The sequence below is a fragment of the Sphaeramia orbicularis genome, chromosome 18 (assembly GCF_902148855.1).
Source record: "Sphaeramia orbicularis chromosome 18, fSphaOr1.1, whole genome shotgun sequence".
Lineage (NCBI taxonomy): Eukaryota > Metazoa > Chordata > Actinopteri > Kurtiformes > Apogonidae > Sphaeramia > Sphaeramia orbicularis.
The window spans coordinates 12,950,219-13,081,918 of record NC_043974.1 but is presented as its reverse complement, the minus strand read 5'-3'; the positions used below and the strand labels follow the sequence as shown (position 1 = coordinate 13,081,918).

The following is a 131,700-nucleotide window of genomic DNA, read 5'->3' as shown; positions in this document are numbered from 1 at the left end:
CTTTATTCTCGAAATACAACGACTTTATTCTCGTAGTGACAAGCGTTTTTATTTTCTTATGTGGCCCTAATACGTCGTCATACTTATGCTATCTGCAGTCAATAAAAAAACGGAGAAAAAAAAAATTACAACTGAGGAGCAGAAACCATTGATCCAAAATGTAGTACCACTGACAACCACTAGGTTTGGCTCCAAAAAACCCTGGTTTCCCCAGACTTACATTCAACTTGTCTGTAAATGTATTAGGTCACTAAGTAATTTATTTTCTTGGCATCATCCCAGCGTCATTCATTTTTAATTGGAGCCTCTTAAGTGAACTGGTGGGCGAATAGATGTTTGGATGTCGTACAGGTCAGTGTGACTGCTCACTCCTCTGCTGAGTCAGAGTCCGGCTGTAGCTTTGGTTGACAGGTTTCACAAACAGCACTGTATAATGATTTTACTGAGTTAATAAGCCGGTGTTTACCATTAGCTCAACTCTGACCTGTTGAACTATATAGTTCAGCCCCTTTTGTCCAAATATGGTCACTTCTGGCTCTAAAAAGGCAACACGTACTACATTCAGACAGCAGGTCTTAATGCACAATTTGGATTTTTTTGTTGGAACACAATTTTTTTGTGTGCTTGTTCATATTACACATTAACGCACCTCTTCAGAATAGCCAACCCACCATAAGTTTGACCCTGCATTCTCATGTTTATGTATTGCAATGTTTCTTTTATCTATTTGTTTTCTTCTTTGTATTTTATGCATTGTCTGTTTTATCCTCTGCTGTAATAGTGTCCTTGGGTGTCCTGAAAGGTGCTTATAAATAAAATGTATTATTATTAGTATTAAATGTGACTTCTATCAGTTTTGAATATGAACTGAATGCAACCCTGGAGTGACCCGCATGCCCAAAAGAGGTCCTGACGTTAGACGGGACCATGCAGGTACACACTGTGTTTATGGAAGTAAATATGGAGGTATCTTGTCTTGGCGTGTGTGTTGTGGTTGTCGTTGTTTTTCCCACCGCTCCTCTTCCTGGGACATAGAATTGTGCCGTTTGTCCCATTCCAGTGACGTAAAAGGCAGATAAATGCGACCTGGCCGTTCTGACTAAAGTTGCATCACAAAATATCAGATACGTATCAGATTTAGGACCACATATGAAATGCCGCGTTTCCCCTACGTGGAACCAGCTCAACTCGGCTTGACTCAACTCGTGTACCAGGTCCTATTCCTGGAGACCGTTTCCATTACAGGATACTATCGACTTTACAGTACCTGGACGTCATAGCGATGCGGCGTGTTACTTCCGCGTCGTCTGCTCAGAGAGCTGCTGATAAACTCACTCTTTGCGTGTTGTCTCCGCAAGCTCATGCTGAATTTTTACGTCGACCACCAAAGACTGAATCTCCTCGATCGACCATGGTGTAGTTTTACAGGCTGTCATCATGTGGATTAACCTACCGCTATATTTACTGTAAACTTCCACATCTGTTTTTTGTAAAACGGCGGGTCACAGAGACAACTCTCTGACCAATCAGTGGTCTGCAGTGTTTACACATCACATTTTAGTATCTGTTCCCCAGTCTTGGAACCTCGGAGAAGGTGATACCAAAAAACCAGTACCAGATTCCAGGTTCTTTTTCGTAATGGAAACGCAAAAAGGCCGAGTCAAGCTGGTACCACGTAATGGAAATGCGGCTAAAGTGGCCTGGGTTGGATTTGAAAAAAATCGGATTTGTGCTGTTCAAACTGTCTTTAACCCTTTCATGCATGAATTAGGAGAACCTTAATGGGTCAAAAGACAGTAATGTCCCATCAGAGAGCAAACTTTAATTGATTGCCATTCCAGCATTTATTTCAGTATAAAGTAGCTCCTTGTTTTGGATAATCTCTTATGGTCCAACTAAAGCAAAACTGAATTTAAAAGTAAAAATGTGGATCAAATTGTCTCTAAAATGTCCTGTCAGAGAGATTTTGAATACCGTGTTTTGACCCAAATGAAGTTATTTTTCCTGAGTGTTTTTATTCCTCTTTAGGCCTGAAAAAAAAACAATGCGATTGAAATTTTTTTATGAATTTATTTTTCATGGAGTTGCATGTGTTTAATTTTTGAAGAAAAGAAACATGTATTTACTGATACACTGTGTGAAAACTATGAAATAAATTTTTTTAATGCCGCTAATCGGATATTTTGTCACATTTTAACATACTCTAATATTATTTATTACTCACATTATGGAGATAATACGCAAAAAAAAAACAAAACAGTCTAATAGCAATAACAGGCGAGTGATTTACTCTCAAATATGTGCAGATCAGATTTATCAACAGCAAAGTTACAGTAATGGTATAAATGTCAGTGTATGGGATGGTGCATAAGTGTCCACTGTGTTGGCTGATATGGAACCAAAACAATAAAATCCATGAATATATAAGAGAACAGCTGGAGAAGAACTGTCCACTGGAGTGACCACTGTGCATGAAAGGGTTAAAGGTGCTGGAGACTTTCATGACCAATTTTTCATCAAATCTGTCAAACCTCAGTCATATCCTCAGTATCTCGAATCTGAAAGTCTTTCTATGATTACTCACCTGAATCTCTTGCATCACGGTGAACAATTTTGAAATGCCATCCACCAGAGACAAACCATGTGTTTACAAATGAGCCGGGAGGGCACTTGGGCATCTTTGGAATTTTGTCGCGACATGCATTGTGGGAAGTGAAGGCTCATGCAGCCACCTTACAGCAGCAGCTGGAACAGACACGATCGGAAACGGCAGGAACTCCCTTCCCTCTATGCATATTCCTCTAGCAGTTTCTGCATGTTTGTTTCATCTATATAATACCATACGGTCATGCTGCCTCTGTCGCTGTCAGGTGGCTGCGTGAACTTCTGTTTCCCACAATGCACATCGCGACAAGATTCCAAAGATGCCCGAGTGACGTCCCAGGTCGGCTTGTAAACACATGGTTTGTTTATGGTCGATGGCACTAAGAAATTGTTCACCGTAATGCAAGAGATTCAGGTGAGTAATCACAGAAAGACTTACAGATTTGTGATACTGAGGATATGGCTGAGGTTTGACAGATTTGATGAAAAAGTGGTCACAAAAGTCTCCAGCATCTTTAACAGATCAGATACAGGTCACATATGGGCAAAAAAAGTCATATTTATGCCATATTTGCCTGCAGTCTGAATGTAGCCATGGTGACGGCCAAATCACAAATTACCGGTTTCAAAACAGCAATTCAGAAACCATTAATTATACACTATTATATACTATGTACCATGTCTATACCTTAAATAACCTATTGTGCACTCAAAGATGACGCAACACCCACTGCACTTATACAGGAACAGTGGGCAGGCTTTGACGTATACGAACGCTGACAATGGCAGGAAGCTCCCTCCAACCTTATATAAGTAATTGAATATTCCATTTATTCCATCAAGACCTGGCTTTAGCATCTTTGAGATCAGTAAAGACAAGAGGAGGGCCAGCTGGGGACGGATAAAGAAATGTGACAGAAGTGTGAGGAAAACAGCTCGGAGAGGTGTATTCCCCAGAGGACACGCTTGTTGTAAATGAAGTGCATCGCAGTGTGTGAGAGGAGGAGAGAGCTGGGAGGAGGAGGTGGTGGTGACGGGCAGAGGGGATGGGGAAGTGGTGGTGATGGTGGTGGTGGTGGGGGGACTGCATGTGTTTCGTGCTTCTGTATATGTGTGTAGAGCGTGTGCGTGTGCGCGTGTGCATCCATCTGTACTCCATTTACGCCATCAGAGTGTTTTCTGAATAGAGCGTGTGCATCTTCCAGTCTTCCTCACAGAGCCAGAGTTTGTTTTTTTGTTTTTTTTTTATCACCCTCCTGCTAGAATACATGTCTCTTTCTCTCTAGCTCGCCTCCTTCTCCCTCCATATGTGTCTTTCTCTCTCTCTATCACCTTCAGCAGCTCCCCAGGGCAGGCTGTTAAATGCTGCAATCTGTCTCTGTCTCCCATCCTGTCCCCTCCCTCCTCTTCTTTTTGCTACCTCTCTCTCTTTCTCTCAGCCTTTCTCCGAGGCTCGCTGCTCATGAATCACAGTGCTAACTACTACATGTAAAAGAGGGAAATCCCTGACTAAAAGCAGAGAGGGAAGGAGGGGGGGTGATAAGGATATATCTCAAGGGGAGGGGGTTAAAGCTAGTCATTTGTGATTAAGAGGGACAGAAGTGAATGGACAAGACAAGAAGAAAAGAAGTGGGACAGAAGGATGGGTAGATGATATGGGGATTATGTGGATATAAGCATCAAAATGTCAATTTTTAATTTAATTTGAGCCAATTCAGAAAAGCTCATTAGAAGTAAAAGTGCTGAATTAGAGCTAAAAAGTTTCTTTACGGTCTTGCGTTTTATGTTCCGCCTCATATTATTACTTACAGGAAGCCGTACAGTACAGTAACATTAATCTTCCGTCGATCATCAAGCAGCTTCACTGGAGCAAAAGGGGGTTAAGTGCCCTTGGAAACTAATGGTGGTGGGAGGGGAAAGTGTTTTTACACGCTCGTTTCAGAGCTGAAGTTCCCAGCAGGTCTGGGACAAAAGCCCACGTCCTTCCCTGCAGAAACATGCCAGTTTCTGGAAGACGCAGGGAATTTAGTTCAACATGGAAACGGTATCCAGCGCTTTTCTATTACATATAAATCTGACTCCTGATAAATAATCATAACATTGGGTTTAAACACATTAAATTCATTCACGTAATCAAGAGAAAGTGATGTCGGTGAACAGTTAATTGGGCTGATTTGTTTTTTTGGTTTTTTTTTAACTCAATGTCTGTTCTTTTAAAGTAGGTTTTTTACTCATTACTGATTCTTCTTTATTTTCTTATTGGTTATAGTTATTTTTTACATTTACACATGACTTACTCATCACAGCTCACAAGTGCTTTATTTATGTGTATGTATGTGTAGCAGCCCTTGGCATCAATAAAAAGGCGTAGAGTTCGACTGGTGCAAATCTTTATTTCATCGTTATGCACCGTGAAACTAAAACACAAACATTTTTACATAAGTTATTTTACAAAATTTACTTAGTTACATTTTCTTTAAAAGCACATACATTACAACAGGACATATTACTCATAATTAAAAAATTGTAATTTAATACACACATTTCAAACGAAAGAACAAACAAAAGACCAAAACATGCCACTACAATTAATTAAAACGTACCTTGCTCCGCCTACCAAGGGGTGCAAACTCCTCACTCATCCAATGTATAAAGGGTATGCAGGTGTGCGCTTTAACAACAAAAAAAACCAACCCAATCCACATCACTGTCAAGTTTGAAATTTGTTCAAAATAGTGTGACAAACAAATCAAACCCAAAAGTTCTCTGTGCTCACCTCCCTGTTCAGCACAGTCCTGCTCTGCTCTGTGGCAACCCAAATGCATGTGGCCAAACAGCTGTGTGGCAATCAGCCTCATTATCTACCAAAAAGGGGTGTGGCAACAATAAAACAAAATGGAAAGAAAATCCAACAGAAACCAAAAATAAACAAAAAAAGAAGAAAAATCTGAAATAATAAACCTATCCACTGGCCACTAACAGTATGTTCACAGCAAGGTTATAATAGTTTTGGTTTTTTCATTACAGTTTAGTTTTATTTAGTTTTGACTTTTTTTTCTCTAATTCAGTTAGTTTTAATTAGTCGAGCAGGTTTGTTAGTTTTTATTAGTTTTGATTTTTTTCTAAATGCTTAGATTTAGTTTAGTTTTTTTTTTCTTTCTATCTTTTCTCTTCTTCTCTGTCATATTCAAATAAATCCCAGACAGGACTCTGCTGCTTTCCAGGTAGAGTGGGGACCAGAAGACGACTCTAAACCAGTGACTAGAAGTGACAGACTGTGAAGTGTCGTATGGTGCTGCTAGCAAAAATTGCTCAAGCGAAATAAATCGATTTCATATCAGTCTGACATTGACAAAAACGAAAACAAAGGGAATTTTATCCATAATATTTATATATTTTAGTTAGTTTTGTAAACACACAATACAGTTTCAGTTAGTTATCGTTTTTTTCTTTTAATTACAGTTTTTATTTATTTCAGTTAACGAAAATGTTTTTTCAATTCTAGTTTTTGTCATTTCGTTAGTTTTCATTAATGATAACAACCTTGGTTCGCAGGTAGTCTCATCAGTTCATTTTCATTTACACATGTGTTCTCGGGCTCCTCCCATCTTACCTCTGCACTTATATGCGGAAAAACTAACAACAGTATACTCTGTGTTCGCAGAAAAACATACTGATGGTGGTTCCTAGAACCAGAACAGAGTTGGGTAATACTGCATTTCAATACGCTGCCCCCTCTGCATGGAACGTCCTGCAAAACAACCTACATCTGTCTGAACTTGTTACTTTAGGTGAATTTAAAGTTATTTTAAAGGAGTGTGAAATCAATGAGCTCGGTCAATGAAACTGTTTTTACCTCCACCAGGAGGTATTGTGATCATTTTCCTTTGTGTGTTTGTTTCTTTACGTGTTTGTTTGTTAGCAACTTTACAGGAAAACTATTTCAACCATCTTTACTTAAATTTTACCCACAGATAGGCCTAGGCCCTGGGACCAACCCATTACATTTTGGGCCAAGTAGGCCAAAGTTCAAGGTCACAGCAAGGTCACAAAATCTACAATTTTCCTCTCCCTCATTATTGAGCAATTTTTCAAAATTCATAAAAAATTCAAAACAACTCAGATTAGCCTCCAATTTGATACATCCATAGCTTATAACAATATGTTGTATCTGGCACAAAATTGTCCACATCCACTGTGGAATGTGGACTCTGTGGACATTTACATTTAACATTGAAAATCCTGTTTACAACACATTTTTCATTATAACTCAACAAATATTGATTGGAATTTAATATCATTTGACATACACATGACTGGTACCAAGCTTCAACTTTTTCTGCTGTATGGAACAACCTGGAAACTGTTGAATTTAAAACGAAATAGTCGATCCACACATGCACACCGTTAGGGGTGCTTGGCAGAGGTTTGTATTCTCTGAGCACTTGTTAAAATTGCACAAATGATTGTTTTGTCACTATCCATTGTAAGTTGTTTTTTTTTTTTTTTTAATTATGTGTTGATTATGTCTTGTCTTGTCAGAAACTGTGTGGTTCTTGGCCAGGTCACTCTTGAAAAAGAGATTTACACTCTCAATGAGGCTTTTTAACCTAGCTAAATAAAGGATATGTTTTGTTTTTTTTTTATTTTCAATCCAATTTATTCTGGCTTTGTCAAGTGTACTCATATCATAGAGTGTGTTTTATTTTGTACTTATTTAAAAAAAAAAAAAAATCTCATGTATTGTTGTCATAGAAGCAGCTGATTCAGCCAGTTTTAAAGGTTCAGTGTATAATTTTAGTAGTGAAGTTTTAGATTGAACCTAACTTCAGTCTCCCCTATAGTGGCAGATGAATATGTGAAAGGACCAGTATCGTTTTGTCCACTTTTTTTTTTTTTATTAAGAGGATAACAGCTCTAATCCACACTCAGCAGATGATGCTAATGCTTAAGGCTGGATGCCACCTGCAATAAAATGGAAAAGAAAAATGGTAGATTCGTTGGAAGAGGACTACCTTCCTCTTTTGATATCATTCATTTGAAGCCATTTAAAGCACCATTATTTTATATTCTCAGATGATTATACACGATGAAAACATTAGTTGCTTTTCCATTGACCCTCAAATCGCACAAATATAACTTGCGTATAAAAATTTACCTAATGGAAAAACGACAATTTCACCAAAAGTCTAATTTTTCGATTAAAAGTTTTTGCACTGGCAAGAGGTGGTTTTTCAGCCGTAGCACAAATGGTATATCATGCAAAAACTGCAATGGAAAGACCTTTTTTCGTAACTAAAGCCAGGTGAATTAAAAAAAACAGATGTTGACGTACGTTACAAGAGGCGAAAAAGAAGAAGAAACATGACGCGGTATGTGTGGCCACACTAGGAAACCCAATCATTTTTAAATTTAACACGAGATAGAGGGGTACTATATAATTATAATGAATATATCTGTAAATCAACACCATATTTACGTTCGTTGCCATGTTTATGGAATGACTTCTTGTGTCATCTCACGATAATAAATAAACAAATCATCGCATTTGTGATTTAATGGAAAAACCAATGTTATGCACTTCTGTTTTTTCAACAATGAGTAAATATCGGTAAAGTTTTGCGCACATATCCAATGGAAAAGCACCTACTGACTAACACTGTAATAATAATAACACGAAAAAGTCGTCTAGTAGTTTCATTTCCTTAATAAATGTTATATGTGCTGGTTAACTAATGTCAAAGATGGGAAATGTACAAACACAGTGATAACAGCTACCTGTGCTAATTAGCAGGCTAGCTGACGGATCGTATAGTTCAATACGATTGAATGCTAACATTAGCTAATGCAGCTAATTTACACCAGTCATTATAACTAGAACCAAAAGTTTTGCGCAGATGTCCAATGGAAAAGCGACTATTGATTTTTATCACATCCAATTTCTGCACAAATGAGAATGATTATCAATGAATATACATGATTTTTTACGATTGTATGCATTTGTAGTATTATAGCACAAGGCAGTGCAGTAGAACACAGACTTCCTCCTGTGCTCTGTCAACAGCAGATATATTTTTATTTCACACTGTATGTAAGTTATGGTGCAGATTTTCAAATAATATTATGGGCAAAAGTACTGGGACACATTGAATTCTGGTGTTTATTGGTACAAACCCAAAATATATTTTTACATTGCAAAAAATATTGTTGAAATAAAATTTTATGGAGTAAATTTAGTTAACATTGAAGTTTTTAGGATGCAAAGTATGTTTTTACTTAATTTAACTACATTTTACTCAACATTGTTTTGTTTTTTTTAAGTCAAGTGCTTATTGTTGTACCTCTAGGTCACAGATGATAAACATATGGCCCGCGGGCCAAAACCAGCCCGCTAAAGGGTCCAATGTGGCCAGTGGGATGAATTTGTAAAATGCTAAACTTACACTGAAGACTTAAACAATCATTTTAGTTCAGGTTCCAAATTCAGTCCAAATCAATCTCAAGTGAGTCGGACCAGTAAAATACTATCACAATAACCTATAAATAAGACAAATCCAACTGCTTCTCTCTGTTTTAGTGTAAAAAAGCATAAAAATCGTTTACATTTACAAACTATTTTCATAAAAAAAATGCAAATAACCTGAAATGTATTAAGAGAAGTGTAATTTTAATATTTATTCGTTGATCCACTGTGATCTGTAACTTGTAATTCTCATGTGTACATGATAAACTGAGGCAGAATATTGTTAAAATTCCACAATTTTTTCTTATAAAATTTCAGTTTTTTCATTGTTATTCATGTTATTCGCAGTCTTTTAAAGGGATTGTTTGTAGATAGAAACATTTTCATCAGGTAGTTTTACTTTTTTTACTCTAAAATCAAGAGAAAAGTTTGAAATTGACATTATTTATATATTACTATATTATTATTTTACTTGTCCAACCCACTTCAGATCACACTAGGAGGATGTGGCCCCTGAACTAAAATGAGTTTGACACCCCTGCTCTAGATTTTGTCACATTCTAACTAAGTAATCATTGAAAACCTTAAGTAAGAGTCTTGCTTTTTCAAGTCTCACCTAGATTATCTAAATTTCATAGTAAAACTCATTTGAACAGATGATAATTATTGAAAACAACTGACAAACCTTAATATCATGATAATATTTACAATCTATGGGAGCGGTTGTACAAGCTGTAGGTGTGATGTGTCCCAATATTTTTGTCCATAATTGTCCAGTTGTGTATTAAATACGTTGGAGACATGAGACTAAGTAAGTACGTGATTATGTTTTTGATGATGCATAAAAAAATATTCAGATAGGGAAAAAAAAAAAAAAACAGACCACGGTATTTCTTTGCAAACATCAAAATGATGAATTTTTCTTCCTCATTGGAATCGTCTTAGCTGAGCTGAGCATTTACAGAACAGAGAGCAGCATGCAAAGAGGCGATTAGTCAAAGTCGTTCATCTCACATATCTGCTGATGGCAGTTGTCTTTACAACAAGTCAAATAAATGGCTGATATAATAAACTTTGAGGCATTCATTCTAAAATTGCAGCTCTTGCAAATCACAAATCTCCATTTGGATGGAAAAATGAGCAGTCATTCCACCCTAATCTCAAGCGCACTAATTCAGTGTGAGTGTGTTCTTTGCCACTCATGCTGTAATGCCCTGTCTCTACCTCTGCCTCCTTGCTTGTCATTTAAATGTCTTTTCTCTCAGCTCATCTTGTCCCAGACTCCTCCGTCTCTGCTTTCACACATCCACTACAGTCACTGAACATTCCTAGTTTCCTTCCCTGTCTGGAGCTGTGAATGTAGGCCCTGAATCGGCTTTTGGCCTAATGATTTCTTTTGCACGTGTGCACATACATGTAAATCACACACGTCATGCTCATATACTGTAAGAAAACACAAAAACTCCCACGCAAATCAGCGCATGAACACACACTTATTGAGTTATTGGCAGGACTGGACTGACAGGCCGCTCTTCAGCGACTCATTCACGCTCCGCTGGAGATTGTGTTTTCCACGGGCCGTTTGCTACGTGGATCATAAAGTGCAATAAGGACAGAGTTAAACAGGAATAGACGCATAGATACACATTCACATGAATAAACACTCAAATACACTTGGCCACGTGCAGACGACTCCATTTTTCACTCTGTCTGACTTGATATTGCATAATCGCAGAATCTGTCCAAATCTCTCTCGCCTTCTCCGTCCACTGTCAGTCTTCTTCCACTTTCTCTCTCGTATCAATGACTCACATGTCTGCAAGAGTAACGCTAATAGTGTGGTGGCAGAACAGCAAGTAAAGCTCTGAGAAAGGAAGGAGAGGAAGGAGGGAGTCTGTGCAGGGAGAGAAGCTGTTAGGGAGGCAGCTGATGGAGGTCTGAGGAGAAATGGAGTTAAGCCTCGAGTGCAAAAGGGTCAAAAATGCAACAAAAGTCTGGAACGTGTAGAGTTGAACCAAGGGTTTACATTTTAATATACATGCTAGGGAAGCAACAAAATATTGATGCATGAATGAAGTACAAATACTTCGTTACCTTATTTAAGTAGACATTTTGGTTATCTATACTTTACTGGAGTAATTATTTTTCAGCCGACTTTTTACTTCTACTCCTTACATTTTAAAAATAGCCTCGTTACTCCTATTTAATTCCGGTTTGTTATTGTTATAATAAAAAAAAAAAAAAAACTATACAGATAAACTTCTACGTTATACTTCTATGTTATAACTTGATATTCACTTATTCAGATAGTGTTCTATATTTTGATATTATAGTGGATTTATACATCCTTTTAAATGCACAAATTGAAGAAGACATTTTTAACTCTTGTATGGTGTTCAGATTTTTGTTATTCAGCCAGTGTTTGTGGGTGTGGTGGTCCCGATGCTTTTGTGGGTTTTTAATTTAACATAATCAAACAGCATACATGTTTAGTATTTGCTTTTTGCCTTAAATTGCTACTTGTTTTTAGTTTTTTTTTTTTTGTTTGTTTGTTTTTGTTTTTTTTTAATACAATGTAATATAATCAAGATATATATATGGAAGAGGATTAGGGCCATTGAAAATAAATAAATAAATAAATAAGGTTCAATATATTTTTTTAATTATTATTCTGAGAAAAAAAGGCTGAATTCTGACTTTTTTTTCTCAGAATTCTGACTTGAATCTCATAACAATATAAAATATAATATTTTAAAAATTATTCAAAACAGTCAAAATTCTGAGAAAAAAAATCAGAATTCTGACTTTTTTTCTCAAAAAAATATTAATTATTAATTATTTTTTCCCAGTGGCCCTAATTCTCTTCTGTAAGATATGAGAGGAAAAAAATCATTAAAAAAAATAATTACTCATCATTTTTCTTGTAATAAAAAATGAAAACGGATTCCACAGACCCAAACACCACACAAGGGTTAAGTTTTGCTCCAGATTATTCCACAGATGTACCCCTCTGACAGAGATACACTGGGTTTTTATGTTTGTTCTACACTTCATTTTCTTGTAGATTTCAGTTCCCCTTAAATTAGAATTCTTTTGCCTCGGCTCAAACATCTCCTGCGGATTGAAAGGGAGCATATGGTCATGGGCTTTATACATTATGATAAGAGTATTAAGGTCGACAAGATCGTGTAGTTTTAGAGCATTTGAAATTATAAATAGTGGATTTGTTGGAGCTAAAGTACTTGAGTAAAAAGCTTGAGTTGGTACTTCACCTTCTACAGAAGTCTTTTTAAACCCCAGTATCTATACTTCCACCTAAGGAATGAATGGGAATACTTTTGACACCTCTGCATGAATATATTATATCCTAATCGTCAGCGGTGACAAGTATCAGTATTTTTGTTAAAACACATACCGAAGTTGTCCTTTCAGGAAGTCGTGACTCTGGTCAGAGATACTAAAATAAGAAAGATTTTTGTTTGGTTTCATCTCATTTGTCCAATTCTGAGACATTGGTCAAGTCAGGTTGCTTTATTTAACCATAGGTAGACTGAGTTTGCAGTGAAAACCCAGCGGCAACCTCCAGGGCTGAAAAGTGAAGGCGATGTGGAGTAGCTTCCTACGGTGGCCAACAAGGGCCAAACACATTGCAACGGCCCAGAGCGTCTCAGTTAAGAGAAAACAGCTGCAAGTACAGAAACGGTGTAAATTCACAAACTCAAACACAAGTCTACAAAACACAAGGTACAAAAAGAGGAACGTGGTGCAAATGAAAAAATGCAAGAAACAAAAACACATCATCAAATGCTCTGGAAATAAAGAAACGATGCAAACCAAGAAAACATCTGCAAACAAAAAACGCTGCAGAACCAGTCAGTACAACAGAAGTGCTCCAAACCTGTAGGGGGCAGCGTCTATAGACAACAGACTAGTGTCAAATAGAATCAAATAAAAGTCACATGACCACACTACGCCGTAACTTCAGTGTGTTCCCACTGTGGTTTGAAACACTGTCAGTCAGCTGTTCTCCGTCTCTCTCTCCATCCTGTGTGTCTTTGTATTGAGCTGTTCTGCAGACAGCGCCCCCTACAGGTTTGGAGCACTTCTGTTGTACTGACTGGTTATGCAGCGTTTTTTTGTTTTGCAGATGTTTTCTTGGTTTGAATCATTTTGCGCTTTGTGACTGACAAGGTTTCAAACTACAGTGGGAACAAATTGAAGTTACAGTGTAGCGCGGTCATGTGACTTTTATTTGATTCTATTTGACACTAGTCTGTTGTCTATAAATGCTGCCCCCTGCAGGTTTGGAGCACTTCTGTTGTGCTGACTGGTTATGCAGCGTTTTTCATTTGCAGATGTTTTCTTGATTTGCATCTTTTCTTTATTTGCAGAGCATTTGATGATTACGCATGTGTTTTTGTGTCTTGCGGCGCATTTTTTCATTTGTACCATGTTCCTCTTTTTGTACCTCGTTTAGACTTGTGTTTGTGAATTTGCATCGTTTCTGTACTTGCAGCTGTTTTCTCTTAACTGAGACGCATCGGGCAGAGGCGATTTCTCATAGACTGCAAGGGAAGCTCGGCTTCCCCTAAAATTACGAAAATTAAATGGTTAAATATGTTCGGTTGTGTTGATATTTCATTGACGACAAATGTGTTCGAACACGTTCATCTCACAGACAAGTTCATTCAGAATCAGCTTTATCACAAATCAACGGACTCGATGTTCACTTCTCAGACATTCCCGTTGCGCTGTTTTCTCATACGATGCATTTGCCCATAGAAGCTCAGCGTCCATTCACTTCAATGGGACTGAGTGGAACAGTTTTTTTCATTGCCTCAAAACTGGACGGTAATTGGATAAATGCCACAATGTTGTCCCGCCCCCGGACACTCGGCGTCTCTGGGGGTGAATGGAGCTGTGGGCGGAGCTCGGCTGGGCTGGATGCTAGGCTTCCATGCGCTGATTGGAGGATCAGTCAAAAGGTTGAATCCCATTTGATTGACAGCTAGTTTGAGATCTACTCCTTCACTGACACAGTTCAGTTTAATACCATCGCACATTCTGCTGTGAAATGGAGAGAGAAACCACGACGAAATTACTTGTTCATTTCTTGCACTGTAAATAAAACACACTCATTGTACTTCCTTGTTTCAATTTAACATAATTTCAATGTTTTCTTGTTTGCTTGGTACGATAAGGTCCCTGATCATTTTCTCAAAAAGGAACGGAGGGCCAAATTTATGATTAAATAACTTGACTTTTTTTTTTTTTTTTTTTTTTTATGTAAGCCGACAGTGAGCTTCCCCTGTCTGAAAGACGAGCAGCCGCCACTGGCATCGGGCCATTGCAATGTGTTTGGCCCTTGTCGGCCACCGTAGCTGCCAGCCCCCAGTGGACTGAACCCAAAAGGGACTCACTCCCCATAGACCGCTGTGTTAAAACGAACAACTTCACAGAGAAATAAACATATTTACAGCTTGGTTCAAAAATTGGTTTTGGTCTGTATCATTAATTTGCCCCTCTGTGACAACTGTACGAAGGGTAAATTTTGATGTAACCCACCCATTCAGAAAATCCAAAGTGAAAATACCTCTGTATAATTAAGTGAGGTTTTGCTGTGATGGACATGTGAGTGTCGTGTGTTGGTTGTGCTGTGTGTGCTTTGCTTGTGATAGCTCAGCTGACAAGTCACATATTAACAGCCACTGTTTATTTAATAAAACATATTTGTCTTCCTGTCTGCCTTTATTGTGTAAGGAGTTACGCAAACAGGATGGTCAGAACATTCTGCGATGACGTTTACTGGTTCTAGTTATAATGACTAGTGTAATTTAGCTGCATTAGCTAATGTTAGCCTTCAGTCGTATTGAACTATACGATCCGTCAGCTAGCCTGCTAATTAGCACAGGTAGCTGTTATCTCTGTGTTTGTACATTTCCCATCTTTGACATTAGTTAACCAGCATATTTAACATTTATTCAGGAAATGAAACTACTAGACGACTTTTTCATGTTATTATTATTACAGTGTTAGTCAGTAGGTGCTTTTCCATTGGACATCGGTGCAAAACTTTACCGATATTTACTCACTGTTGAAAAAACAGAAGTGCATAATGTCGGTTTTTCTATTAAATCACAAATGCGAAGATTTGTTTATTTATTATCGCGAAATGACACGAGAAGTCATTCCATAAACATGGCGGTGAATGTAAATATGGTGTTGATTTACAGATATATTCATTATGATTATATATTACCCCTCTATCTCGTACTAAATTTAAAAATGATCGGGTTTCCTGGTGTGTCCACACATACCGCGACATGTTTCTTCTTCTTCTTCACTTGTTGTAACATACGTCAACAGCCATTTTTTTTATTCACCTGACTCTAGTTGCGAAAAAAGGTCTTTCCATTGCAGTTTTGCGTGATATACCATTTGCGCTACACCCGAAAAACCAGCTCTTGCCAGCACAAAAAGTTTTAATCGAAAAATGAGACTTTTGGCAAAATTGTTGTTTTTCCATTAGGTAACTATTTATGCGCAAGTTATATTTGCGCAATTTGAGGGTCAATGGACAAGCGACTAATGTGGTCAGTGTTTTCAGGAAGGTCCACTTTCATCTCCTGCTCATTTCCATCATCACTCACTTGTTTCCATAAAACCAGTATGCCGACAGCCATGTTCACAAACCAGTGGGTGATGGTCATGTCTGCTATTTATATAAAGTATGTGGTTAAAACGCGACAAACATTAACTCATTAAAACCCAAACCTCCATCGGCAACTAAACTGTTTAATACCTGATGATCCACTAAAACATGTAAATAATACATGTTTGTTTTTTTTTTTGCAATAATTGATGTCATTTACAGTTTGTTACTATATCTCTGGAAAATGAGGTTTTTAAATTTTTTCTTAAATTTTTGATGTTTGATATTTTGTTCCATTCTTTTCCACAAAACCACTCTACAATATGAAATACACATTTTTTCAACCCTTAAAGACCCAAATACACACCAGTGACCAAAAGCAGCAACTGATGTAAAATGTTTAATACCTGTTAATCCATTAATCCTATCAATACATGTAAATAATCTGTGTAAAATGCAGTTTGTCATCTTTTCATGGTCGTCAAATATGACCCATTTGGACGTTCAGAGGCTCTATAGCACAGGGATCAAACATCCAAATCCAGCCCGCCAAAGGGTCCAGTCTGGCCCTTGGGATGAATTTGTGAAATGCAAAAATTACACTAAGATATTAACAATCCTTTTAGTTCAGGTTCCACATTCAGACCAATTCAATCTCAAGCAGACCAATAAAATACTATCATAAGCTCCACATTTTTCTCTTTGTAAATGTAAATATTTTCATGTATTTACACTAAAACAAAATATAATTTTGCAAAAAATGTGAATAACCTGAACAAATATGAACAACCTGAAGTGTTTTAAGAGAAGTAAGTACAATTTTAACAAGATTCTGCCTGTTACTAAATGTTTTGTGTATTTGTAAATCCACTATGATCTGTAAGTTATAATGTACATGTGTAAATGATAAACTGAGGCATAATATTGTTAAAATTACACTTATTTTTTCAGTTTGTTCATATTATTCACATCTTTTGAAAGGATAGTTTGCAGATGTAAACCTTTTCGTCATGTAAATTTACTTTTTTCGCTCTTAAACATAGAGGAAAGTTTGGAGTTGACATTATTTATATATTATTATGTTATGTTTTTAGTGGTTTGGCCCATTTCAGATCAAATTTAGCTGAATGTGGCCCCGAACACCTTTGATCTATAGTTACCATGGAAACACCGTCATCTTCTGCAACATTGATTCACCAGTAAAACCGATGGAATTTGATAAATGTTAATGGTCGGGGACGCTTATTTTTATGTTCAGTTATTGATATCTTTATTGAAGTTGCTTTTTCTTCCGAGTTCTCTGTTTTGATATAATAACCTTTGAATTTCATGAACATCTAAATTAAATATAATAAATTAAATATAGGAACATACATGATTTACAATTAAAAATACAGAGGAGAATATTATAATAAATGGTGATAAAACACTTAAAAAAGAAAATTCATTTGGGAACTGCAACAAAAGTAGCACTGGGTCGTTATGGGATAATAAGAAAATCCAGAAAATGACAATAAAAATAACTAAACACAATAAATGAAATAAATGGCTATACTTAATGCAGTGTTGCTATAATTTTACTGTTTATTCACTGCATTGCTATGACGGTAGTGTGACATTTGTACAAATACACAACTCTTTTTGCCTTTTCAGACATTGTGATGTATTTTATCTGATTGTCTTATAATGGAAGTGTCCCAGAATCACTGTTACCGTCATTATTGTGAGTTACTCTGTGATTCCCGCCCCCAAATTCCCATGCATCGACAAACAGCACAGTGGAGACATCATATTTGTTAACCATAGTAAAGATTTGCTTTTTGCCGTTTTTCCCTCTCTGACTGTACGTTGGTGGTACATTGGGCTCATTCAGCTGCCTCTCATTCATCTCTCCCTTTACACAGTGGATGTGTCATTTCGAGTCCCACACAGTCGTCCAATCTGTTCCAAGACGACACCATACTGTCTTCTGCTTCTCAACCCGTCCGCATTCACACTGCCAAGGGTTTCTGTACTAAAAAAGACAGGCAATATTCGCTGAATGTGTTACACAAACAGAAATAGAGGAGCTGCAGACTTCTGAATGTTTTCTGTTGTGGTCCGAGTCTCACAAACGTATTAAAATGGCAGATTAGCAAGTTGTTAATGGCCAGAACAGCACACGGCTCCAGTTTTTACATAATTGCCAACAGATCTGCTATGCAAAAACCTGGCCATCGCTTTACTACTGCATGAATATTAAAAGACACCTGGTGCAACTGTAACGTAATATGTATTCATAATAAATACTGCACAGATCGCTTCAAGTCTTGTTCTTCTTTTCTCTGCAGCTGGCATCCACCAACTCTGCTAACAGCAGCCAGACGACTGCAGCCGACAACAAAGGTACGCCATACTTACTGTCCTATTTGATAATGTACGGTTGGATTTTGGAGGAATATTCAGCTTTTGTTTCAAAAAGGTGGATTTCTGGTCTTTATACAGCATGAGCTGCTCTGGAAACAAGATTCATGAAATTCAATGTGCAAATTTGATTAATATTCTATTTTTTGCTTCATTTTCATCATGGATCTTGCATAACATTATTCTATTATTGATGTTTAATGTATCATTCAGCAAGAATCATGCATGAATCAAAGCCACATGAAGTGATTCGTACACGTTTCCGGTCTTGAGATCAGAAATTATATTTTTCATTTCAATATCCACAGATACATTTTGCCTTCTTGTTTTTGATGTTCTTAACATTCTTTACATGTTTTCTGCTCTCCTCACCCTTTCCCACACCTCTATGATGCCAAAGGCAGCAGCTAGTTCTTCTATTTTCTTATTTTTGCCCCACCCCCCAAAAGGCAGACAAGGGGTATTGTTTTTGGTTCGATTTGTTTGTTTGTTAACACTCTAGCAGCAAAACTATTGGTTGAATTCCTACCAAATTTGGTTTGTAGCTTGCCAGCGACCCAGAATAGATCTCACTACATTTTGGGAACAGTAGGTCAAAGTTCAAATTTTTTATGAATTTTTATTTTTATTTTTTTCCCCATTTACTTATAATGGGTGAAAGTTCAAATGTCTGTCGCAGTAAATCTATTGGTGTAATTCATACTAAATTGGATTTATAGATTGCCAGAGACCCAGAATAGATGTGATTACATTTTGGGATAAATAGGTCAAAGTTAATTTTTTTTATGAATTTTTTTTACATCTTTTTTTTTTCCCGTTTACTTATAATGGGTGAAAATTCAGATGTCTCTAGCTGCAAAACTATTGGTTGAATTCATACCAAATTTGGTTTGTAGATGGCTAGTGACCCAGAATAGATGTGATTACATTTTGGGAAAAGTAGGTCAAAGTGAAAATGTTTTAATAATTTCTTTTTTTCCCCATTTCCTTATAATGGGTGAAATTTCAAATGTCTGTAGCAGCAAATCTATTGGTTGAATTAACACCAAATTTGGTTTCTAGATTGCCAATGACCCAGAATAGATCTCATTACATTTTGGGAAAAGTAGGTCAAAGTTCAAATTTTTTAAATGAATTTTTAAATTCTTTTTTTCCCCATTTACTTATAATGGGCAAAATTTCAAATGTTGCTAGCAGCAAAACTGTTGGTTGAATTCATACCAAATTTGGTTTATAGATTGCCAGTGACCCAGAATAGATGTGATTACATTTTGGGAACAGTAGGTCAAAGTTCAAATTTTTTATGAATTTTTATTTTTATTTTTTTCCCCACTTACTTATAATGGGCGAAATTTCACATGTCTGTTGCAGCAAATGTATAGGTTCAATTCAAACTAAATTTGGTTTATAGATTTCCAGAGACCCAGAATAGATGTGATTACATTTTGGGATAATTAGGTCAAAGTTAAAAATTTTTATGAATTTTTAAAATCTTTTTTCTTCTCCCATTTACTTAGAATGGGCAATATTTCATGTCTATAAAACATGAATTTTGTTTAAATTTACTTCAAACTTGGCACTTATATAGAGGTAATGGATATGCTGACATCAGCACATGCATAGACATGATGACATCAGCTGGATCGATGCCAAAATAAGCTACAATACGTGCGAGGGGTGGGGTTTATTGTGCCTGGAACCACTTCTTCCAATTGATATCTTTAAAAAATATATGTGTAAAAGCTATGATTCCAACCAAAGAGAATGACCACACACATACTGTATATTTATGTCATATGTACATTGTACGTTTACAGGTATGGCGTAAAAATACAGATGTATTACAGTAATTTAGGATGTGATTCTTCAGTGCACTAAGCAAACACACAGACAGTGAAACTGTCTGGAAGATAATGATGTTATTGGATCATTTATTCTCTTTTCTCAGCAGAGATAAAGTACCAGTGTCACTATTTGGCAGCTTTTCAAACACCGCTCCGGCAGTTTTATTCATTAAAACCTCTGCAAACTCTTTTAGGCGACGTTAACGACTGTTCTGAGTTTGCATTAATGATTTAAAGGGTCACTGGGCTTCTTTGTACCTGTTTCTTCACAAAAGCATCTGCGGTTTAATCATTCGGTTCAGATATCTTTCTGAACGAGTGGCGTTAAACGAACTTTCATTTAATTATAAGGGAAAGGAAAATGTATTCAAGGCTTCGGCGTGTGTTTAGTGTCGAGGATAGTGTAGCGAATATGTCACAAATGAGTGATGTTTACCTCTTTCCTGCTCTCCTTCTCTCTTTCACTAACCACAAAATGAGAAACTTGACATTGTTTTATGAAGGTCAGACTGCTGAGTTTCCATGAGCTAAGCAAGCAATACAAAGCTTTTTTTTTTTTTGGCAGCAGCCACCGGTATGTCAGCTAGAATAAGTTGGCTGCCGCTTAACTTTTGAGCAACGTTGCTCATCAATATCCAATTCCAGCACTGCAGAATATCTCATCTATCAATGCAGCACTAGCGAACACTTAGCCTGGATCAGAGGCCACTTTGAGGAGGAGGCTTGTTGTATGATTGCATTTTCTGTAGTCCGTCTCCTCTTTTTTTTTAAAAGTGTTGCTATTTTTCCAGGTTTTTCGTGAAGCTTTCATGACACTGGGTACAGTTACATGCTGTTTTTTAAATCCAATTTTTTTTTCCAGAAGAAATTAATTCGGAACTAAAGTATTTTCTCTTCTGTTTACATGGAAATGTTAAACCCGAATAAAGGTTTACATGAGGTATTAATGAGGTAGATAAGTGAGCTAAAGGGTTTGCGCTGCAGTGCTCATGTTGCCTTGTTCTCACAGCCCTTCTGTTAGCTTAGCTTAGCATAGTCACTGCATTTCCATGGTCACACGTAGCCAGTTTTTTAAGGTGATTTGTTGTTTTTTGTAAGTGATTTTCTGAAATCCGATTCTCTCTAATTATTTCTTTAGAATTGCGACTTACTGCACTCATACAATTTTGGGACTGTTGTGTTGACGGAAGTTAGAAAATCTTTTTGTTGGAAGGGATGCATGCGCTAAATTAGCTTAGCTTTACCGTTGTAGCTTTGCATTAGTTTTTATTTCCCAAGATTTTATTAGTGCAGTAAGCTACATTGCCATGATTTGAGCCTCAATTTGTGATCATATTGACCCCACCGGACTAAAGGAATGATTAGGGAGAATTGAATTTCACAAAATCAGTCATAAAATACTACAAATCACCTATGAAAGCCTGGCTACGTCTGACCATAGGAATGAAGCCATTATGCTAAGCTAGGCTAAGCTAAGCTAATGGAAGGGCTGCGAGAACAAGGCAATCAGTGCACTGCAGTGCAAACTGATTTACCCACTTATCGAACTCATAAGTGCATGACAAATGAATTATTAAAAAACAAGTGGTGCACCAAAAAAACAAAAAAACAAAACACCTGAAACAGCGAAGTCAGAATTCAATCGATCCATTCTGTTTTCCAGGCTGGTAGATCCCATCAGAATAGCCCACTGGAACGGTTTGGGTTGACTAGACTGCATTGCATATTCTTCAGCCAGCGCAGAATGTGTGTGTCATCGTGACAGGACAAGACGAGCATGCGCAGAATGGCAGGAATAAAGTCCAAACGGAATAAAGGGTTTACATGCCCGAGGAATAATTTAGATCGGAATTAAAAGGGGATTAAACCAGTGACTTTAATCGGGTTTAAATTTAATCCGAACTTTTCTTTTTCAACTGGAATAAGGTGTTTACATGGGCATCTGAAATAGGATCGAACCTTTAATCAGATTAAACCAGGAATAAAAGTTGTCATGGAAACGCACGGAATCAAGGATGTTAAAATCATTTTAATTCAGGTTCCACACACAGACCAGTCACATCTCAACTGGGTCAGAACTAGTAAAATACTATCATAATAACCTATAAATAATGACAACTGCAGAGTTCATCTTTGCTTTAGTGGAAAAAAGTAAAAATTGCATGAAAATGTTTATATTAACAAAGCATCCTTTTACAAAAAATGTGAATAACCTGAACAAATATGAACAACTTGAAATGTCTTAGGAGAAATATGTGGAATTATACCAATATTCTGCCTGTTATTAAATGTTTTGTGTATTTGTAATTGTAATGTCAGTTGTAATGCACGTGTGTAAATGATAAACTGAGGCAGAATATTGTCTTAAGACATTTCAACGTGTTCATGTTATTCAGATTTTTAAGGAAACTTTGTAGACATAAACATTATCATAATGTCATTTTTCTTTTTTCACTGTTATTCTTTTACTGGTCCGGCCCACCTGAGATCATTTAAATCAATTAAAAGATCAGTTAAAAGGGGATTAAACCAGTGACTTTATTCGGGTTTAAATTTAATCCGAGCTTTTCTTTTTCCACTGGAATAAGGTGTTTACATGGGCATCTGAAATAGGCTCTAACCTTTAATCAGATTAACCCTTTAATGCATAAATTATGAGAATCTTGGTCCAGATTTTTTTCCTGAGCGTTTTTATTCCTCTTTAGTCATGAAAAAACAGTGCAATCGAAATTTTTTACTGAACCTATTTTTTATGTACAGTAGGTAGATTTGTTTCTATATTGCTCTAACCATGAAAAAAATATTTAAATTTTTTTTTAAAATTGCAATAAAAAAAACCTTTTCAATCAAAGGAAAAAAAGTGTTGAATGCAAAAAAAATATTTAAGATCCAAAAAAATTGCATTTGAATACTTTTTTTTCTCTGATTGAAAACATTATTATTATTATTATTTTTTTTTTTTTTTTTTTTTTTTTTTTTTTTTCTTGAGTGAGGTGATTTTTTTTTTTATTGAAAATATTCGTTTTTGGTTTGTACGTGTAGCATAGTAAATTTACTGTGATTCATTCCACTACTAGGAAACAAAGTCAAATAAAGCAAGTTTGGGTGATTTAACTGGTAAAATATTCAATAAAATAATCAGAAATATAATTAAAAGTAACAAAATAAGATGAATGCAAAAAATATTTAAGATCCAAAAAATTGCATTTGAACACTTTTTTTCTTTGATTAAGGGTTGTTTTTTTTTTCTTGAAGTGAAAAACCCCCCACAAAAACCTGTTAATTACAGTTTAACAACAATAACAAGCAATTGATCTACACTCAAACATGTTAGTGCAGATCAGGTTTATCATGAACAGCAAAGTTACAGTAATTGTATGAATGTCAGTGTATTATGGGATGGTGCAAAAGTGTACACTGTGTTGGCTGATATGGAACTTAAACAACCGAACCCATGAATATACAAGAGAACAGCTGTACAATAACTGTCCACTGTAGTGACCAGTATGCATGAAAGGGTTAAACCAGGAATAAAAGTTGTCGTGTAAACGCATGGACTGTCTCTTGTCCCGTGCTCTGAGGTCTGCAAACGTTTCTATTCTATTCCTTTCTTTTCTCGCCTCATCCTCCCACGGTTACAATGTGCTAAAAATACTTAAGTTTTGTTATTCTAGCCCTCAAGCAAGGTTCCCCTGCTCCAGATGCTGCAGTAACATACATATATGGAGAGAAAACCTATAGTTTTGATGACCTGAGGCTCCTCGTAGTGTTGAGATTCATACACTTTCATAACAGACGTACGCACATGCCAAAGGTGAAGATATCTGACCTACTTCAGACATTTTTTTTTTTTTATCTTTTACTGTCATTTTTTTGTTGATTGTGACTTAAATCATTTGTTTTTGAGACCCAAAAGATTTTAACCCTTTCATGCATACTAGTCACTCCAGTGGACAGTTCTTTTCCAGCTGTTCTCTTGTATATTCTTGGGTTTTGTTGTTTTAGTTCCATATCAGCCAACACAGTGGACACTTATGCATCATCCCATACACTGTAATTTATACCATTACTGTAACTTTGCTGTTCTTGATCAACCTGATCTACAGTAACATGCGTTAAATCAATTGCTAATTGTTATTAGACTGTAATTAACAGTTTTCTTTATCAAAAAGGGGTTTTTTTTTGCATATTATTTGCATGAAGTTAGTAATAACTAGTATTAGAGTACGCTAAAATGTGAGAAAATATCAGATTAGCTGCATGAAAAATGTTTTTATTTCATAGTTTTCACACAGTATATCACTTTCTGATAATGGGTTTTAAATACATGTTTTTTTGCTTCAAAAATTAAATGCATGGTGTCCAGCTGAGTCGACATTTTTGTAACTCCATGGAAAATAGGTTCATAAAAAAATTTCAATCACATTGTTTTTTTTTCATGCCTAAACAGGAATAAAAATACTCAGGAAAAAAAAAAACTCAACTAAGGTTCTCATAATTCATGCATGAAAGGGTTAATGTGCAGAAGAAGTCATCATAATTGAACGAATCTGTCAGTTTTGTTTGACTTTCTTGCTTAAAAGACAAAAAAAAAACAAAAAAAAAAAACACGCATATATATCTCGCATATATCGCATATGACTCGTTTTGTGATATCTTCGCTTGAAAATCTCCACAAATACTCCTGAATAGGCACAAGATTTTACACAATCATCTGCATGACTGTGTTGTTGTGCACATATTTCTTGGCAGGAGTCAGTGCAGATCAGGCCGACACACTCCGCAGTTTTTTAAAGCCTCATCAGAAACTGTTACCGTCAGTTAGGTACCGTTATAGTGTTCAGCTTTAATCACCTCCACTCGTCTCCATTTATAGTCAGTGTTCTTCTCAAGTGTGGAGTTTTGGGAAAAGTCTTTAGGACCTCGGACCTTGCATTTGCATGAGTCTAGATAGATAGATAGATAGATAGGATTTATTTTGAACATGAGAATGTTTTATTTAAACAGGACATTTCAATATTTTGAAGGAAATAAATCAACCAAAAAAAGAAAAACAAATGTCGTATAATGTACAACTATATTATTATGGCCCTTTAACAATACTTTATGACTGAAAAGGAGTGGGAAGAACCAGAGTTTATATTGACCCACCCCAATTTTACATGACTTGGCTAATCAGCTAATGTATACAGTCCATATAAAGAATAGATCAGTCATTAAATTAATGAAAAAGAGAACAAATGATTACATACCATCAATAACTATTACTGTTGTACTCCCGTTCATTCTTATTATATCTCTAGAAAATAAGGTTTTTATAAATTTTTTTTTAATTTTGTGATGTTTTCACACTCTTTCATATTTTGTTCCATTCTTTTCCACAAAACCACTCTACAATATGAAATACACATTTTTTCAACCCTTAAAGACCCAAATACACACCAGTGACCAAAAGCAACAACTGATGTAAAATGTTTAATACCTGTTCATCCATTAATCCTATCGATACATGTAAATAATTGGTGTAAAACACAGTTTATCATCTTTTCATGGTCATCAGATATGACCCATTTCGATGTTCAGAGGCTCCGTAGTTACCATGGAAACACTGTCATCTTCTACAACATTGATTCACCAGGAAAACCCATGGAGTTGGATCAATGACAGTGGATGGACACACTGGGTTTATATTGAGTTAATGATAGATTTTGAGGAAAAAGTCACTTTTTCTTCGGTTTTCTCTGTTTTCGATCAAAAATAGCTTTTGAATTTAATCTGAGCTTTTATAAACATCTACATGATTAGAAAATAAAGTATAGGAAAATACATGATTTACACTTAAAAATGCAAAATACAGAGGATAATATTGTAATAAATGGTGATAAATCACTTTAATAGAGAGGGAAAAAAACTGAGACACACTGGGTTTATGTTCAGTTAATGATACAGTTTTCTCTGTTTTAAAAAAATAGCCTTTGAATTTACTCTGAGTTTTTTGAACATCTATACAATTGCTGAATTAAATATATAAAAATACATGATTGTAACTGGAAAAACACAAAATATAGATGATAATATTACAATAAATGGTGATAAATCACTTAAGGAAGGTTAAATAAAGACTACAGACAAAATCATTTGGGAACTGCCACTTAATGCAAAATACAGAGGATAATATTGTAATAAATGGTGATAAATCACTTAGAGAAAAAAACGGAGACACACTGGGTTTATGTTCAGTTTATGATATATTTTACTGAAAAAGACACTTTTTCATTAGTTTTCTCAGTTTAAAAAATAGCCTTTGAATTAAACCTGAACTTTTAGAAACATTTACACGATTAGTGAATTAAAAATAGGAAAATACATGATTTACACTTAAAAATGCAAAATACAGAGGATAATATTGTAATAAATGGTGATAAATCACTTCAGTAGAAAGAAAATTTCAGACACACTGGGTTTATGTTCAGCTAATGATATATTTTACTGGAAAAGTCACTGTTTCTTCAGTTTTCTCAGTTTAAAAAAAAATAGCCTTTGAATTTACTCTGAGTTTTTATGAACATCTACACGCTTGATGAATTAAATATATGAAAATACACGATTCTAACTGGAAAAACACAAAATATAGATGATAACATTACAATAAATGGTGATAAATCACTTAAAGACGGTTAAATACAGACTGCAGACAAAATCATTTGGGAACTGCCACTTAAATACAAAGGATAATATTGTAATAAATGGTGATAAATCACTTCAGCAGAGAGAAAAATTGAGACACACTGGGTTTATGTTCAGTTAATGATATATTTTACTGAAAAAGCCACTTTTTCTTCAGTTTTCTCTCTTTTTGTTATAATAACCCTCAATTGTAATCTCAGCATGATGATTAAAGTACATTATCAGTAAATTAAATCTAGGAAAACCAAATTTTCACTGAAAAAATCCAAAATAGAGAGCATAATATTATGATAAATGGTGATAAATCATTTAAGAAAGGTTAAATAGAGACAAAAAATAACAACAAGTAGCACTGGGTCTTTATGGGTTAAGATTTGTTCTAATTGTATTTAGTCTAAAAGGGAAAAAAATCACCTGCAAAATGAAAAGTTTGCCCAGTATTGGAAGTACTTGCCAATAAAAATGGATTCACAGCTTCTTGCTACTGAGCCTTAACCTCCACCCTTTTTCCGTATGTTTCTGCAGAGAAGGCACCGGCAGCGAAGCCTCAGGAACAGGAGGAGGAGATCGACATTGACCTGGAGGCGCCGGAGACGGAGAAGGCAGCGCTCGCCATTCAGAACCAGTTCAGACGTTTCCAGAAGAAAAAGAAGTAGAGTGACTGATTATAAAAGAAAAAAAATGAAATAACAACAACAACAACAAAAAAACAAAAAACAAAAAAAAAAACTTATACAGATGTACAGAAATACAGTAGATGATTGAGTAGGGGGATTGGGGGGGGGGATATCAGTCGTTACAGTTCAGGATTTATTGTCACATTATGCAAAGTGTGATGAAAGGCCTTTTTTTGCATGATAAATTTAAAGGAGTAGGAAAGAGGGAGAAGATGAGGAATAAGGCAAAGATTTGGAATTAATAATCTAGCATGACGAAACACTGTAACCTCCGGTCACCACATTAACCTTTGCTGACCCCCCCCACCCCCCATACATACTGCATCACCCCTTGACGCTCCCAAAACGCCTGCATATGCAAAACAACCCCAACTCCAACCCCAGCTCCAACTCCAACACACACAAGCAGACAGAAATCCCACTTAACAAACAGATAAACCCTTCTCTGCTGACTGACAGAACAAGCACACGTCCTTCAACGTAAACGAAACGAGAACGCACAAACAACAGAAGCACACTCTCTAGTTTCCTGCTTCTTTTCTTTCCGCCTCCTTTTCCGAACGTTCTTTCATTCTGTCTTTCCGCAAAGGTTGAAAATAACACCGACTAACTGTCTCAGGTGTAAAATCTCCTCTGTATCGCCTCCCGTGTAGGTATTGGATCTCCTTTTGCCAATCTGAGCGCACAGGTGACGGAGGTGGTGGTCATGGAAACTGGCACTACCGCGCGTTTGTCTGAGGCGAGTCGCTGCAGGCAAAATCAATATGTGATGGAAAGAAGGTGCGGCGAAGGGGTTGTTAACATGTCTCCGACACATTACAGCTCAGCGACTGACGCATTAGCGGACATCCACGCTTCGGCGTCTGCAGCGTCTCAATCTTTTAACGGTCGCTCAGTGATACTTGATACTGTTTAATCTCAATGAGCACTGGAAGTCCTGGTGGTAATCCATTCAAGCTTTTAATATCAAGATGGTTGATAATGAGATAGTGATGTTAGATAATGTCATCGTTAGATAATAAATGTAGCCTGAGAAGATGTTGAAAACAGATGTGACTCAATGGTACGACAGGAGAAGACATTTGAGACACACACAAACATATTATGTTTTCTACAGTCGAGTAGAGTGGTTTCATGTCTACAAACAGCTTAAATCAGGGGTGTCAAACTCATGTTAGTTCAATATGACCTGCAGTGGGCCGCATCATTAAAATAATAACATAATAATACATAAATAATATCAAATCCATTATTTTTATGTCTAATTTCTATGTTTTAGAATGTAAAAAGTAAGATAATATTATTAACCCTTTCATGCATGAATTGTGAGAACCTGAGTCAAGATTTATTTTTTGAGTGTTTTTATTCCTCCTTAGCCATGAAAAAAAACAATGTGATCGAGTTTTTTTTTTTCTATGGAGTTACAAAAATATCCATGCATTTAATTTTTGAAGTAAAGAAACATGTGTTTAAAACCCAATATCAGAAAGTGATATGAAAACAATGAAATTAAAACATTTTTAATGTTGCTAATCTGATGTCTTCTGACATTTTAACATATTCTAATGCTAGTAATTACTCACTTCATGGAGATAATATGCAAAAAAAACCCTTCTTGTCTAACAATTAACAATTGATTTACTTTCAAACATGTCACTGCAGATCAGGTTTATCAAGAACAGCACAGTTACAGTAATGGTCTGAATGTCAGTGTATGGGATGATGCAGAAGTGTCCACTGTGTTGGCTGATATGGAACTAAAACAACAAAACCCATGAATATACAAGAGAACAGCTGGAGAAGAACTGTCCACTGTAGTGACCTGTGCATGAAAGGGTTAAAATTTCTACATCTATAAATGATCTTTTAAAAAAATACGGAAAAACATGAACCATGACCAAAATGAAATTTATTAAGAAAAAAAGTGTAATTTTAACAATTTATGCCATTATTTGGCCTCAGCTTCTCAGTTTTCCATGTTCATTACAACATACAGATCACAGTGGATCTACAAATACACAAAACATTTAATAACAAACAGAATATTAGTACAGTTATTCTTAAATCTCTTAAGACACTTCAGGTTGTTCATATTTGTTCAGATTTTCACATTTTTTGTAAAAGGCTAGTTTGAAAAAGTTTACATTTTTGTGTAATTTTACTTTTTTTTTTACACTAAAACAAAGAGAAAAATGTGTGGTTTTCATTATTTATACTTTATTATAATAGTATTTTACTGGTCTGACCCACTTTAGATGGAATTTAACTAAATTTATTTTGACATCTTTGATTGTTAATATCTTCAGTATATTTTTTGTATTTCACTAATTCATCCTGTGGGCCAGACTGGACCCTTTGGCGGGCCGGTTTTGGCCCCCGGGCCACATGTTTGATACCCCTGGCTTAAATTCTTGTCAAATCATCTTAAATAGAGTAAACCAATCAACTGAAAAATATTCTTAAAGAAATTAAAGTTAAAGTTTGCAACGACAAAGTGAAAAACCTTAGAATATCAAATAAAATGGATTAATTACTCACTTAAATGCACTCAGGAGCACTAAAAGAATAGCGGAACCATCTCAATTAAAGGCAAAACAATGACTGAACTCGCTCATGATACCTGTCAGCCTGATTGGCATCTCAACCCAACGGTCATGTGACCTCTTCCTACATAAAAATAAATATACCACAATAGTAACCGACTAAGTACCTTTCCGCTATCTTTACCCAACTAAGTTATCTTGAACTCCAGAAGGCCAGAGGCCAAGCCCTGATCCATTGTCACAGAAAGACATTCACCCTTTTATGTAACTGGTATCATATTACTCTTTCCCCTTAAGTCACGTTTACAGCATTTAAGCAGTGTCTGTCTGTGACCGAGCACTCTTTGGCGTGCCGGGGGGGTTGGATTACGCAGCGATCCGGTAGGTAACTTAAACCTCAGCATCCTTAAATAAACACTTGATAATGATTCTGAGCAGATGCCAAGCGCGAACCTGAGCCCCGTCACCTTTAGATCAGATAAATTAAAGACAGTGCAGCTGTCGGACAAAGACAGAAAGAAGGGATTGACAGAGAAGAAGCAGGGAAGTAGACGACGACCAACTTCAAGTCAGAAAATCGCAGCATTTAATGAGAAGCACATGATATTAACGCAAATTTGACACACGCATACACAAAGATTTCTACAAATCAAACACGAATTGTATTGTACAGTAAATGTACACACATACCCACCCACCCCACCCCCGCGTGCTTCATCCACTCCCCTTCCCCTCTAAATGTATGTAGCACACCAAACTGCTTCGAAGCCAATCCTTCTCTCCATTTCCTTAATAATAATCTCACTAATTACTAGAATTATTATTGGAATGTAACCTCTTTTCTATTTTGAGGACAGGAAGCAAAAAGCGCAACTAGCACAAGCCAGCCATCATAGTCCCACTGTTTCCACCTTCCTTCACAGCATAGACAGTTGATGGCATCGCTCCGGTTGAGAGCCCCTGTATTTGATATCAAACCCCCTTCCCCCCCCTATCCCCACCCCCACCCCCCACTGGATTTGACAGGGTTTTCAATTAATTACCCTATGTACACTTTAGTAGTGGGGATTTAGGTGGATTGGACTTGGCAGGCATTGTGAACAGACAGCTTAAGTCAAACTGGAGTTGCGTATGATTTGTTTTAATTCTTAGCCTGTGTGGGCCCTACTCTGTAGACGTATTCTGGTGTCAGTTGACAGGATTAACAAGTTAAAGGTACAGCTCAGAGACCTGTGCATGTACTGTATAATCCAGCTGTTCAACATCAGTCAGACTGTAAACCAGCCTCTTACTTTGACTCAAAGATTTCTGTATTTCAAAATTAAAAGACCATTTTTTTTACACTTAGATTTCTTTATACTTTACAAATAATATTCCCCTCACCACATTTTCATTTATTACGTTGTTTTTTAGAGGAATTGGAAGAAAGAGATATCACATTCTTGCGTGCGGCAATCAAGATTTAGAGAATCACAACTGATTTGATGAAGAATCTAAGTAAAGCGTTACCCTCTTCAAGAATAAAGTCTGAAGATTATCTGCAATTACAGGGTGTTTCAATGAGTATTTGATGAGATGGTGAAATCACTATGAAGAATGGAGGTTTTAGAATATATTTAGAGTAAATGAGGAAGCAAAATTTTGATTTGCCATCATAGCATTTGTTCTGGAGCCAGGTCTGCGTAATTGAAAACAGAGTCCCTGTCTGGAGGCTGTAAATAGCTACCTGTCAGAGTCTAAAGAGGCAAAATGTTGCTTGGCAACAGACACAACCCAAGAAAGTAATGCCAAGCTGGGCCTTTCAGTGTGAAATGTGACTTGTAATAAACCTTGGGGATTTGAGGCTGGGGAGATTATTCAGGCAGTAGATAGAACTGACCTGCAAATGAAAGGTCACAGTTTTTCTTTTTTTTTTTTTTCCTTTTTCTTTTTTGCAGCCATGTTTCTTGTAGAGGCTAAGGATTAGTGTTAGCTAAATGTGTCGAGTCTGAATGTCACTAAAACGCGGGGGAAAAGGCGTTTGATACAAATTCAGCATCAGACAGAAAAGCTGGTGTACTGTATCCATCCACGTCACCTGTAGTCAGTCATGAGTTTGCATGTAAAACCCTAAATACCCTGTAAATCTCTTAATACTGTTCATGTGTGACTTTTTACTACTACCAAGCAGGGATACACCGTTTTTCTTTGCGATATCACCACTTTGAGTATCTGCCAATACCTTTACCAATCCAACAGCCTACTTCTTTTCTCTTAAACAGCTAATAAACTGCTAATAAGCCATTTCTGTGGATGCACTTTGCTTACTTAGCTACAGTTATCATATGATGGATGATGCTACTTTTTAGCATGTTGTTCAACGTGTGGCTACTGTACGAGTCTTAATGAGATATATCAGGTTAAGATTGTCAATGCATCATACTGTATACAATCCGGAGTTGTGGCTGATTTTAGACTCACGTACTGATACTGAGTATCAGATCTAGTTTTAAGACATCTAGCTCCCCCTAGTAATATATTGTTCTATATGATAGCATGTAAGGATACTTATTTCTATCGTTCTTTCTTTCTTTCTTTCTTTGTCAAAGCTGTGTTTTTCGCTTTGCTTTGTAAGCCTGACCTCATTTCACTTTCCCCGAAGGCAACCAAATGCGGGGTTTGGAGAGCACAGCATGCTTTTGCTGTGAATGAGAGGAAAGGATGGGTGGAATAAAAAGCCTGTCTCATTGCTGTGATCATGAATGGGGCAAAGCTGCATATAGTTGGTCCACGATGGCTTAAGTGAAGTCCCAACATCCTCCTTAAAAACCTCTTGACGTCACAGCAGACAAGAGCTCGGCAAACAGTAGCCAGGGCTTTTGTACATACCATTATACACAACAGCGTCTGTGCAGTGTCTCCCTAAATCCATGCTTGCTCTCTTAATATTCCCCACTGCTTGTATGTGTTTATCTACACCCATGTATTATGCTTGACAAGAATATAATGTACTTGATAGTGAAAAAGTAAACAGTGGATATATGGGCGCAGTTATACAGCCTAGAAATGACATCAAAGCCATACTTTAGAGAACAAAAACATGTATATTTAGATAATCTGTCCTTGTACATCCTTTCTTTATGTTGTCTGTAGTCCCAGAAGATGATTTTAACCCAATGCATACCCGTTCAACTCACCATGCAAGCAAGAAAAGCATGGTATTAGAAGATCTAGAGGATGGGCCACAATTCAAATGAAAGATGTGTAGAGTAGGATTTTAGTACGTGTGTGAAATGATTGTACATTCACTATGTGGCGTTGAGGTGTGGGCTTACCCCTTATGGCGTGGCCATTAAGTGACCGCTGCTCTTTCAGGGAGGCATCAGCCAATCAGGAAGCTCTACAGCGCCCCATCCACAACCCACCAATCCGAACTATTCTTAGTGACTCATCACTTCTCCGAAACACAACTGATGCTTTATTTATTGCTGGTTTCTTACATTATGTTTATGATTTATGTGGATATCTACCTTATTGTGAACTTGTTTTATTGTGTTCCTGATGTGACAGCATGTGAAAATCCATATTTGTATGTTTTAGGCGACGACTTCCCTCTGTATTTTGACATTTCAATCTATGATGTGTTGTGGAATTTTCAGAAATGGTGGCTGAGGCAAGAATGCACAAGAACACTCCCTGTACTGTGTTTTCTGCACTAAATAAATTTGCTGCATATTGCATTGAACTCTATACAGACTCTGTATCTTTTTGTGTTTGCAAATGACTTTTACAGTTCCGGCACTGTATATTTTCTTTCACTAAAATGTCAGACTCAAATATCAAAGCTGTTTTTTTTTTTTTTAAATCACAGTTTGTTTTATGTAATTGCAAAGCTACAAAAATAAGAATATCCTCGTGACCTGTCTATCCTTCGGGGGGGATTTTAGCACCGCTGCAGGGGTCCCCGTAGGAGCTGTTTCCAATCTAATCCCCTCTGGGTGCTGTTCCAGTTCAATCATGCTTGTGAATGACAGTACAGAACATGGCTTCTTCATTACAGGGCTGAAATGTAGGGATTTAGAGCACTCAATTATACAATGGGTAAATAGGACGATATGTCTTTGCGTATCCCCTTGACACAAATGGATTGTGTGTGTGTGTGGGAGCGGGGGGAATGTGTTTTGGAACAAAATACCAATAAATAAAAGAAAAAACTTCACCATACTATGTTTATTTCTACATCTATGCACACACTTTATGATATGCATAGAGAATATTTAGCTGTATGAACAAAAATGAAAGATGTGTATTTATATTAAGCTTTATTGGATGCACAACATAAACAAATTATTATGGGTAACATTGTGAATAGATATGCATTTTGTTTGGTCACATCAATAAATTATCCACACATGTAAAAGTTACACATTCAAAATCATACTTAAATAAATCTAGAATTACCAGCAAAATGTTCCTATAGCAAAATTATAATTGTGCTCTAAAGTAGTACCTGTAGGGATGGGACTCGATAAGAATTTAACGATTCCGATTCCATTATCGATTTTGCTTATTGATTCTCAGTACAAACTGGTGTGTTTGCATTAACTGTCTTTTATGTTTCCATCTCTGCACAGAAAATGTAACATATACAGTATGCACAAATAATAATAACAGATGATGCCAGGCCCAGTTTGGGGGGGGGGGGGGGGGGCACTGTACATTGAAAATGAAACTTAAAATGCTTTACTAATTCCTCTATCCGTGCGTTTACATGACAACTTTTATTCCTGGTTTAATCTGATTAAAGGTTAGATCCTATTTCAGATGCCCATGTAAACACCTTATTCCAGTTGAAAAAGAAAAGTTGGGACTAAATTTAAACCCGATTAAAGTCACTGGTTTATTCCCTTTTATTTCCGATCTAAATTATTCCTTGGACATATAAACCCTTTATTCTGTTTGGACTTCATTCCTTCCATTCTGCGCATGCTCGTTGTCTTGTCCTGTCGTGATGACGCACACATTCTGCGCTGGTGGAAGAATATGCAATGCAGTCTAGTCAACCCAAACCGTTCCAGTGGGCTATTCTGATGGGATCTACCAGCCTGGAAAACCCTGAAGGAAGAGTTCACCATTTGTTTTTTATTAATTCATTTGTCATGCACTAATGAGTTCGATAAGTGGGCTAAACAGTTTGCACTGCAGTGCACTGATTGCCTTGTTCTCACAGCCCTTCCGTAGCCTTAGCCTAGCTTAGCATAACCGCTTCATTCCTATGGTCAGACGTAGCCAGGCTTTTATAGGTGATTTGTAGTATTTTATGAGTGATTTTGTGAAATTCAATTCTCCCTAATCATTCCTTTAGTCCAGCGGGGTGAGTATGATCACAAATTGAGGCTCAAATCATGGCAATGTGACTTACTGCAGGAATAAAATCTTGGGAAATAAAAACTAATGCAAAGCTAAAACGGTAAAGCAAAGCTAATTTAGCGCATGCATCCCTTCCAACAAAAGATTTTCCAACTCCCGTCAACACAACAGTCTCAAGATTGTATGAGTGCAGTAAGTCGCAGATCTAAAGAAATAATTAGGGAGAATCGGATTTCACAAAATCACTTACAAAAGACAACAAATCACCTTTAAAAAACTGGCTACGTGTGACCATGGAAATGCAGTGACTATGCTAAGCTAAGCTAACAGAAGGGCTGCGAGAACAAGGCAACATGAGCACTCCAGCAAAAACCCTTTAGCCCACTTATCTGCCTCACTAACACCTCATGTAAACCTTTATTCAGGTTTAACATTTCCATGTAAACAGCAGAGAAAATACTTTAGTTCCGAATTAATTTCTTCTGGAAAAATAAATCGGATTTAAAAAACATCATGTAACCGTACCCAATGTCTTCTGTTGTTGTGCACCTCCTTTCCTTTCCCCTACCTTCAGAAACTTTTTTTTTGAGGGGGCAAGACGTTTGTTGCCCTCTCCGGAACTGGCCTAGTGTTCACTCTGGCGCTAGATCAGGGGTGGGCAATCCTGGTCCTCGAGGGCCAGTATCCTGCATGTTTTAGATGTTTCCCTCTTCCAGCACACCTGAAGGTCATTATCAGTCTTCAGCAGAGCTTGTTGATAGGCTTATCATGTGAACCAGGTGTGTTGGAAGACTAAGTAGCGTATCAAATACATGACATTCCTGTAAAGGAATCACATGCTGTGGACAAATGTCTGAGCAGATTGGAGGGATTCCACCCTTTTGAAGAAATGGAAGCTTTGCAAGTGTTCCAAGTGGACCTGGTGTCGTCTTTTTGGACCATTTCTGCCTCAACGCCATGTTGTCTACACTCTGACCAAAATAATTCAGCGTTTGCGTGATGTCATCGCGCATGTGCAACGAAGGCGGAATCGATAAGCAGAATCATTAAGTCGGCAGGCAAACGAGTCCAAGGAATTGAGCTACTGGGATCCGGTTCTCAAAAAGAACTGGTTCTCGATTCCCATCCCTAAGTAAGTACCTGTCATTGATTTTTTTTTTTTTTTTAAATAGTATTGTACACATTGTAAGTTTCTTTAATTCCCCTTAATTACTGATGCATTTGTGTGTATATTGGATTTTACCTGGAGATGTTTTACATTGAGCTCATTTGAACTACAACCCCGGTCACCAAAAAGTTGGTACGCTATGTAAAATGTGAATACAAACTGATTGTGATAGTATGCAAATCTAATGAACTCATAATTTATTCATAAAATAACCTAGAAAACATCTTAGGATGGTTGGCTATATTTTCTCAGTCTAAACATTTCAGATTTGATGGCATCCATGCATCTCCAAAACAGTTTTTTCTTTTTAGTAACACTTACTTTTCCAGCTTTTTTTTTGCTGTTTATGTGCCAACTTGAGCAACATTTTGCATAATAATAAGGTTCATTTGCAATAGTTCAGTGCAGTATATGATCTAAGCAAAAGATTCTGAGCTTTATGACAACCCTTCATTTGAACTTGTTTCAATAAATGCATTAACCCTTTCATGCATGAGTTATGAGAACCTTAGTCGAGATTTTTTTCCTGAGTGTTTTTATTCCTCTTTAGACATGAAAAAAAAAAACACAAAAACAACAGGACTGAAATTTTTTATGAACCTATTTTTCATGGAGTTACAAAAATGTCCACTCAGCTGGACACCGTGCTTTTAATTTTTGAAGCAAAGAAACATGTATTTAAAACCCATCATCAGAAAGTGATATACTGTGTGAAAACAATGAAATAAAAACATTTTTCATGCCACTAATCTGATGTTTTCTAACATTTTAACATACTTTAATGCCAGTTATTACTCACTTCATGGAGATAATATTCAAAAAGGACAACCTTTTTGATTAAGAAAACTTTTAAATTACCCTCTGATAACAATTAGAGAGAGACTGGGGGTAGGAGTATATAAGTTTTTACTTTTTCCTACTCCTTTTCAAGTATGCATAATTTCATTTCATTTATTTTATTTATCTTATTATTATTATTATTATTTTATTTTATTTATTTTTTTTTATACTTATCAATCATTTATGTACCAGTACTTATATTTTGTTGTTTGATTTTTGTTTTGATTTCACTGTCTACATGTTCGAAATAAAGATTTCAATCAATCAGTCAAAATTAGCAATTGATTTACACTAAAACATGTTACTGCGGATCAGGTTTATCAAGAACTGCAAAGTTACAGTAATGGTATGAATTGCAGTGTTTGAGATGGTCCATAAGCATCCACTGTGTATGCAACTAAAACAACCAAACCCATGAATGTACAAGAGAACAGCTGTAGAATAGCTGTCCACTGTAGTGACCAGTGTGCATGAAAGGGTTAAACGTCCTTTTAATTAGTGAAAACCATGCATCTCCAAACAAGTTGATATTTGGAAGAATGAAGGATTAATTGGACAGGAAGGGGATGAACAAAACAGTATAAGTATCTAAAGCGATCAGACAAATGTGATAAAATAAACATTACAATAGAAGTACCTGAAATTTGTACTAAAGTGTAGTACTCATGTTACAATCGACCGCCGCTGAAAATATGAGAACTTCCGAGGACAACATTAGGTCATAGTGCAGTTTTCCTCTCTTGAGATGCCTTTTGTGGATCAATTTCCTATCATCTCATTTTCCCTGTAACAGATCCAGAGAAAACAGTTAAAACACGGAGGTTAATGTTGATCTTAACTACACTGCAATGTCTTAAATTTTGAGAGCAGAAGCCTGAAAGCCTGCAGCATCCAGACAGAGGATGCAGGATTATGTTACCCTGGAGAATATGCAATGGCTTTGCGTGTTACATAAGAAACACTGTAGAAGGTCAGAGGCCATTGTGCTTTATCTGGGAGTTCAATAAAATGAAGAAAAGAATGAAAAGTGCTTGTATGGCATTTTCAATAGGACCAAAATGAAGACATATACCCAGAGATTTATGATGTTTCTTATCTGGTGTAAAATCTATGTTAACATGAATTAATGCTGACTTCAATAAGGTGGACATATAAGGGACAATTAACCCTATAAAACCATTTGTATCATATGTGCAACGCCAGGCTCTGAGACTTCTATCTAATCAACAAGATCAATACTTTTCTCAAAAACCTGTTGTATGTGACCTGATACGTGTTTTCTGCCCCCTGGTGGATAACCATCCCACTGAAGCCAATGGTAGGGCGTTTTTTTTTTTTTTGTTGTTTTTTTGGCCTTTTTCTATATGGCCGCTATCGTTAAAGGTGGGTGCGAGATGTTTTCCTGCAGCATTTTTTACTATATTGCTTCAAATCCCCTTCACACCCCGATTACAACCAATTAATTAAATGTTCTAACACAAACATAAAAAATGTAGTCACCTGTGGAACGGACAGGACTGTAAAAACACCATCCAATCATTTTAAGCGCCCAATTGAAATGATCAAACGGTGATATGTCTATCAAAGTCAACTGCCATTCACCCCCCCCCCCCCCCCCCGTGCGTACCCCTCTTCAAGCATGAATCGTGCGTTCTCAGAGGTTTGCAGCACTTGTACAGGAAACAAAGCCAGAGCCAGAGCATGGCTATATTTGTTATATTAGGATGGAAAGTTCACCGGTAAGCTGTTTTGTCACGAACATAAATCAGTAGGAAATGTAATGTTAGTCACATAGGTATGAACTGGGGCTGTTCTGTAAGAGCGGGGGGGTTGGAGGAGACTGAATGAGGTATGCATGGATCGGGGCCGGAGCTGGTCGAATTGTTGCTGTGCAGCGCTCGTGAGCCATCGAGAACAAGCATTGTGCATGCTAGTACTCTGGAGGCGTGGCTTCGGGGGGAAGTCTGAAGAAAGGGGGTTGGACTTTTGAATTGAGTATTTTCAAAATGTAGCTTGCTCGAACTGTTTTTCTAAGATCTCATAGCCCACCTTTAAGGGTATATTCAGACCTACTGTGTTTGGTCCATTTAAAAAAGACCAGAGTTTGTTTCCTCAGAAAGTCCAGACTTTTTTTTAGGTGTGAATACAAACATATGAACTCTGATTCGAACCAAACAAGCGAACTGTTTCCAAATGGACTCTGGGACGATTCACTTCTGGTGTGAAGTCTTTTGTAATTTTCAAAAAGTTATGTTAAGAAGAACATTCACATTGTTATTCATTTTTGTTTTAAATAAGCACTTCGTGTACACTCAAAAAAATTATTCTTGGCTCTAATAAACATGAAGTAATATTTTAAAGTAAAATGTAACTGAAATATATGAAATTTAAAGTTTATTTATCCGAAAAAGTCAAACATAATGTGAATATGCTTAGTATAAAGTGAATCTAAACAAATAAAGTAAACTTTATTTACTAGATCACATAAAAAGGCTGAGCGTCACAGTCAAGCACAGTTTAAGTAAAAGTTTGCATTAACTAAATCAAATCTGACTGAAGGTATTCAATTTATTCATATTGACTCAATATGATAGAAAAAAACATTGTATTAAATGCAACTCTTTACATTAAACTTATGTAATAAAATTACATGGAAAATTTCCTTTTAATTAAAATACATAAAGTCAACATTTTGGGCTTAATTATTTTTTTGAGTGTACCAAGGTTATTATCATAAATGAAAACGAACAAAATGACAAAAACTAGAATTGTAAAAACATTTTCGTTAACTGAAATAAATAAAAACTTGAATTAAAAGAAAAAAAAAAACGATAACTAATTGAAACTGTATCATGTGTTTACCAAACTAACTAAAATGTATACAAATTCTGGATAAAATTCCCTTCGTTTTCATCTTTGTCAATGTCAAAATGATATAAAATCGATTTATTTCCCTCAAGCAATTTTAGCTGCTGGCACCATATAATATTTAACGGTCCGTCACTTCTCGTCACTTGTCGTTTAGTCGTCTTCTGATCCCCACTCTACCTGGAAACATGGAGACTAAAGTTGGGAGAAAGCAGCAGAGTCCTGTCTGGGATTATTTGAATTTAACGGTGAAGAAGATAAAAGATATAAAGAAACTAAAACTAAACTAAAACTAAGCATTTAGAAAATAACAAAAACTAATAAAAAACTAGCAAACCTGCTCTAAAAAGTACTTAAAACTAACTGAATTAGGGAAAAAAAAGTCAAAACTAAATAAAACTAAACTATAATGAAAAATCCAAAACTATTACAACCTTGTCATGTACTGAAATGATGCAATAATTAATTCTTGATAGTACAGTTAAATTGTGTTTAAAAAATGCATGTATCAAATTTGATACTCCAGGCATTTAAGGTGCTGTATAAAAACGTCCATTGTATCAAATGTGATACAAAAATTTATCGGAAACACCAAATTACATTGCAGAATGTTTTGTTTGGATATTGTTACAAGATCTAATAAACGTTTCATTCCCAAAAACTTTGAATTTTGCGGCTAGTTTTTGATGGGTCAGGTTTTACAGGGTTAAAAGAAAACTGTAGAAGCTGAAGACACATGATCTTGAATTTTTAATCTCGTTATTTCCCCCGGTAACCTGAAAAAAAAAGAAAATCCTGGAGCCAAAAATAATTGTTTTGATCCATCCTATTTTTAGTATCCATAATTTACAGCTCAGGTTTCTTGTGTTTATTGAACCCTGTGAGCTAGAGCTGCTTCAATATGTCTTCCGCTGAACTAAACAACGTCTTTTGTCTTTCACGGGCTTCAGTGTCTTTATTAAGACATAAGCAGAGACTATATCAAATAGCACAAGATGAGAAGAGACAAGATCAGATCAGACGGCATCAGATTAGATCAGATCAGAAGGGGGAGGAGATAACGTCGCTGTCAACCGCAGCATTAAGCTTGGCTGTTTGAGCAGGATATGGTTTACAGAAAATCCGACATTGGCCCAAATATGCATGCTTTCATGTATCAGTGACCTTTAGAATTACATGAGTCATCAGTGCAACAAAAGCCATGTGATGCATGAAGTAGTAATACCTGATATGGGTGTCATACGGATATTAGACTGAAAGAATTCACAGCGAGATGTGGAGATTCATATCAGGGTGGGGTTATAAATGAAAAAACTTCGCCAGATTTCATTTAATGTCTAATTTATTTTTAACTCATCTATTTCTAAATCTATGCAGAAAATTATGACATACAGAGAGAATATTTAACTCTATGAACAACAATGAAAGGTGTGTATTTACATTTACTCTTTATCAGGCAAGTGACTATTTTTGGTAATTTCCGTAAACATCAAATATGGGTCCAATCCCGTCCTGTGTCTCAGTGAATTCAAGAAGAATGTTGGTTTTTATAACTATACACTGATTCAAAGAGATTTTATATAAATTTCCAAGCTGTAAATAATGAATATGAGTGATTTTTGTCAGTTTATGACCTTATAACACATGTTTTATTGCATGAGTTGACTTTTTAGCAAGTGATGCTCAGATGTTTTATGGCAAGAGACGGGAGATTGTTGTCATGGCAACCGACAAGGCGGTAGATGACGATGTCCAATTACAGACTAAGGTTGAAATTTTGAATTTCAGAGTATTTCAGTGAGTGCCCTATAAAGGGTTAAGCTTTATTGGATGTGAGTTGTGTTTTGAGTGCACAACATAAACTTTGTGTTGTGAGAAATCATTATTATTATTATTATTATTATTATTATTATTATTATTATTATTATTATTATTATTTTGTATCCATTAGGTTTGGTTGGGAAAAAATGAAAGTATTTGTATTCTGTATGAACAACACTGAAAGGTGTGTATTTACCTTTACCATTTATCGGGCAAGTGACAATTTTTGGTAATTTCTGCAAACATCAAATATGGGTCCGATCCTGTGTCTCAGTGAGGTGAAGAAGAATGTTGGTTTTTATAACTATACACTGATTCAAAGAGATTTTATTTAAATTTCCAAGCTGTAAATAGTGAATATGAGTGATTTTTTATCAGTTTATGACCTTATAACACATGTTTTATTGCATATGTTGACTTTGTAGCAAGTGATGTTCAGATGTTTTATGGCAAGAGGAGGGAGATTGTTGTCACGGCAACCGACAAGGAGGTAAATGACGATGTCCAATTACAGACTAAGGTTGAAATTTTGAATTTCAGAGTATTTCAGTGAGTGCCCTATAAAGGGTTAAGCTTTATCGGATGTGACTTGTGTTTTATTGAGTGCACAACATAAACTTTGTGTCATGAGAAATTATTATTATTATTATTATTATTATTATTATTATTATTATTATTATGTATCCATTATTTAGGTTGGGATAAAATTAAAGTATTTCTATTCTATATGAACAACAATGAAAGATGTGTATTTACATTTACCCTTTATTGGGCAAGTGACTATTTTTGGTAATTTCCACAAACATGAAATATGGGTCCGATCCCGTCTTGTGTCTCAGTGAGATCAAGAAGAATGTTGGTTTTTGTAACACTATACACTGATTCAGAGAGATTTTATAGAAATTTCCAAGCTGTAAATAGTGAATATGAGTGATTTTTGTCAGTTTATGACCTTATAACATGTTTTATGGCATGTGTTGACTTTTTAGCAAGTGATGCTAGGGTTGAAATTTTGAATTTCAGAGTGTTTTAGTGAGTGCCCTATAAAGGGTTAAGCTTTATTGGATGTGAGTTGTGTCTTTTTGAGTGCACAACATAAACTTTGTGTTGTGAGAAATCATTATTATTATTATGATGATGACAATGATGATGATTTTGTATCCATTTTGTTTGGTTGGGATAAAATTAAAGTATTTGTATTCTGTATGAACAACAATGAAAGATGTGTGTTTACATTAAGCTTTATTGGAAGCGAGTTGTGTCATAAACAAATTATTATGCTAACATTGTGAACAGATATACATTTTGTTTGGTTGGAATAAAGTATTTGTATTCTTTAACATAGATACAGTATCCACACATGTAAAAGTTACACATTCAAAACTGTTCTTAAACAAAACTATGGCAGTAGTACCACGAAAATGTTCCGAAAGCAACAATGGTCACTGTTTCGTTGACCCTCAAATTGTGCGAATATAACTATAAAAATTTACATAATGGAAAAATGACAATTTTGCCCAAACTCTCGTTTTTCACTTAAAAGTTTTTACACTGACAAGGGGTGGTTTTTTGGGCATAGTCCAAATAGTATATCATGCAAAACTGCAATGGAAAGAGGTTTTTCCACAACTGGAGTCACGTGAATAAAAAATATATATATAATAGTAATGAATATATGTGTAAATGAATACGATATTTATGTTTGTCACCATGTTTATGGAATGGTGTGATAATAAATAAACAAATCATCGCATTTGTGATTTAATGGAAAAGCCAACATTATCTGTTTTTTTGACATTTAGTAAATATCGGTCAAGTTTTGCGCAGATGTCCAATGGAAAATCGACTAGTGTCATTGTGTGAAGGAGTCCCTGTCAGTGTTTTTTTGTTTTTTTTTAATAGTACAGAACAGATTGTAGGTTCCTATCATCGTCATTACTGATGCATAGAAAACATACGGGCGCAAACATGCAGCAACAGGCTGACGATAAACAGCTTCATTCACATGTAGCTCCTTTGCTGCAGCTTTTTTCTGCAAGCCTATGGATGTTACAGCGTCATGACAAATCAAAGCCAAAAAGCAGATGGAAAAAAAAAAACATGGAACGTTTCTGGCATATTTCTCTTTCTGCTGATTTCTCTGCTGTAATGTGTTCTGCTGTACTTTGACAGCGAAGGCAGACGGCAAATGTGAAGAGGCAGAAAAAGGTGGGAGTCAACAAGAGGCCTCTGCCACGACTGAACCGAGGACATCGCAATTACATGGTCCTTTGACAGTTTAATCATATATGAAGAAAAGACATATTTATAGTCAAGTATGGGAGCCAAAGACTGGTGATGTTGACGGAAGCTTCTCTTTGGCGTAAATCCTCCTCCGTCGGCGCAGAAGTTGATGGATTTTCTTGTTAATAGAATCATAAAAGAGTTTGTTTGGAATGAAAATAAGAAGAAGTTGAAGCTGGGGGTTAGATTGAGCGTCTTTCATTACTTTTATGGACTTGTCTGTGCATGAATGAGACAACTGAGGCCAAATCCACAGTAGTAGGAGTTTTACTCATGATTAAAAGTTGTTGGGTTAGTCAGAGTGCACCAACCATTACTCAGTTTAATACAAACGTACCCTAAAGCTGTTGATTCATGTAGATGTCCGCATCATTTAGTCATGCCGTGTCTTGACCTGCATCCACGCAAGGATCTAAAGACTTACAAGCAAGGGATGGAGAACTGGAGTATGATGCTCTACGTTTGTAAGTTATATAGTGATACATACACTGACTTTAGGCATATGACAAAGAAGATGAAAAGAACTGAGAGGATTTTATGCACAACATGATCTATCTATCTATCTATCTATCTATCTATCTATCTATCTATCTGTCTGTCTGTCTGTCTGTCTGTCTGTCTGTCTATCTATCTATCTATCTATCTATGCAGTGGTGTAGTTCAGGGTATACGGCGATATAGGAGGAAACCTACTTATTTTTCAGTCTTCATTCTGTATAGTATATCCACTTCTAAATCCCCCTGATGAGCCAATCAGAAGCAGAGTAGGGCGGGTCATGCTGAGGAAAATAATATTAATTTAGAGCCAGAGCCAGGGCTCTGCTTAGCGCCAGCCACCTTTGGACACCTCAGGTGCCAGTGCCATCCCAGCTGATTGACAGGTCACTGCACGTCTCACTGAAAGATGCGTGATTATTAGAAATGCCAACAAGAAAGGTAGAATAAACATCTTTCAAATGAGCGATACATATCGAGAGAACCTACTTTCATGGAATACATAATTCTGAGCTAAGTTTTAAGGTGGCTTCAGAATGAGTCACTGTTTTAAACTACTGGTCATATGACTGCACATTTAGAGAAGAGATTTTGTCGCCAATAGTTCAACTGTGTGAGTAGGCTAACGTTATGAAAGGCTAATGTTATCCTATGTTTGCCTCATGTTGAATACATTTCCATTCATGCAGCTGCTTGTGTGACCAGTAAAACCTACAAACTGCTCCTGATCAAGTCATGATAATTTTATAATAGTGAACAAATACTACTGATGGATTTTTGGGTAAACTAAATAGAGTAGTCTGACATGTCATTGTTTCTAAAACAGCGTTTTTCTGTACTACTTAAAAAAAATAAAGGGCAAAAATTGAGAGTATACCCACTTCTCCAGGGACCACTACACCACTCTATCTATCTATCTATCTATCTATCTATCTGGATGGATGGATGGATGGATGGATGGATGGATGGATGGATGGATGGATAGATAGATAGATAGATAGATAGATAGATAGATAGATAGATAGATAGATAGATAGATAGATAGATAGATAGATAGATAGATAGATAGATAGATAGAAAATTTACACTACAGACAACACGGACCATTTCTCAGTGCACTGGTTTCTATCATACCAATCACCCCGATGCATTGAACAAGAGGAAGAGACAATGTTAGGCCAATAAATAACAGAAGAAGACAAGGATAAGATGATGTTGCATGGCCCAGTGGATGGGAGATTTATATTTCAAAAACAGTGGGGTGGAAGCCTCTATAAGAGCACTGCTCTGTTCAAACTCTGCCACAAAGTGTTTGGATACTACCGCAGTTATTTAAGCCTACGGTACCACCAAAATGACAAACACATGCAGCTAGTACGAACACTGGAGCTAATGCTAACGCTAGTGCTCCTTCTACTACCAAGTAGAGTCACCAAGCAACATTAGACCAGATAGTGGGTTTAGAGTTAAGATGAGTGAGTCTGACCGCAACCCTAACACCAGAGCTAATGTTAGCGCTAATGCTAACACTAATGCTCCTATTACCACCAAGTAGAGTCACCAGCCGACTGTACACCAGTTAATGGGTTTAGAGTTAAAGTGAGTGAGTCTGACCCCAACCTTAACACTGGAGCTAACGTTAGCACTAATGCTAACACTAATGCTCCTATTACCACCAAACAGAGTAACCAACCAACACTCTATCAGATAATGGGTTTATAGTTAAGATGAGCGAGTCTGACTGCAACCCTAACACCAGAGCTAATGTTAGCACTAATGCTAACACTAATGCTCCTATTACCACCAAGTAGAGTCACCAGCCGACTGTACACTAGTTAATGGGTTTAGAGTTAAGGTGAGTTAGTCTGACCCCAACCCTAACAGTGGAGCTAACGTTAGCACTAATGCTAACACTAATGCTCCTATTACCACCAAACAGAGTCACCAACCAACACTCTATCAGATAATGGGTTTATAGTTAAGATGAGCGAGTCTGACTGCAACCCTAACACCAGAGCTAATGTTAGCACTAATGCTAACACTAATGCTCCTATTACCACCAAGTAGAGTCACCAGCCGACTGTACACCAGTTAATGGGTTTAGAGTTAAGGTGAGTGAGTCTGACCCCAACCCTAACACCGGAGCTAATGTTAGCGCTAATGCTAACACTAATGCTCCTATTACCACCAAGTAGAGTCACCAGCCAACTGTACACTAGTTAATGGGTTTAGAGTTAAGGTGAGTGAGTCTGACCCCAACCTTAACACTGGAGCTAACGTTAGCACTAATGCTAACACTAATGCTCCTATTACCACCAAACAGAGTCACCAACCAACACTAGACCAGATAATTGCTTTAGAGTTAAGATAAGTGAGTCTGACCCCAACCCTAACACTGGAGCTAACGTTAGCACTAATGCTAACACTAATGCTCCTATTACTACCAAGTAGAGTCACCAACTAACACTCTATCAGATAATGGGTTTATAGTTAAGATGAGTGAGTCTGACCACAACCCTAACACCGGAGCTAATGTTAGTGCTAATGCTAACACTAATGCTCCTATTACCACCAAGCAGAGTCATCAACCGACACTGGACCTGATAATGGGTTTAGAGTTAAGATGAGTGTGTCCACATCTGATAAATGAGCAAACCCACTGGTGACATGGATTACAGTGGACTGAAGACCACTGTAGAAGATCAGGGGTTAATAAGATTCTACGGATCGCAGCATTTGACCCCACTCATGAACTGCTGTGCAGAAAGACAATTTCAAACAAATTCCACCAGCTTTATGACACTGAAAAGCCAGTTAAAGAGAAAGAACGACTGAGGTCAGTTAAGGGACCATTTTTGTTTGTCTTTTTGTTCTTTGTTCTTTTTCTTTATCATTTTCGATGGTATGGCACTTCATGTTTTATGGCACTTTAACTGTTGATCGGTTTAGTTTTGGCCAAGGATATTTATGTATCACTTTACTACTCTTCTGGAATGTACTTGAAAGTAGGGCATTAACAGAAAAGCCGATTTGTTGACGCGTCGACATCTGTGGCACAAGTTGACATTACTTTGGAGGAGTCGACTAGTCATGTGTTATTCTATTTTTTTTTTTTTTTTTTTTTTTTATGTATTTGCACATCATAAAACAGCAAGAGAAAAATGTAAAAAACAACTTTCAAACAAGTAACATTATTGTGCAGGAGAGGATAGAAGCCAAAAAAGGCTTATGTGAATACCTCCCCGGAAATAAACAATACACAGGAAAAAAAAAAGAGAAAAAAGAATTAAAAATATGATATAAGTTGTTATTCTCTCTCTCCCTTCCATCACCCGACAGCACGCGAGCCTTCATTCATGTCGATACTCTCATCTTTCTACATGAAAACATGGAGCGCAAGGTAGTGATGTGCGAATCAGCGGACCCAGGTCAGGTTGGTGCAGGTCCAAAAAATGTGACTTTATTTGCGGGGCGGGTCAAATAATTCCACAAAAGCAGGTTTAAAAAAAAAAAAACAGACCTGCGCGTCAGTTGTGCAAAGCCAAGACTGAGGGAAGAAGATAACTAGGATTGATGAGTAGGATTATTAAACTGATGTGATCTAGATAAACAATCATCTAAGTAATGTTCTGTGAAACATGCAAACATGACCAATATTGAATAATAATTTGAACAGCCAGTGTGTTTGCATTATTCTGTTCATTTATTTCATGTAGACAATACGTTCTTTTCTCTAACATGCTGTGCGTCTTTTCTGCCGCTGTCTTAACCTTTCCTCACTTTATGTTGTTCACTTAAATTTAAAAGAAAATTCCTGGTGTTAGCCTATGTTTTATTTGGTTAAATGTCTGAGAAGGACTGTTGATGCTTGTGTCTTAGTTTTTTATTCTGCTCTTTACTGTACATCGTTAATGTTCCAGTGAACGTTTGTACATGTTGCTCATTGTTAAAGAGCTGTGCGTCTGTGTTGTTCCTTCGCTGTCAATGTGATGATGTCATCATACAACAAGTTGACTCAATTTTGACTTTATTGACAAATAAGGCGATCTGAAAAATCTGAAGTCACCAATGCCCTACTTGAAAGTACTGTTTATTTACAGAACAGCAGTTTGTAGCAGTTTATATAAAGTAATAAACATGTGTTGGTGGTTTTAACTTATGTATGTGTTTATTTATTGATTTATTCATCTACCCAAGTCTGTTTAAATTGGAAAATTTTACATCTGGTGTCAAATATAGATATACGATTAAAATACGATTAATTACGATTAATTAATTACAAGGTCAGATTATTTCTTTAATCGAGTCCCACCACTAATATATATATATATAAAACAGTGTGTATTTCAATAGGATGAGGCAAAAGGCATGAACAAACAGACTCATGACATGAAGTGTTTGTGTTTTCATGTTGAAATTTAAAATGTTTCAAGCAATTTTTTTTTAAATCCAAGATGGAGTTGTTGTTTTTTTTTTTTGAGATGTGAATGTTCTATTAGTAGATTGACCCCAGGGCTTATTGTGACTTTATCTTTCCTGTTCTGGCAGTAATCAGTGATATTAATGGTAAAGGTTTGAGATGTTTGGGCGCATGTAATTTAGAGATAACTTCCAGTGATCCAATGATGGATCACCTACAGGACGGTTAAGGATCTCAGATAACCTCCTCGTTGTTCATTTCCCTTTGAAAGAGGATTCGTCATAAGAATCATCCATGTTCAGTTCACTAATGTACACTAAATTAAATTTCAGGACACTGATTTAAACATTTATTAGGAGGCCATACCTTCGAGTTTGTGACCTCGGGGACTGTTTGTGCTTCGGTGATGCTTTAGAACAACCTGTCCAAGCATGACAATCACCAACAAAAAAAACATATTGGAAATGATTTCTTGCTCAATGCAATGGAAAAGGTCAGGGAGGAAGAGATTTTTCTTGCAGATGTACAGGACAATGAGCAGTGATGTGTGGGATTTCAGAGCACAAGCCCCATAAGTGAGTAGCATTCAGAGCAAAAAATTAAAAGTCTCTTTGCTCAGTGAGTCTTGTTCTATTTCTATTTCTATGTTCTATATATATATATATGTGTATTGTTTAATGAAGACATACTGACTGGATTAGCCTTTGTGTGTGGAGCAAGGGTTAAGGACCTCAGCTCTAAAATGAAGCTGATGAAGTAACTTAGCTGTAATACCACCAACATCCACTAGGGTTGGCTCCAAAATCCTTGGCTCCCATGAACTTGCAATGAACTTCTCTAAAAATACTATTCTAGTGTCAACTGTTATTCTAGTGTCAATTGTTTCTGACCTTTTAGTAAATGTTCTGTTGGTCCCACTTTAATTTTTACTCCACTGATAAGAACTCAGGTTGAATATAGGACTTTGAGCTGTCACACAGACCTGTTACTTGACTGCAGTCATCAATCATAAGCCAAGTCTGCCTTTCTGAGATTTGTTCTACGTAATAACACATTTTTTCAAGAACATCAAGCATTGTGTGACAGTCATTTTATGGTCTTGTTGAAGTTTACCATTTTACTGCATTAGTAAGCTAGTGCTTAACTTTACAATTACACCTTGGGCTCTGGTAGTTTCACCCCTTTTGTCCAGTGGTGTAGTGGTCCCTGGAGAAGTGGGTATACTCAAAATTTTTGCCCTTTTTTTATTTTTTTTTATTTTTTTTTTTAAAGTAGTCCAGAAAAACGCCGTTTTAGAAACAGTGACATATTAGACTACTCTATTTAGTTTAGGCAAAAATCCATCAGCAGTATTTGCTCACTATTACAAAAGTATTATGACTTGATCAGGAGCAGTTTGTAGGTTTTACTGGTCACACAAGCAGCTGCATGAATGGAAATGGATTCAACATGGGGCAAACATGGGATAGGCAGGCATGGGATAATGCCAGCCTTTCATAATGTTAGCCTACTCGCATAGTTGAACTATTGGCGACAAAATCTCTTCTCCTCTAAATGTGCAGTCACATGACCAGTAGTTTAAAACAGTGACTCATTCTGAAACCACCTTAAAACTGACATCAGAATTATGAATTCCATGAAAGTAGGTTCTCTTGATATGTGTCACTCATTTGAAAGACGTTTATTCTGCCTTTCTTGTTCGCATTTCCAATAATTGTGCATCTTTCAATGAGACGTGCCGTGACCTGTCAATCAACTGGGGTGGCACTGGCACCTGAGGTGTCCAATCAGGTTCCAGAGTTGACCAGTGCTAAGCAGAGCCCTGGCTCTGGCGCTAAGTTAGCAATATTTTTTTCAGCATGACCCACCCTACTCTGCCTCTGATTGGCTCATCAGTCCTCATGCCTAAAGTTAACCAATCTAATCAGTGAAGGCACAGAGTACTAGCCAATTAGAGGCAGAGTAGGGCGGGTCATGGCTTCACCATCCTAGGAGAAAACATGAGCAATTTGGCTCAGATTTTACTGAATGGTGCACATCAGGGGGACTTAGAAGTGGGTATACGCAATGAAGACTGAAAAATTAGTAGGTATACTTTGTATACCGCTGTATGCCCTGGACTAGACCACTGCTTTTGTCCAAATATAGTCACTTCTGTCTTAAAATGCCAAAATGGTGACACCCAAAATCACAAACTACTGATTTTGAAACAACAGTTCTGAAGCCTATGTGTGATGTCATAGTTCCTTTGTCCTCAGATTACATACAGTCTATAGTGTGGGGATTGTATATGTCCATGTGGGTGTCCTTCCACTCCACAGAAATCCAGATTTATACACTGAATTTTTTGCTATTGACACTCACATGCTGAAGTTTTATAGTTATTTTTTGGTATATGTAATTGAAGGGGTCTGACAGGAAACAAGACTTTTGCAACTCCCTTAACTTGGTTGAAAATCTACTCCATAACTCATGATTATGTCTAGTCTTAGGAGTTTTCAAAGAGGTATTTGACAAGTTTGGTTGATCAGCACTGTTCCGATTTCAGACAATTTATGTCTTCAAAACAGAAGCAACACGGCAGCTCCTGTAACTGTGATAATTTGGTTTCACATTCCCACAGCATCAGATCATCTGTCTTTACATTACGTCTCTCAGTTCGGACAGAGAGGACAAAGGTACATGGGGAAGGTATGCATTTTCAGATTCTTGGGCTTTTTTTGCCCTCTGATACCCGACTCCTGCAGCTATAAATGGTATGTCTAGATTGCCTGCAGGTGTAAATTGTTGTCTCTCCATGTGTCAGTTCAGCAGTGCACTAGCACCTTGTCCAGGGAGAATAACGTGTTATATATATAGATGAGTAAAAAAAACCTCAAAATGAAGGTTGCAATTTATACCGCAAATCATGATGCACAAATAATACAACTCTGCTGAAGGTCTGATTATCACACAGCATGAGTGAAAATAAAAACAAAGCACTGGATAGTTGATCAGTTAATTGTGTCGGTGCAAATGCAATCAACCTGTGATGCAACTCTTAACAAAATTAGACACACCACATCACTCCGAATAATCAATCATCATGCGCCAATGCTGTTACATAACCATTAAAAGGCACGGTCATTTAATGAAATTAAGTGTCTAGAGATGGCTTTTTAACTGACAGCACGCACCAGGTTTACTGAGGTGCCCTTGGGCAAAACACACTTTTACAATGAGCACTGATAGAAGTGAGCCGATACTTAGCACCGGATCAATACAGAGTCTCGGTGTTAGGATTGCTAATGATGCACCACCACGGTTTTAACCCACTGAGAAAGTCACATGATCATTCTGTATCCTGAAGGCGTCACTCCAGCTGTGGGTTTTGTCCTCTGGTTGCCGGGGCACAGCGAGGTTATCAGTAACATAGAGTATGTGACATTATCCGCACTGACTATCAATAATGCTTACTAGCGCTACCTTATCCCCTGGAGGAGGTGAGAGTACTGATACCCTTAAGAGAAACCAGAGAGCATGAGGAGGGAGGCAGGAGACGACACAGAAGATGTGGACGTGAAGAGGGGGAGAAAGCAGACGATGCAACATGCTGTTTCAGAGAGAGAGAGAAAGAAAGAGAAAGAGAGAAAGACCAGTTGGTAACCTGAAGCTACATTTTCATTGACAGTGTTTGCATTTTTGCAGAAAGGAGTTTTTTCAGAGTTGCAGCAGAAAATGGAAACACAACACGAAGGAGTTTAAAGTGGGAGGTGTGAGGAGAAAAAAAGGGGTTTTCAAGATGGAAGAAAACAGCAGAATCTCTGCTGTAACATACTCTGCACTAAGTGCCAGATTGCAGAGAAGGAGGGAAAAAAAAAAACAGGAAGCAAAGGAGAGAGTTGAGACAGAGCAAAGGAGAAGGGTATAGCTGCTATTTATACAAGCTGAAAGAACATTTGGAGAGGGTTATGGAAAGTAAAACAGACAGAACAAAGATGAGTACGAAGAAAAGACAGATGAGTGAAACAGATGAAAAGATGGGTGGCTACAAAGAAAACAGAGCAGGGGCTGCCGGTGGAAAAGAGAAAGAGAGAGAGTCAAGGGGGGAGGAGGAGGAGGGGGAGGATGCAGGAGGAATACATTTACCTTGACTGACACTGCGACAGGGAGAGAAAGCAGAATCCCCACTCCAAGAATTTGTAGCTCCATAACATCATGCGACACAATCACTGCAGTGGGTTTTGCTGTAGAGCTATGCTGAATATTACGGCGTGCACAGACAAATGCACACAAAGAAAGGATAATGATGTGAAATAAACCGCAAGACTGCAGGTGCACAGGTTACACAAATCCATTTACAACTGTGCAGATTACAGCTCCCATGAGGCTGTTCCTGTACTTCAACGCTCTTATATAATGACAGATGGATTGCCATAACAACGATAATGAAGTTGTGTGTTTATTAGGGGTTTAAAAATGTACCATAAGGGAAACTACAATCCTGCAGCTGTGTGTTGAGGAACAGAGCTTTGTCACCGGAAGAAGAGGAAAATGAAGCCATAAGATGATCAATAATAATATGCAACAGATAAATAGAGACGTGGTGACATTTACACAAGTCAGAATGATCAATAACATCTCATAGACTTTGACGAGTGGTCATTTTTAGAACCGAACCCCCCCTACACCGCTTCTACACATCTCACTGACATCAATGCTGTCAATACGCTGCAGTGCAAAGACATCAGTATTTATGAGGCCTGTGCGGTGATGGATTTGAGGACCCTGATTCAAAGTGTTGGACAGGAAGTGGGTTAAAAGCACCCTGTAAAAACACGCCGCCTGCATCGAGGACTTCTACAACACTTCTACGTGCTTGTGTGGACGTTGAAACAATCAAATAAGGATGGCATTTTCACTCATATGTTGCTACGGGCAACAGTATCAGCTGCTGTATAGAGTACAGATGCAACATGAATGTGAAGCAGCAGAAGCATAGGGTAGTGTGATGTCATTGTTAGTCCGATAGTACCCACTAGTGGCAGAGATGAAGGAGTACACTTCTGTGTCATGTTAACCCTTTCATGCACAGTGGTCACTCCAGTGGACAGTTCTTCTCCAGGCATTCTCTTGTATATTCAGGGTTTTGGTTGTTTTAGTTCCATATCAGCCAACACAGTGGACACTAATGCACCATCCCATAATACACTGACATTCAGACCATTACTGTAACTTTGCTGTTCTTGATAAACCTGATCTGCAGTAACATGTTTTAGTGTAAATCAATTGCTAATTGTTATTAGACTGTAACTGACAGGTATTTTTAAAACTTTTTTTTTTTTTTTTTTTTTGCATATTATCTCCATGCAGTGAATAATAACTAGTATTAGAGCACAGGTGTCAAACATGTGGCCCGGGGGCCAAATCTGGCCCACCAAAGGGTCCAATCTGGCCCGTGGGATGAATTTGTGAAATACAAAAATTACACAGTAGATATTGAAAATCAATGGAGTCAACATAGTTTTAATTCAGGTTCCACACACAGACCAATTCAGTCTAAAGTGGGTCAGAACCAGTAAAATAGTCTCACAATAACCTATAAATAATGAAAATGTCAAATCTTCTCTTTTTTTTTTAGTGTAAAAAAAGTAAAATTACAGGAAAATGTTTACATTTACAAAGTATCCTTCTACAAAAAATGGGAAAAACCCAAACAAATATGAACAACCTGAAATGTCTTTAGAGAAGCAAATGTCATTTTAACAACATTCTGCTCGTTACTAAATGTTTTATGTATTTGTAATTGTAATGTAAATCGTAATGCACATGTGTAAATGATAAACTGAGGCAGAATATTGTTAAAGTTGCACTTATTTTTCTAAAGACATTTCAGATTGTTCATGTTATTCAGATTTGTAAGGAAACTTTGTTGATGTAAATATTTTCATAATGTAATTTGACTTTTTTCACTGTTATTATTTCACTGGTCCGGCCCACTTGAGATTGTATTATGCTGTATGTGGCCCCTGAACTAAAATGAGTTTGACACCCCAGTATTAGAGTATGTTCAAATGTGAGAAAACATCTGATTAGCAGCATTAAAAATGTTTTATTGCATAGTTTTCCATATCATTTTCTGATATTATATTTTAAATACATGTTTCTTTGCTTCAAAAATTAAATACATGGTGTCCAGCTGAGTGGAAATTTTTGTAACTTTTTTTTTTTTTTTTTTTTAAATCGATCACATTGTTTTGGTTTGGGTTTTTTTTATGTCTAAAGAGGAATAAAAACACTGCAGAAAAACATCTTGACTACATTTCACATAATTAGTGCATGAAAGGGTTAAAATGCAGAATATTTGACACTTTGGACACAGTGCAAGTGGAGCCTGAGGACTGAAAGTTGTCGCCATCTGAGGCGTTTTTGTGTCTTTGCGTGACATAACTTATGTGTTAGTTGTACTGACGCACAAAGTACACACAGAGCAGTTATTTTGGATAGAAATTCCAATGATTGTCATTACCAGAGAATATTAAGGGGAAGCACCAGAGAGAAGGAAAAGCATATATTGTGTTTCCTCAGGTTTTTTTTTTTTTGCATATTATCCCCCATAGCATAATTGCCTAACTCATACACAAATGGACAAAAGTATTGGGACACATTGAATTCAAGTGTTTCTTTTCTAACAGGGGTCTGGGATACAAAACAATAGTAACAAATTTCATAATAATAATAATAATCCTACTATATAATGCATGTTCTGTGTCCGTCCGTCCATCCGTCTGATCGATGTTGCAGCACAGGAGGGCATTTGTATGGATTTTCCTCAGCCTTCACAGGCCCGATCGCCGCCGAACTTGCCAAATGAATAGAAACATTACCTGACTATCTACTAGGCACAATTTTATGTCCATATTCAAATGTTGTCAGGTATGCTGGGCGATTTTAACAGGGTCCCAGCACACCACAGATCGGGTCCCTGCTAAACTCAGACCGGGTTCGAGTTCACCACACACAGGGTCCCAGCTCACCACAGACTGGGTCCCAGCTCACCTCAGACCAAGTCCAAGCTCACCACAGACCTTCATAGGCTCGATCGCTGCCAAACTCGCCAAATGAATAGGAACATTACCTGACTTTCTACTAGGCACAATTTTATGTCCGTATTCAAATGTTGTGAGGTATGCTAGGCGATTTTAGCCTCTCATGCTATTGTCGTGGAGGCGTAAACGACAAAGACATTTGTGGAGAATGGATTGGTTGGCAGTCAGGCCTTCCTTTATTGTGCACAAGTGAGAAACTGACAAACGAAGCTTCGCCCTCTGTCAGAAGTCAGTTCTGACCTGTCCTGGAAGTCAGCCTAACTTATAGTAGCCTGCGCTAAGCTGAATGAAAACTGAAGAGCTATCATAGGTGTCTTATAAACTAATAGAAGACTTATGGTCAGTATTAAAATCAGTATAAACACTAATCGTACAATGGCACCACGGGTACAATGCCGCTAGTAATAATAATAATAATAATAATAATAATAATAATAATAATAATAATAATAATAATAATTTATGTTTATATGTCCAATCAGCATGAACAGAACATCTTATAAGCCATGTTGTGTTCCAATATTTTTGTCCATATAGTTTTTAAACATCAATATTTCTTTAAAGTTTAATGGGAGATTTTTCTTCCTAACTGAAATGTGAAGAAAGTAGATGGTTAGTTGTGGTAGAAAATTATTATTTACCGTCAAAGCATGAAAAATATTTTAGAAATGTAATCATAGTCATGGATAAAAAAAAATAAATAAATAAATGTTGAGAAAAATTTAGTAAAACCCTCCTTGAGGCATTGTGGAATGAATGAATGAATCAATCAATCAATCAATCAATCAAAGTTTATTTATATAGCACTTTGCAACAACATGAAGAAGACCGAAGTGCTGTACATCTAAAAACATAATTAAATTATACGATAGAAACAGTTTCGTCAAATACCATAAATATGCATAAATCAATAAGACACAATACACCAGTGTTTTTCAACCTTTTTTGTCTCGTGACCCCATTTTAACATCACAAATTTCAGATACCCCAGACATTCAAAACGGAGCCTTTTTTTTTGCTCAAATTAATTTGTTTTTGATCATGTGACAGTTTGCTATACTATGTTGCAAATAAACATTAATTTTAGACAACATTTAGTCTATATAATGTATATTATTATGGACAGAGGCGGAATAGTCAGGTGTAGATTACAGCACAAATTGAGAATTTTATTTTCCCTGGTCAGGATATGTACAGTCAGTCCAATTTGGATTTACAAGGCTGACAATTAATACTGAACAAATAATAACTCAAACTATGAATTATGAAAGAGCTGTAGCATCTGAAACTGACCACAATGAACATCTGACAGAAAAACAGAACCACAGTGCTTCAGTTTCAGCTTCACAGTTTGTCATGTATTCTATAGATTGGGATTGTCTCTCTCAACTCACTATATATTTTTTATTAGTAACTTTTTTTTATCTTTATTTTTTATCAATTTCTAGAAATTTCAGGCTACCCCAATTGAATTCCAAGCGATCCCACATGGGGTCCCGACCCCAAGGTTGAAAAACACTGCAATACACAGTGATAAAAAAGACCACAAATTAAAACCTAGTAGTGTCTTAGCAGAAGCAAAGATAACAATTTAAACCAAACTAACCAATGCAATGATATTGATCCCTATATAAAACTATATAATGACATTTGCCATTATTGTTTTGTATCCCAGACCCCTGTTAGAAAAGAAACACCTGAATTCAACGCGTCTAAATACTTATGTCCATTTGTGCATGAGTTAGGCAATTATGCAATGAGACTAACAACATGCAGGAATGAATCAATCAGGTATCATTTTAGCAATTATGCCACACAGAACTGAAACCATCCATCATACTAGAGAAAACCACAAGACAGATATGTCCTGATATTTTTTTAAAAATTATTTTATTTATATATATTATTTATTTTTAGACTGAGAAAAATGCAGCATTATAGAGACCTTATGACATGTGTACCTAGTGTTTCCCATGCATTCGTGCATAGATACCAAGGATAGAAGTCACATGTGCAGGCAAAAGGCATGTCTTAATAATAATAATAATAATAATAATAATAATAATAATAACTAGAAAAGCACTCTGAGAGCGCAGACCTCCGCCAAGGCAGATCAGTGCCCCCCCCGATCACCACCAAAATGTAATCATTTGTTCCTTGTGCCAGTATCAATATTTCCTGAAATTTTCATCCAAATCTGTCCATAACTTTTTGAAAGATCCGGATCAGTCTTTGCCATTTGATAGAACACCCCATTGTAAATCCCTGAGTCAAATTGCATGAGATTTGCACAATTCCCCCATATTGTGATTTCCACCATAAATATTAGTCCCATATTTATTTTACCTATATTTTAAGATTCCTTGACCATGAAAACATACCATTAGCAACTGGATTCATAATTATATCCTTATTAGTTCAGTAGTTATTCATGAAAATCACATTTCTCGTAATGGCGGTTTTCTTCTGGATCTAGCTCCTTAAGTATTAAAGCTACATGAAATCCGGTGGCATACTCCCGATGCGGAACTGACTGAGCTACACGATGGCGCTTGTCAGAAATTTCTACCTTTAATATTAAAGACACAGTAGGCCAAAAAGTAAGGGCACCCCCATTTTTTATATAAATTGAGATAAAATCCGTCTTCTGGATCAGATCCGGATCAGCCTTTGAAATGTGATAGAGGACCCCATTGTCAATTCCTGAGTTAAATTTCATGAGTTTTGGTCAATAATTAAGCAAGATATTGGGAAACGAAAATTTTGGCCCCATTTACCACAATGTTAATGAAAATTTCAAAGTGATCCAGAATCCAGGATTTCTTCCAGATCACCCCCAAAAGTTAATCATTTCTTCCTTATCCCATTTCCAACAAACCCTGAAAATTTCATCAAAATCTGTCCATAACTTTTTGAGTTATGTTGCACACTAACGGACAGACAAACAAACAAACAAACAAACAAACAAACAAACCCTGGCAAAAACATAACCTCCTTGGTGGAGGTAATAATAATAATAATATATCACACTTACATAGCACTTTTTTTGGACACTCAAAGACGCTTCACAAACAAACAAAACAAAGAGAACAAAGGGGTTCAAGGAAATGCAAGTTTGAACAGGTGAGTTTTGAGTAGTGATTTGAAGTTTTTTATCGAGTCTGAGTTCCTGATGTTTTGTGGGAGTGAGTTCCATAGGGTGGGGGCAGCTGCAGCGACGGCTCGGTCCCCAAAGCTCCAGTGTCTTGAGTGTTCACCTGCAAGTCCCAAGCAACCTAAGTTTCTTTAGTGAAAAATAAGCAACTGAAGAACAAGTCTTTGCCAAGTGACGAGTCAAGTCATATGAATTTCTAATGATCCATCTGTTTGAGAAGTTAACCCATCAGTTACAAACCCACATGAGCAACAAAGGCGATTGAAAGTCTGAAATTAATGTATGGATCTATAGACCTTCTAAAGTCAATGACATTCCACTGTCAGTAACATTTACATTAACGCTCCTGTAGTAATTTCAGAGTATTTCCTTGCACATATAGAGGAGTACTAGCACACACAGTAAGCACAAAAAAAGAACACATTTGCATATACAGTACATATTTGCATTAAACCATAGCAACTACTCAAGTGGTTTTGTTATGGCATGGGATAGTATTACTAATCAACTACTGCATTCTTCATTGCTTTTGTCTGTTGATTAGAGACTGCTTTAAGATGATTGCATGAGAAATGATCCATTTTTCTAAAAATCAGTATCAAAAAAAAAAAAAAAAAAATCTCTCAATGGGCCTCATGCAAGAAACCATATCCTATCAAATTCTCTCTCTTTTTTTTTTTGTACCCTGCATATTCTGTTATTTTGTTAGTACCCATAGATTTGTAGGATTCACCAATGATTCAAAATTCAGTGAGAGCAGATTTGGATGGTATTTGGCATTTGGTGCATCTTATTTCATCACTTAAATAAAATAAAATAATAGAAAATGAGAAATTTAAGAGAATGTTGCTGCTGTTGCATGACACCCATTGTCGTTTTACAGTCAAATCACAAGAACTTTAGATGTACTGAAAATCTTGACTTAGACTTGTGTTCACCTAACTCAACCAAAGTCTTATTTAGGTTAAATCATGTGACTTTGGTCCCTCATCTGATAGGTCCACCGATAGTTTGAGTTTTGAGCAATACTTTGTTTAAGCTAACCAAAAAACTAACTGTAAATTTAGACACAACTGCAGTATACCAGTATGACATACACTAATGCAGGCTGTATCATCACTCCTTTAATGAAAAAAGCCTCATGAGTAAAAAAAAAACAAAAACACTTGCTGTCAAACTTTACAACTGAAAACTGAATTTGTACCATCAGATAATAAACCTGAGCAAGTGTACAGATGAATATTTCCCTTGTATTCCTCACAATTTAATTCCTAGCCTCACTCTGGAGGACTATCTTAATCTTCCACGTTCGACTTAACCTCTTTTTTATGTGGGTAGAAGTGGATTCACCTTTAGATGAACTTCCCTAACTGTGAAGGAAAGGTTTGACTTGCAGAGTCATGACCATGTTTACATTCAGGGTCAGAAAGCGTGCCCATGACTAAAGTTTTCACTTATATCAGTTGTAATTTGATGCTTTGAAATCCCTTGTTTCACCCTTTAAGAAAAAAATAACAACCACAAAACAATATTAGAGCTGATATCTGAATTTAGAAACAGACATTTAATGCGCCTCCATCTCATCACATCTGGATTACAGTGACAGCTTTTACCTAAGGAAATTGGTTGACTCTTACATTATCTCCGAACAGATGTCTTCATACTGATGTCTTCATGTTTCTTCTAGGGTCATTTGGAGAAATTAACCCTTTCGTGCATGAATTATGAGAACCTTTGTCAATAATTTTTTCTTGAGTGATTTTATTCCTCTTTAAGCATGTGAAAAAAAAAATGCAATTGAGATTTTTTTAATGAACCTATTTTTCATGGAGTTACAAAAACGTTCACTCAGATCGACACCATACGTTTAATTTTTGAAGCAAAGAAACATGTAATTGAACCCATCATCAGAAAGTGATGTACTGTGTGAATATATGAAATAAAAACATTTTTAATGCTGCTAATCTGATGTTTTCTCACATTTTATCATACTCTAACAGTAGTTATTACTCACTTCATGGAGATAATATGCAAAAAAACAACATTTTGTTTAAGGAAACCGGTTATTAATGTCTAATAACAATTAGTAATTGATTTCCACTCAAACATGTTGGTGCAGATCAGGTTTATATAGAACAGTAAAGTTACAATAATGGTATAAATGTTAGTGTATTATTATAGGATGGTGCATAAGTGTCCATTGTGTTGGCTGATACGGAACTAAACCAACAAAACCCATGAATATACAAGAGAACAGCTGGAGAAGAACTGTCCACTGGAGTGACCACTATGCATAAAAGGGTTAAACAGTGACAGAACATGTAAAAACAATGAAATACCTAAAAAGAGATGCACTTTTTCCAGTATATTAGTGTAATGTCAGGTAACAAATAGGACCCACTGTGTAGGAGAGCAGCAGATGCATCCAATAAATTCATTCATTCATCAAGATGCAATTAAAAAAGTAAAAGTGAAAAGTTTATGCAACCAGCCCACAACCTCCCAGGTAAGAATCCTGCAACTTTTCCAGAGTAGAACAGCTGCTATAGAGGAGTCCGATAGCACATTCGGTATGTAGCCAAATAGCCTTGTTGTGTTTTGTCTCATCCCATGTTAAACTATAGCTCCCAGAGTCAAATGGAACTAAACTTTGTTACTTGTGGCCTGTAGAGCGGATTAAAATATCTGCTTTGTTTTCATTCTGGATTCGTGAAGGTGTCCATCTGTTGTCAACCTACCGAAAATGATCATTTAATCAACAACAATAAATAAAAAAAAACCCAAACAGTTGTGATTGGCCACAAGGGGTAAAATCTGCACCAATAAATCACAATTCATATATTAATGCATTGTCAACATTTATAAATGTACTAAAAGTTGACATTAATCACATTTTGAAAAATTACCCCCAGTTCCATATTTGATCTGTAACAGTTCACTTATGTCTCTAAAGCGCCTCTGCTACAACGCAGTTGAGGAGGATTTAACCGTCAGCAGGGGAAAAAATAAGAAAAAGACAAAAAATGCATTCGGCTCTGTTCTGGCCTTTTAATTCTAACAAGTGAATCCCTGACCCCCCCCCCCCACCACACACACACACACACACACACCGCACTCGTGCACATCCACAATTAAACCAAATCCCACGAACACACCACCTTTGTCAAAAAATCAATCTCTATATGCTCTAAACATAAATGGTCAACCCCTCCCCACAACACCTACCCCCTGAGTTCCCGAAGGTCCACGCACGCCAACAGTCTTATGCAAAGCTGTAGTGGGTAGCCGCTGGCTCTACTTACGGCCCCCCGCATCCCCACCACAGTTTTGGTCCATGGTGGCTTCAAGTGCTCCTCGGAAGATGATAATCCTTATGGAATGGAGGAAAAAAAGTTTAATCCCAAAAAAAAAGGTTAAATCCACTGTTTTGGGTTCCGCCGGATCATCTGTCCTGGCCCACTTCCACCACGGCGTGACGTCTCACTCCACCAAGCGTAGCCGGCGCGCGTCATTTCCACACCTTTTATACAATGACGTATAACCTTTTTAATGCATATTTAACTAAATACAAAAAATATTGAATCACCCTTGTGCCCAGGTTGCCGACAACAAAGGACTGACCACAAAGTTATTTTTGCCCCTGCTGGAGGCCTTACATATGGTTCATATGCAACTATGAAAACATGGATAAAGGCCTGTCGGTCTTTACAGATCATTTTTGGAATTTTCTTTTATGGACGTCGGTAGGTAGGGGATTGGTAGATATTTGTCCAAATTTACAGACTCATGTTTTCATGCATGAGTGAGTAACCCTAACCCTAACCCTAACTTGGCCTGTCAGTGACATTTTCAGGCCTAAACAAGTTGAATGAACTTTGAAAGGCAGGAACAGCTGCCATGGGTAAAGAAATGAAATGGACATGGTGTCCAAAGTGTTAATGCTGTAACCTGGCAATTTTGTGGAAAACAAGATGGACGCCCATTGTCCCCTCCCATGACCTTTAAATCCCACCACTACTTCACACAAACCAGTTTTAACTTGCCCCTGCTCACTCATGCATGAAAACCTGGGTCTGTAAATGTGGACAAATATCCACCAATCCCCTACCTACTGACGTCCAGGAAAGAAAATTCCAAAAAATTATCAAATGCGGAACTGGGGGTAATTTTTCAAAATGTATGGGGGTTTTTTTTGTTTTTTTTTATACACCCTGTTTATCAGAAAATCTCTGAAAACAAAGGTTTGAATCAAACTCAGGACCTTCTTGCTGTAAAGCAGGGCCATCCACTGCACCACAAAGCCGCCTGCACTGTTTATTTATCCATGTAAATAAACCCCTGGTAATAAAAGTTCCTGTGAACATTGGTGGTCTTACTAAGGTGAAGTATAGCCCCTTTTCCACCATCATCCAGCCTTGTGACCCACACATACAGTAAACTTCACACAAAAGATTAACCTTTTCATGCATTGTGGTCACTACAGTGGACAGTTCTTCTCCAGCTGTTCTCTTGTATATTTATAGGTTTTGTTGTTATAGTTCCATATGAGCCAACACAGTGGACACTTATGCAACATCCCATAATACACTGCAATTCATACCATTACTGTAACTTTGCTGTTCTTGATAAACCTGATCTGCAGTAACATGTTTAAGAGTAAATCAGTTGTTATTTGTTGGACAAAAAGAGTTGTTTTTTGCATATTATATGAGGTTATATTACACGAGCATTAGAGTATGTTCAAATGTGAGAAAACATCAAATTAGCAGCCTTAAAAATGGTTTTATTTCATTGTTTTCATTTTACTCTCTGATATTGGGTTTTAAATACATGTTTCTTTGCTTAAAAAATTAAATGCATGGACATGTTTGTAACTCCATGAAAAAAAAAAAAAAAAAAAAAACTCGATCGCAATTTTTTTTATGCCTAAGGAGGAATAAAAACACTCCAGAAAAAAAAAATCTTGACTAAGGTTCTCCTAATTCATGCATGAAAGGGTTAAATTCACAAGAAAAAAAAAAAAACGTTTGGTGAAATTGGAAAGAAGTGAGTTACACCTATTTTTACCCTTTTGACCCTCGGCCACACTGCACTGTAAAAAAAAAAATCTGTAATTTAACCGAATTTTCACTGTTTATTTTACAGATTTTTCCTGTATTTTTAAGATACAGGAAAATATCAATGAAATGACAAAAATAGACTGTGATTTTACATGCCAAATGTAAAATAACATGAAAACATGGATCATAACCGGCACCGAGGGTTTGACACTAGAGCACAGGTGTCAAACATGCGGCCTGGGGGCCAAATCCGGCCCGCCAAAGGGTCCAGTCAGGCCCTTGGGATGAATTTGTGAAATGCAAAAATTACACTAAGATGTTAGCAATCCTTTTAGTTCAGGTTCCACATTCAGACCAATTCAATCTCCAGTGGGCAGGACCAGTCAAATACTATCATAATAACATAAAAATAATGACAACTACAAATTTTTCTATTTGTAAATGTAAATATTTTCATGTATTTACACTAAAACAAAGTATAATTTCGCAAAAACATTTAAATAACCAGAACAAATATGAACAACCTGAAATGTCTCAAGAGAAATAAGTACAATTTTAACAAGATTCTGCCTGTTACTAAATGTTTTGTGTATTTTTTTATATTATAATGTAAATGTGTAAATGATAAACTGAGGCAGAATATTGTTAAAATTACACTTATTTTTTCAGTTTGTTCATGTTACTCACTTTGTTTGAAAGGATAGTTTGTAGATGTAAACCTTTTCATAATGTAATTTTTTTTTTTTTTTTTCGCTCTTAAACATAAAGAAAAGTTCGGAGTTGACATTATTTATACATTATTATGTTATTATTTTACTGGTTCGGCCCACTTCAGATCAAATGTAGCTGAATGTGGCCCCTGAACTAAAATGAGTTTGACACCCCTGCACTTAGAGGATACCCCACAGCTCATCATGGTCAGTTTGGTGTTACTTTATCTGGTCCTAGAGGTACGTTTGTATCCTGTGTCCTTGGTGAGAGATGAATTCTCATAGTAACACCAGAGGAGACATTGGTGTGATTATATACTATGTCTGTGGGAGGGGGAGGGGGCTGGGAACCAATAAATGAAGCGCTAAAAAGCTTCTGGTTCAAGCAGTGAAAGAGGAGAAAAAATACAATACAGCAAAACTTTAAGTGTATGATTATGAAGCCTATTGATTAAAACTGAGGAAACATTCAGATGGAAATTTCTTACAGGAAGTATTCGATTTCATGAGGAATGTTATGTTGTTACAGTCAGGGTTACTGTAGAGTTGTAGGCTGTCATCATCCCAGACAAAAGGTTAGAGGAGATTTTATGATCTCTTTTAATCCTTCATCCGGCAAGTAACTATTTTTGATACACTGTAAAAAAAAAATAAAAAAAAAAGTCCTGTTGTTTTTATGGAAAAAAAACTGGCAGCTGTGGTTTCCAGAACAATATTGTAAATAACACATCCAACTGCAAACATATTTACAGAGTAACATGTAGATTTCACATTTTAAACATGTAGATTTAACACTGGATTTAAATGGTAAATGGACTGCACTTATTTAGCACATTTTCTCCACCTTCATGGTGTCCAAAGCACTTTCCAAAACCACCAGGTCCAACTGGGACCAGTTTAGGGTTCAGTGTCTTCCATGGACACTTGAACATATGGACAGTCAGAGCCAGGATTCGAACCACCAACCCTTTGGTTATTGGACGAGCCACTCTACCAGCTCTACCAACCCATTCATTTACAAATTTAAAATATTACATTGTTAAATGTTTACTTTTTTTTAAATAACTTTTTTATTTAAAAAAAAAAAAAAAAAAAAAAAAAAAAAAAACAAATATGTCGTTATTTCAACATTATGGTCTTGCAGTTTAAACGGCACCACATTGTTTTTCAATTTACAGTTTTATTTTCTAAAAACTATAGAAATACATCATTTCTACATACAAATCTGGTTTTGTTCACATACTCTTCCTGTAAAAACTACACCTATATTTGATTTATATTATATATTATATATTTGAAGAAAATGTTCCTGCATGAAGCCCAAAGAGAATAAGTGGGTTCATTGGGTTTAGAAAAAAAAAATACATTCAAATTTTCATTGTATTTTTAGAAAACCTACTAAAAAAAAGTTAATTGGTGGTGCTTTTTTTTTCTTTTGAGTTAAATAGAACTGATCTATAAAAAGATTCAGATCAGAAGATTGTTCTTAATTTCTATCTACTTTATTGCTTTTTGTTCATTCTTGGTTACTTCGTTTTTTGGTTGTTGTTGTTTTTTTTTTTTTCATGTTTTGGTCACATTGGTCATTTTGCTGATTCATGATTCAAGACCAGAAATTGCTCCATATTCTGTATAACTCACTTATTCTCACTTATTTAGATTACTGCACAGAGACACAGGGAAACACTTACAAAACTTCACTTCAACCACTTTTTATTCTGCAAACTAAAAAAGCACTCGGAGAGCACAGACCTCCACCAAGGCAGATCTGTCCCCCCCCGATCAGCCCCAAAATGTAATAATTTGTTCCTTGCATTATAATTTAAGGGAAAATTTAAATCTAAAGGTTAGAAGCGTGCATATAAGATTGAAAAGTTTCTGTATCACAGTTAGGCAAGGCAAGGCAAGTTTATTTGTATAGCACATTTCAGCAACAAGGCAATTCAAGGTGCTTCACACAGGAAATTGAAATAAAAGAAACAAAAGAAACACATTTAAAACATTATAAAAGAAACATATAAAAGGTCATTAAAAACAGCAAGTAAGAAAGCAACACATAAAATTAAAAAATAAATAAATAAATAAATAAAATAGAATAAAATAAAAATAAAAACACACACATATTAAAGTAAAAGTTGCAGTGCAGAGTTTCAAAGAGAATATAAAATTTAAAAAGTCAAAAGCCTTTTAGTCAAAGGCAGCAGTGAACAGGTGAGTCTTTAACCTGGACTTAAAAGAACTCAGACTCTCAGCAGACCTGATATTTTCTGGTAGTTTGTTCCAGATATACGGAGCATAGAAACTGAACGCTGATTCTTCATGTTTAGTTCTGACTTTGGGAACACAGAGCAGACCTGCACCAGATGACCTGAGTGGTCTGGATGGTTCATACTGGACTAGAAGGTCTCTGATGTATTTTGGGCCTAAACCAGGAGTTAGGGGAGTTAATCTGTGGAATAGGTTGAGTGCAGAACTAAAACAAATTGTCAATATGACTGTTTAAAAAGAGACATTATTTTCCAGAGGTACACTGATAAATAAACTTCATAAGGTACTTGTTTGTTATTTGGATCTGAATTTTGCAATGTGTTGGTGAATGTGTTGTAATATGGATGGGTGTCTGAATGTACATTTTTCAAAATTGCAGATAAATTTGGGACAGTGTTGTTTTCAGTAAGTATGGAAAGGTTTGAAGGGATAGGATTACATACGTTTATGATTCTTCCTACTTGTTTTCACTTATGTAAATTTGGAGGCTTAAGAAATTACAGTTTTAAAACCTCTTGAGACCCAGGAAATGTTAGCAAAGTACGAGCTTTTTTTGTTCTTTATTAAATAAGTGCCTACATCGGAAACATCATGACGCAACAGTTTTTACAGATGCAGTTTTTAAAATTTTTATGGAATGTCCTTTGTGGTGGACAGTTTTCTTTTCTTGTCTTTTTTTTTTTGTATAAAGTTGTGAAACTCTTGTCCACAAAAGTGGACAGAAAACCCATAGCTGGGTCTTAGGAGGTTAAGTTACCGTTTTGTTTTGTTCTCATTCTTTTGATTCTCATTTATTTGCATGTCTCTTTTTAAATTGTCTTTTACATAATCGAAATAAAGATAGCAATCAATTAATCAATCAGTGTTATTGGGTATTTGGTTCATATTCAGGTGTGGTCATCTTATTCACAGAGTTAAAAATGCACCAGTTAACAGTCACAGATTATAGTTCATACATGGCGCTTTTTGTACACATACTGTAGCTGTACACTACTTTTTTGGCATGTTCTATTGACAGAATTCAACCACCATAACAGCCTTATCATGTGAAAAAATTTGAATTAAAAAAAAAAATCGAAAAATACTAAAAAGCTGCTTCTGACCCTGTGTAACAGACAGTGTGATGGATGTCAGGATTTGATGAAAGTGCTCATAAAGAGGGTGATAAACCATGTTGACAGTGATGATCATTTCATACCTACAGGAGAGTTGATAAATCAAGCTATTTTTACCACTCAAATGTCATCATTTATCACCGATCACATTGGAAGCTTCATTTATCACATTGCTAATTATGTTCTGTCTTCCCCCGCAGATGCAGCCATTTGCAGGTTTGTCATTTTACAGAGTGATTTGACATTCCAGGTTTTATGTACAGTTTTAGCCTCATCATTGAAAGATGATGCAATGCAAAAATGAAGTGATGAAGAGACATCTAGAATATAAATCTTAAAGACATTCTATGTGTGCTGTGGATATTTTGGATTTTATAAACAGCCCCAAAAACCTTTATGTAACAAAATCTGCCTTATTCTTTATCAGTTTTACATTTTGTCAACTTCACTGAGTGGAATGAAATGTTTTGGAATGTGTTAGAATTTTAGTTTCACGGAACTATTATCATGGTGTTAAGAATAACAACTAAGTATACACCAGATGATCTAAAACAGGGGTGTCAAACTCATTTTCTTCCGGGGGTCACATTAAGCCCAATTTTATCTGAAGTGGGCCGGACCAGTACAATAATAGCGTGATAGCCAATAAATAATGACAACTCCAAATTGTTTAAGTGCAAAAAAATAACGTTCAATTATGCCAATATTTATATTTGCAAACTATCCAAACATAAAGGATGTGACTAACCTGAGAAAATGGAATTTGTGAAGAAATATAAGCACAATTATATCAATATTATGCCTTGACTTATCACTTATACATGTGCACAAAATATTTAGTAACAGGCAGAAAATTGTTAAAATTTTGATTAATTTTCTTTAAATATTTCTGGTTGTTCATATTTGTTCAGGTTATTCACATTTTATTGTTAAAGGATCGTTTGTAAATGTAAACATTTTCATAATTTAATGTTTTTTGCACTAAATCAGACAGAAAAAAATTGGTGTTGTCATTATTTCTAGGTTATTATGATATTATTTTTGAGTTTGATGCCCTAACTTGCACTTGGCAAATTCATCCTGAGGGCCAGATTGGAACCTTTGGCGGGCCGGTTTTGGCCCCTGGGCCGCATGTTTGACACCTGTGATCTAAAATGTCTGGGAAGGTAGTCCATGCATTAAGTGTATTGTGTTAGCATGATCAGTATTAAATTATAATTTTAACACAGTTAAATCACAAAAACAAAAAAACACAAGCCTGGAGTGCTGCGTGGGTATCGTTGGTCTTCTCTCCTTGCTTCTGGTGCTCATCAGTGTTGGGAGGAGACAGGTTAAAAAGGTTCCTGCAGAGAGAATCCTTTTGGATATATACTCTGAAAGCTACACAATACCCAGGCCTGAATGGTGAACTCGACTTCTCCCCTTTTCTCTGACTTTAAGTGGGATCCAGCACACTTGCCTTCCTGATTAAAAAACCCTTATTGTCTGTTTATTTCCGATGATTTATTTAATGTGAAGACCTGTAGTGCTTGAAATGCCTTATTGTTGTTTGCTTATATACTATGTATTGCTCTGTTTTTTTGTCTGTTTCAATTTTTAATTCTGCAATCTTTGTCTTTAAGGTTTGCCCAGTCATGTGACCTCTCTCTCTATATATATAGGAGGATCCATATGATGAAGGCCCATAGGCCGCAACGCGTCGGCTATAGTTTTTATTTGTTTGGCCATGCTTTAATACAGGCTTTTTAATTTCAGCCCTACTCTGAGTGCCTCAGTTTTTACAAACAACTATAATTTTAACACATTTTCTGTGTCAGTTTCATATACTTTCTACTGTAACAGAGGACACCGTTGATGCCAATGACGTAGGTCAAACAGTCTCCAAAGAGGCACAAAAACACTTATGACATAAGTGTTAACCTAAGCCAAGCATTAGTGAGAGGTCAAGGCAGTGGTGTAGTGGTCCCTGGAGAAGTGGGTATACTCTCAATTTTTTTTTTTTTTAAGTAGTCCAGAAAAACACCCTGTTTTAGAAACAGTGACATGTCAGACAGCTCTATTTAGTTTACCCAAAAATCCATCAGTAGTATTTGCTCAGTATTATAAAAGTATCATGACTTGATCAGGAGCAGTTTGTAGGTTTTACTGGTCACACAAGCAGCTGCATGAATGGAAATGGATTCAACATGAGGCAAACATGGGATAACGTTAGCATTTCATAACGTTAGCCTACTCACACAGTTTAACTATGACAGGTGACAAAATCTCTTCTCCTCTAAATGTGCAGTCATATGACCAGTACTTTAAAACAGTGACTCATTCTGAAACCACCTTAAAACTTACATCAGAATTATGTATTCCATGAAAGTAGGTTCTCTCGATATGTGTCACTCATTTGATAGACGTTTATTCTGCCTTTCTTGTTCGCATTTCCAATAATCCCGCATCTTTCAACGAGACATGCGGTGACCTGTCAATCAACTGGGGTGGGACTGGCACCTGAGGTGTCCAGTCAGGTTCCAGAAGTGGCCAGCGCTAAGCAGAGCCCTGGCTCTGGCTTTAAGTTAGCAATATTTCCCTTGCCATGACCCGCCCTACTCTGACAGTGATTGGCTCATCAGTCCTCATGCCTAAAGTTAACCAATCTAATCAGTGAAGGTACCGAGTACTAGCCAATCCCAGGAAGAGTAGGGCAGGTCATGGCTTCACCATCCTAGGGGAAAACATGGGCAATTTGGCTCAGATACTAGTGAATGGTGCACATCAGGGGGATTTAGAAGTGGGTATACACAATGAAGACTGAAAAATTAGTAGGTATACTCTGTATACTACCGTATACCCTGGACTACATCACTGCTTTTGTCCAAATATGGTCACTTCTGTCTTAAAATGCCAACATGGTGACACCCAAAATCACAAACTAAAAAAATAAATAAATAAATAAATGAATAAAAATAAAAATAAAGTTAACCAATCTAATCAGTGAAGGCAGCAAGTACTAGCCAATTAGAGGCAGAGTAGGGAGGGTCATGGCTTCACCATCCTAGAGGAAAAAATGCATAATTTGGCTCAGATACCACTGAATGGTGCTAATCAGGGGGATTTAGAAGTGGGTATATGCAATGAAGACTGAAAATAAGTAAGTATACTCCGTGAAGAATGAACCCAACCGGGTGGTAGGTGTTGGCTCTGGTGCCTTAAAGAGGGTGAGAACAGATCATTCTCACCTGGAAATGGCTCATAGACTGTTAGTCAAAAAGGAATATCTGGTTGTCAACGTAAAATCCCTTCATTTTAGTGTTGTCTTAGAGGGTGGGGAGTGGGTGTTGTAGGTTGTGACGAGAGACAGGTGTCATTTTTCAGAAAAAGACTTTGTATTTGATCTGTAGGTAAAGACAGAAAAGGAGGCACCTCCTCTGGAAGTGACAGAAAAGATGAAAACTATTTTCTCAAAAAAAAAAAAAAAAAAAGGGAGAAACCCCGACACACACATTGTTTTTACATGCAATTACAGTATCAGCATATAAGCAATGTGCGAAAAGTGATGTGTGTTTATAACAGTGTTTGAGTTTAGGCTTACATTCATCTAAGTTTCATGAAAAAAAAATAAAATAAAAAAACAACTGACGGGCTGTATGCATCTTCAATAAACTGTACACTACGGCAATAGCAAAAAAAAAAAAAGAAAAGAAAAAAAACAGGACTTCATAGTCTGTGTGTAAGTATTCAGAGCCGTGGGTTGTACTTTTGTACATATTTCACTCACTGTGTTTCCACGTTGGCTTCATTTTTAGTAGAATCTGTTTTGTGTTGTTTTACACCTGAGATTAGATTTGTATACAGGGTGGGGAAGCAAAATTTACAATGAACATTTAGTTGTTTTTTCTCAGCAGGCACTACGTCAATTGTTTTGAAACCAAACATATATTGATGTCATAATCATACCTAACACTATTATCCATACCTTTTCAGAAACTTTTGCCCATATGAGTAATCAGGAAAGCAAACGTCAAAGAGTGTGTGATTTGCTGAATGCACTCGTCACACCAAAGGAGATTTCAAAAATAGTTGGAGTGTCCATAAAGACTGTTTATAATGGAAAGAAGAGAATGACTATGAGCAAAACTATTACGAGAAAGTCTGGAAGATACTATTAAAGAAGAATGGGAGAAGATGTCACCCCAATATTTGAGGAACACTTGCGCAAGTTTCAGGAAGCGTGTGAAGGCAGCTATTGAGAAAGGACACATAGAATAAAAACATTTTCTATTATGTAAATTTTCTTGTGGCAAATAAATTCTCATGACTTTCAATAAACTAATTGGTCATACACTGTCTTTCAATCCCTGCCTCAAAATATTGTAAATTTTGCTTCCCCACCCTGTAAGTTTAGGACTTGGCCAGGACTAGATGATTTAATTATTATTTCCTGAAACATAAAACCATAAAGATCAAAGTGTAGTAAAAAGTACAGTAAAAGGATTGATTCTAACACTGAGTATATGAGAACTGAAGTCACTGTGAAACTGGAGATTACACACACAGTGACACAAACAGCTGATTCATCTACGAAAACAAAACCCATGCTCAGATTTGGACGTTTGCATTTCTACGCCACAGAGCCACAGAAATGAATGTGATAACAAAAGGAGAGCGTGTGTGGAGGTTTGGGTGTGTCACACTAAGAGTGGGAGGGGCTACTTGGAGTTTCAGGAAGAGGTCAACACCTGCTGTATGTGTGTGTGTGTGTGTGTGCATGTGTGTTAGTCCAAGCAAAGTACATGAAGTGAAGGACTGCACTGCTCCACGTCAGAGGAAAACATGCAGAGTAAGTTCAACCAAATGTATTTATCTAGAATGTTTCAGCTGCTAAATCTGTCCTAGAGGTTGGACAATAATGTACAGTGAACGTGAGCCATAGAATCGTCCTGTCATATGTTAGTAGAATGTTTAGTAGAGTGTTTTCAGCAATTTAAGATCCATTTGCATCTGTTTCAGTGTCGTAAAAGCTGCTGTGAGTATGTGCTTGTGTTCCATTTCTTCAGCGGTTTTGTTTTACTGTGTGTTTTAGGCTCAAAACAGGGTGGAATAAAAGAAAAAGACAAAGAGTAATTAAACTTTGACAGGTTTTTACTAAATAATGTACATTAATAATAAATTTAGGATGTTGAACATGAACAACAACAAGGATTTGAATTTTGGCCCAGTAGTTTTGTTTTTTTTTTCTAAATCAGTCCTAAATCAGCTTTTTGGCAACCTGGTTGAACTCCAAAAAGATTTGGTACAAACACAGTTTAAAAAAAAATAAAAAATAGATACAGGAATAACAACAAAACAAAACAATTAAAACAGTGTATTAAAAAAAATAATAATAAAAAAAAGCTCAAACTACAACGTCTATTTTTATAGTCAGACTCAGTGTTTTGCCCCTCATTCCACAGGTGGCCAGGGTTGTACTGAGCATGCTCAGATGTCTATGGAAAGAACAAGGTCTATTCTACAAGGGCATTTTAAAATTTTTCCTATTGAGTAAATGGTTGATTTTTTATGAATATTTAAAATAAGTCATACATTCAGAACGCTCACCACAGACACATCAGGAGTTAAAGGGTTAATAGACCCTTCAGTATCTAATGTATGTAAATTCAACTCTCTAAATGTTTTATGAATTCCACAAATCAAAAATTTTGTAGAAAAAGAACATAGCTTTGACATGTTTTAAATCACGTGGCCCTCAGTAGTCGCTTTTCTATTGGACATCTACACAAAACTTTACAGATATTTACTAAATGTCGAAAAAACACAAGTGCGTAAAGTCGGTTTTTCCATTAAATCACAAATGCGATGATGACACGAGAAGTCACTCCATAAACATGGTGAAAAATGTAAATATGATGTTAATTTACAGATATATTCATTATTATTATATATTACCCCTCTATCTCGTACTAAATTAAAAAATGATTGGGTTTCCTGGTGTGTCCACACACACCACGACATGTTTCTTCTTCTTCTTTGTCTTCTTCTTCGCTTGTTGTAACATACGTCAACATGCGTTTTTTTAATTCATCTGACTCTAGTTGCGAAAAAAGGTCTTTCCATTGCAGTTTTCCGTGATGTACCATTTGCACTACGCCCGAAAAACCACCTTCTGCCAGCGCAAAAACTTTTACTCGAAAAATGAGACTTCTGGCAAAATTGTCATTTTTCCATTCGGTAAATTTTTATGCGCAAGTTATATTTGCGAAATCTGAATGGTCAATGGAAAAGCGACTAGTGTTACACAGGTGGGATCAACATTTGCAGAAGTGTATTAACCCAGAAATCGTTTTTTCCAACTGTCCTTTTTCCACAAACTTTCTAAAGCCCCTTCGTATAGATCAGTGTGAACACATTTCATTAAAAACAAACAGTGCTTCTGTTAAATGTCATTAATTTAGGTCACAGCTACAGACAACAACAAATCCCTGTTTGTTGGAGACGGTACAGAGTAAACAGGTACTTGTTTTCTTTTAAACCTGAATCAGGTACTGGGAAGTAGCAGGTCCTGACTTTCTACATTCCTCAGATAGTTTCTTACCCGCTGTAGGACAAAATGATGCTATCCAACACACTTCCTGCTTCGGTGAAAGCCCATTGTGTTAAGATGTTCTGGATAATACACACATCTTGCGAATTTTTCTATCGATTAGCTTTCCTGGTGTTGCTTTCTGTCTTCTTGTTGAAAGTATGTGATGATGTGGATGTACTCCTTCATAGCGTTAGCCTCATAGCATAACTGCCTTATAGTCATACACTATATATGGATTGATTGATTGATTGATGTATTTATTTCGAATACGAATGTCAAAATAGACGAAAATAAATAAACAAAACACTTAAAAATCAGACATATAATACATATTCGAAAAGGAGTGAGAAGAAGTAGAACTTATACACTCCCACCCCTTCTCCTTATATAACTGATAACAGTTCCAGTTCCAGTTCCGTGGGTTTTACTGGTGAATCGACGAACACAGGTGTCAAATATACTGCCCGGGGGCCAAATCCGGCCCGCCAAAGGGTCCAGACCGACCCTTGGGATGAATTTGTGAAATGCAAAAATTACACTGAAGATATGAACAATCCTTTTAGTTCAGGTTCCACATTCAGACCAATTCAATCTCCAGTGGGCAGGACCAGTCAAATACTACCATAATAACATAGAAATAATGACAACTCCAAATTTTTCTCTTTGTAAATGTAAATATTTTCATGTATTTACACTAAAACAGAGCATAATTTCACGAAAAAATTCGAATAACCTGAACAAATATGAACAACCTGAAATGTCTTAAGAGAAGTATGTACAATTTTAACAAGATTCTGTCTGATATTAAATGTTTTGTGTATTTGTAGATCCACTGTGATCTGTAAGTTATAATGTACATGTGGAAATGATAAACTGAGGCAGAATATTGTTAAAATTACACTTATTTTTTCAGTTTGTTCATGTTATTCACACCTTTTGAAAGGATAGTTTGTAGATGTAAACCTCTTCATTATGTAAATGTACTTTTTTTGCTCCGAAACATAGAGAAAAGTTTGGAGTCGACATTATTTATATATTATTATGTTATTATTTTACTGGTTCGGCCCATTTCAGATCAAATGGAGCTGAATGTGGCCCCTGAACTAAAATGAGTTTGACACCCCTGCTATATACTATAATATGACTGATGCTTATTATTAAATAATTTGGTTTCTGGCTTTATATTATTATGAACAAATATGATTTACACAAACACATAATACAATAATATAAATATGTAAATACATATTCATACACAGATATATACATATACATACATACACACATCTGTCTATCGATATCAATATCTATATCTATGTCTAAATCTGTTTATATCTATCGATCTGTCTATCTAGAGATAGATAGATAGACAGACAGACAGACAGACAGACAGACAGATAGATAGATAGATAGATAGATAGATAGATAGATAGATAGATAGATAGATAGATAGATAGATAGATAGATAGATAGATAGATAGATAGATAGATAGATAGATAGATAGATAGATAGATAGATAGATAGACAAAAGTATTGGGACACGTTGAGTTCAGGTGTTTCTTGTCTAACATCAGTATGGGATACAAAACAAAATGACAAATTGATAAGAATTTCATATTATAGTTTTGTTTGTTTGTTTGTTTGTTTTTTTATAAAAATTCAGATTCTTTATTTGTCATTTAACCCATAAAGACCCAAACAGCCACTGGTGATCAAGACTATCTACTGGTCTAAACTGTTTAACACCTGTTGATCCACTAATTCTATTAATACATGTAAATAATTGGTGTAAAATACAGTTTGTCGTCTTTTCATGGTCATCAGATATGACCCATTTGGATGTTCAGAGACTCCGTAGTTACCGTGGAAACACCGTCATGTTCCTCAGTATTGATTCACCAGTAAAACCCATGGAGTTGGGTCAATGACCGTGGATGGAGATACTGGGTTTATGTTAAATTAATGATATATTTTACTCAAGAAGTCCCTTTATTTTCAGTTCTCTTTGTTTTGATATAATAAGCTTTGAATTTACTCTAAGCTTTAATGAACATCTATATGATCAGTAAAAAAATAAATAGGAAAATACATGATTTACACTGAAAAAACTCAAAATAAAGGGGATAATATTACAATAAATGGTGATAAAACAAACAAACAAACAAACTATATATGTATATATATATATATATATATATATATATATATATATATATATATATATATATATATATATATATATATACATATATATTTGGGAACTGCCACGAAAGTACCACTAGGTCTTTATGGGTTAAACATTACATCATATATGCAAAAATGAAATGACAATGCATTGATCTAAAAAAAAACAAAAAAACAAAAAAAAACACTTGTAGACAGAATCAAATAGTCAGAATAAAAATATATGAATATCCATAAATAAATCATGGACATAATAAAGTCTGTGATTAAAAAAAAAACAAGAAAACCCATATACTTAAAAAAAAAAAAAAACAACTCACAAACAAAACACTTGCAGACAGAATCAAATAGTCAGTATAAAAATATATGAATATCCATAAATAAATCATGGACATAATAAAGTCCATGAAAATTAAAAAAAAAAACTATACTAAAAAAAAACAAACAAAAAAAAAAAAAACCCAACTCTATTATATATTGTGATAAATATCATATTGATTATTAATATTGATATTTACATCTCTAGCTTACAGCTATAGACATGATGTGTCCCAATATTTTTGTCTATATTGTTTATAAACATCAATATTTCCTTAAAGTTTAATAGGAGATTTTTCTTCCTATGCGAAATGTGAAGAAAGTAGACGGTTAGTTGTGGTAGAAAATTATTGTTTGCAGTCAGAGCATGAAAAATATTTTAGAAATTTAGAGGTAGAACATTTCAAATCATAGTCATGCATAAAAAAATTAAAAAAAATCAATGTTGAGGAAAAACCATCCAACCAAGTAAAAACTATCTGAGGCATTTTGGAAGCAAATATAACAATTTAAACCAAACAAACCAATGCAATGATATTTATCTAATATATATGATTGTTTTGTATCCCAGAGTCCTGTTAGAAAAGAAATACCTGAATGTAACGTGTCCACATACTTTTGTCCATTTAGTGTTATTGATTATTTATGGTTTCTCTCACCTGTCATCAACTATAGCTGTGTTTTGGTAGTTTCTATCCACACTTATATGTTACGTCTTTAAGCCTAATTAGGATTTGAAGGGCTTTGGATGCCTGTGTGCCTCCTCATTACAGCTGCCATATTCCCTCATGTGTTTCTGTTGATGAAAACAGAACTGCATATTCCCTTTGATGAATTCCCTCCAACGAACGCTAACATATTCAGTGATCTACATACAAACACAGATTCATCCCCATGTTATCATTGAAAAATATGTGTTTTTATTCTTATTTAGGTCATCACACATGTCATTTCTCCCCTGTTCATTTAGGTTGTAAAGGCCTAGCAGACCAACCTTTGACCGTTGAGTCGGTGATAACACGACACAAAGTTCATCTGAACAGTACAAAGTTGTCTTAGAACAAGCCACAATTATGACAAAATCGCACTGTGAAAATCCCATACATTACCTGAAGTTACCTTCCATACTCATTGATACTTCTGTTCATCTGTCAGTGCATTGTTTTGTTTTGTTTTGTTTTGTCAAGTTAGTGAACCTTTAGGGCCCCCCCAAGCTATTTTATGTTATTTATCTTTTTTGATTTGATGATTATTACCTCCACCAAGGAACGACGGAGGTTAGGTTTTTGTCTACGTTTTCTATCTGTCTGTCTTTTTTTATTCTTTTTTTTTTTTTTTTTTTTTTACATTATTTTAGTACTATTTCGCGTATTTTTTCATGTTATTTTGTAGTTGTTTATTTATCCATTTTTGTTCATTTTGTTGGTTAATTTATTCTTTTTTTCACTTTATTTTAGAACTTTTTTGCTTATTTTTTCACATTATTTTGTAGTTGTTTACTTAATCCGTTTTTGTTCATTTTGCTTCTTATTTAATTATTGTTTTTTAACTCTATTTTAGAACTTTTTTTGCTTTTTTTTCCACATAATTTTGTCGTTTACTTTATCCATTTTTGTTCATTTTGTTGCTTATTTTATTCTTTTTTTACTTTATTGTTGAACTTTTTTTGCTTATTTTTTCACATTATTTTGTAGTTGTTTACTTTATCCATTTTTGTTCATTGATTTTGTTTTTTTTTTTTAACTTTATTTTAGAATTTTTTTTGCTCATTTTTTTCACATTATTTTGTAGTTGTTTTTTTATCCATTTTTGTTCATTTTGTTGCTTATTTTATTCTCTTTTTTTTACTTTATTTTAGAACTTTTTTTGCTTATTTTTTCCGCATTATTTTGTAGTTGTTTACTTTATTCATTTTTGTTCATTTTGTTGCTAATTTTATTCTTTTTTTTTTTTTTTTTTTTACTTTATTTTAGAACTTTTTTTGCAAATTTTTTCCATATTATTTTGTTGTTGTATTTCCATTTTTGTTCATTTTGTTGCTAATTTTATTCTTTTTGTACTTTATTCTAGAACTTTTTTTGCTTATTTTTTCCACATTATTTTGTAGTTGTTTACTTTATCCATTTTTGTTCATTTTGTTGCTTATTTTATTCTTTTTTTTACTTTATTTTAGAACTTTTTTTTTTTTTCTTATTTTTTCCACATTATTTTGTAGTTGTTTTTTGTATTCGTTTTTGTTCATTTTGTTGATTACTTTATTCTTTTTTTTTTTTTTTTTTTTTTTTTTTTAACTTTTAGTACTTTTGTGCTTACCTACATAACCTCCGCCAAGGGGTTATGTTTTCTTCGGGGTTTGTTTGTTTGTTAGCAAGATAACAGCATTGTAACTGATAATGCAAACAAAAATAACCCCAAAAAAACAAATAACATGTTATTGCAATGATATTGATTGGATTATAAGATTATATTATGAGACCTGAATTCAACATGTCCCAATACTTTTGTCCATATAGTGCATGTGTCACAGGGAAATCCAGGTCTTTATCTCAGGAGTTTCCCCTTTAGTTTTAGTTACGTATTGTTCAGATAAGGTGGTCATGTGACTGCAGTGACTCAGACATTCCACAGAGGTGTGAATGGAACCTTTTGGACCACTGGTCTGGACTAAATATGGACATTTTGGAAAACACAGACGGTCTCTTTGTCTCTTCTTCCAGGTATCAGGTCTCCAGGGGTCGTACGGGCCCTCTCGGAGGACCAGTTCAGTTGCTCCATCTGTCTGGAGGTGTTCGTGGAGCCCGTGTCCACCCCCTGCGGTCACAGTTTCTGTAAAGCCTGTCTGCAGGGCTACTGGAACCACAGCAAGAAGTACCTGTGTCCCATGTGCAAGAAGAGCTACAACAAGAAGCCCGAGATGAGCGTCAACAGGGTCCTGGCCGAGATCTCCTCCCAGTTCCAGGGGCTGATGATGGGCGGGGGGGGCGAAGGGGCCGGAGGGGCCGCCTCCAGGGGGTCCACGTTGAATCTGAGCGCAAACTCGGCACCGGGGGGGTCACCTGGGCAGCAGGACACGGGGGAGTACGCCCGGGCCGGGGACGTCCCCTGTGACGCCTGCATAGGACGGAAGTTAAAGGCCCTAAAGTCCTGTGTGAACTGTCCAGGGTCCTACTGCGAAAGCCACCTGAGACACCACAAGAAGGTCGGGACACACACACACACACACACACACACACACACACACACACACACACACCTACACACATACACACACACACACACACACAGGGGTACGGGGGGTTCTTTCTTTCTTTCTTTCTTTCTTTCTTTCTTTCTTTCTTTCTTTCTTTCTTTCTTTCTTTCTTTCTCTTCCTTCCTTGATTTCTTTCTCAATTTCTTCCTTGATTTCTTTCTTTCTTTCTTTCTCTTTGTGTCTTTGTTTCTTTCTTTTTATTCCTTCCTTCCTTGATTTCTTTCCATTTTGATTTCTTTCTTTCTTGATTACTTTCTTTCTTTCTTTCTTGATTTCTTTCTTTCTTTTTATTCCTTCCTTCCTTCCTTCCTTTCTTTCTTTCTTTCTTTCTTTCTTTCTTTCTTTCTTTCTTTCTTCCATTATTTTCTTTGCATTGTAAATTTACAGACTGACATCATTTTCACTTTCACATTGTTTCCTTATACTTGCTCTGATTGTTTTCTGTCTTTTTTTTTCTTTTCTTTTTTTTTTTTTTCCAATACTTTACAGGACCTGATGTTGCCATCATTTCTGGTGACAACTAATCTGTTCAGCTAAAGTTACATTTCATTTTACTTGACACATTACTTTGCTGAGTTTGATTGACTTAGATAAATAATCATTAACATTTTTCTGAGTAACATCACACACCGCGGTTCAACCCCACATGCAAAATTCTAGATTGCTTAAGCAAATTAGTACACGCAAATTGGGATCTTAGTAGATCCGCCCCTCTGTTCCCATTATTTGCTCATGCCTGTCTCCACATACGAATGAACTTCTCTCTCTCTCTCTCTTTTTTTTTTTTTTTTAACTTGTCTTGTCCAGCATCCTAACAGCAGAATGGCAGTCTAACTGCCTTTTGGTGCTGAACAAATTTGCTTTGCCAAGGGAAACTTCATAAAGTATATGAGGCTCCCCTTGATATTCTACTGTCTTTATTATGAGTTTTGTTGAACCACATTTCGATGCCGGACCTGACATGGTGGGGTGGGGAGGGTGGTGGTGGTGTTAACAATGTTAACAATAACTACTAATGAACGAATAAACCTTCTGTCCACAGGTGAAGTCTCTGACCTCTCACCGCCTCATTGAACCCACTTTCAACCTAGAGGAGAAGATCTGTAAGAAACACGAGCGTCTCCTGGAGGTCTACTGCCGCTCGGACCACGTCTGCATCTGCACAGCCTGCGCCGAGGCCACGCACAAGTCGCACGACATTGTGTCTACCGACCACGAATGGAAGAAGAAGATGGTAAACCACAGCTGGGATGTGTCAAGTCTTATTTTTTTGTAAATGCAGCCTTTACTGTGTCTCATCTACACTGTAAGCCTGGACTTTGTATTTACTAAGATGCTTTAATTACAATGTACTGAAATGATTTAAGTTTTATTACAGTACTATAAAATGTTCAGTATATTCTACTAATTTGTAGACATAGTCGAAAGTACGAAAAAGTTTCAGCTGAATAGATGTAAATCACTAAGTTTTAGTCATGACCACACCTTTTTATCTCCACATTGATTTGTGGGTATTGGGCATGTTGTTGAAAATGTGTTCTTTTTATGAGCAGGGCTTCAGCAGGGTTGTGGTGTTAGTGTTAATTTGGACTTAATGTGTGTATTGCAAATGTTTATTGGCCTTTTTGTGTTTGTTTTTGTATTTTTGTAGAGCTGCACCATGAGTCAGAGCCATAGGATGAACAAGGGCTTTCCTGTTCAGCCATGATTGTTCTAGCTCTATATAAATCTTTATACTTTGCCAAATTAAAAGTGTTTCCTGTACTGGCAAATTACATAGAGTGAACTTCCTGTCTAACTTCCATCCACACTACAATATATTAAGTTGAATAATTATGCAAAGTAATTTATATTGCAAAAGATTTTAACTTAAATCAACTTAGAATTGTGTACAATGAAATGATGATGTTAAGTTAATGATTATACAAAGCAATAGGCAATGCAACAAATTTTAAATTAAACTAGAAAAGCACTCGGAGAGCACAGACCTCCACCAAGACAGGTCTGCCCCCCCCCCCCCCTCCCCAATCACCACAAAAATGTTATCATTTGTTCCTTGTGCCAGTATCAGCATTTCCTGACAATTTCATGAAAATCTGTCCATAACTTTTTGAGTTATCTTGCTAACAAACAAACAAACCCTGGCAAAAACATAACCTCCTTGGTGGAGGTAACCAGATAGAAACATATGTAAACAAGAAAAGCATTCGGAGAACGCAGACTTTAAATTAATTTCATTAATTTCATGAAAATCCGTCCATAACTTTTTGAGTTATCCTGCTAACAAACAAACAAACAAACAAACAAACACGTAAACAAACACGCAACAAACACACAAAGCGAAGCGATCACAATACCTCCTGGCAGAGGTACTGAAAAATGTGTGGTAAATGGGATTTTCAATGTTAAATGTAAATGTCCACAGCGTCCACATTCCACAGTGGATGTGGACAATTTTCTGCCAGATACAAGATATTGTTATAAGCTACGAGTGGATCAAATTGGAGGCTAATCGAAGTCGTTTTGAATTTTTTATGAATTTTCGAAAATTGCTCAATGATGAGAGATAGGAAAATTGTAGATTTTGTGACCTTGCTGTGACCTTGAACTTTGGCCTACTTGGCCCAAAATTTAATGGGTTCATCCCAGGGCCTAGGCCTATCTGTGGGTACAATTTGGTAAAGATGGTTGGAATAGTTTTCCCGTAAAGTTGCTAACAAACAAACACACAAAGCAAAGTGATCACAACACCTCCGGGTGGAGGTAATTAACTTGGCATTTAGTGGTGTACTTAAATAGTAATTCCATTCAAATCAAGCATTTAAGTTAAATACACTGAAGTTTTCATTACTCATTACTTAATTTTTTTAAGGCAACCGGTTTCCTCCAATTTTTTAGGTAAACTCAACTTACCCAGTCTTACATTGTAATGTGTTTCTCTTATTTCAGAGCAATTTGGGAAAGAAGAGGTCAGAGCTGAAACATCTGATCAAAGAGAGAACCAAAAAACTGGAGGAAATCAAACAATCCATCAAGGTCATCAAGGTGAGTGGAGTGAGCTTTAAACAACACGTTCCCTTCCTGAGTCTTTGTGTGTTCGGTTTGGTGTCAGGTTTCAGCTCGGCTAATCCCGGCATGAATAACCCCTTTTGTTGACTGAACTTAGAAAAAATCACTAAAGCCATGATTTAACCATTACAATAATATATATTTGCAGCTGTTGCATCCACATTTTAACCCATAAAGACCCAGTGCTACTTTTATGGCAGTTCCCAAATAATTTTTTCTTGATTTCATGATTTATCACCATTTATGATAATATTATCCTCTGTATTTTGCATTTTTCAGTCTAAATCATGTATTTTCCTATATTTAACTCACTGATCATGTAGATGTTCATAAAAACTCAGAGTAAATTCAAAGGTGATTATATCAAAAAAAGAAAAAAAAAATGGAGAAAAGTGACTTTTTTTTTTTTTTTTTGGCAAATACATCAGTAACTGAACATAAAAACAAGTGTCTCCATCCACTGTCATTGATCCAACTCCATGGGTTTTACTGGTGAATCCATGTGTTAGAAGATGACGGTGTTTCCACAGTAACTACAGAGCCTCTGAACGTCCAAATGCGTCATATCTGATGAAAACCATGAAAAAATGACAAACTGTATTTTACACCAATTATTTACATGTATTGATAGGATTAGTGGATCAACAAGTATTAATAATAATAATAATAATAATAATACATTGGTTTTATATAGCACTTTTCTAAGTACTCAATGATGCTCTGTATTGTATATCTGTATATCTGTACTCATTTTAGTCCAGGGGCCACATTCAGCTAAATTTGATCTGAAGTTGGCCGGACCAGTAAAATAATAACAAAATAATATATAAATAATGACAACTCCATTTATTTTTTTTTAGTGCAAAAAAACCCCCAAAACATTACATTATGAAAATACTTACTTTTATAAACTATCCAAATAAAAAAAAAAAATGTGAATAACCTGAAAAAACTGAAATTTCTTAAGAAAAATAAGTGCAATTTTAACAATATTCTGCCTTAACTTATCATTTATACATGTGCATTATGGATCAATAATATATTAATATATAAATAATGTCAATTCCAAACTTTTCTCTGTGTTTTAGAGTGAAAAAGTAAATTTACATTATGAAAAGGTTTACATCTACAAACTATCCTTTCAAAAGATGTGAATAACATGAACAAACTGAAAAAAATAAGTGTAATTTTCACAATATTCTGCCTCAGTTTATCATTTACACATGTACATTATAACGTACAAATACACAAAACATTTAACAATAGGCAGAATATTGTTAAAATTACACTTATTTCTCTTAAGAAATTTCAGGTTGTTCATATTTATTCAGGTTATTTACATTTTTTGTGAAATTATACTTTGTTTTAGTGGAAATACATGAAAATATTTAAATTTACAAAGAGAAACATTTGGAATTGTCATTATTTATATGTTATTATGATAGTATTTTACTTAATCCTGCCCACTTGAGATTGAATTGTTCTGAATGTGGAACCTGAACTAAAAGGATTGTTAATAGTGTAATTTCAGTGTAATTTTTGCATTTCACAAATTCATCCCAAGGGCCGGACTGGACCCTTTGGCGAGCCGGATTTGGCCCCAGGGCCGCATGTTTTGACACCTGTGTTCGTCGATTCACCAGTAAAACCCATGGAACTGGATCAATGACAGTAGATGGAGACTTTTGATTTTACATTTAGTTAAGGATATTTTTACTAAAAAAAGTCATTTTTTCTTCAGTTTTCTCTGTTTGTGATACAATAACCCTCAACTTTAATCTGAGCTTCTATGAACATCGACAAGATCAGTGAATTAAATATAAGAAAATATTAGATTTTCACTGAAAAAAAACACCAAATACAGAGGATAATATTACAATAAATGATAATAAATCACTTGAGAAAGGTTAAATAGTACCACAACACACCCTGGGTCTTTATGGGTTAATCAGGTGTTTTGGGGGAAATTAAAACCACTCCTTAAATTTACTACTACGACTTAAAATAATCCATTTTAAACAGTGTTTTCTCATACTCTGTAGCCCACAGGTGTCAAACATGTGGCCCGGGGGCCAAAACCAGCCCGCCAAAGGGTCCAATCTGGCCCGCGAGATGAATTTACAAAGTGCAAGTGAGGGCATTGAACTCAAAAATAATATCATAATAACCTATAAATAATGACAACATCAATTTTTTCTCTTTGATTTACTGCAAAAAACATTAAATTATGAAAATATTTACATTAAGAATCTATCCTTTAACAATAAAATGTGAATAACCTGAACAAATATGAACAACTAAAGAAAATTAAGCATAATTTTAACAATATTCTGCCTGTCAATAAAAGTTTTGTGCCTTTGTTGATGTCATATGTAAAGCATACGTATAAATGATAAGTCAAAGCATAATATTGATAAAACTGTACTTATATTTTTTAACAAATTTCATTTTTTTCAGGTTATTTGCATCCTTTTTGTTTGGATAGTTTGTAAATGTAAGTACTGGCATAATTGAATGCTATTTTTTGCACTAAAACAATTTAGAGTTGTCATTATTTATTGGTTATTATGCTATTATTTTACTGGTCCGGCCCACTTCAGATTAACCCTTTCATGCACCCTTAATTAAGAATTTTTTTTCCTGACTGTTTTTATTCCTCTTTAGGCATGAAAAAAACATGGCTAGAGAAAATTTTCTTATGAACCTATTTTTTTTTTGGAGCTGCAAAAATGTCCGCTCAGCTGGACACCATGCATTTAATTTTTGAAGCAAATAAACATGTATTTACTGATATATTGTGTGAAACTATGAAATAAAAACATTTTTACTGCTTATTGTAGGTAATTCATTTCTCAGACAGGGGTAGTTGTTTGTTTACTTGCTTTACTAGTTTGTCTGATAAATGAATTACCTACAACAGGAGTCGGCAACCTGCGGCTCCGGAGCCGCATGTGTCTCTTCATCCTCCTTGTAGTGGCTCCTCCCTTTTCTGCGGTCAAACCAGCCGCAATTCTCCTCTGTATGGTCAAAGCCAGCCACTAGCGTTTTTCTTGTGCGCTACTTATTTCAACAATTACAGTGGATGAGCTGCATGGAGCAAATGTGCCTTCCGGACAACAAAAGCAAGGTTTCATTTCTGCTCTACGTTAAAGACGCAGACGGATACAGACGGAGGGTTCTGTCCGTCCTTTGTATATTACTCACATAACTCTGTCCATTTTCCGGGAGAATATAGAGCAGTACAACTAGGAACTACGGAGGCAATGTTGAGTTTGGAAGAGAATAATTTTCATAAATAGCGATACTTTTCATAGAGCAACTGAATGAGTATAAGTACTGTGTACTTTTGGGGCAATCCTACAACAGATTCCATTCCAAGCTACAAAAGTGTTTGTTTTCATCTGAAATAGGCTTTAAGACTAAATTTAATGATGAGTAAAATTATGTTTTCCAATAAGTACCTCATGAATTTTTTACAATTGGTAATAGTACTTCAAAGACTATTAGCAAAAATACTATGAACTAGTTTTACTATGTACTTTTGAAGTAATCATACTCAAAAATCCCTTCCAAGCTCCAAAAATGTTGTTTTTTCATCTGAAATAGGCTTTAAGACTAAATTCAATGATGAATAATTTTTTTTTTTTCCGATGAGTACCTCGTGAATGTAGTATTTTTGGTATTAGTACTTCATATACTATTAGCACAAATACTATGAAATACTTTTACTGTGTACTTTTAGAGTAATCATACTCCAGAGTCCATTCCACACTGCACTTCTGTTTGTTGTATTCAGTGGTTGTAACAGATAAAATGAAAAAAATATTAAAACTTTTAAAAGCTTATAAGCTCTATTATTTTTTGCGGCTCCAGACTATTTTTTTTAGCGGAAGAGGGGGCAAAATGGCTCTTTTGATAATAAAGGTTGCAGACCCCTGACCTACAATAATTATATGTGGAAGACAGTTAGGAACCTTTAGCAGACATTTTTAATGCTGTTAATCTAATCTTTTCTCACATTTTAACATGTTAATACCAGTCATTACTCAATTCATGGAGATATAATGCAAAAAAAACCCAACAACTTTTGTTTAAAAAAAACTGTTAGTTACAGACTAATAACAATAAAAAGCAATTGATTTACACTTAAACATGTTACTCCAGATCAGGTTTATCAAGAATAGTAAATTTACAGTAATGGTATAAATTGCAGTGTATGAGATGATGCATAAGTGTCCACTGTGTCGGCTGATATGGAACTACAGGGTGGGGAAGCAAAATTTACAATATTTTGAGGCAGGGATTGAAAGACAGTGTATGACCAATTAGTTTATTGAAAGTCATGAGAATTTATTTGCCACAAGAAAACTGACATAATAGAAAATGTTTTTATTCTATGTGTCCTCCTTCTTTCTCAATAACTGCCTTCACACGCTTCCTGAAACTTGCGCAAGTGTTCCTCAAATATTCGGGTGACAACTTCTCCCATTCTTCTTTAATAGTATCTTCCAGACTTTCTCGAAATAGTTTTGCTCATAGTCATTCTCTTCTTTTCATTATAAACAGTCTTTATGGACACTCCAACTATTTTTGAAATCTCCTTTGGTGTGACGAGTGCATTCAGCGAATCACACACTCTTTGACGTTTGCTTTCCTGATTACTCATATGGGCAAAAGTTTCTGAAAAGGTATGGATAATAGTGTTAGGTATGATTATGACATCAATATATGTTTGGTTTCAAAACAATTGACGTAGTGCCTGCTGAGAAAAAACAACTAAATGTTCATTGTAAATTTTGCTTCCCCACCCTGTAAAACAACAAAATCCATGAATATACAAGAGAACAGCTGGAGAAAAGCTGTCCACTGTAGTGACCACTGTGCATGAAAGGGTTAAATTCAGCTGAATGTGGCCCACGGAAGAAAATGAGTTTGACACCCCTGCTGTAGCCTTAATACATCCTTTCTGTTGTCCTGCTACAGACTGTTAACGTACAACATGTTAAATATTTGCTCAGTCTACTCTAATGTCCTCAACAACTTTATTTGCGCTTAAAGGAGCACACTAACTCAGGCAGGAAGAGCAAATGTGAGCAGGCCTTGAACGCGTCCCACACTGTTTTTATGCTGTGGGAGAATTCTTCCCACACCTTTGGCCTGGTTCTTATCCCCTTCATTTTCATACCTGTCGTGCTCTGCTGCCAGTGGAGGAGGCAGAACGCTCAACTCTTACACAATCGCAGTCAGATCCATGTCTGAGGCCATCCAACCGGTACGACCAGTGTAAACATTTGTCTGGTTTCCACACCCAGCATTTACCTCCAGCCTGATAAAAATATACCTCCATGAATTGCAAATGAAAACATGAAGTAACACCTGCTTTTGTTGTAATGAGTTGAAACTATTAAAAGATTCAAGAGATTCAAAGTGGTTTTATTGTCACATGTGAAGCAAAGAAACAGGTTTCCTTATAGGATTAAAATCTTCCTTTGCCGTCTACACTGAATGCCGAGAGAATTTAAGATGTATATGGGTGCTTCTATGAAACTGGTACCTAAAAACAGGACATGGGGGCTAAAAATTGAATGAATGAATGAATTTATTTTTGGTTGGTGTTGGAGCCATTTATATTATTTATTAATATTTTGGATAATGGTTAATTAAAATAAGGCAAATAGTCGTATTGATTAATGAATTATGATTGATTTCATATTATTTTCAGCTGCTCACGCCCTCCTCCTGATCGGACCGTCCTCCTCCTGTGATTAGGGAGAGAGGACAGCTGGTTCAGGCCTTTTGTCTGACTGTCATGAGGAAGGAGTGAGGAGTGAGACAGTTTATCTACCACTAAATATGCTATATCTGCTTAAGAAGTTTTTTTGTTTGATTGTTGTGAGGTAGAAGTCAACCATGGAGAATATTTTTGTTGGTGAAAATAAATTTTGATCATTTTTGAATATAGAAATATCTCCGCGAGTGCTTATTAAGGAATTTAGTGAGTCATGGACCTCCTCCTCAGACTACTCTGCTATTTTTATTTTTTACCCTTTTTCTTTTTGACTGCAAGAGTAGCCGTAACAGTTGGTTTTACATCAGTCATTGTACTCAGTACATCAATCGTAATAAACATGAAAACCAAAAAAGGAACAGGTTGGAAGCAAAATCTTATTTTTTTTGCCTATCCTTTTCAACTAATACACCGCTTACATCAACTTAAATGTGTACAGCATCGAGCATTCACACCATAATAATAACAAATAAAAAATAAAAATAAAAAAATCAACAAAAATACATCTACCATCTCAATTCAATATTTCTGAATAATTTAAACTTAAAGTACTTAAAGTTTTTTTTTTTTTCTTTTTTTTTTTTAAACTTCGCCAAAGGAGTGGATAACACTGGTCAACAACAAATTTATTGTTTAAGTTTTTTGAGCTGATTTAGGATCATTTTGGTGTGCTGAATCCAAAAATCACATTAATTTTGCTCAATCAGGTCAACTTTCTGAACTATGCTACATATTGGCTTTTTAACATTTTTGCTTACATTTATGGGCATTTTCACATCATATGATACAAAATTCTTTCATATTTTTTGCAATAAACGAGTTCTGAAGATTTGACTTTTGCCAATTTATGATCAATGTTTTTTTTAATATTACAGGTGAATGAAATGGCTTCGACTAGAACAGGGGTGTCAAACTCAGATCCTCGAGGGCCGGTATCCTGCATGTTTTAGATGTTTCCCTCCTCCATCACACCTGGAAGCCATTACATCGTTATCAGGCTTCTGCAGAGCATGATGATGAGCTGATCATTAATTGAACCAGGTGTGGAAGGAAGAGGGAAATATCTAAAACATGCAGGACACCGGCCCTCGAGGGCCGGAGTTTGACACCTGTGGACTAGAAGATCTTGCAAAAATAAGCCTGACGTATTCTGCTACATCTGCGGTGAATACACCATTGTACCAAGTCACAAGTTTCATAAAGTGTGCTTACCAATCTTATTTTGGTATTAAACTTGGTGACCAAGATAAACTTTGGGTGCAGATTGTGAGATCAAATTTTTAAAAATCAAATTAGCAAAAAAAACCTGACCTGATTGAGGAAAAACAGATGTCATTTTTGGATTTCGTGGTGCAAAATGGTCTTAATTCAATTGAAAAAACATAGACAACTTGCAAAAAACATTTTTTGTAACCCAGTGTAATTTAAGTGCATCATAAGATCCCATAATTTCACCCCCACAATCCCAATTCATCTAGACTTCACATCTGTCCTCATTTTAATCCACTCACACATATGAAAATCTCTGAAATACAAATTTCTCTGTCTTAATTCCAAGAACCATGACTGGTGTTTGAGACAATACTATTTTTATCCTTCATGTTCCATATACTTATTTAGAAACAATTCTTTATACCTCTTTTTAAATATATTTATGTTTGTACTTTCCTTTATCTCCTGTTCCAGATTGTTCCACAAAGTCACTCCACAGCTTGTTATGCACATACTTTTCATTGTTGTTCTTACTGTGTTTTTTTAACCCTTTCATGTATACTGGTCACTACAGTGGACACTTATTCTACAGCTGTTCTCTTGTATATTCATGGATTTTTTTTTTTTTTTTTTTACACATATCTTTGTTAAAGTTTTAAGACATTACATATCATTTCTGACATGAATTGGTAACATTGTGTAGATCTCCCCTGAGTGTAATAGTTATACGCAATTATCAGTAAATGCATGTTTCTTCGCTTCAAAAATTAAATGCATGGTGTCCAGCTGAGTGGACATTTTTGCAAATCCATGAAAAATAGGTTCATAAGAATTTTTTTCATTATTATTACTATTTTTTTAAATGTTTTTTTTTTTTTTTTTTTTTTTACTTTTTTTAATTTTATTTTTCATAAGAAAATTTTCAATCGCATTGTTTTTTTCATGCCTAAAGAGGAATAAAAACACTCAGGAAAAAAATCTTGATTAAGGTTCTCATAATTCATGCATGAAAGGGTTAAAATTTAGCTCTCCCCTTAGATTGTAGCCTCCGTCTCTTTCAGTGAACATTCCCCAAATATTTTTTGGCAGTAGATTATTTCTTGCTTTGTACATTATCTGCGCTATTTTAAATTTAACCAAATCCATGAATTTCAATGTGTTTGATTTTATAAATAGTGGGTTTGTGTGTTCTCTGTATCCTTTGTTAATTGTCCTTATTGCTCTTTTCTGTAGTGTGCATATGGGCTGTAGAGTGCTTTTATGGATGTTTCCCCAGACCTCCGCACAATAGGATAGATACGGTAAAAATAATGAATATAGAATGTGCAATGATTTAGGATCCAGTATGTGACTTATTTTATCCAGAACTGCAGTGCATTTTGCCAGCTTTGTTCTTACATGGCTTATATGAGGTTTCCAGCAGATTTTGTGGTCGAAGATTTTGGACCACTATTTTTTTTTAGATAAAACACATTTTTATATTATTTTCATACAAAAATTCAAACCTGACTAATGTAATGAAGTAAGTTTGGAAGCACTTTGGGTCTTTTTTTAAAAATAAATATTTTCTGAGATAAAAGAGAAAACACATTTTTATATTATTTTCATACAAAAATCTGCATGTAACACGGTAAAAAGGACACAAAAATTACAACTATTTTTTCAAATATCTTTATATTCTCCCACAGGTACATTTTGGAAATCAAACTAATTATGCAAGGAAGAGTTTTTCACAAAAATGGCCGCTGTTGCAAAATCACTCACGATTTATTTGCGTGTAAATGGGCAGGTTCTGCATGTAACATGAGTGGACACAATGTGTTACACACAAAACCTTGAAGGAGTCTGAGGATTCATAAAAAACCCACGGTCTGGATTAGAAAAACCACTAGGATCATCAAATTTAACACAGTGTCTTTATTTATAGTCTATATAAGACCATTTACAGCCATGTTTTCCACATCAAATGCACTGACAGCTTGGTAGTTTTTCATGTCCCAATTTGGTCCTATTTTTGGCTCCAACATTTAATCAAAAATTCATTAATTTTGGGATGGCTCAGAACAAGAGTGTAATTTTTTTTTTTTTTTTACATTTATATGAGGTCATCATTAGGTACATCCTGGGGGGAAATATGTCTGAATATCTTTTTTATTATTGGGTCTAAAAAGCTGGGAAAGTGACAAATACCAAAATAAACCCAGTGTCATAGGAGCACCCATATATAAAAAAGAAATATTTTAACTAGGAAATTAAAAACAAATAAAAGTGGTACTTAAGCAAAAGAGAATGAGCATAAAAATATAAAACATATGAACTAGTATTACTAAGAAAAAAGAAATAAATAAAAAAAGATAGATAGATAGATAGATAGATAGATAGATAGATAGATAGATAGATAGATAGATAGATAGATAGATAGATAGATAGATAGATAGATAGATAGATAGATAGATAGATAGATAGATAGATAGATAGATAGATAGATAGATAGATAGATAGATAGATAGATAGATAGATAGATAGATAGATAGATAGATAGATAGATAGATAGATATGTAAATGTGCAATATCTGAGAAATTGTGTAAACTGTCAGATAAATGTTATGTAACATGTACAAAACTGCCAGAGATAAATAATATGTTAAATGTGCAGAGATGAACAGTATGGTATATGTGTAATTTTTGGGTATAAGGTGGAACAATATGTTGTTATTTAATTGTGAATGAACTGGTATCAAGACTCAGTTAATATTCTGAGTGTGCCAGACCCTAGAGCAGTGGTTCCCAACCTTTTTTGGCTCGTGACCTCTTTTTACATTACATCAACTAACACAGAACCTAAGAGCCTTTTTCACACTTCAGAAACTAGAGCACATTATAGACAGTTTGCTTGTCTCTGTGACATTTTTACCTACAATGACAAATACAATAAGGGTTCAGTTACCAGTGGGTCAAATATCAGAACACACATCCACGTCTGTGTTTGTGTACGGTATAAACACATACAACTGCTCCTGCTGGCATGGATTTGTGCTGGTGCGTTCAACTGATATACTTGAAAATAAAGAAAACAGACCAACATAATGTGCAAAATACATGAAAACAGTAAATGAGTCACCATGGAGTCATGTAACTGGAAAAGTAAAAACCCAAAGTCACTGAAAACTGAAGGGAATGTTGAAATGTAGGGTTAGGTTTGGTCATTTCCTCAGGAAAGACATAACAGGTTTATCCAGTTGTTCAACCAACAAATGCACTCTGAAATGTTAATGACACGCTTCATGAAAAGGGCAGTGATGGCTGAAACAGCTCAAATTTATGTCTAATGCATTTTAAGAGTTATGCTAATATTATTTATAGAAGTGTGTTCTGTAGTTCTATGACCCATGTTCTGCCTATAGGGGAGAGTATCTGAGTGAACTGGGTGGAAGGAATATTTCAGTTTGACACCAAGACTGAACGCTCTGTGCTGCTGTCAGACAGTCTAGGCTGTTTTTAACATGTTGTTCTACGAAATTAGATACCACTGTTGTTTCATAAGTATGTAGCGTATTGAGACCCAAGGAGTTCGAAGAATGTTCACTATCCTACATCAGGAGTTCTCTCACTTCTACTCTGTATATAAAGCCAATGCCTCCCCAGTGACGCTAAATTGACAGGCAATCAGACACTCCCTCCTTAAAATAAAGAAGGAAAGAAAGAAAAAAAATATGAACAGGTCTTTACAAAGACTCGGTTCCTTCATTTCAAAGAGCCATTCAAAAGATTCGATTCGTTCGTGAACGTCACATCATCAGTAATGAGATCCAAGGAGTTTAAAGAATGTTCACTATCCTGCATCATTGTTCTGCCAAAATGTCACAGTATTTAAAAATTAACTTGATAAGCCATTAGCTTTAGGTGCATTATCATGAGCATTTTTCAGTTTGAGTCAGTCAGATTTAAGTAAAACTTGCAAAGAAGGAGAAAGTCAAATTCAACGACCATATTAATAATCATCAGTAAATTACCTGTGGTTTGCTTGTAAAATAAACATAAATCCGCAAGTAAAGTTTACTTGATGATCGCCCTTGTAGAATTTACTTATAATTCTAAGTGCAAATATTTTCCTACATTTTTCTTTTTTTATATATATAATTCAGGTTTTTATTAGAGTTTTCACTTGGACCACGACATTCATACAATGCTGCTTAATGTTAACAATGTGGGCTTCTGTACATACATAAAAAGTATTTTAAAAAATGCTACAAAGTGTGGAAGTTCTCAAGAAGAAAAAAAAAAGATAAATAAATAAATGCATACATACATTCATACATAAATACATAAATACAAGAGGGAAGTAGTTTAGCTGTCCTCCTGCTGACTGCCAGTCATAGTTATGTAATACCTTTGCTAAGTTTTTCTAAGTAAATAACACCCCCAATTTTTTTTCAGTGTACTTGATAACTTTATTGCAGTGTTAGTTTGTGAAAGTGTACTTAAGGTACCTGCATATTTTCCTCTGGTAAACTGGGCTTACACACACTCATCGCAGGTTTTATTCTTGTTTGCCTGCCTGTTGTTGTGTTAGTTTTCATTTGTTTGCCTCTGTCTTCTTTTCCCTTCCTGATACAAGTATTTGCTCATATTTTCCAAGCTTTTATTGTCAATAAGAAACAGTTTTTAGGTCTAGCCTGGTAAAATAAAGGTTTGGCAGGCCGGTTTTGGCCCACAGGCCCTTATGTTTGACACTCCTGCTTTGGAACTATACTGATAATATCAGGACAGAGGAAGGGTTCCCCCTTCAGGTGGGAAGGAGAATAGCATCCAAAAAAAACAAAAAACAGTAGAAACTTCATAGCATGTGTCATACGTTTATTTGTATTGTGCAGTAATGTCTTGCAGAAAGAACAGATGGGGAAAACAAAGTTGCATTTGAAATAAAGATGGTGAAATAAAATAGTTTTCACATTGGTATCCAGCCCCAAGCTGAGTCAAAACATTTACATAACACATGCAGAGTTTGTTGTTGTACTCTCTGGTCTTACGTTAGACTGAATTTTGTAGTGGACACAGCCCAGGTAAATATTTAAGATTCAAGATTCAAGAATGTTTGTTGTCATTATGTGCATAAAACAAAATTTTGCTTACAAACAGTTCTCAGCTAGAAAGTATAAAAGTATTTTAAAAAACCCACTAAAGAATATGTATATCTATAAAACACACTGGAACTGGAACTCTCATCCTGCATAGCTTTTGAAAGGCTCACGTACATAATTAAATGGGAAACTCAAATCTTCCACAAGATATGGAATTCATTTCAAAAATTTTTCGAATCAGCACTTGATATCTCATCATCATAACTTATAAAGTGAGACGATGCCGCCTTTTTTTTGTGTTAAATGATGTTTGATTATGTTTCAGATATTTAAAAAAAAAAAAAAAGGATGTTGAGAAGTATTCAAGTCAACATAACTTATATTTTCTGTAAATTATTATTTTATGTTATTTACTTTTATAGCTGTTTTAAAATTCAGAGGTGGCCTTGGGGGGGGGGGGGGGGGGGGGGGTCTGGGATTTATGTTCAAGGGAGACCTGCATAATATTATCATTTCATGTCAGAAAATATATGTAATGTGTAAAAACCTTAATAATGATATGTGTTAAATAAATATGTACAGTAGTATGCAAAATATTACAACACTTGTCAAATCTTAAAGGCAAAGGTACTGAGAAAATTTCACCTACAAATTTATCAGTCCAGTCCCTTATTTACATTTTACTCTAATATTTAGTGTGCCCCCCCAGCAACAATCTAAGGAAACTCTCTGGAATGACCTTCTGAGAGCGTGGAATGACATTGGGGTTGAAACTCTCAGAAAACAAATCGACACAATACCAGACAGATGCGCTGCTGTGATTGTTGCCAAGGGGGGCCACACTAATTATTCGAGTAGAATGTAAAAAAAAAAAAAGGACTGGACTGATAAATTTGTAGGTGAAATATTCTCAGTACCTTTGCCTTGACCTTTTGCAATGGCAAAAAAGTGAAATTCAGGCTCTGGGAACATAAATAAACCACCAGTTTCTTCAGATTTGACAAATTTTTTGCACATCACTGTATATACATATGAGAAAGAAGTGTAAAAACACAGTATGTACAGTCAAACAGCAGATCGAATGCGTTTTGTGTATAATATTATGTGCATATGAGTGTTAACCTCTCACCTCTGTCTCTGTCTGTGCAGGCCAGTGCTCAGAAGGAGTTGGAGGAGAGCTGGCAGGTGTATGCAGAGCTGCAGCGTCTGGTGGAGCAGAGCCAGGCCGAGCTGGTGGAGCTGATCGCCACACGCCAACGCGAGGCCGAACGCCACGCTCAGGAACTGGCCCGAGGTCTGGAGAACGAACTGAGTCAACTCCGGAGGAGGAGCAATGAGCTGGAGGCCTTCGCACAGACACAAGACAAAGTGGTCTTCCTGCAGGTACGTGGGTCTGCAAGTGACCTTTAAATGACCTTGGCAGATTCAGTGGTGATGATAATGTAAAGGTTCCTTCATTCTTGACAATTATTGTTCCAACAAAATTGATCTATCTAATGCAGTGTTTCTCAAACTGTGGGGCTGGCGAAGGCTTGCAAGGGGGGGGCATGGGATCATCCTGGGTGTTTGTTTTTTTTTTTTTTTCCAGGTGAAACTAATGTTTTAGTGTTGGAGCACCCTGGACTCTTTTTAGGGACGTACAACAAACCAATCTACTGCCATGGTGATCTGTCACTAGACTAGACAAAGAGTTTAGGTTTGGAGAATGGAGTGGGAAAGAAAAATGTGCAATGTTTGTGTTTTTGCACAGTTTGTAAAGTTTGCACTTTAACCCTTTCACGCATAGTGGTCACTAAGCTACAGGGTGGGGAAGCAAAATTTACAATGAACATTTAGTTGTTTTTTCTCAGCAGGCACTACGTCAATTGTTTTGAAACCAAACATATCCTTCAAACTTCAAACAGGCCATCATAGAACCTAAACTAAAGAAAACCACACTGGACCCCACAGACTTCAAAAGCTACAGGCCCATTTCAAAGCTCCCTCTATTGGCCAAAATCCTTGAGAAAGCAGTGTCTAAACAACTTACAGCTTTTCTGGAGACACGCCAGATCTATGACACTTTTCAGTCTGGGTTTAGACAACGCCACTCAACAGAAACCGCACTATTAAAAGTGTCTAGTGACATCCTGATGGCGGCTGACTCCGGGAAATCCACGGTCTTGGTCCTGCTAGATCTCTCCTCGGCCTTTGACACAGCGGACCATACCATAATGATTGAGAGACTGAGGGACCTGGTAGGGATGTCAGGTCCTGTGCTAGACTGGTTCTCCTCTTACCTGACCGGCAGAAGCTTCACTGTGTCAATAAACAACTTCCAATCTGACTCAGCGGATCTACTGTGTGGTGTGCCCCAAGGCTCTGTCCTGGGACCAGTGCTATTCTTACTCTATGTCCTCCCACTTGGCCACATTATCTGACAGTATAGTGATGTCTCCTATCATCTATTCGCGGATGACATCCAGATATACTGCTCCTTTAACTCCTCTGAGCCCCACAAACTGAGTTCCTTAATCAACTGCTTGTCAGAGCTGAAGCAGTGGCTAAATGATAACAGCCTCCAGCTGAACTCCAGCAAAACTGAGACCCTCATCATTGCCCCAGATAGTGCAATCCCAGGGATCAAACATCACCTTGGAGACCTGAGTTCCTCGGTAAGACAAAACTGAGGAATCTGGGTGTCATCTTTGACCAGGACATGTCTTTAGAATTCTACTCCAAACACCTAGTCAAAAACTGTTTCTTCCACCTACGCAACATCTCCAAACTCAGACTGTTTATAATGGAAAGAAGAGAATGACTATCAGCAAAACTATTACAAGAAAGTCTGGAAGTGGAGGAAGCAACAAAAAACGTACCAAAGCTTTTATTAAAGCTCTCAAATCCAAAATCCTAAAGGATCCAACCAAATCCATGAGAAAAATGGCAATTGAACTTGAGGTAGACAACAAGACCGTTAGAAATGCAGTAAAATATGATTTGAAGATTTAAATTCTCATGACTTTCAATAAACTAATTGGTCATACACTGTCTTTCAATCCCTGCCTCAAAATATTGTAAATTTTGCTTCCCCACCCTGTAGACAGTTCTTCTCCAGCTGTTCTCTTGTATATTCATGGGTTTTGTTGTTTTAGTTCCATATCAGCCAACACAGTGGACACCTATGCATCATCCCATACACTGACATTCATACCATTACTGTAACTTTGGTTACAGCAATGATAAACCTGACCTGCACTAACATGTTTGAGTGTAAATCAATTATTATTTGTAAGACATAATGTTGTTGTTTTTTTTTTGCATATTATCTACATGAAGTGAGTAATAACTAACTAATATGTTAAAATGTGAGAAAACATCAGATTAGGAGGATTAAAATGTTTTTATTTCATTGTTTTTATGCCACTTTCTGATATTGGGCTTTAAATACATGTTTCTTTACTTCAAAAATTAAATGCATGGACATTTTTGTAACTATATGAAAAAAAAACTCAAGCACAATTGTTTTTTCATGCCTACGGAAGAATAAAAACACTCAAGAAAAAAATCTTGACAAAGGTTCGCATAATTCATGCATGAAAGGGTTAAAGCTGCGGGAGACTTTCATGACCAATTTTTCATCAAATCTGTAAAACCTCAGTCATAGCCTAAGTATCACAAATCTGTAAGTCTTTCTGTGATTATTCACCTGAATCTCTTGCATTACAGTGAACAATTTCGTGTCATCCATCATAAACAAACCATGTGTTAACAAACAGAGCTGGGAGGTCACTCGGACAACTTCGGAATTTTGTCGCGACATGCATTGTGGGAAGTGAAGCCTCGCGCAGCCGCCTAAGTTTTTAGTGTAAAATCATCAGTTGTTTTTTTTTAATAATTTAGCTGACATACTATACATACTTTGCAAAAGTCTTAGGCAGACTCAATCTCTGTTTTTGTTTTTTTTTTTTTGTTTCATATTTTTATTGGTGTGCATATAAGAAAACAAAAAGTACATGCCAACACCATGGCACACTGATGTGAACATTAACCAGGTTTGTAAACATCATTACTTTCGAATTTGCATTTTTTTTTTTTTTTGTGACAAATAACAAAGAAACCAGATGAACAATACAATGAAAAGAAAACTAAGACATAGTCTGAATAATATAATAAAACTAATGACATAAACATAAGAAAATAAATAAATAATTAATAAATAAATTAAAAGAAAAAAAAAGAGGGGGAAGGGAATTACATTGTCTCAAAAAAAATCCATAAACACTTGCCATTTATTATAGAATTGGTTCGAGTTTCCTCACTTCGAATATCTAATTTTCTCTACTTTTAAAAAAGACATAACCTCATTAATCCATTGTGTACTGGAAGGGGCTATTGTAGATTTCCAATTAAGGAGGAGGTGGCGTTTAGCAATCAGGGAGGTAAAAGCTATCACTTCTAACTCTTTTACAGAGTATTGAGTATACTCTTCCGGGAGACCAAAAATAGCAATGTGTGGTGAAATGTCAATATCTTTGTTGTTTTTCCAGGGTTGTAATGGGTGTGTGTCTTTATTTCTAATGAGAAATATGTTCCAATACAATTTTCATACAATATTCAGATATTTTTTTTCTGAAATGCATGATCACACATATGCATTTCTCAGAATTTGTAGTAATATATTTACAACTGGAATATACAGCAAATATGTAAATGTTATTATAATCAAAACATGCAAAGTCTGAATACTGTAGAAGAGGTATTCGATGATCTGGAAAAAAAAACAAACAAACAATAAAAAGACCATGAAAGCCACAGGGACATTCTGATGTTTAATATAACACGACGGTTATTTAAGAAAACATCCAGAGCTTTGAGAGTCGAACATTTACTGAATCCAAATGGAGGTCACACTAAATACTGACTTTACATGCAGAAGTCCAGATTTTTATGTGTGTAAATACCATCTATATATTTCTTGCATATTTCATGTGAGAAATGAACCTGTAAAAACAACAAAGCTAAAGGCTGCATTAGACTTTTGCACCGTACTGTACATTTAACAGAGGTTTATTCAGAAGATAAGGTCCACTACTGAAAGAGACCTGAACATCCATGCTAATTTTTTTCTACCTTATTTGTAATCCCGATTATTTAGCTGTCACAGCCAATTATCCGAGCTGTATCTACTGTCGCTGCAGCATCTATAGTTGTTGTGAGGTTTGTGAAGCAGCATCAAAAGCTTCTCAGCAAAGAGGCAGCTGGATTGATGGTGGTGGTTCTTTCGGTGCATTTATCGGGGGCTATTTATATGGATAAATGTTTTTTTTTTATAAACATGAAAGAAGCCTTTGAAGAATCCAGCTTTTCTGAATACTATGAGGGGAAACAAAAAGCATATTGACTCACATACACAAACACAGTGTTTGGAAGAACAAAACCACAGTAAATAATGATTTAGTGTGTCTTCTTGCAGCACATACACAAACATTCACTGCCTTGTGTCTTTAATTATCTAGATCAGGGTCTCAAACTCATTTTCTTTCTGGGGCCACATTCAGTTGGATTTGATCTCCAGTGGGCCGGACCAGTAAAATAATAACATAATAAACTATCAATAATGACAACTCCAAATTTTTGTCTTTGTTTTAGTGCAAAAAACCCGATTAAATTATGAAAATACTCACTTTTTTAAGCAATCCAAACAAAAAAGATGTGAATAACCTGAAAAAACTAAAATTTCTTGAGAAAATTAAGTGCAGTTTTAACAATATTATGCCTCAACTTATCATTTATACATGTGCAGTAGAGATTGGATCTACAAAGACATTAAACACTGAGTAAAAGGCAGAAAATAGTTAAAATTGTGCTTAATTTTCTTTAGACATTTCAGGTTGTTCATATTTGTTCCGGTTATTCACATTTTATTGTTAAAGGATTGTTTGTAAATGTTAATATTTTATAATTTAATGTTATTTTTTGGACTGAAACAAAGACAAAAATTTTAAGTTGTTGATATTTCTAGGCATAATGTAATACTGTTTTTTTTTTTCGTGTCAAACCAAGAAGAAAATATGGAATAATTATTTTTTGTAGGTTATTATTCTATTATTATTTTACTGTAGATCATATTGGTCTGTACACTGTAAAAAAAAAAAAAAAATCGTAAAAAAAAAAAAGGTAATATTCCGGCAGCAGGGGTACCAAAAAAATCATGGAAAATAACCATCTCATAAAAATACGGTAATTTTTCATAATTAAAATACAGTTTTTTTGCCCTAACTTTACATGAGATTTTGCTTTTTTTTTTTTACTTTTTAATGTTTAATAAAGAATATTTACATGTATTAAAACAATCAAATCACCTATAAATATATATATAAATAATTTTCAATGAGACTAAGCTGTACAATCCACTGATAAAAACTGTATTTGGACAGTTTATCAGTGCTTATACATGTTATACATTCACAAAAATACATTTATTCAACTTTTTTGTTGTGAAACCTCCTGTAATTACACAAGACATTTGTCAATTAACAAACAAGTCTCTTTTATGGTTAATTGTCAGTAATTTTATCTGGTTTTATTAATTTTTTTTACAGTATTAAACTTTAAATAAACAATTTAATGTCATGAATAGAAAAGAAATATTTGTGAAATTACGATACATTTGCAAATGTATTTTAACTGTATTTTTGTGTGAAAAAAGAAAAATTTCTTTTAAAAAATGGAAATTTTTGGTTATTCACAGTTACAGTTTTTTCATGTTGTTTTACATTTGACATGTAAAATCACAGTCTATTTTTGTCATTTCATTGATATTTTCATGTATCTTAAAAAAACAGGAAAAATCTGTAAAATAAACAGTGAAAATTCTGTTAAATTACAGATTTTTTTTTTTTTACAGTGTATTAGGGATGTAACGATTACTGGTATGACGATAAACCGTGGTAAAATTGCAGACAGTTAGTATTACCATTTAAATTCTATTATCATGATAACCGTGTTTGATTACCGCACTTTTAGGGGAAAAAACGCCTATGTAAAGATCTGCTTTTATGTCAAATATTTGAGTATAGTTTTAATTTATCACAATTTTGATTTTACATACCTAATATTTGGAACCAATATTCACTTTTAAAGTCTTTGAAAAGGTTCGTTAAGCATCTTTGTGTTATTTATGCAATGAAGTACAGACATTTTTCAAATCGGATTTTATATATTTTTTGTGTTTTCTGGCCTTTTATGTTTTTATAGAAGGTTAAAGTGAAAAAAATAATAGACAGATGATATAAAGTTATGCTGAAGAAAAAATATCAAACTTGAATATAGTAAACATTCGTTTATATAGTATATAAAGGCAAAATCAAAAGTACTGAAAAACGGACAAAACAGGCTCAGACCACTAAGGGTTAATATTTGAATGTTCCTGCCAACAGAAGGTACATTGCGCCAATTATTTTGTTTTGGATTTTTTTTTCAAAATACAACTTGGTTAAATTATTTCAGTGTGTGTATTAGTACTTTTTGAACATTTTGAGCACAATTTCAACAATACCGCGATAATAATGATAACTGTGATCATTTTGGTCACAATAACCGTCATATGAAGTTTTCATATCGTGACATCCCTACAGTGTATGTGGAACCCGAACTAAAATGAGTTCCACAGCTTTTTGCAAATTCATCCCATGGGCCGAACTGGAACCTTTGGTGGGCTGCATTTGGCCCCCGGGCCGCATGTTTAAGACCCCTGATCTAGATAATATCAAAACATTTACAGATATGATGCGATAAACAGTGAATCTGCATATCGTTGCTGTGTGTAAATCAGTCAACATTGAAGGTTGCAGAGTTTTTATGCATTTGGCTGTAGAGTTGCTGTTACGCTTACCTCGCAAAAACCTTTCTCCTCCATTTGTCGTAGAACCTGGCAACGCTGTCGCCCCCACCCGAGCCCACCGATTGGTCGGCGGTCAGCATCAACACTGACCTGTACCTGGGGACTATCCGCTCGTCTGTCAGCAGCCTCATGGATAAGTTTCAGGAGGAGCTGAAAAGACTGTATGGGAAAGGTGAGAGGACTAACTCTGGTTAATTCAACCATAAAATGACGAAAACTCACCTGGACCAAACCAAACCTGCAGGTGTTAGAAGACATTAAATAGTGTTCAAAGTGGCATCATAGACCACAGCCTTACATACTGAGCTGCCTGTCCACATGTGTTTTGGAGTGCAAATTTATGCGCCCCAAGGTTCTCCTACCTCTTGTATTTTGGGGGGGGGCGGGGGGGGGGGGGGGGGTGTTAACTGTAAATGTACCAAGGTTATAACAGTTTTGGATTTTTCATTATAGTTTAGTTATAATTAGTTTTGACTTTTTTTTTCTTCTAATTCAGTTAGTGTTAATTAGTTTTTAGAGTGGGTTTGCTAGTATTTATTAGTTTTTGTGGTTTTCTAAATGTTTCGTTTTAGTATTAGTTTTACTTTTTTCAAATCTTTTATCTTCCTCGCTGTTGTATTCATATAAATCCCATACAGGACTCTGCTGCTTTCTACCAATTTTAGTCTCTATGTTTCCAGGTAGAGTAGGAATGAGAAGACGACTCTAAACGACAAGTGACAAGAAGTGACGTATGGTCCCACTAGCTAAAACAGCTCAAGCGAAATAAATTGATTTCATACCAATCTGACATTGACAAAGATGAAAACAAAGGGAATTTTATCCATAATTTTGTACATTTTAGTTTTGTAAGCACACAATACAGTTTCAGTTGGTTATCGTTTTTTTCTTTTAATTATAGTTTTTATTTATTTGTAGTTTTTATTTAGTGTTCGGCATTTCATTAGGTTTCATTAACGATAATAACCTTGGCATGTACCATTTATTTATTTATTTATTTATTTATTTGGCACAGCGCATATTATTATCATTTATTTATTAGGCACAGTGCATATTATTGAACATCTACAACAATTGCAGCTGTAAATATGCCAGATTGTAGCAGCAGTGCTAATTTCCATCTGTAGTCCCTATAGGCAGGTGACAAGAAGGACAGTTGACAAAAGACAAAGCATCATAAAGACACACAAAACACAGTGAGGACAATCTACTGATGGGCACAGGCTTGGTTTTGCTTCATCCAGTGTTTAAGTTGTGATTTGATGGAGGCATATGACTGTTAGTCTCTTATGCTGAGTGGTCAACTGTTCAACTATTCAGTCCCAGTGACTGAAAGTGTAGTTTGTCCAACCGTACACTGTAAAAAAAAAAAAAAAAAAAAACAGTAAAAAAAAAAAAAAACAGTAAAAAAAAAAAAAAGGGTATTATTCCAGCAGCAGGGGTGCCGAAAAAATACTGTAAAATAACGGAAAATAACCATCTCACAAAAGTACGGTAATTTTCCATAATCAAAATACAGTTTTTTGCCCTAACTTTACATGAGATTTTGCTTCTTTTTTTTTTTTTTTTTTTGACTTTTTAATGTTTAATGAAGAATATTTTCATGTATTAAAGCAATCAAATTACCTATAAAAAAAAAAAAAAAAATATATATATATATATATACACATATGTATATATATATATATATATATATATATATATATATATATGTATATATATATATATATATATATATATATATATATATATATATATAAATAATTTTCAATGTTGTACAATCCACAGATAAAAACTGTATTTGGACAGTTTATCAGTGCTTATACATGTTATACATTCACAAAAACACATTTATTCAACATTTTTGTTGTGAAACCTCCTGTAATTACACAAGATATTTGTCAATTAACAAACAAGTCTGGTTAAACTTACAGAACAAATACTTCTTTACAGTTAACTGTCAGTAATTTTATCTGATTTTGATTTTTTTTTTCCAGTATTAAACTTTAAATTAACAGTTTAATCTCATAAATAGAGAATAAATATTTGTGAAAATATGGTACATTTGCAAATGTATTTTAACTGTATTTTTCTGTGAGAAAAGAAAAAATGTCTTTTAAAAATTTTAAATTTTTTTTGGTTATTCACAGTTTTTTCATGTTATTTTACATTTGACGTGTAAAATCACAGTCTATTTTTGTCATTTCATTGATATTTTCCTGTATCTTAAAAATAAAGGAAAAATCTGTAAAATAAACAGTGAAAATTCTGTTAAATTACAGATTTTTTTTACAGTGTACTTCTGGGCAAAGGCGGGATAGTCCCTGCACATGTCACCAGTTCATCACACTGCTGACATGTAGAGACAAACAATAACTCTCACATTCACACCTATGGGCCATTTAGATTAACCAAATTAACTTATCAGTGCATGTGTTTGGACATACAATCAACTTATATTTATATTTACTGGCGAGGCTCAAGATGATTAGAGATGATTTTTGAACCAAATCTGGACAAAAAGGTCCCAAAAAGCCATAAATCTAAGAGTCTGATACCTGGAAACATTGTTAGCCTCTATTTAAGGTTTATGTTACTGTCCATATGCTCTCGCCTAATGCCAAACACACTTCCATCGCACAATCCAAAATAGGAACAGTATATGGGTGACTGTATGAAACAGAGTAGTGACTCATCATTGTAACAAGCAGCTCCCCCCCTCATATCATTACACGTTCACACACTGAAGACGCTTGAACAGATGGAGATAGTGTTGAAGTCGCAGTTCATCCATTTGGCATCAGCGAGGTGAAAGCAGAAGGCTGACTGACAGCAGCATCTGTCCCCAACATTTACACCGACATGTTTACCACCCACACGTGCCGTCTGCTTTGACTTTGACTGTTTGCTCACGTGGTTTCTCTCTGTTCTGTTTCACTCAGAACTCCGGAAGGTGCAGAACTACTCAAGTGAGTAAAACCTCCCATTTGTTTCCTTGATATCACTGTTTTGTTTAGTTTTTTTTTCACTTCTGGATCTAAAAGTCATACATCAGTCTCTTTGTAAAGGGTATGAGTGGTTGTCAGGCTTCAGCTTTGAGAAAAAAAAAATAAAAAAATAAAAATGAGTGCACACAGTTGACCACAAGATGGCTCAATTTCTTCAGGCCTACAGAATCAGAATCATTTTGATGACTGCGCCAAGTTTAGAGTTGTATTTTGGATTCATTGAGATGACTGTACAGAACCAACATGCAAATAATATGGAGGATTTAACCCTCAAAAGCCAAGAACAACACTTATCCACTGTTGTACATTAACTTTCAGAGGCTCAGAGGTTCCAAACTTTGTGCAAACAGATAAGCTTGAATGTTGACATTAGTTTAGTTGATAATCTAATGCATTCCAGACACATGTACACGGTCAGTCAATAAAACATAAATAAATAAACAACAATGTTAAAATGAAGGGCTTTAACTTTCTGAATAAATAAAAAGATAGATAAGCCTTTATTGTCGTTGCACAATCACACAGAGTATAAAATGCAACGAAATTAGGGCTCAACACTTTTCAGTGCAGAGGAAGATAAAAAAAAATATATAAATGTATACATAAATATACACAAGGCAATTAAAATGTGCAAAGATGTAAAAATAAATTAAAATCTGTTAAAAAGGTACTAAAAAATGCAAGCGTGATTCAGACTGTGCAAAATAATGCAAGTATTAGATATAGTATAGATAGTATAGTATAGTATCTATATAGTGCACGTATTCTGTCTATATTAGATATAAACATAAAAACTATCTGGAAGATAAAAACAGGGACTTTATTTGGTGTTTATAGTAAAATACATAATTTTTAGTTTGGATTTCAGTAAAATGATTCATTCTCAGACAATGAAAATGTAAAATTTTGACTTTAACAGAACCATTCATCGTTCTAGTCTGCTAGTCTAGTCTGTAACATATATATATATATATATATATATATATATATATATATATATAAACACACACACGCAACATATACATAATATAACAGACAATTTACATACCTGGATTCACAAACTGAATTAAATCTATGCAATTTGATGACATAAAACGATAATCATGTCCCTGATACCTTTTAAATTGCTTTTTCTTATTCAATTTGCTGTTTCATTTGTCCCCTGCGTTTAGCCTTCGGCCTTTAACTTTTCTTATTTGGCATCTCAATAGAATAGCATAGAATAGAATAGAACAGAATAACGTAACATAGCATAGAATAGCATAGCATAGAATAGCATAGAATAGAAAGAATAGCTTAGAATAGAATAGCATAGAATAGAAAGAATAGCATACAACATCTGTCAGTCTGCCCCAGGGCAGCTGTGGCTACAGATGTTGTTTACCACCACCAGAGGGAGAATGTGAGCGCGAATGAATAATGGGTCAATAATGTAAAGCGCTTTGGGTGTCTAGAAAGGCGCTATATAAATCCAATCCATTATTATTATTATTATTATTATTATTATTACAATAGCATAGGATAGAATAGCATAGCATAGCATAGAATAACATAACACAGCATAGCATAGAATAGCATAGCACAGAATAGCATAGAATAGAATAGCATAGCATAGAATAGAATAGAATAGAATAGAATAGAATAGAAACAGCTGTTAAACTGATTTTCATCGTTTCATTTCTGTTCAGCTGCAGATTCTTAAAGGGCAAAAAGAAAGTCTATATATAAAACTACCACACAAAAATCATACTGAAAATACATACTGAAAAATACTGACAATATACCGCACTACAAAGAAATACTGTGATGTAAAAGAGGCCAACTCTGTACAACTGACAGAAGAAATACATACAAAACATAAAGGATATACAGAAGGTAAACATAAAAATAAAGTGCATGAGTTGTGAATATTTTACTATTGTAACGTGTCTGTTGTCTCATGTTCTGCTGTATTGTGTCCTGTTCAGGTGAGGTGATTTTAGATCCTGCCACAGCTCAGAAGAACCTGGTGGTGTCTGACGACGGCCGCCAGGTCAAGTACGAGGAGCGCAAGACCTCCCACTCTGAGGGCCCGAACCGCTTCAGTCCGGCTCTGTTCGTCCTGGGCCGGGAGGGTCTCAGCTCAGGGCGTCACTACTGGGAGGTGGATGTGACCCGCAAGACGGCCTGGACCCTCGGTGTCGCCCGCGCCTCGGCTCGACGCAAGGGGGAGATCAAGCTGAGTCCGGAGGGTGGGTACTGGTGTCTGTGGCTGAAGAGCGGAGAGGTGAAGGCGCTGGCGGCGACACGTCTGCCTCTCATGCTGCCATCCCATCCCAGCAAAGTGGGAATCTTTTTGGATTATGAAGGGGGTCAGATCTCTTTCTACGACACGAAGGCACGTTTGCATCTATACACCTTCACCGATACCTTCAGCGAGAGCCTGTACCCAATCTTCAGCCCCTGCCTCATCCATGATGGGAAGAACACTTCACCTGTTATTATAACTCCTGTTAAACACACCTGAGACTGACCAGGAACAGAACATTATAAGTCTGTCAGCTTTAGGTGTATATTTTATAAATAACATCATTAGGGCAGAAAAAGCTCGGTAGGAGGTGCACAAAATATTTTTTATATGGTCTTTGCCAATCATTTTACCTCAAGCTAATTCCAATAGCTATAATGAGGGTCGACAGGAGGGATATATCCCCAAAATCCACCCAATCGCTTGCTATATATAAATCTATCCATGATTATATGAACTAAATTTGAGCTACATCGACCTGATAGTGGCAGAATAATGGTCAGAGAACCATTTTTTCCCCACAAAACTCCACCTAGTGAATGAAAATGACCCCATATGAAATCTGGATGTTAGACAGAACATGGATCAATATGAACCTAATTTTATCTCAATCAGTCTATTATTGCTTGATTTATGTCCAAAAAAACTGATTTTCGACTAAAGCGCCCCCATTTGGATGATTTATAATACCCATACAGAAGCTGAATCCATAGGGTTCTCCCACTGGGGGTCCCCTATGTTGGTTATCAAGGGAGAAGAAATCCAACCAAATCGGCCCTAGTTATCGCATTCACATGAAGGATATCAGGCGGTGGATCCTGCACCAGATCCAGCAGTCAGGGTGAAACTGTTAGATCCCTGAAACTCCATTTTGGGGATATAATACAATAAAACAAAGTGGCTATTGATACTATTGGTACTGTGGCACGAAATATTGGTTTGTTTATTACCACTCAGCGCCCTCGTTATATCATGTCTAAACTGTCATGTACATCCTGAAAAGTACCAAGAGAATCATATGGCAAATACATTAAACTGGGTCACAGTGGATGTTTAGCTCACCTGGTAATGTATTGGACTGCAATGCAGGAGACCTTGATTCAATTTCTGGGCAGAAGTGCTTTTTTTCTTTTTCTAAAGATTTTTAAATGGGGGGGGGGGGTGCATGGCACCGGTAGGTAAATCCAACATTGATATAAATCAGCCACTGGGACAACATTCAGAGTGCAGAATTCCACAGGACCACAGCACTCAACACACAGAACTGACACAGAACTGAAGTCACACGGCATACTGCCGCATCTACCATGTAGCTCCGCCCACCTTCTCCAGCCTCCACACCATAAAACAACATATAGAGTATTTAGAACAATAATTCCTATTCTATACTATATACTGTCACTGATTTGTTGTTTCTTCCATTAATTGCCACAGTACTGTGGTAGCAAAATGTACAAAAAAATGCACTGAAGTATACACCATATATGACCTCAGTACTGTGGCAACAAGAGGCACATGAGTAAAAAAAAGAACAAAACAAGAGGCTAGTGAGTTCATGTAACAGAATCCCTGATTGGCTCTAGTACAAATGCTCACATTTGATTGGTCTGTGGCAATAGATAAAAACTGATATTTTATGCCACACTACTGTGGCAGTAGCCACTACCAAAAATAAAAACCTTAGAGGCAACTTTGCATATTGGAACTACACCTTAAAACACCAAATCTAACATAACGTAACAAGTAAGTTACTGTATTATTGTACAGTATATGTTAAATCTGTTTCTAACTCCTATATCTGCTGAGACAGACATTCATCGGTGCATTTTGCTCCTCTGTGGTAGTCATGTACCCTAAATAAAAATTACAAATGAATTTATTTTTAAACAAAGTTTGGTAATATGACCACAGTACATGTAATTCTATATCACAGTAACAGCATATATGATTATACAGTAATTTAGCCAGTTATTTTTGTTGACGTCTTGCAAATTTTCACTTCAGAAGAATGTAATGCCCTAAATGACAAAAACACTGACATAAAGAGAGTGATTTATGAAATGATATAAACAATAGTATATAATGAATGTTGTACATCTTTCTGTTTGTCATGGTATATATTGCCATATTGCACAGCCATACAACTAGCCAATAGTTTACTGTAATGGGTAAATGAAGAATACTGTATGTAATATCTTCTTGTTTATCTCGGTGTAAAGGAGTAAGTATTTGTCATAAAGGTCAGATTAAATCTGTGTTCTTCCTCTGTGCAGCTGTGGATGTGTTCTGGACATGGTTATGTTTCTTCATGCCATATGTCTGGCACTTCCCTTACTGTGTCAAAATTTTAAGCCTTCAGATTTTTCAGGTCACAGCAGTGATTGCATTTCTAGAGGTTTAGTTTTGCCTGGGGTGCTGTACATTTTGAGTCACTCTTGTAGATATTCTGGTTTGTTTTTAATACCGTGACATTGCATGCTGTACTTTTATATGAAACAGTTCTTTTGTATCTTCTTTCTGAACTTGTTAAATAAAGATGATGAGAAAGAAAAACAGGAAAAATGGATTTAATGAGACTTGGGAGCTTAAAGGGATTTAGTTATGATCCTCCGCTTCAAACCTAATGCCTGCAGTTAAACCAGTCATCATGTTTTAGTGTTGGACTTGCAAAAAAGCAGATGGAGTATAGCGGAGGTTCAAAATAGAATAGGAGTTGAACCAAAACACAAGGGGAAAATGTGTTTCTTGAAAAAGGGAGTGTACAGTAAACACATTTCTAATTTACTGTTCTATTGCTGGAGCCATATGATGGTACATGTGATACTATGACTTGGAATCTGCACAGTGCTCGGAGCTACTCGTTTTTGGTATTAACCAAGTGCATTCTCAAGCTAATGGCATCTTATGTAGCACACTGTAGATGACAGAGGCATTAAAGAACTAGGCCCAAGTGTGAGGAGTTGTAGAAGCCAAAAACACCATAACAGCTGATAATGTAATAAATTTGCCATTTTTAAAATGTAATAGGACAATAACTGCGCTGATAACATAACTTTTGGCCAATAACTAGACATATAACTAGAGATATAAGTCTTTCATGCTGAGTAATCCGAAATATTGTTTTTCGAGGAAAAAAAAAGAAATTGACAACGATGTTCACTTTCGCTTGGCTCGGCCCTAAAAACAAAACATGATGTTCCAATTCATTCATAGTGTCCATGGTCTAAAGTACAAATACACACCTTTGCAAAACTCTATAGGCTCTAGAGGGAATTTAAATGAGGTACACAATTCTTTGCTGCTGTTTCTCAGACAGAACTACACCACACTATGAGCAGTGCAGTAAAGTGAGAGGTGCAGAATGGACTGATGTCACTCAAACATACAGTAAGATGCTAATTTTGGCTGGATATAAGAATTCACTACCTGAAGGTCGATGTCCAGAAACATCCTGAAGCCAGAAAAACAGGAGGAAAATGGAAAACACAGTCAGAGAGCGGTGGAATTGTAAAACTGTGCATTGTCCCTGTTAAATAAACAATAAACTAAACTAAAAAGTTAGAAAAAGCACTCTGCGTGCAGACCTCCACCAAGGCAGATCAGTCAACCAACCTTCCCGTCACCACCCAAATTTAATCATTTGTATCCTTGTGCCAGTATCAACATTTCCTGAAAATTACATAAAAATCCATCCATAAGACATTTTTTAGCTAAAATGTATTTGTTTTTGATCATGTAATAGTTTTATAGCACCCTTTGAGTGGACCAGTGCAGGTGAGGCACTCACATCTACTAGGTTCGGTAGAGGAGATGATAGGTTGAAATGAATTACCAAGATTTAAAGAAAATGAACAATGGTGATTTATTACTCCACCATAAGAGAAATGCATTTGTTTGAGTACAATGTTATGAAAATAAAAATACAACAATAAAACCCCAAAATAAAATAGAGCTCTTTCCTCAAAAAAGTATGATTTGAGTTCAGTTTGGTTGATAAAGTGTCTTTAGTTGCAACCGTTGCTACCTGGGTAGTGTATTATAATGCTGTTGTGTCTTGTCTGGATCCAATGGAAATAGTTCAAGTTGAAGTTCTTCTGCGGCAGAGGAATCAGGCTGGCCACACCGTTAACACCCCTCGCAGTCACCATGGGCTGGACTCGCCAGATTTCGAAGATCACTATAAAACCAATCTACACAAAGTGTGCATAAAGTAAACATTCGGTTCTGGTTCTTATAATTACATTTCTGTCAGAAGTGCATTAAAATTTAACATTCCAATGTCATAATGACAGTTGTACCCAAATAAATGAATGTACATTTCAGTACTCTGGTACTTTAGCTTTGTCAGCTTACAAGGTTGTGATGATTTACTATGTAGTTTTAGTAGTAAAACACTGTGTGGCACCAAAACAACCACAGAATTCCTATTTTTAGCAAATAAAACACTGGTTAACATGAACTTGTAAATTAACCACATTTCCTTTATCAGAATAAACCAGTTATCATTCCTTTTTAACCTTGTTGGCTATTAGCTATATTTAACAATAACAATGAAATGAAATTGTAACAGAATTCACACAATATTTATGATTTTACAACCAAAACCATTTTTCAAACCAAACGGCTGTATATTTTATCATAAAATTTATTTACAGTGCAAAGAGCACGTGCAGTGTAGTTATGCTAATTCAGGCCTCGATAAGGGCATGGACCACGTTAGCAATTAGCATCAGCAGTTAGCGCTAGCATTAGCGCATTAGCTTATACTAATCATTACGTACAATTTGCAGTGATACAAAATGCACCAGAGCAGGTAAAACATTAGGTAGAAAATTATGACAAGGTCATGCAACTCCCGATTGTTTTTTTTTTTTTTTTAGAATGATATCTGGTAAGAATGTCAAGTTCATAGCATAACATTAGCTTCCGGCTAATGGCGAACATGTTGTACACTCACCGGGATCTTCACATGTAATTTCTCAACAAGTAATCACTTCTCACAGCTCGCAGGCATTTGCCAAGGTGTAAAGCCTGTTTACAACAGATTATTAGTACCCATACACCAGTATATTTGATGTTACTTGAGGATTTTCTTACCTACTCACTCTGGTTAGCTGAAGACAACCACACGGAGTGTGCTTTGAAGTGAAGTGACTGAACCCACATGAGGCTTAGGTTATTCAAAGCACAACTGCGCATCCTACTGGACAGTGTGAGTTTTGCACTTAAATGACATACACAACCTTAGTAGGCCATTGTCTCAAATGGGTTACTGTTTGCTATACTATGTTCCAAATAAACATTAATTTTAGATGACATTTAGTCTGTATATAATGTATATTATTATGGACGGAGGCAGTACATACATGCAGCTGCTTGTGTGACAAACTACTACCTACAAACTGCTCCTGATCAAGTCATGATAATTTTATAATAGTAGCAAATACTACTGATGGATTTTAGGGTGAATGAAATAGAGTAGTCTGACATGTCATTGTTTCTAAAACAGGGTGTTTTTCTGGACTACTTTTTAAAAATTGGCAAAAATTGAGAGTAGGCCTATACCCACTTCTCCAGGGACCACTACACCACTGTATATAAATACATATAAACCTACAGCAGTGGTTCCCAACCTTTTTTGGCTCCTGACCCTATTTTAACATCACACATTTCTGCCAACCCCAGACATTCAAAACGGAGAATTTTTTTTGCCAAAGTTAATTTGTTTTTGGTCATGTAGTAGTTTGCTATACTATGTTGCAAATAAATGTTAATTTTAAATGACATTTAATCTATATAATGTATATTATCATGGACGGAGGCAGAAAAACCAGGTGTAGATTACTGCACAAAGTGAGAATTTGATTTTCCTTGGTCAGAATACGTACAGTCAGTCCAACTTGGATTTCCAAGGCTGACAATTAATACTGAACAAACAAGAACTCAAACTATGAATTATGAAAGAGCTGCAGCATCTGAAACTGACCACAATGAACATTTGACAGATAAACAGAACCACAGTTTCAGCTTCACAGTTTATCATGTCTTTTATGGATTAGGATTGTCCCTATCAACTCAACATATATTTTTTTATCAGTAAGTATTTTTGTTTGTTTATTTGTTTGTTTGTTTGTTTGTTTGCTTGTTTGCTTGTTTGTTTTATTTTTATCAATTACAATAAATTTCAGGTGACCCCATTTGAATTCCAGGTGACCCCACATGGGGTCCCAACCCCCAGGTTGAAAAACACTAGATTAGTGATAATTAAGATAACACTTGAGTTTTACAAATTTGAAGAAAAATTTGTGATGAAAGTCATACGCTGCTTTAAGAAAATAGAAAGTTCTATATCCAGCTACAACCCAGTAAAACTTGGAACTACTTATACCCACATGGAAACTTTGTGAACAAAATAGTGAATCCTGTTACAGACTGAAAGTGAAAATATTTGCTTTAAGTGAAATAAGGTGCACTGGAAAAAAAAAGAAATCTGTAATTTAACCCTTTCATGCATGAATTATGTGACCCTTAACCAAGATATTTTTTCCTGAGTGTTTTTATTCCTCTTAAGGCATAAAAAAAAAGAAAAAAAAATTATAAACCTATTTTTCATGGAGTTACAAAAATGTCCACTCAGCTAAAGAAGCAAAGAAACATGTATTTACTGAAGTACTGCATGAAAATTAAGAAATAAAAACATGTTTAATGCTGATAATCTGATGTTTTCTCACATTTTAACAAACTTGCATGGAGATAATATGCCAAAAAAACAAAAAAAAAGTTAATTGCAGTCCAATAACAAATAGCTTCTTTTTTTTTTTTTTTTTTTTTTTTTTTTACACTCAAACATGTCAGTGAAGGTCAGGTTTATCTAGAAGAGCAAATTTGCAGTAATGGTATGAATTACAGTGTATGGGATGATGCATAAGCGTATCCACTGTATTGGCTGATATGAAACTAAAACAACAAAATCCATAAATATACAAGAGAACAGCTTTGAACAGCTGTCCACTGTAGTGACCAGTATGCATGAAAGGGTTAACAGAATTTTTACTGTTTATCTAACAGATTTTTCCTGTATTTTTAAGATACAGGAAAATATCAATGAAATGGCAAAAATAGACTGTGATTTTACATGTCAAATGTAAAATAACATGAAGAAACTGTAACAGTGAATAACCATAAAATTTCCATTTTTTCAAACAATTTTTTTTCTTTTTTCACAGAAAAATACAGTTACATTTGAAAATGTATCGTCATTTCACAAATATTTCTTTGCTATTTATGAGATTAAACTGTTAATTTAAAGTTTAATATTGTAAAAAAGAAAAAAATAATAAAACAAGATAAAACTAGAAGCACTCGGAGAGCGCAGACCTCCGCCAAGGCTGATCAGTGGCCCCCCCCCCCCGTGGGCCCACCCCCAATCACCACCAAAATTTAATCATTTCTTCCTTATCCCATTTCCAACAAACCCTGAAAATTTCATCCAACTCTGTCCATAACTTTTTGAGTTATGTTGCACACTAATGGACAGACAAACAAACAAACAAACAAACAAACAAACCGACAAACAAACCAACAAACTCTGGCAAAAACATAACCTCCTTGGTGGAGGTAATTACTGACAATTAAAAAGTATTAGTTCTGTAAGTTTAACAAGACTTGTTTGTTAATTGACAAATATCTTGTGTAATTACAACAAAAATGTTGAATAAATGTATTTTTGTGAATGTATAACATGTATAAGCACTGATAAACTGGCCAAATACAGTTTTTATCAGTGGATTGTACAACTTTTTTTAACCCTTTCATGCATAGTGGTCACCCCAGTGGACAGCTATTCTACAGCTGTTCTCTTATATATTCATGGATTTAGTTGTTCTTTTCTTTTTTTTTTTTTGTTTTTTTGTTTTTTTTGTTTTTTTTGTTTTTTTTTTACACATATCTTTATTAAAGTTTTAAGACACTACATATCTTTTCTGGCATGAATTGATAACATTATGTAGATCTCTCCTGAGCATAAACCCCCAAAATCGCAAGCCCTCCCCAGTTTTCACACAGTTTATCAGTAAATACATGTTTCTGTGCATCAAAAATTAAACGTGTGGTGTCCAGCTGAGTGGAGATTTTTGCAAATCATGAAAAATACGCTCATAGGAATTTTTTTTCATTATTATTATTATTTTTTTTTTTTTTTAATTATTTTTATTTTATTTATTTAATTTTTTTATTTATTTTTCAGAAGAAAATGTTCAATCGCATTGTTTTTTTCATGCCTAAAGAGGAATAAAAACACTCAGGAAAAAAATGTGATTAAGGTTCTCATAATTCGTGCATGAAAGGGTGGAATTATGGAATTAAATACAGTAATTATGGAAAATTACTGTATTTTTATGAGATGGTTATTTTCTGTTATTTTACAATATTTTTTCGGCACTTGTGCTGCCAGAATATTGCTGGTTTTTTACAGTGTGGAAAAACTAAACAAATCCATTATAGACTCTCTTCATGTAATTAGTACTGTTTACTGTACAGTGTTCTCAGGCTGGTGATTGTGTTCTGTTCTTCACCTCCTCTTTAGACTTAAAGCCATTCCTCGTGCAGCTCAGAGGGTCGTGGCAGAGGGGTATAAATTTGTATCTGGGGTAAGAGAAAAGAGAGGGAGGGGGGTATATTTTGGGTTTGAGGGTTGGTGTGTGTGTGTGTGTGTGTGTGTGTGTGTGTGTGTGTGTGTGTGTGTGTGTGTTGGAGGGGTTTAGATGTGGCAGTGGTCACAGTCGGTCTCATGTGTCAGTGTACTGAGGAGTCTGGAGGCAGCTGCTCTCTGGTGAGTGTCCCCATATTTCGCTTTAATGTCTCCACCGTCTCACCTGCATTTTAATTTCTATTCCATCACATCTGCTTTTCTGTGCACCGGTATGTCTCTTAGGGGGGTGTTGTTCAGTTTCTGGACTCTTTTTGTTGTAAATGTAAAGATGTAAAGTTTTTTTTTTGTTTGTTTGTTTCTGTGAGTTTAGGAGAAAGCCTTAGATCTTTGGTTGTTTTTTGAGGAATATTTTGCTCACATTTCAAAGTAAACCACATTCTTGTTTACAGCAGTGGAGAACCGCAAGTCTTCTCACTGTGTAGTCTGGTATTTTTGGAAATATGCTAATCTGGTATGAATACCTAGTTTAGGCCCCTCACGCAGCTACAGGTCCACAGACATGCTCTCAGTATGCAAGGTAATGAATAAACATGCATATATTTAGATATTTTATTTTTAGTTTAGTTTAGCACAAATGTTTAATGTGTTTTAGAGCCAGCAGTGACTATTTCAGAATGTGTCCACTAGAGGGCAATGTGTATTTCTAATAGAATAGGAAGTAAATTCAAGGTTAAATGGTAATGGTGGTTATGTTTACATGTTTTGTCATTTGCTGGAACACATTTGTCTCTTCAGAAGATACACTTTACACAACAAGTCATGCACAGACCTAAAATTTCACATACTAAAGGAAAATATTTCCACCAAATAACATGACTTGTACTCAGATTGTTATGGTTTTTCAATCAAAAATTACACAGTACATAAAAAAAAAGGAATATTTTACACCTTTTACAGTATTTTTGCACAGGCCTGTAGCTTCTTACGATGCCTTTGTCATTTATTTTAAGTTAAATGGGAAAAAATTGTGTTTTTTTTTACTTCTTAATTTACACTATACAAAATTTCCACATAATTTGTTGAGAATTTATATTGTTAGAGCACTGACTAGAAAGGAAAGGAAAGGAAAGGAAAGGACAAGAAAGCGAAAAGGAAGGAAAGGAAAGGAAAGGAAAGGAAAGGAAAGGAAAGGAAAGGAAAGGAAAGGAAAGGAAAGGAAAGGAAAGGAAAGGAAAGGAAGGAAAGGAAAAAGAAAGCGAAAGCAAAGGAAAAGAAAGCAAAAGAAAGGAAAGGAAAAAAAAGCAAAAGAAAGCAAAAGAAAAGGAAAAGAAAGGAAAAGAAAAGAAAGCAAAAGAAAGTGAAAAGAAAGCAAAAGAAAGCAAACAAAAGCAACAGAAAGCAAAAAGAAAGGAAAGGAAAGGAAAGGAAAGGAAAAGAAAGGAAAGGAAAGGAAAGGAAAGGAAAGGAAAGGAAAGGAAAGGAAAGGAAAGGAAAGGAAAGGAAAGGTTCTACTTGTATTCTCATACATGTATCTAACTCACAGTTGTAAAAATGTCTTTTTGTGATGGTTGACAAGTTCGGCAAATGAGTTCCACACACGTGCATTTGAGAAAAAGAAACTTCTATTTTTCTATGTGAATAGTGTTTTTCTTTTTGTAAAATACAGTTCTTTTAACATACTTTTCCTATGAGATCTATGTTGGCTGGTTGAAAAAATGTGTGAAAAATGTTTCAAAAATAGAACGATATAGAGAAAACATCTGTTGCGCTAAACAGAGAAAATAAGGACCAAGTTCATGTGTTAGCAATTAACAAAATGTTGATAAGTTGCCATCATGCTAATGACAATAAATATAACTTTACAACACCTCCCAAACCCCCACAGGGGCTCATTTATGAACTTTACGCCCGTGGATTGACACAGCTGACATTCAGAAAAATTGTATCTTGATAATGAAGTTGTAAATGAGTCCTGTCATGCTTTGCTTAATACAGTGTTTTTCAACCTTGGGGTCGGGACCTCACATGGGGTCATCTGGAATTCAAATGGGGTCGCCTGAAATTTCTAGTAATTGATAAAAATAAAGAAAAAAACTTACTAATAAAAATCTATGGTGAGTTGACAGAAACAATCCCAATCCATAACAGACATGACAAACTGAGTCTGAAACTGAAGCACTGTGGTTCTGTTTATCTGTCAAGTGTTCATTGTGGTCAGTTTCAGATGCTGCAGCTCTTTCATAATTCATAGTTTGAGTTCTTGTTTCCTCCGCCAAGGAGGTTAGGTTTTTGTCGGCGTTGGTTTGTCTGTTTGTCTGTCTGTGTGCAAGATAACTCAAAAAGTTATGGACAGATTTGGATGAAAATTTCAGGAAATGTTGATACTGGCACAAGGAAGAAATGATTAAATTTTGGTGGTGATCGGGGGTGGGGTTCCACTGGGGCCCACTGATCTGCCTTGGCGGAGGTCTGCGCTCTACGAGTGCTTTTCTAGAAAAGACAGCGCAGACCTCCGCCAAGGCAGATCAGTGGGCCCCAGTGCCCCCCCCACCCCCGATCACCACCAAAATGTAATAATTTCGATGGCCAAAAAACAAAACCTCCTATCTGCAAATTTTTAGATTTTGAGTTTTCACATTAAATGGTGAGAACAAGGATGACTCCACATTTTCAGTCTATCTGCAAGGTAATCCCACTCTGTCTTATGACATGAAGGTCGCCTGACAACAGCAACAAAGACCATACTATCATAAAATTAAACCATCAATCAATCAATCAAATTTTATTTATATAGTGCCAAATCATAACAAAAGTTATCTCATGACACTTTACATTTAGAGTTGGTCAAAACCAGACTCTAAGCCAATTTGCAGAAACCCAACAGAATCCTCCAGGATCCCCTTTTTTTTGTTTCCTGAAAAAAAGGGATTTTTTTCAGATAGGAGGTTTTGTATTTTGGCCATCCTTGTGCCAGTATCAACATTTCCTGAAATTTTCATCCAAATCTGGGGCACTGATCTGCCTTGGCGGAGGTCTGCACTCTCTGAGTGCTTCTAGTTTGTTCAGTATTAATTGTCAGCCTTGTAAATTCAAGCTGGACTCACTATACATATCCTGACCAAGAAAAATAAAATTCTCACTTTGTGCAGTAATCTACACCTGGCTTTTCTGCCTCCGTCTATAATAATATACATTATATAGACTAAATGTTGTCTAAAATTAACATTTATTTGCAACATAGTATAGCAAACTATTACATGACCAAAAACAAATTAATTTTGGCAACAAAAAAAAAAAAAAAAAAAAAAAAAAAGTCTCTGTTTTGAATGTCTGGGGTCACCAGAAATTTGTGATGTCAAAATGGGGTCACGAGCCAAAAAAGGTTGGGAACCACTGGTTTAATAGAATTGCATGAAAATGACAAAATTAATTTTGCCATCTAACCCTATAGCAACCTCAATATCACAGCAGGTTTGATGCCCCGCTCAAAGGCTGGTTACTTGCGCTGAAAATGACCCTGCCTCTCCGCCGTGTAGGAATGGCCACGACTGGGAACCTTTCTGAAGAGCAGGTGCACTGCTCCATCTGTCTTGACGTCTTCACCAACCCCGTTTCCATCCCTTGCGGACACAACTTTTGCCAGAGTTGCATTCTGGGATACTGGAAAACCAGTCCTTTGAACCAGTGTCCTATGTGCAAGAAGTCCTTCAACAAAAGGCCAGATATTAGCATCAACACGGTGCTGAGAGAAATCGCCGAACAGTTCAAGGAGATTCGGGTCAAAGGTGTGGAAGGAAGGGTGAGCGAGGAGGACGAAGAGGAAGAAAAAGTGGGAAAGGAGAAGAAGTGGACAATGGACAGAAGGAAAAAGGAGGATGAGGAGAGGCTTTTGGAGGAGGATAAGAAGGAGCAGCTTCTGGCGGAGCTGAAGCAGAAGCAAGAGGAGAAGAGAAAGAAAGAGAATCCACCACAACCACCAGAGGACCTACCTCCACTCATCCCCCCAGCCTCTGCACCTCAGACGTCCCCTCCACCCTCACCCATGTCCACGGCATCACCCCAAATCCCACCTCGGCGTCCACCACCAGTGCCAAAGACATCACCTCCACCTTCACCCCTAATGTCTTCTTTACCTACTCCTCCAACCTCAGCTCCACCTTCTTCCCCATCACCACCTACTCCTCCTCCGTCATGGGAGGAGGTCCTATGTGATGTTTGCCTCGGGGAAGGTAGGCCAAAAGCCGTCAAATCATGCCTGGTGTGTCTGACCTCCTACTGCGAGGAGCATCTGAAATCTCACACTGCCAGGTTCACCAAACACAAGCTGATGGAGCCGGTGGCAAACATGGAAGACAGGATGTGTCCAAAGCACGAAAGGCTCCTGGAACTGTTCTGCAAGAAGGACCAGACCTGCGTATGTGTCCTCTGCACTGAGACGGACCACAGGGCGCATTACACTGTCCCAGTGGAGAGAGAATGGACCGACAAAAAGGTAAGGTGGATGTCACAACATCAAATATCAATCAATTACAATCCTGCAGAAAAGAGCAATGAGGACTGTTCACAAGGCTCAGTACTTGGAACATACAAATCCACTTTTTAGGCAATCAAGACTACTGAAACTCATGGACGTCGTATCTTACCAAACAGCAATAATCATGTACAAGGCAAAAAACAGACAATTACCCAAAAATATCAAAAAATTTTTTAGAAATCGGGAGGGAGGTTATCAATTAAGAGGGGAACATAACTTCAAAATCAAAAGCAGGACAATAACCTTAAAAAGTTTTTGTTTATCAATTTCTGGTGTTAAGCTATGGAACAATCTAAGTGAGGAGCTCAAGCAAAGTCCAAATATGAACCAGTTTAAAAAAATGTACAAAAATATTTTGTTTAGCAGTTATAATTGATAATTATCATTACTGACTATTTTCCTTTACTCATTGATATGGCATAGGGATTAAAGGCAGAGAAGCCTATGCGAATGTATATGTGTGTGTATGTAACAGTGTATATATGAATTTGTACATGTATATGTAAGTGTATGTGCATGGGTATGTGTATGTGTATGTGCATATATGCATATATGTGTATGTATGTATATGTAGGTGTATGTGTATATGATATATGTAGATGTGTATATGTATGCATGGGTGCATGTATGTATGTATATGTATGTGTGTGTATATATATGTGTGTGTGTATTTGTGTGTGTGCATATATGTGTATGTATGTATGTATGTATGTATGTATGTATGTATGTGTGTGTGTATATATACATATATATGTGTGTGTGTGTGTGTGTGTGTGTGTATAGATGGATATATGTGTACGTATATGGGTGTATATGTATGTAAGTATGTATGTATATATGTACATGTTGTTGGTTTAGACAAAGGGGTGAGAGCTAATAAGCTATGCTTCTTCTCACTCCTTTTCGAATTAGACTTTTTTTTCTTTTTCTTTTTGCGTGTATCATGTTGTGCAAAGAAGTCAAATAGTAGTAATCAGGACGCTTGTATCATATCCATATTCGAAATAAATCAATATTAAAAAAGAAAAAAAAACATCAGAGGGGAGTCTGTGTAGATGTAACCTGCCAAAACAACAGCATGAGGGAACTTTTCATCACTTGTAAATCATCATGCACTGTAAGAAAAAAAAAAAAGTAAAAAAAACAGTATTATTCCGGCAGCAGGTGTGCCGAAAAAATACTGTAAAATAACGGAAAATAACCATCTCATAAAAATACGGTAATTTTCCATAATTAAAATGTAGTTTTTTGCCCTAACTTTACGTGAGATTTTGTTTTGGTTTTTTTTTTTACTTTTCAATGTTTAATAAAGAATATTTTCATGTATTAAAACAATCAAATTACCTATAAATATATATATATAAATAATTTTCAATGAGACTCAGTTGTACAATGCACTGATAAAAATGGTATTTGGACAGTTTATCAGTGCTTATACATGTTATACGTTCACAAAATACATTTATTCAACATTTTTGGTGTGAAACCTCCCGTATTTACACAAGATATTTGTCAATTAACAAACAAGTCATGTTAAACTTACAGAACAAATACTTCTTTAACGGTTAATTGTCAGTAATTTTATCTTGTTTTATTATTATTATTTTTTTTTTTTTTTACAGTATTAAACTTTAAATTAACAGTTTAATCTCATAAATAGAAAATAAATATTTGTGAAACTACGATACATTTGCAAATGTATTTCTGATTGAAAAAATCTTTTAAAAAATGGAAATTTTAGGGTTATTCACAGTTACAGTTTTTTCATGTTATTTTACATTTTGACGTGTAAAATCACAGTCTATTTTTGGAATTTCACTGATATTTTTCTGTACCTTAAAAATACAGGAAAAATCTGTAAAATAAACAGTGAAAATTCTGTGAAATTACAGGGGGTTTTTTTACCGTGTAAGAACACAATAACCAGCCTGTTCCTGTAAATGTAATGTAAAGTACTCTTATATTTAATATTATGAAGTTGTGCTTTTTGTTTATGTGAAATCCTGCTGTCCAGGCGCTGCTGAAGAGGACAGAAATAGACGTTCAGCAGATGATCCAAGACAGGGTGAAGAAGGTGGAGGAGATCAAACACTCTGTGGAGCTCAACAAAGTAAGGATCACAAAAAAAACCGTCACATTTTTAGTCTAGATTTTCCTATTTGTCATGTTTTCGACAAAGTTTTCCCTGTTATCAAAAGGCTTAGGCTGTGTACCCAAACCACCCACCTTTGGTTCACAGAGGCGTTTTCTTTTATAACTTTGCATAAGCCATTTTTTATACGTAGCCTGTTTAGTTTTTGCAAATGTTTGTTTAGTTGGATAAGAATACAGATCCATGTCAAATATAAATTTTAAGATTTCAGTGTCAAGAGTATAAAAAACCTCTAAAAGTCATTCTTTCTTTTTCTGAACCGCTTAGTCTTCTAGATTAGAGGTGTCAAACATACAGCCCATGGGTCAAAACAGGCAGAATATTGTTAAAATTGCACATTTCGGGTTTTTCATCTTTGTTTTTATTTATGGATTTATTTGCATTTTATTGTGAAAGAATAGTTTTGTAAATGTAAATATTTTCACAGTGTAATGTTATTTATTTCACTTCAGTTTTTTCCACATAATTTTTCCCAAAGAAAAATTGCAGATGTCATTATTTATGGGTTATTGTGCTGTTATTTTTACTGTAGATCACATTGGTCTGTATGTGGAACCTGAACCAAAATAATTTTGACAACCTGGACTGTTCAGGTTCATTTTTGCGCTTTCATCTCGCAGGGCCGGAATGGAACCTTTGGCGGGCCGGATTTGGCCCCCGGGCCGCATGTTTGACACCTGTGCTGTAGAGGGTCTCGGTGGGTGCTGGAGCCTATCCTGGCTACAGTAGTTCATCACAGGGGTCTACCAGTCATTGTCTTATTCTATTTCAGGCTAGTGCTCAGAAGGAGATCGAGGAGAGCATGCAGGTGTTCTCTGAGCTGGTGCGCTCCATCCAGCGGACCCAGGCCCAACTGGTTTTGGCCGTAGAGGAAAAGCAGAGACAGACAGAGACCAGAGCTGATGGCCTCATCGCCGAACTGGAGCAGGAGATTGCTGAGCTGAAGAAGAGGAACACTGACCTGGAAAACGTGGCTCGGGCCGACCACATCCACTTCTTAAAGGTGACAGTAACTCCTTATGACTCCAAGAACTAAATACTGAGTTTGTATCTCTGCTCAAATGCTTTGTGAATGAGGATCCTGTTATTAACCCATACAGATCCAAACCTCCACTGGCGACCAAAGGCGTCTGCTGACCTAAACTGTTTAATACATGTTGATCCATTTATCGTGTCAATACATGTGAATAATTAGTGTAAATTACAGTTTGTTGTCTTTTCATGGTCATCAGATATGACCCATTTGGACATTCAGAGGCTCTGTAGTGAACATGGAAACACATCAGTTTTTTCTGTTTTGATATAATAACCTGAGTTTTCACAAACATCTGAATTAAATATATTAAAATAAATATCAGAATATACATGATTTAAAGCAGGGGTGTCAAATATGTGGCCCGCCACAAGGTCCAGTCTGGCCCCTGGGATGTTTTTGCCAAGTGCAAAAATTGCCTGAAAGCCTGATAGCAACCCGTCAGGTGTGCTGAAAGAGGGAAACATCTAAAACATGCAGGATCTGGATGCTCCGGTCTTCAAGGGCTGGTATCCTGCATGTTTTCGATATTTCCCTCTTCCATCACACCTGGTTCAATTAATGATCAGCTCACAATCATGATCTGCAGAAGCCTGATAACTATGTAATGGCTTCCAGGTTTAAATATCTAAAACATGCAGGATGCTGGCCTTCGATGACCTGAGTTTGACACCCCTGACTTTGGGGAACATAACATATTTAGAAGTGCCCCACTCATCCCTTCCCCAAGAATGTGAGGCCAAGACAAAAGTTACAGTTAACAACAAGGCAGCAATTTATTCATCACTCAGAGGAGAGAAATAATCCAAAGACATGCACTGATAGGTTAATTGGTTAATCTAAATTGCCCATAGGTGTGAATGTGAGCGTGATTGTTTGTCTCTATATGTTCAGCCCTGAGATGAAATGGCGACTTGTCCAGGGTGTACCCCGCCTTCGCCCCTATGTAGCTGGGATAGGCTCCAAGCGACCCCCGTGACCCTAGTGAGGATAAAGTGGGTTCAGAAGATGAATGAATGAATGATGAATGTGTATACCCACTTCTAAATCCCTCCGATGTGCATCATTCAGTAGTATCTGAGCCAAATTGCTAATTTTTTCTCCGAGGATGGTGAAGCCATGACTCACCCTACTCTGTCTCTAATTGGCTGGTACTTGGTACGTTCACTGATTAGATTGGTTAACTTTAAGTATGAGGACTGATGAGCCAATCAGAGGCAGAGTAGGGTGGGTCATGCACAGGAAAATATTGCTAAGTAGAAGCACTCGGAGAGCGCAAACCTCTGCCAAGGCAGATCATTCCCCTCCGATCACCACCAAAATTTAGTTATTTGTTCCTTGTGCCAGTATCAATATTTCCTGAAATTTTCATCCAAATCCGTCCATAACTTTTTGAGTTATACTCAGTGCCAATGAAAACGCAACACTTGAAGATTCTTGTATTTTTTTTAAATCGATGAGGATTTTTATTCCATAAGCTCTTTGGAATTAATCATAGGGCATTTCTATACAGTAAAAATAAAAAATCACATCCAAATTTGTTGACAAAAAATAAGGATAAAGAAAGAAACTCAAGGACCCCCAAAACCAAAAGTCACAAAGCGGTCCCGGAGGTGCTGCAGCTCAATGTAGCGATCCTGCTGTGGCGTGGTCACATGTTCTCGTCCAGGTCCAGGTCTGTCTGCAGTTTCTTCATGCCTCTGTTGCATCCTGACTATGGTGGACACATTGCATCCAAAACGGCGCGCCACCTGCCGAGCACAGATTCCGGCCTCCAGGAGCCCCATAGCATGGCATCTGTGGTCACGTGTCAGTCTAGGCATCGCTGAGTTATTGCAAATGATTTTGGTGCTTTTCAGCTTGCCTTTATATACAGAACATGAGCACTCCTTAACTGACCACAATTCCATAAGTTGAGCTTTCTCTCATTGCTGAGAAATGAGAAAAGCAAGTCTTATGAATGCAGACAAGTTCATTCAAGCGTGACAATAGCTCAACCCATCTCAGGTTGTTCAGAAATTGTCTGGGATTATCTTATACAGGTGAAACTGAAACATATTGATGCAGCTCAGGAACAATAAAACACATTCAAGTATTGTGTTTTCATTGGCACTGAGTATATCTTGCACACAGACAGACAGACAAACAAACCAACGCCGGCAAAAACCTAACCTCCTTGGCGGAGGTAATTAGCGCTGACCACCTCTGGAACCTGATTGGACACCTCAGGCGCCAATGCCACCCCAGTTGATTGACAGGTCACTGCACGTCTCACTGAAAGATGTGCGATTATTGGAAATGCAAACGAGAAAGGCAGAATAAACATCTTTCAAATGAGTGACACATGTAGAGAGAACCTACTTTCATGCAATACATAATTCTGAGGTCAGTTTTAAGGTGGTTTCAGAATGAGTCACTGTTTTGTGTCATGACTGCACATTTAAAGGAGAAGAGATTTTGTTGCTAATAGTTAAACTGTGCGAGTGGGCTAATGTTATGAAAGTACAAACCAAACATAAATACATTATCCACCAAGACCACATGGGTCATCACACTGGCCTTCCCATCGACGGTTCAGAGAATTAAATGGTTCAGAAAAAGAATGACTGTCCATATTTAATTTTTGTTTTGTCTCTGTGTAGAGTTTCCCTGCTCTGAACACTCCTCCATATGTCAAAGACTGGTCGGACACTCGTGTACCCACTGATACATGTGTCGGCATGATCAGGAGATCTGTGTCTAACCTGGAGGCGACGTTAAACGAAACCATCGACAAACTGGCTGACAGCGGTAGGACTTCTTCTAATTCTTTACATCTTGTTTTCTTCCTGATTAATCTTAAATGATTTCTTTTTAATCATATATTTATGGTGGATTTTTTTTTTCATCTTCACAGAGATCAAAAAGATTGCGAAATATTCAGGTAATGGTTTTATTTTTTTTTGGATTTTGTCTTTTTCAATTGTGTCTATTTAAGCCATAAAGACCCAAACGGCCAAACACATCTACTGATCTAAACTGTTTAATACCTGTTGATCCACTAATCTTATTAATACATAGAAATAACTGGTGTAAAATGGATCAGTTGGATCAATGACAGTGGATGGAGTCAATTGTTTTTACATTCAGTTATTAGTCACTTTTCCACTGACCCTCAAATTTCGGGAATATAACTTACATATAAAAATTTACCTAAAGGAAAAACAACAATTTCACCAAACCCTCGCTTTTCAATTAAGTTTTTGGCAAGAGATGATTTTTCAGGTGTTTCGCAAATGGTATATCACGCAAAACTGCAATGGAAAGACCTTTTTCTGCAATTAGAGTCACGTGAATAAAAAAATAAAAAAAATAAAAAATAAAAACGACTGTTGACACTGTAACAAGCAAAGAAGAATTTTAAAAGAAACATGTATGTGTGGACACACCAGGAAACCCAATCATTTTTTAATTTAGTACACCATAGAGGAGTAATATATAATAATAATATGAATATGAATATATCTGTAAATGAACAGGATATTTACATTTGTCACCATGTTGTTTTTTTTTATCAATTTTTCAATTTTTCATTGTTCATCTCCAGAAGTGCAATCCAAAAAAAGAAAGAATTTCACATTTTGTGATATAAGATTTTGTGACACACAAAGTATAAACCCCACCCCCCAGAACCCCCATACCAACCCAACCTGGATCTCAAAATACGAAAACCACCAATAGCAACAAATACACGTATATAGATGAAAGAGAATATAATTTATAGATATTAACAGATAAGTGATCAGGATAGTCATAGACAATTACGTTGCACTCTTTCTTTAACCGTAATATAAACAGCATCCCACATACTAAGGGCTTTTGGACTGGCTGCATGCATCCGGGCCACTGACCTCTCCATCGTAACTATATCTAAAAAATAATTGATCCATTTGTTGCCATGTTTATGGAATGACTTCTCGTGTCATCTCACGATAATAAATAAACAAATCATCGCATTTGTGATTTGATGGAAAAACCGACATTAGGCACTTCTGTTTTTTTGACATTTAGTAAATATCGGTAAAGTTTTGCGTATATATCCAATGAAAAAGTGACAAGTGATATCTTTGCTGAAATACTAAATTTTCTTCAGTTTTTTTCTGTTTCTGATATAATAATCCTCAACTTTAATCTGATCTTTAATGAACATCTACATCACAGGTGTCAAACATGCGGCCCGTGGGCCAAAACCAGCCCTCCAAAGGTTCCAATTCGGCCCGCGGCATGATTTTATGGAGTGCAAAAACTACACTGAAGATATGAACAGTCAAGGGTGTTGAACTGGTTTTAGCCCAGTGTGATCTAAAGTAAAATAATAGTCTAATAACCCTTACAATAAAATGTGAACAACCTGAAAATTAAGTACAATTTTAACAATATTCTGTCTGTTACTAAACATTTTGTGGGTTTGTAGATCAGATTTGTAAGTTGTGTTAATAAGTTGACAGATAATACTGTAGACATTCTTATTTTAGTTACACATTCCAAACTTAAAAATTTCAACAAACTTATGTTTGTGTAACATTGTGTGTAATGCACATGTACAAGTGATAAGTTGAGGCATAATATTGTTAAAATTTAGCTTATTTTTATTAAGAAATTCTATTTTTTTTTTCTGGTTATTCACATCTTTTTTGTGAAAACATAGTTAGTAAATGCAAACATTTTCATATTTTAATGTTTTTTAATTGTACTAACATGAAGAGAAAAACTTGGAGTTGTCATTATTTATAGCTTTTTATACTATAATTTTAATGGTTTGACCCGCTTGAGATCGAATTGGGCTGAATGTGGCCCCTGAACTAAAATGAGTTTGACACCCCTGATCTACATGATCAGTGAATTAAATACAGAAAAGTACATGATTTACACTGAAAATGTAAAATACAGAGGATAAAGATTTTCTAAATATTGATAAATCACTTAAAAAATGTTAAATTTAGAGGAAAATTCATTTGGGAACTGCCACACAAGTAGCACTGGGTCTTCATGGGTTAAAATAAACAGCTGATTATTGTTTTGTCGTATGTGTAGTGGACATCGTTCTGGACCCGGACACGGCCAACCCCTGGCTGCAGCTCTCCCAGGACAGACGTCAAGTGAGACACCTGGGGGCGTGGCAGGACCTCCCAGACCACCCCGACCGCTTCGACACGGTGGTCATCGTCGTGGGCCGTGACGGCTTCACCTCAGGGAGACATTACTGGGAGGTCCAGGTGGGGGACAAGGACGACTGGTACCTGGGCGTGGCTAAGTCGTCTGTCAACAGAAAGGGGCGGATCTCTGTGAGCACCACCCAAGGCTATTGGGCTCTAGCCATGAAGAAAGGTCAGGGTTACCGGGCGTCGACATCCCCGCCGTTACTGCTCGCTCTTAACCCCAAACCCAAACGAGTGGGTGTGTATGTGGACTACGAGGAGGGGCAAGTGTCCTTTTATGATGTAAAGGCTCGGACCCATATTTACACCTTCAATGATTCATTCACAGAGAAGCTCTTGCCTTTTTTCTATTTGTACTGCTGTGACAAAGCCTCTGATACCATTGTAATCTGTCCCGCCAATGAGAAAAACCTGATAAAACAAAGCTAAGGACAAACAAACACACACAACAACCGGAAAATACTGCCTATTCACCAGGATAAAATGTCACCTTTGGATATTTCTGCAAACTGTAACCCATAGATCATCTGAATGAGCTTTATTCATAGGCACAAATCTGCACTTGAAGTGTTTGTACAACCACTTCTTGCATAAATCTGGGATTAGGGATGGGAATCGAGAACCAGTTCTTTTTGAGAATCGGTTCCCAGTGGCTCAATTCCATGGAATCGTTTGCCTGCCTGCTTAATGATTCTGCTTATCGATTCCACCTTCGTTGTGCATGTGTGATGATGTCACGCACATGCTGCATTGTTTTAGTCAGAACGTAGCCAACATGGCGTTGAGGCAGAAACGGTCCAAAAACACGACACCAGGTCCACTGGAACACTGTCAAAGCTTCCATATCTTCAGAAGGGTGAAATCCCTCCAATATGCTCAAACATTTCTCCACAGCATGTGACTCATTTACAGAAATGTCACGTATTTGATGCGCTACTTAGCAACGCTTGTGAATCTAGCGGCAGAG

General features: G+C 36.0%; 2 protein-coding genes and 1 long non-coding RNA gene across 4 annotated transcripts; 2 read left to right on the top strand and 1 right to left on the bottom strand.

Annotated features, from left to right (window-relative positions):
• Positions 1 to 69,837: 69,837 nt before the first annotated feature.
• Positions 69,838 to 88,957, bottom strand: LOC115439046 (uncharacterized). The gene is made up of 3 exons (XR_003938184.1): positions 88,947 to 88,957; positions 82,142 to 82,148; positions 69,838 to 69,966 (listed from the first exon to the last, which is right to left on the bottom strand). It is a non-coding gene; the product is annotated as an uncharacterized LOC115439046 (long non-coding RNA).
• On the top strand, positions 73,268 to 111,721 carry btr12 (bloodthirsty-related gene family, member 12). The gene is made up of 8 exons (XM_030162941.1): positions 73,268 to 73,340; positions 80,304 to 80,785; positions 81,879 to 82,070; positions 83,786 to 83,881; positions 97,136 to 97,369; positions 103,896 to 104,043; positions 106,814 to 106,840; positions 108,847 to 111,721. Exons 1-8 carry the CDS (start codon positions 73,334 to 73,336, stop codon positions 109,383 to 109,385), a joined length of 1,725 nt encoding a protein of 574 aa, XP_030018801.1. The 5' UTR covers positions 73,268 to 73,333; the 3' UTR covers positions 109,386 to 111,721.
• A 6,256-nt stretch (positions 111,722 to 117,977) lies between these two features.
• On the top strand, positions 117,978 to 131,302 carry LOC115438556 (E3 ubiquitin-protein ligase TRIM39). 2 transcript variants are annotated; one of them, XM_030162245.1, is made up of 7 exons: positions 117,978 to 117,996; positions 121,353 to 122,308; positions 124,365 to 124,460; positions 125,275 to 125,505; positions 128,178 to 128,325; positions 128,432 to 128,458; positions 130,609 to 131,302. In XM_030162245.1, exons 2-7 carry the CDS (start codon positions 121,355 to 121,357, stop codon positions 131,160 to 131,162), a joined length of 2,010 nt encoding a protein of 669 aa, XP_030018105.1. In that variant the 5' UTR covers positions 117,978 to 117,996; positions 121,353 to 121,354; the 3' UTR covers positions 131,163 to 131,302. The 2 variants fall into 2 exon arrangements, with proteins under 2 accessions (XP_030018105.1, XP_030018104.1); XM_030162244.1 differs by lacking the exon at positions 117,978 to 117,996 and having other exon boundaries at positions 121,307 to 122,308.
• Positions 131,303 to 131,700: the final 398 nt, after the last annotated feature.

Bases quoted from the DNA above. Each gene is read 5' to 3' on its own strand.
- btr12 (XM_030162941.1), top strand. The intron at 104,044-106,813 runs GTGAGAGGACTA...TGTTTCACTCAG, and splicing joins GAAAAGACTGTATGGGAAAG to AACTCCGGAAGGTGCAGAAC. The intron at 106,841-108,846 runs GTGAGTAAAACC...TGTCCTGTTCAG, and splicing joins GAAGGTGCAGAACTACTCAA to GTGAGGTGATTTTAGATCCT.
- LOC115438556 (XM_030162244.1), top strand. From the start codon at position 121,328: ATGACCCTGCCTCTCCGCCGTGTAGGAATGGCCACGACTGGGAACCTT. The intron at 124,461-125,274 runs GTAAGGATCACA...ATTCTATTTCAG, and splicing joins ACTCTGTGGAGCTCAACAAA to GCTAGTGCTCAGAAGGAGAT. The intron at 128,459-130,608 runs GTAATGGTTTTA...TCGTATGTGTAG, and splicing joins AAAGATTGCGAAATATTCAG to TGGACATCGTTCTGGACCCG.